The sequence below is a fragment of the Rissa tridactyla genome, chromosome 4 (genome assembly GCF_028500815.1).
Source record: "Rissa tridactyla isolate bRisTri1 chromosome 4, bRisTri1.patW.cur.20221130, whole genome shotgun sequence".
Taxonomy (NCBI): Eukaryota; Metazoa; Chordata; class Aves; order Charadriiformes; family Laridae; genus Rissa; species Rissa tridactyla.
In genome coordinates, this window is record NC_071469.1 from 2,078,246 (window position 1) to 2,208,063 (window position 129,818).

Sequence of the window (129,818 nt, forward strand, 5' to 3'; positions counted from 1 at the left end):
ATGACACAGTTTGGGGGGGGTGGCTGACACCCCAGAAGGCCGTGCCGCCATCCAGAGAGACCTGGACAGGCTGGAGATCTGGGCAGAGAGAAACCTTATGAAATTCAACCAGGGCAAATGCAGGGTGCTGCACCTGGGGAGGAATAACCCCCCGCACCAGGACAGGTTGGGGGTGACCTGCTGGAGAGTAGCTCGGTGGGAAGAGACCTGGGAGTCCTGGGGGACAATGGGATGCCCATGAGCCAGCAATGGGCCCTTGTGGCCAAGAAGGCCGATGGCATCCTGGGGGGCATCAAGAAGAGTGTGGCCAGCAGGTGGAGGGAGGTCATCCTCCCCCTCTGCTCTGCCCTGGGGAGGGCACAGCTGGAGCGCTGTGTCCAGTTCTGGGCTCCCCGGGTCAAGAGGGACAGGGAACTGCTGGAGAGGGGACAGCAAAGGGCTACCGAGATGCTGAGGGGACTGGAACATCTCTCTGATGAAGAAAGGCTGAGGGATTTGGGTCTCTTCAGTCTGGAAAAAAGACGGCTGAGGGGGGACCTTATCAAGGCTTGTAAATACTGAAAGGGGGGTGTCAGGAGGATGGGGCCAGGCTCTTCTCAGTGGTGCCCAGGGACAGGACAAGGGGGAACGGGCACAAACTTGACCATAGGAAGTTCCATCTGGACACGAGGAGGAACTTCTTTGCTGTGAGGGTGGCAGAGCCCTGGCACAGGCTGCCCAGAGAGGTGGGGGAGTCTCCGTCTCTGGAGACATTCAAACCCGCCTGGACGCGTTCCTGTGCCACCTGCTCTGGGTGACCCTGCTCTGGCAGGGGGCTGGAGGGGATGATCTCCAGAGGGCCCTTCCGACCCCCACCAGTCTGGGATTCTGTGTGATTCTGTGACCCTGAAATCACCAAGACGCCTTTATAGAGAGCCACCACGCCTTGGGCATCAGGGTCCCCACTGTGCCCAGGGACGGGCTGTCTCTTTGCACTGGTGTGGGTGGCATGGCACGGCACGGCACGGCACGGGCAAGCCTCACGTCTGCAGCTTGTAGCCCGCAAAGGGCTGGAGCCACGCGATGAGCCAGGCAGAGCAAACAGGCAGGCTGTGCCCACGGCAAACAGCGCCGGCCACCGCCGAAAGCTCCCTCCGAGCCCTGAGTGAACGCGGCGCCAAGCAGCTGTGCCGCGGGAGCGGCTCATGATGGATGCTCTCTCCCTAATTAAAATACACGCCAGGGCGTTTAGTGGCCACCGGGCCAATTAATCACACGCCAGCCTCCCAGCCAGAAGCACGGCTTGTCACCGAGGGGGAGAGTGGCCCTGGCGTGCGTCACCCGAAGCAAAGGCTGTGGTGGTCTCAGCTCTTCGCCAGCCCCCGTGGGGGGGTTTCCAGCTGAGCTGCCTTCCCCGGGCAGCCACGGGCCCCCCCTCCACCTTTCGGGCGCTTTGCTCATCCACGGGCTTGTCAACCAGCATCATTTCCACGCCGGAATAACTCATCCAAGGGCTGAGCATCCTCCCGGAGCAAATCTCTGCCGCTCGCTCGCCTCCCCGTGCACCCACAGCCCCGGGCCCACGGCGCTCTCCCGGCACCCGCGACGGTAGCCACTCCCACCAGCTTGGTAGCCACCGATCCCGCTCAGCCGCCCGACCTGTTCCTCCTGGCGTTGTGTTTGCACAGAAAGGCAAACACGGCACGGCGTCGACGGGCTCCGCTTCCACCCCGGCCGCGGGACCAGGACCGGCAGAGAAGGAAGGAGAGATGGGAGAGCCCCATCGGTCGTCGCTGCTGACGGTTCATTAACATTTTTATTAGCCGTAACAACAAGTGCCGGGTCACAGCCTGCTCTTGTTAAAGTTGCGAAATAGTTTGCTTTCTAACCCCCTGTAATTACTCCCGTTAGGCTCGGAAAATTTCATCGTTTCAGATGAAATTTCCCCGGGCCTGGCCTCGGCCCAGAGATTAATTTGTATAAAAGGCTGGAGCAAGGTGGGGGAAAAAAAAGAAGGAAAAAAAAAAAAAAGAAAAAAAAAAAAGAAAAGGTTCTCCCCGTTCGGTGGGAAGGGAGAATAAGAAATATCCATTTTCTCCCCATCAACAAAAGAGAAGGAGAGAAGAAAAGGAGCATAATGACTCTTTTCTGAACAGTGTGAAAGCCAAAGCGGCTGGGAACTGAAAACTGCAATTTGGCAGAGGAACCCGCCTTTGCCGGGGAGCCCGGTGCCGGCGCCGCCCGGAGAAATTGGGGTTGAATTGGTGGAACTCTGGCCATGAGGAGCTCCCCGTGCCGGTGTCCTGGCTAGCAGGGACTTGGGTTACCCAGGGGTTGGGGGTACCAAGGGCTTTGGGATGGCAAGGGTCCGGTTGCCCAAGGATTTAGGGTACCCAAGGGTTTGGAGATGGCAGGGGTCTGGTTGCCATGGGATTTGGAGTACCGAAGGGCTTGGGTTGCCCAGAGGTTTGGAGAACCCAAGGGTTTGGGATGGCAGGGGTCTGGCTGCCCAAGGATTTGGGGTACCAAAGGGTTTGGGGACAACAGGGGGCCAGTTGCCCAGGGGTCTGGGGTAGCAGGGGCTCAGGTTGCCCAGGGCTTTGGGATCCCCAGGGCTTTAGGATGGCAGGGGCTTTGCTTGCCCAGGGGCTTGGGGTAGCAGGGGTTTGGCTTGCCCAGGGGTTTGGGATCGCCAGGGCTTTGGGATGGCAGGGGCTCAGGTTGCCCAGGGATTTGGGGTACCCAGGGGTTTTGGATGGTGGGAGTCCGGTTGCCCGGGGATTTTGGGTAGCAGGGGCTTGGGTTGCCAGGGATTTGGGGCATGGGATGGCAGGAATCCAGTTGCCCAAGGATTTGGAGTACCCAGGGCTTTGGGATGGCAGGGGGCCGGTTTCCCAGGGATTTGGGGTAGGCAGGGGTTTGGGATGGCAGGGGGCTGGTTTCCCAGGGATTTGGGGTACCCAGGGGTTTGGGATGGCAGGGGTCTGGTTTCCCAGGGATTTAGGGTACCTGGGGGTTTGGAATGGCAGGGGCTCAGGTTGCCCAGGGGTTTGGGTTGCCCAGGGTTTTGGGTTGCCCAGGGTTTTGGGGCAGCGGGGTTTTGGGATGGCAGGGTTTCGCAGGACCATGCAGGGTGGTCCGCTGGGAGACCGTGATGGAGAGGAGGGGGCTGGGGGCAACCTGTATCCCCACCGTGGCAGGGAGCAAAGGGGGTGACCGCGGGGCAAGTGTGAATTGGGGTCCAACTCCCTGCAAAAACCACCTCCCCGACCTTGGGTGAGCTGTGGTTTTGGGCCAACTTTCTCCCTCCAGGGTGGCCTGACGGGCAGGGAAAAGCACCCCCGGGTGCCGGCCCCACAGCAGGAGCCCGGCCGGCAGCAGGGGCCCGTGCGTGGCACCCATCGAGGCGCCGGGCCGGGCTCGGCCGTGAGTCAGCAGCGTTTTACACCCACTTGGCCCTCGGTGGAAGTGACGGCGGGCGGCAGCGGAGCGCGGCTGTGTGGGTGCGGGAGGTTACGGTGCTGCCGGGATGTCTGTGCGTGCGGGGACGGGGATTTTAGAGCTGAAGAGTGTGTGGGAAGCGAGCGGAGAAAAGCAGAGTGAAAGCAAGGGTTTGTGCCAAGGGTTTAATGAGAAGGTTCCCACAAAAAGGTGTGTGTGGTGGGGGGGGGGGGGGAGATCAAAATAAAGCTACACATCCCCATGAGGAGGCTCTGCCAGCCCCCCGAGCACAGGGGGGCAGAGGGCTGGTCCCTCCGGCAGCGGGTTGGCACCCGTCCCCCTCGCTGGAAGAGCTTCTCCTGGGTGTATGAGCAGAAGTTTGCCTGGCGGGCGGCTCCCCGGCGAGCCCCACCAGCCACTCTGGCTTTCCTGGCACCGGCCCCAAGACGGGCCGTCGCTGGCCCAGCTCCGAGGGGCTGGGAGAAGCTCCCCCCGCCTCCGCCCCAGGCCCCCAAGCGAGCGCCGCAGCAGGCAGCATGCCAGGATGGGCTACGAGGAGCCCGCGGCGTGAGTCAGGCGCACGAGACCGGGTCCCTTGTCGCCCACACAGCCTTGCCGGAACAGGCAGCACCCAGTGCTGGCACCCCACCGCTGGGGAAGCCCCCAGCACCCGGGTCGCGCTTGCCCCCGGCTCAGCCCCATCCCCAAATCCAGTCCCTGCCAGTTCAGGGTTTTCTCCACAGGCTTTTCTGCGTTAAATATTCTTATGAAGTGATATTTCCTGCTTCTTTCCCTGCTCGAAACCCAGTCTGGGGGCAAGGAAAGCTCCAGGTTTAGCGCCGAGAGCTTCCGAACGATGGCGGCGCTGGTTTTCTGGCTCTTCCCAGCCCAGTACGACTCCAGAGAGCTCCCATCAGACCCCCCTCCATCCCACAGGGTCAGGGTGGGCTCTGCCCCTCCGGGTCCCCACCAGCCCCAGAGCATCCAGGCGAGTCTTCCAGCCCCATGGCCCCCTGCCGGGGGGGGAGAGAGTGTGTGGGGTGTGTCTGTGACTCCCTCACCCCAGCAGAAGGGGGAAGCGGGCACTGCCCCCAGTCCTGGGAGCAAAGTCCCCAGCATCATCATCCTCCCCTGCCCCATTGCACGGGCATCTGGTGGGAGGCATGTGGGGGCATCTCCTGCACCAGGTGGCGGGGGCTCCTCCTCGGCCACGCTCCCTCCCACCCCGGGGACCCCCAGGCCAGCACCTTGGGGACACGGCGGGAGGTGGGGGGTGCCCGGCAGGCCCCGCTGTTTGCGCACCCCTGAGCACCTCTCCCCTTTGTTTGCTTTTCGCCTGCATTTCCGTAGCAAATCGCTAAAGAGGCAATAAACGCCGGGGCACAAATTGCTTTTGCCTGCTGGGGACGGGGGGACTGGGGGGGGGGGACTGGGAAGGGCGGGGAGAGCTAACGGGAGCGAGCGAACGGCTCGACCCCGCTCCAGTGCTCCGCGCCGGGTTTTCCGCCGCCCTCCGCGGCCGCCGTGCCCGCAGTACCCCGGCAGCGCCCGCCGCGCCCCGGCACCGGGAAAACCCGGCCTGGATTCCAGCGGAGCGGGGCAAGCGGGAACCTGCGGGGAGGGACGGGGACAGCGCGGGGTGTGGGTGGCGGGTGTGTGTGACTCCCCCCAGCCCCGCCGCGTGTGTGCGCGGTGCCTGGGCTGTGCTCGGGCTTCCGAGGGAATGGGAAACGGCCGAGGGAACGCCAGCGTGCGGGACACGCATGTGCCACCCGTGTGCGTGTGCGAGCCGCCCGGTGTCCCCGCGGCTGCGCGCACGGTGTCCCCGCGGCTGCTGCCACGCGTGTGCGCGGCGTCCCGTGTCCCCCTCCCGCCCCCAGTGTGCGAGTGGGTGCGTGGATGCGGTGCGTGGGTGCGGTGAGTGAATGCGCCCCCCCCACACACACACCCCGGCGTGTGCGGACCCCCGTCTGTATCAGCGGCTGCGGGGGTCCCCTTCCGTGGCGTGGCCCTGCGTGTCCCCGCGTGGGTGCGCATCCCCCCCCCGCCCTTCATCCCTCCCTCCCTCCATCCCTCCCTCCATCCATCCATCCCCGGCGGCTGCAGTTTCCTCTCCCGCCAGCAGCGAGCAGCAAGTGGATGCGCGATCGGGGCGCGCACACACACACACACACACACCCGCACACACACACACACACACACACACACCCGCACACACCCCGCAGGCAGGCAGGCAGCGGGCGGGCAGCACGGGCTCCGGTGGGGCTGCCGCCCCCCCCCCGCCGCCGCATGCGGGCCCCCCCCCGCCCCGCTGCCGCCGCCGCCGCCGCCGCCGCCCCCGGCCCCCGCCGCCGCCCGCCGCCGCCGTCTGATGAGCCGCGGCCCCGCCGAACCGGGCAGCCGCCGCCCCGCCGCCCCCGCCGCTCCCCGCCGCCCGCCACCGCCATGTACCTGCACCCGGAGGCTGCCAGCGCAGGTGAGCCCGCCCTGCGCAGCGCCGAGCACCGGGGGATACACACCGGGGTCCGTCGTCGTTCCCCCCCCACCCCTTTCCCCCCCACCCCTCCATCGGCCCTCGCTGCTCGGTTCCCCCCCACCCCCAACCTCGCTTCCCCGGTTGCGGCTCCGCCGGAGCGGCCGGTCGGGAGTTACCGGTAGTTTCGGGGAGAAAGTCACCGCCGCCGCTTTCAAATGAGTCACCGCCCTGCAGAGCGGCTGGAGCCCCGGTCGTGTGTCCCCCTCCCCGCCACCCCCGGGGACACCCCCCGCCTGGGGACACCCCACCCGCCGGGCCAGCACCCGGGCAAGCCCTAGCCCCCCCAACCCCCCCCCACCCCCCCCGGCGGCGAACCCCCAGCCCTTCGGGTTGAGCCCCCAGCCCCGCTGGGTGCCGGCACCCAGACCAGCACCCAGCGGGCAGCACGTCGCCCGCCCCTCCTCATCGCTCCCCCTCCATCCTCCTGGGGTCCCCCAGCCCTGGTCCCCCCAGCACCATCCCACTGCACCGACCCCCCACCCCCCCCTCCCGGGGTGGGCGACTGGGGAAGGGGCTTCCACCGGTGCGGTTTTGCTGAGCTCATGCTCCGAAGGCATCGGTCGGCCCCGTACCGAAGAATCTGGGACGCTACCGGGGAGGTTTTTGGGGGTGCAGCCGCCCGGTGAGGGCTGTCGGCAGCCGGTGCGGAGGGGATGGGATGCTGCCGGTGCGACGCATCTCACCGGGGCCTGGCAGCCCTCACCGGCGGGGTCCCGAGGCCCTGGGAGCGGGCAGAAGGACGGCGTGTCCTGCGGTGGCGTGGGGACGTGCCAGCGGGGACGCGGGGGAGCACCGAGGCGGGGAGAGCGGGCGCTGCTGGGTGTCGCTGGGGTGAGCTGCAGGCAGAGCCAGGCCTGCGGGAGCCGGCAGGTTGGGGTAGCACTGGGGACGGCCACACGCTGTCACCCGTGGCAGGTGACAGCGTCGGTGCCACCCAGGAGTTGGCAGCTCCGGACAAGCTGCCCTCGAGGGGAAGTTTCCTCCTGCCCGGAGGCTGAGCGTTCCCTCCCGCTGCAGTCCGGCGGCAGCTCCGTCCTGTGCCACCGCGTCCCCGGGACCCCACGGGGGTGCCCTGCGGGCAGGGGGAGCGCGGCACGGCGCTGACAACTGCTTGGCCCAAGGTCACCCGGCGGGTTGGTGGCACAGCGGGGACACCAGCCTGTTCCCGCCGGCAGCAGTGCGGCCCTTCCCGAGGTCCGCACCCCAGTTATTTCCCTTCCAAACTTCACATCTGTCCCCGGTTTGCCCCCTTGCCCCCACCGGCCATCCCCCGTTGACACTCGGTGGGCCACCGACGGCTGCTGGTGACACTCGGCAGGTGGCAAGGTTAAAAGGCAGAGCCTGAGCTGCTGGGGTTTGGGGTTGGGGGGGCGCAGACCCCCTCTCCCCCATCCCCGCGGTGCCCGGCTGCTGGGTGTCCCATCACGTGGGAGTTTTCCCACGTCACCGGTGCCGTGGTGGGGCCGGGGCGGGGGGGGGGGCAGTGCGTGCACCCCTGCCAGCACCTCTCGGCTGGTGCCGGGACACCGCCTGCTTAATTCCCTGTTTCCCCCTGCCCCTGCTTTTCTTCCCGGCGGTGCCATGCGGGTGCCAGGTCTGTCCCCTGCCGATGGAGACCGGGAAGGGTGCTGGTGGCTCACACCCCCGCTGGGTTTGGCAAAAGCTCGGTGTTTGCCGCCCCACGTCCCTGGGGAAGAAATGCCCGTTCCCCTGCGAACCCCCGCCTGGCTCCTTCAGCATCGGCCTCATCCCCTGCTCCCCGTCACCGGGCAGGGGACAGTGGCTGCCGCCCCCCAGCACCGGCTGCGTTTCGTGGGGGGAGAAGACGCCGTATGGGGAAATCGGGGAAACTTTGCCACCATTTGCGCCGGGCCTTGCAGGGCAAGGGAGCTTGGGGGGGGGCAAGGTGGAGCTGGGAGGCGATGCTGGGGGTGGAAGGTCTGGTTCTGGGGTGGGAGACGCCGGAGGGAGCCCGGCCTCGGCTGGGAAAAGGTGTTTGAAATTGAGAGTGAGCCGAGGAGCATCCCAAAACGGCTCCCTCCAGCTGGGCAGCTTTGCTGGGGGGGCTGCGGGGGTGTGTGTGTGTGTGTGGGGGGGGTCGTGCTGCCAGTGGGGCCGTCGCCTGCGCTACCCGTGTTGTGTCGGGAGAGCTGTGACCGAGTGCGGTGCCGAGATTGGGTTTGAAGACAAAGGTGCCCTCTGTGCCACAGGGATGGATGTGTGTCCCCCCCCACGCCACCCACGCTGGCTCCGGGGGGAGCACCGTCCAGCTCCCTTCTCCCCGCTGCCATGTGAGACCCCCCCCCCACTTCCATCCCCATCCCCGCTGCCGGCGCAGGTGGTTGCACCCCAAAGGGTGCATCAAGCAGGTGTGTGTGTGGGGGGGGGTGGTCCCTGGCCCCCCCCTGCCCCACATCCCCCTCCTCCCAGGCTCCGTTCCTGCCCGTTCGTGTCGAGCGAAGCGGCGGCGCGGTGGCCCCCATGGAGGTGGTGAATCAATAACCAGGCAGCTGCCTGTTTTCCCCCAGCGCTGTCTCGGGGCCAGCGATGGAGAGGGCTGCGGGCCAGCGTGGCTAGTGGCAGCAGGTTCCCCCGGGGCTGGGACAAAAGGCGAGAGCCGGGTTCCAAAAGGACTGAAAAAAAAACCCTGGAGGAGGGAGGCGGGGGGTCGGGGCGTGCGGCTGGGGGGGGGGTGTGTGTGTGGGGGGTGTGTGGGGGGGACACGGCGGCGGAGCTGGGCGTTGGGGGGGGACGCGTGACAGGCGGGGAAGGCAGACAAAGAGCCGAGGGCTGGCAGGCGGCTGGCAGCGTGCGGGCTGGCCGGCCTCGCCGGGAGCCAGGCACCTGCTGCAGCCACGCGTCCCGCACGACGCCGGCGGCTCCAGCGCACCCCCCCCCGGCACCCCCACCCTGCCGGAGGTTGGGGTTCACACACACACACACACACACACACACACACACACACACACACACACACAACCCCCCCACCACCACCACCACCAGCAGCCCCTCTGCTGCGCCGGGAGAGGCATCAAGCCCCGGGGATGCTCCTGCCAAGCGCCTCGCAGCATCCCCCGCGTCCTCACCCTGTCCCTTCGCCCCCCAGCGCTCACGTCCCCCACCATGGCAGCACCCCCCCCCCGTGGCAGTGGGGTGTCCATACAGGTGCTGAGCCCCCCCCCCCTCCCCCCTCCAGGGTCCTGCTTTTGCTCTCTCCCCACCACCTCCGAGCCGTTCAGCCCCGGGGAGGGGGGGGGGGGGACCCACGCTTCAGACGCGTGACACGCGTGTCCCAGGGCCCCGGGGACAGCAAGGACAAGGGCCGGGGGCCGCAGCCAGGCAGGGGGTCTGCCTGATATCCCCCTCCCCCCCCCCCCCCACCACCACGACACACACCGAGGAGCTGGAGGCGGCTTTTCCACCGCCTGATCTCGCGGCTTTTCAGCCTGCCGGAGAAGGGCGGGGGAACGGGGAATGAAGACAGATGCAGATAATATCGCTGCCACCCCCCCCTCCCCTCACACACACACACCCCCCCCGGCCCCTGGGGGCTCAGCTACAATATCTATTATGGATGGATTCAGCAGGGGAAGGGCTTTCGAAGAGCCGCCGGCGGGGCCGGCGCGCAGGGACCGTGCGCGGGGACCGAGCGACAGCCCCGAGCGGGGACCGAGCGGGGGACGGGGCTGCCGCTGGGGGGGTCCGGGGTGGGTTTAGGGGGCGGTGGGTCGGGTTGTGCCAAACGGGCAGGTCCCGCATCCCCCTGGGTGCCAGCCCCGTCGGGGTACGGGGGAGGCTCCGCGCCCGGCCGTGAGGTCGGGGTGCCCTGCCAGCACCCCGTCCCCCTCCTGGCGTCCCCGGGGCGGCTCCGCTGGCAGCCCTGCTGCAGGAGGGAGAGGGTCACCTTGGGGGGAGTTAATGAGGTTTGAAAGGGAAGCGGCCGATGGCGCTGACGGAGACGGAGCCGGGGCGGCGGCGGAGGGACAGCACAGCGCAGCGGCCCTTGTCCCTGCCCTCCCACGTCGGGGGCATTGTGGGGACGGCCCTCAGGCTGCCATCTGGGGGGCTCCAGGCACCCATGAAACGAGGTCCGTGCGGCCTGTCCCCTCTGTACGGGGTCTGTGGGACGCTGGTGGGAGTTGGGGGGCAATAGGTGACCGTCCCCGCTCCCCCATGGGTGACTGTCCCCACTCCCCCGGGGTCTCAGCCTGTCTCACTGGCGGAACCGGGCTCTGCAGGAGGGTTTCCACCAGCCCCACGTTCCCCAGGCACCTGCCCGCAACTCTGTGTCCCCAATCCTCTGTCTGGGGCCTTCCTCGGCCCTTTATTCCCCTCCTCTGCCTCCCCTCTCCTCCTCTCCCGGATGCATTTCTCCATCTCTCCCTGTGCTCCCCACCAGCCCTCCTCTTCCTCCCCCAGCACCGCCAGCCCCCTGCTTTGGGGGCTGTGGCCGATGCTCAGCACCCCCCCAGCACTGAGCTCTCTGCGGGGCTCCTGTCCCCGTGGTGGCCCTCCTGGCCACAAAGCTCAGTGTCAGCGTGGGTCTGGAGTGGCCGTGGCTTGGGGGACACTGCCCTGGGGGGGGGGGGGTGTGTGTGTCAGGGAGGTGGGGAAGCAACGGGGGGCTCACAGGGCTGGGTATGGTACAGGGAGCCTGCTCGCTCCTGTCCCCCGGGAGCTCCTGGCTTTCTGCTTCCCTCTCTGCCGCTGTCACCCGAAGTGGCCGGGAATGATGGAGGGCCCTGAGGCGAGAGGCTAAGTGGCGGTGGCGGCGGCGGCGGTGGCAGTGCCGCTCGGCAGGAGAGCCCAGCCTGCTCCTCCGTGCCCGCCGCCGCCGCCGGGAGAGGTTTCTGCACCCGGGTGAGGTGCCACCGGGGTGGGGGGGCGATGCCCGGGGGGCTGCGGGGGACAGGCACAGCCAGGACCGCAGCGCTCTCATGACCTGAAGAAGGGGCTGAGCAGAAGCCAGCCCCACCGAGGGGACAAGGGACATTGCGAGGCCATCGGGAGCAGGGTTTGAAAGGGGGAGGGCGATGGATGGACACCCCGTGGGATGCAGGTGTGGGAAGAGAAAGTCCTTGGGGGTTCGGGGGGGGCGGGGGTCCGGGTGCTCCTGGGGAGGAGGGACATGATGGGGACCACTAGGCAGCGAAACCACGCGCCTCTCCGGAAATCCTCCGCCAAAAATAACCCAGCACCGGGGGAAGAAGCGCCTTCGCTTGCCAAATTCTCCCTCCACCGCGAGTTCCTGCCTGCGGCCGCCCAAGAGGAGGGGGGTCCGGGTGGCAGCCCCAGCCTGGTGCTGGCGCCGGAGGGCGGGGGGGGGAGGTCTGTGGCAGCTGCGTGCGTGTGTCACCCGGGGCCTTGCGGCGTCGCTGAGCGGCACGTGAACGTGTCATGCATGCAGGCTGCGCGCCGGCCGCGTACCGGAGCCGGGCAGAGGCAGGGCTGCGGCCGACGGCGTGCTGCGGGGGGATGCCGGTGGGCAGCGCTGCCTGGCTGGGGGCTTGGCAAGGCGCCGGGTGCCCTGAGCATCCTCTCCGTGGGACCGGGCTGAATCGGGAGCTCTGGGTCACCTCTCTGTGGGGAATCGTGTGCTGAGCCCATGCCAGGTGGCTACTGCCATCGCTGCTGCGGTGCTCACCGTCTCTGGTGCCATAGCCAAGCTGGGAGCGGGAGTGGGGGGGGGGGGCCTTGCTCTGTGAAGGCGGCGTGAAATGAAACCCGGGCGCACGAGGGACCTGGCAAATTAAACAGCGAAACACCCGTCCCGTCCTCCGTCACGCAGGTTTTCTCCCTCTGCCCCTCACCGTGACGCTGGGGGACGCGTCCGTGTGTCCCGGTTTGAGGTCCAAGGTTGGGACAGGGGATGTCCGGCTGCCCCCGGGCACCGGGAAGGAACTGTGGGGTGTTTTGGGAGGGGGTCCTGTTCCCCCAGAGCCGGTGTGGTGGGGACGGTGCCCGCGGGCGCTGCCGTCCCCGGCGCGGGGCTTTCAGCGGGTGTCCTGGCACGGCAGCAGCCCCGGCCACAGGGGGGCTGGGGGAGAGGTGCCCTCACGGGGTGCGGCTCACTGGGGTCCCCGGCAGCCGAGGCAGCCCCACGGCGGTCAGGGTTGGGGCCGGGGGGGGGAGGTCTGTGATAGTCCGGAGGCAAAAGCCTGTGGGGCAAGCAGCTCCGTGTGGGGGAAGCAGCAAGGGCCAGATTGACAGCTCCGGGGGATGGACAGATGGCTGGATGGAGAAGCAGATGTGTACGAGGGCTGGCTGGCTGGCTGGATGGAGAGATTGATGGATGTGTTGGAGAGGAGGACGCCCGGATAGACAGACAGATGCACAGATGGAGAACAGACGCCCGTTCCCTTTTCCCCCTCGCCCCAGGCACGCTCTTGGTGCTGAGCTGCGGCGCTGCGCCCGTCCTCTCCTCCGAGGCTCATCCGACGGGGGGACGGTGGCCTGGACCCTGCTGGGCCAGCAGGATGGCCGGGGGCGGCAGGGGCTCCTGATGTCCCCCTGCCCAGCAGCTTGTGCAATGGACGGGTGGCATCAGCGGACCCGGCTATCCGGCTCGCCACCTCTGTGGCCACCCGGCTCTGCCCCGCGGCACGCCAAACCTGGCCCGGAGCAGCCCCAAAACACCCGGCGGGTTGTTTCCAGGCATGGCGGCCGGGCCTTGTCTTCCCCCGACCCCTCTCGGAGCTTTTACGCCCTGGCAGCGCTCTCCCGCCCCGTAGCCGGCTCCTCTCCCTCGTCCTGCGCTGGGGGCATGGGTTTCGCCTGCCCGCCGCGGTCCTGCCGTGGCATTGCGCCCCGGGATCCTGCACAGGAGCGAAAGCTGCAAATTCACAGCTTTTCAGCTGCAACCTAAAAATAAGAGGTTTGGGAAATATCTAGCAAATGAGTGGGAGGATGAGAAGAGGAGGAATTAACGGCCTGGCGCCAGGCAAACAGCATCTGGGAAGCCCCGGCGTGACAACGCGCGGCCGCCTCGGCCCTTCGCCACGGCATGGTCCTCCCGCTGTGCCAGGGGATGCTCCGATGCCACACGGGGGCAGGATCAGGTCCCCTCCTGTCCCCGGGCCGTGGCGACGTTGTCCCCATCCCCTCCCCAGCACCGTCATCCCCGCTCGGGCTCCGTCCCACCTTGTCTCCACGGCTGGCGGCGACGGCAAAAAAAAGGTGGTGGTGGGGGACGCGCCGCCGCTGCGCTTGGCACCTTCTCCCGCTTTTTTCCACCACCACCACCCCCCCCCCCCGCCCCATCGCTGCCACCACCATCACCACCATCCCCGGGTGCGAACGCGTTTCCGCTGCCGGTTTGGCACCGCCGGGCACCCGCTCGGTGGTGGCAGCGGCGGTGGCAGCGGCAGGCGGCTTGGCACGGGGAGATGTTTCTCTGCGTGGAGCCGTGGCGTGCCGGCTTTGATCGCCGCTCGCAGAGAGCGCAGCGGGCGGCTGGCGCTGGGGGCGGGGGGGGCCGCTCCATGCAGCTTTGATTTCCCCCCTCCGGGGTACTTTGTAGCGTTGGGTCTCGCCGCTGGGATGGGGTGGGTCGGAAGATGCTCAGGGAGATGGGGATGGAGTACCAAGCAGCTGCGGGGGAAGCATCATGCCCACCCCTCTCTTCTTGGCCCCAGGTTGGGCATTTTGGGGCTCTGCACCCAAAAATACCACCCTGAGAGCCCAGACAGGGACGTCCTCGCTGGGACACCTGCGGAAAGGTCAGTCCCAACCCTGGTGCTGGCAGATGCTGGCAGCTTGCACCCACTGCTGGTGCAAAGCCCTTGGCTACTGGCCACTGGCCACTCCACGGAAGAGATTTCCAGCCTTGGGTGCCCCTCGTGGGGGCTCTGCCCTCCCCGCGCTGCCACGTGCTGGGGCAGGAGGTGCTGCTCCAGGGCCGTGGGTTTCAGTGCTGGTCCATGGTGGGGACCTGGGGGTGGTGGGGGAGCCGTTGGTTGGTTCCGAGTGCTGGGATGGGCACAGGGAGACAGGGGGTCCCTGCTGGGGGAAGGCCATCGGGGGGCAAAGGGGTGTAGCTGCCCTTGAGGGCAAGGGTCTCGCTGGGCCGGACTTAGGGGACGTCTGTCCTGGAGAGCTGAGGGTGCACAGGGCCACCCAGATGCACAAAACCACCGAGATGTGCAAAGCCACCAAGATGTGCGGGGCCACCAAGGTGCATGGAGCCACAAAGATGCCCAAAGCCACCAAGATCTGCAAAGCCACCGATGTGCACAAAGCCACCAAGATGCCCAAAGCCATCAAGATGCACAAAGACACCAGGATGTGCAAAAAGCCACTATGATGTGCAAAGCCACCATGGTGCACGAAGCCACCAAGATGTGCAGAGCCACTGAGGTGCATGAAGCCACCAAGGTGCACAAAGCCACCAAGGTGTGCAGGGCCACTGAGGTGTACAAAGCCACCAAGATGCCCAAAGCCACCAAGGTGTGCAGGGCCACTGAGGTGCTTGAAGCCACCAAGATGTGCAAAGCCACCAAGATGTGCAAAGCCACCGAGGTGTGCAAAGCCACTGGGATGCCCAAAGCCACCAAGATGCCCAAAGCCACCAAGATGTGCAGGGACACTGAGGTACATGAAGCCACCAAGATGCTCGGAGCCACCAAGGTGCACAGAGCCACCAAGATATGCAGGGCCACCAAGGTGCACAAAGCCACCAGGATGTGCAAAGCTGCCAAGGTGCGCAAAGCCACCAAGATGTGCAAAGCCACTGGGATGCCCAAAGCCACCAAGATGTGCAGGGCCACTGAGGTGCATGAAGCCACCAAGATGTGCAAAGCCACCAAGATGTGCAAAGCCACTGAGATGCCCAAAGCCACCAAGACGCCCAAAGCCACCAACATGTGCAGAGCCGTCAAGGTGCAGAAAGCCACTAAGATGCCCAAAGCCACCAAGATGTGCGAAGCCATTGGAACGCCCAAAGCCACCAAGATACGCAAAGCCACCAGGATGCACAGGGCCACTGAAGCGCCCGTAGCCAAGGCCCAAACCCAGGCGGGAGCAGGGAGCAGGCTGGGAGAGCGCGGGGTGTCCCCAGGCTGGGCTGTGCAGGGCCACCCGGCTCCGCTGGCACCCGTGGCCACCCCGGCGTGGGGCTGCCTCCCGGCGCTGAGCCATGCGTTGAATCCCTCGGCACGGGCAGCTCTCGCCGCGAGCGCCTCGCCGCCCGTCGGGGAGGATCTCCAGCTTACACCCCGCTTAGAGGAGAGTAATCCCTCCCGGAATCCCGCGCCTCTCGCTCCTGCCAGCGTCGGGGTTCGAAGTGTTTTCTCCACAGGCACAAAAGCCGGAGCTCGTTCGGAAGCAGCTAATCCCGCGCCGGCAGGAGCGGAGGCTTAGGGGACGCGGGCACGCGGTGGCACGCCGCCGTCACCGCCGCCGGCCACCGCTGCCAGGCAGGTGGGGGGCTCCGAATGGTGCGGGGTGCCAAGCGCAGGGGTCTTCTGCGCCAAGGAGCGCGCTCGCAGGAGGGTGTCTGGCATGGGGACCCTCTTCCTGCGTGCAGGGACCCTCTCCCCTGGCACAGGGACCCTCTCCCTGCATGCAGGGACCCTCTCCCCTGGCACAGGGACCCTCTCCCCTTGCACAGGGACCCTCTCCCCTGGCACAGGGACCCTCTCCCTGCATGCAGGGACCCTCTCCCCTGGCAAAAGGACCATCTCCCTGCATGCAGGGACCCTCTCCCCATGGCACAGGGACCCTCTCCCCGGTACAGGGACCCTCTCCCCCTGCACAGGGACCCTCTGCCTATATGTAGGGACCCACTTCCCCTGTCACAGGGACCCTCTGCCTGGTACAGGGACCCTCTCCCTGCACGCGGGGACCCTCTCCCCCCAGCCTGGGCACCCTCTCCCTGGCATGGGGACCATCTCCCTGCATGCAGGACCTTCTCCCCCAGCACAAGGACCCTCTCTCTGGCACAGGGACCCTCTCCCCCTGCACAGGCACCCTCTTCCTGCGTGCAGGGACCCTCTCCCCCCAGCATGGGGACCCTCTCCTTGCATGCAGGGACCCTCTCCCCTGGCAAAAGGACCATCTCCCTGCATGCAGGGACCCTCTCCCCTGGCACAGGGACCCTCTGCCTGTGTGCAGGGACCCTCTCCCCAGCACAGGGACCCTCTCCCTGCATGCGGGGACCCTCTCCCCATGGCACAGGGACCCTCTCCCTGGTACAGGAACCCTCTCCCTGCCTGCAGGGCCCTCTCCCCCGGCACAAGGACCCTCTCCCCAGCCTGGGGACCCTCTCCCTGCATGCAGGGTCCTTCTCCCCCCTGGCACAGGGACCCTCTCCCTGCACGCGGGGACCCTCTCCCCCCAGCATGGGGACCCTCTCCCTGGCATGGGGACCATCTCCCTGCATGCAGGACCTTTTCCCCCAGCACAAGGACCCTCTCCCCAGCCTGGGGACCCTCTCCCCTGTACGCGGGGTCCCTCTCCCCCCCAGCACGGGGACCCTCTCCCCCAGCACAGCCGGCTGCTGCTCGCACAGCGCTCCACGAATCCCCCGCCGAAGCGCCGGGGCGCTAACGAGGCAGGTAATCCCCTCATCAATAACCGGCTGTAAAAGTGGAATTATATCCCATCGAGCGGCATTGAATACTGATGAAGGAGCCGCAGGGCCGCGCCGCCCCCGTCCCCAGCCTCCGCCGCCATCCCGGGGGGTGCGAGGGGTGGGGACAACCCCAGCCCTGGTGTCCCCAAGCCCTTGATGTCCTCCAAGGGTGGACGCGGGGTCTCCAGCTCTCACGGAGCAGCCCCTTGGCGTGAAGCAGGACCGGCGAAGGGCAGGTGTGATTTTGCCGGGGGGGGGAAAAGACACAGGTGGCTGTGGGGACCCCAGGGCAGGGGTGTGGACACCCCCCCCCCGGCCCCGATGCATGGGGCTGACGTGCCAGCGCTGCCGTCTCTCACGCTCCCGGCTTGTATCCGCACCGGCAGAGCCAAGAGATTTATGGCGAGTGGCGGGGAAGGAGCGGGGCAGAGGCGGCAGTAAACAAGCGCCACGTTTGTCACCCGCTCTCGGGGCTGTGTCCCCCCGCATGCCGCCCAGCTCCCCGTATCCCCCCCAGCCCTTCGGTGCCCCCGTGCCACCCGCCCCATGGCGTCCCCATGCCCGGCATCCCAAGCAGGGAGGTGATGCTGCGCCCCGGGGCAGGGACCCAGGGCTGGGGACAAGCCAGGAGCTCCCTTCCGCTCAGCTTCTCTAATTAACCAGCGCTAATTGCCCAGAAAACGAGTCATTTACATCGCTGCTGAGGGCAGCGGCAGCCTGGGGGCCAGCATTTTTTCCCCCAGCCCTGGGGACACGGCCCGCACGGGCTGAGGGACATGTGTCCCCATTGGGGAGGGCTGGCACCCGTCTGGTGGTCACTGGGGGCTAAGAGACATGCTTGTCACCAAGCCCCCAGCGTGGTGGGGTGGAACCCCCCCCCCACCTCTCCGGGCAGGCACGTCCCCACCGGTGTGACCATCAGGCTCCCCGGGTGATGCCAGCCTGGGGGCTGGGGTGGCATCTTGGCACAGGGACATTTGGCCAGGTGCCGCCGCGCGCCAAGGTCCTTCTCCAAGCCCTTGGGTGACAGCGTCCGGACGCCGCGCTGGTTTTTTCCTTCCTAAGCAGGATAATCCCTCGTTTGTGCCGCGCCAGCACCTCGGCGGGCAGCACGTGTCCCTGCCCCTCGCCCGCTCCCCTTTGATTGCCCCCCGCGCCACATGACGTTGGGGATGAACTTGACCCCGCGAGGACCGAAGCATCTCTCGAAGCTCCGGGCTAAGGCGGGAGGGGTGGTTTTTTTACAGCGGGGGGTCACTCCGGCCGCAGCCATTAGCATGCAGCCAGGCAGGGCACCCCGCTTTCGGCACATCACGGTGTCCCCAAGCAGGCATCAGGGCTGCGGGGAGCACCGGGGTGGTGGTGGGGTGAGATGGCATTTTGGGGGCGGGGGGGGGGGGGGGGCTCACCCTGTTTTCTAGCCACGCCAGCCTGCCCGGTTAGCCCATGTGCTGAACTTGAACTGGTCGGGGTCTTGCACCGCCGAGAGCTGGGCATCCCAAAGGGGGGGCTGCATTACATCGCCCCCCCACCCCCAGCAGCTTATCTAGCCGGGGTTTATAAATGTTTGAAATTAAGGGCTGGTCCCAAATTCCCTCCTAGGCAACAGTTGCTAAGCGAGTTTTATACACAGGCTCCTCGTGACCGAGGAGGGATGGAGGGGCCCCCCTCGCTGCCTTTGGATGGAGGGAACACGTGTGCCGGCCGGCTGTGCCGCTGCCCTGGCCCCGGAGCCGGGACCCGACCCCCCAGCCCTGTCCCCCGAAACCCCCTGGGACCACCCTCCTGCCCCCTCCATCCCGTCCTGGCGGTGCTGGCCGTGCGGCTGCTCAGGGGGGCTTCTGTAAAACTCCCCCTTTATGGCCACCGTCCCCTTTGCTTCGCTGTTTTATTCCGCCGGAGGCCACGGGGCTGCGGGTGCTTGTGGCCACTTTGTCACGCCGGGGGTGGGAGCGGGGCATCGGTGGCACCGGGGTGTCCACTGTGTGTCGGGGGGCGGGGGGACGGACGGATGCCCGAGCCCCCCATCTGGCCACCCAGGCCACTCTGACTCAGCCCAGCCTCTGAGCCGCTGGCAAATTTCATTACAATAACAAGGTCTGCAGGCGAATTAATTATTAACGATCATTGTTTAATATTTATACTGCAGTACAGCTACAGGCGGGCGGCTCCGGCCGCGCCGCTCCCCGCCGCTGGCGGTGGCACGAGCCATGTCCTGTCCCGGTGCCGGGGTGCGGAGCGGCGGGGTCCCCACTGGGATGCCGCGGTGAGGGGTCCTGCCAGGGGCCGGGGCTGAGCTGGGTTGGGGACCCCACTGGACCCCGCCCCCCCCAAAAGCCACCTTGGGTCCATATGAATCCTCCCACGGTGCCAGGGGCATCGCGCTCGCTGGCAGCGTGGCCGTGAGCTCGGTGGCTGTGACGGGGGTGGGGAGTGGGGACACCCTGTGCCATGGGGCAGGTCCCTCGGGGGGGTGGCGAGGGGTTCTCCTGCCCCCCCGGGGTTGCTGTTTGGGGTGAATTCGTGTGGGTTTGGCTGACCCAAAGAGGGAACCCCTGTGGTGGGGTGGTGGCAGGGCATCGATGGAAAGGGCACGGATACAGCAAGGAAACAGGGAATGGCTTGTCCGGAGGGGATGGGAAAGAGGAAGGGATGGGGAAAGGGAAGGGGTGGACATTAGGAAGGCAAAGGGGAAGGAAAGAGGAAAGGGGAAGAGGATGGGATGGGGAAGGGGAAGAGGAAGAGGAAGAGGAAGAGGTGGGGAAGGGGAAAGAAAAAGGGAAGAGGATGGAGAAGGTGAAATGATGGGGAAGGGATGAGTATTAGGAAGGCAAAGGGGAAGGAAAGAGGAAAGGGGATGGGTGGGATGGGGAAGGGGAAGAGGAAGAGGTGGGGAAGGGGAAGGAAAAGGGGAAGAGGATGGAAAAGGGGAAGGGGTGGGCATTAGGAAGGCAAAGGGGAAGGAAAGAGGAAAGGGGAAGAGGATGGGATGGGGAAGAGGAAGAGAAGGGGAAGGGGAAGAGGAAGAGCTGAGGAAGGGGAAGGAAAAAGGGAAGAGGATGGAGAAGGTGAAATGATGGAGAAGGGATGAGTATTAGGAAGGCAAAGGGGAAGGAAAGAGGAAAGGGGATGGGTGGGATGGGGAAGGGAATGGGAAAGGGGAAGAGGAAGAGGTGGGGAAGAAGAAGGCAGAGGGGAAGAAGATGGAGAAGCTGAAAGGATGGGGAAGGGATGGGCATTAGGGAAGGAAAGAGGAAAGGAAAAGGGGACAAGATGGGGAAGGGAAAGGGAAAGAGGAAGAGGTGGGGAAGAGGAATGAAAAGGGGAGGAGGATGCAGAAAGTGAAGGGATGGGGAAGGGGAAGGGATGGGCATTAAGGAGGCAAAGGGGAAGGGAAAGAGGAAAGGGGAAGGGATGGACAAGGGGAAGGGACAGCGATTAGGAAGGAGAAGGGGAAGGGGAAGGGGAAGGATCCCAAAACAGCCGCTGTGCCGAGATGGCGTGGTGGGAGCCGCAGGAGGCACCCGGTGATGCTGCAACCTTTGCCGGACATGCCGGCGCTGCCGGGGTGCCGGCAGAGATTAAAGCCCTCCCTTTGCTCCGACCTGAGCCCCCGGGGAGCGCTGGGGGCCGGGGCATCCCGCCAGGAGCCAGCAGAAGGGGCCGGCAGGGGGTGACACCCCCCCACCCCCGCCTCGCTGAGCCGTGGCTCTGCTCTGCTCCCCCCCCAGGGGCTCCCTCCCGCGATGTCCTCCTCGTCTCAGCCATCATCACCGTCAGCCTTAGCGTCACCATCGTCCTCTGCGGGATCTGCCAGTGGTGCCAGCGCAAAATGGTAAGCGTCCCCCGCGCCGGCCGGGTGCACGGGGTGGGGAGCGGGCGCGGGGTCCCGGGCTGAGCTGGGACGGGGGTCCCGGCCACCCTCCGGCCCTGGGTGATGGCTGGGGTGGGGGGTCCCGGGGCAGAGAGGCTGCTGGCAGGTTTGCGGCAGGTGCCGGCCGCGGCTTTTATTTTGCTCTTTAGGAGATGCGATAATTAAATGTTTGGGGCGAAACTGTTTGTGCGGCATAAAGGGAAGTTTCCAAATACAGATATAGATATAGATATAGGTATATAATTGCGATGAGCAGTAGCAACCTGGCCCCTGTCCTGCTGGGGATGCTCCTGCCTGGAAGAGCCCCATGGGAAGGTGGCCAGCCCATCCCCGGTGGCACCGGGTGCCATGAGGCCACTATCCCCCCCACCCCCCGAGGCTTCCCTCCCCGACCCCCACTGCAGTGGGGGGGTCCTTTAGCTTGGGACCGCTCTCCCTCCTGCCCTGCGTCCTTCCTCCTCCTCCTCTTGCTCTGGCCCCAGGATCCGGCACATTCTCGGCTGCGTTTCCTTCGCCGTCAGGTTCGAAATCTGGGTCGAGTGCCGCCGTGGTGGCGGCTCTTCCCAGGTGGGAGATGCCCACCCTGGGCATGCTGGTGGCTCCCCCCGCGCCGTGGGAAGGCAGCGCTCCCCCGGGAAGGGGAGAGATGGGTCCAGCAGGGACGAGGCAGCCTTGGGGCAGTGGCCATGGCATGCGGGGAGAGGAGGTGGGTGGAAAGGGGCCACCAGGCCCAGCCGGTGCCACCAAGGGAAGGGCAAGGTGGCGGAGGGTTAAGCACCGGGGGGGAGATGGGCCGTTTGCGCTGAAGGACGAAGCTGGCAGAGGAACAAAGAAGTATAAATTGGCCGGGAAAGCGTTCAGGCTGGGAATGGAAAGGCACATCCCAGCCGGCCCTCGACAGTGCCCGGAGCTGGAACGGCTGCATGGGAACCACGGCCAAACACGCTGAGCGCCTGCGGGGCTGGCCCCGGGATGGCTAGTGCCGGGGGAGCATGGGCCAGCAGCCGCTGCTGCCACCGTGTCCCCACGAGCCCTGTGCTGTGGTCAGCTGGGGACAACGCTGAGCACAGGGCTCAGGGCTGACTCCCTCCAGGATGGTCCATGGGTATCCAAGGAGATCCAGCATCCCTGCAGCTCCCAGCAGGATGAACCCCTGGGCATCGAAGGAGGTTGGGCATCCCTGCAGATCCCAGCAGGATTAGCCCGTGGGCATCCCAGGAGGTTGGGCATCCCTCTGCCTCCTGGCAGGATTAGCTCATGGGCATCCAAGGAGATCCATCATCCCTGTAGTTCCTATCAGGATTAGCCCATGGGCATCCAAGGAGATCCATCATCCCTGTAGTTCCCATCAGGATTAGCCCATGGGCATCCAAGGAGGTCAGGCGTCCTTGCGCTACCAGCGGGATGAGCCCCGGCTGTCCAAGGACACCCGCGCTGGGGGTGCAGGGAGTCCTTTTGCCACAGCACTGCCAAGGAGGCGGCTCCGTGCAGAGGTGACGAGGCCGGGGAGAAGGAGACAGGAGGAATACTCCCCGTTCCAGGAGCAGGCTGCGTGCAGGGCTGGCTCCTGCAGGAGGGATGCTCACAGGTCCCGCCATGGTCCACAACCCCAGCCTGCTCCGGCAGCTGCTCCCGTCCCACCTCAGCCTCCCCGCACCTGCGCAGAGCAGGCTCCCCTCCTAATTGTTCGCTAATTGGCATTAATTGCGCTCTTGTCCGCCCTGGATCGGAGCAGCTCGCTGAACCTGCTGTCGGAAATCACAGTGAAGTGCCCTGATTACAAGCCCCAGTTAGGAGCGAGCGCCTGCTTCATTATCATATGGCAGCTCTTCCCTTTCGGTGGGGAAGGTGAACTCAATTAATTCAGGTTCAATTAATCCTAAAATTACCCGCTCCTCCCCCGGTGAGGCTGTGGAAGGCTACGCAGGCGACGGCTGCTGTTCTGTCCTTGGGGTGACGCAGGCCATGAGCCCCCTCCAGCCCCCTAGGGACGGTGCCCGAGAGCCAGGGTGGCCAGACCAGTGTCTTCCCAGTGCCTTTGCTGGCTCGTAAGGGCCGAGGGATGAAGCTGGTGGGAGTTTTACCGCCCGGCTCGGTGGGATGGAGCCCGGCGACTGGGAGGCTGTAAGGGAAAAGGGCAAAATCCAGGTCAACCTCTCCAGCTGGTGGAGGTGCAACCCGGGATCTCCCATCCCCACGCCCTGCGGTGCTATGGGGGTCTCCCTGACCTCCCCCCCTCTCCTCTTCCTCTCCGCAGGGTAAGCGTTACAAGACTTCCCTGGAGACTGTGGGAACCCCGGACTCCAGCCGAGGCCGCAGTGAAAAGAAAACCATCAAGTAGGTGCCAGGGTCAGGGGGGCTGGGGGCAGGGGGGGGGACAGGGGCAGGGGGCTGCGGTGCCGGGAGCCTCAACGCCCACGGGTCCGGCACGGCCGCAACCCGCGCAGCGCCCTGCTCTCTGCCACACGCCGGGCCCCCCCCGACCCCGTCATGGGTGCCCTGCTCACATGGGGACACGTGGCGGATCAGTGCCATCCCCCCCCCGCCACCCCAGCAGCGGGGAGGTCCCTCCTTGGGGACGGAGGTGGCCGTCCCTCGGCTGCCAGCGAGGACGGGTCCATGTCCAGCCCTGGCAGAGCGAGTTTGGCAGCGGCTCCGGTTCCATCCCGGGGGCATGCGAGGGCTGCGGGGGAGACCGACCCCACCGTCGTGCCAACGTGCGACGGGGTGGTGCCCCCAAGTCGCCGCGGAGGTGTCCCCCAGCCCCAGCGGGAGACTGGGAGGGCTGGTGGGTCTCTGCAGCCCCCTGGGCCGCCCCTCCTGGCTCACCCGCTGAGCTGTGGCAATGAGCGGATGGCGCCATGGGGACCCCGGCGTGGTGTTCCCGGGGATGCCCCCCAGGTCTGGGCGTGTGGAGCCCCGAGCCCTGCCCCGCTGCTGGAGACCCCCCCGCCCCTGGCCCCCCGGCTCCGCAGCCCACGGACAGCGGGGATGCGGAGGGGAAAGGAGAGCGGAGCTGGGGCATCTCACGGTGCCGGGCAGGGAGTAGAGGTGGGCGTTTGGCAGCCGGGGAGGGGGCTCTCCTGGGCACCCCAGCTCCAGCTCTGCCCCCCCAGCACCCCACAAGGCTCCTGGGAGGGGCCAGGGCTTGGCCACCAGGGGGGAAATAGCCCCTGCCTGGAGTAAGGCTATTGCAAACCTCCTCCCTTGGCCTCCTGCCGGGGGGGGGATTATTGGGGTGCGGGAGTCTGGGGCTACCTCGGGCACCCCTCCAGCTCGGCCAGCTGCTCCCGGCCACACCGGGGCTGGGACCAGAGGGGAGGCACATTCCCACCCTGATGGCATGGCACAGGCGGCTCTCCCTCCCCGGCTCCGTGCAGCCGGGCTCAACCCGGAGCCGCCGGTGGGCATCGAGGAGGGGTGTGAGGGATGGGCACCGGTGGCTTTTCACATCCCCCAGTGCCGGCGGGGGGCCTGCTCGGCTCCACAGCCCCCCGGCACGCAGCTGTGAGCGGGCAACGGGGTGCTACGGGCGGCTTGCCGCAGCCGGGAGGTTCGGGCTCGGTGCTGGCAGCGGGCTGGTTCGGCCGGAGGGGACCTGGAGGGGTGTCCCAACACGCGGCGGCGGCACGGTTAACCAAGCAGCCTGCGCTTCCAGGACCCGGCTGCTGAGGAGGCGAGGACGTACGGACACGCCAGGACGTATAGACATATAAGGACGCACGGACACGCGTGCCGAGGACGCACAGACACGCGTGCCGGGGACGTCGCCCCGGCACTGTGCTCGCCGGCACCTCTCTAACCCCGCTCCATCCTTCTCTTCCTCCCCAGCCGGCGGAGCCCCCCGCCTTGCTCCTGTCTCTCCGCAGCTCTGCCCTGCTCCGTCCACCCGTCCGTCTGTCCCTGTGTGTTTGTGCGTGCGTGCGCGCGCGTGTGTGGTGTGTGTCGGTGTCCCAGGGGTGGGCGGCCGGGCGCCCCGTCTCTCTCTCCGCAGGATGCCGGCGCTCCGGGGGCGGAGGGCGGCTTTTCTTCCCTTCTCGCAGGAATTCAGCTTCTCTCTCTTGTATTTCCCTTTTTCTTTCTCCCCTGGTCTCCGGCCGCTGTAGCGATCTAGACAGAGACTTTTGGAATAACAATGACAACACAGTGCAGCAGAAATGGAGCTCCTACCCTCCCAAGGAGTTTATACTAAACATTTCACCTTACGCCCCGTACGGTGATCCGCGGCTTTCCCTCAAGTGAGTCTCTCCTTACCGGGTTTGCTCCGTGTAGTGAGTATATGGGCAGCACCCACTCGCCTTCCTCCTCCTCCTCCTCCTCCTCCTCCTCCTCCTCCTCCTCCTCCCGGGCTCCCCGCAAGCCACCCCATGGGCAGCCCCATGGAGACGAGCAACCCCTCCTTTCCGCTTCCCCCCGGCCCCCGGGGGAAGGGGGGCAGCCGGGGCCACGACGGGACACCCCCCCCCCCCCCGCCCCCCAACAACAACAACAACCCTGGCGGCGGCGCAGGACGGGGTTGCGCGTTGGGGGCACCCCCTCGGCGCGGGGGACGGGTCCCCCCCCGGGGCTGGGCTGCCGGCGAGCGGGACCCCCCCCCCCCTACTCCCCCTACCTTGCCCCCCCCAACCTTCGTCCTCCCCACTTTATTTTTGGATGGTTTTGCCGAGGCCCCCGCGCACCCGCCCCCGGCCAGGACCCCTTTTTCTTTTGCAGTGCTGATGTCTCTCTTTCTCTCTCTGTCTGTCTGTCCGTCTCTTGTCCGTCTGCCCGGCTCTCTCCTCTTCCCCTTGTACCCCCCACCCCCCCCGCCATCAAACGGCTCCCCCCACCACCACCATGTCCGTCTGTCCGTCCGGCTGCCTTGGTGTCTGTCTTGGGGGGGGTCCGGCCGTCGGCCCGGCCCAGTGGCTCTCTGTTATCAGGGGCCAAGCTGACGGCGTCGGCCGCCGCCGGGTTGGCGGGGGACCGCGACGGCCGCCCCGGGGAGAAGCAGCGGCTCGGCGAGGACGGCATGAGGAGCAGCGTCTCTGCCCACAGCGAGCCCGGCGCGGGGAAAGCGGCGCGTGGCCGCTGGCACACGGTGCAGAGCCACTTGGCCGCAGGGAAGCTCAGCCTGTCCAAGTGAGTGAGCACGCACGGTCCGGGCACGGCAACCCCCCACCCGCCCCGGCACGGACAACTCCCCCCCCAACTTGGCCACCGACAGCGTGCCCGCTCCCCGCTGTGGGCTGCGCTTGGATGGGGGACACCAAGAGACCCCCTCCGTGGTCCACGGCGCCAAGGGAGGCAAGGAGCTGGCTCCCAGCGGCGTTTCGGCACGGGGCAGGGAGAAGAGGAGGGGGTTGCCAGGCAGGAGGAGCACTTTGGGTGCCGTCGCCGGCATGTTTCCAGCCCCGAGGGTGGTGATGCCGGCGGGCATCGTCTTGGGGATGGTCCCAAAGGCAGGAGCTGCTGCCCCCGTGTCCCCATCCCGGGGATGCGGCCATCACGGTCCGTGGCTCCCCTGAGCACGAGACCCGGCGCCTCGCTTGCGGCTCCACCACCCCATCCCCAGCATGGGGGAAAAATCAGCGGTTTTAGCAGATTTAGGGAAAAACCAGAGCTTTGGCACGCTCTGCGGGGCTCGTGGCCCAGGCAGGTTGGGTGGGGGGGTCTCGGCGAGACCCTCCGCTGCCGGTAGCGACCGTAGCTCTGCCGGGGGAGACGGTGATTTATCTGCGGGCTCCGTCTTGTGTTTCTGTTCGCTCCGGTTCCCTGTGCTGGGGGTGCAGCAGCCTCCCGGCAGCCGGCGGGTCCCGGCATCGACCCCGGCACCCTCGGAGAAGGTGACGGCAAAGGCGCTTCCCAGGGCTGGCGTATCTCATCCCCGCTGCTTCTTCCAGCCTTTTTGGCGGGGAGAAATCCTTTCCAAAAGAGAAAAATCCAGTCTTGCCACCTTGGATGAATCCCAAATGCCTCTGGGAGCGCCAAAGATTGGTGTCCCCTCCCCGGTTCGGAGCCGCGGCCGCCCGTTTGGCGTTGATGCTGGTGTTGCTGGGAGGCGAGAGGGAGAGGCGAGGAAGAGGGGGAGCTGCGCAGCCTTCAGCCCTCCCCGGTCCCGGTGGCCAAGTGGAACCCGTTGGGAGCCCCTCCGGCGAAGGAGCCGGCTGAGGGAAGGCATCGCTGCCGTACCGCTCGGCACCTCCGCTGCCACCAACTCCGGCGGCCGTGGGGACAGGCCGCCCGGAGGGGCTGGGAGCCGGACAGACGGACGGCTGGACGTCCGCCGGGCTGGCCAGGGCAGGGTTAAGGGGATGAAGAAGCCACCGGGCGGCGAAGCATCCCGCCTTCCAGCATCTCTTCCGCGTGGAGCCTTCGGGTTTGGGGGCGGTTCGTAGGGGGTTCCGGCTGGTGTACCCCCTCCCCGGTGGCGGGGGCAGCGGGGCGGGCACGGGCAGGGTGTGCTGCCGCCTGGCACGGCGCTGGCAGGAGCTCGCGCCTCCAGCTGGCGCCCGGCCGAGAGGAGCCAGATTTAGTTTCCTGTGACTGAGAGGTTGTAAATTGAACTAATTTAGGATTCGATAGGGAAGCGAAAGGAGGTCGGCAGCAGGCGATGTTGGGGGGGGGGGGTGGTTGGGGGCCTGGGGGCGGCGGGGGGGGGAGCGGCGCAGCGCCCGGGCAGTGCCCTGCGTGCCTTCGGCCGCGGGATCGGATCCGTCCCAGCTCTCCGCTCCTCTCAACTTCCCTCCCTCCTCTTTCTCTTCTTCTCACCTTTCTCTCTTTCTATACCTCTTCTTTTTTTTTGTTGTTTTAATCATTATTAAGCTATTTATCCTTCCCCCCCACCTCCCCCCGCCCCGTCCCCCGCTGCTGGCGATGCACGATGGCACAGCTTCGCCACGCGGTTTCAGCCGGGGTAAGGTCGGCGGCTGCTGAAGGCGACTCCCCGGTGGTCCCGGGGGCGGGGAGCCGGAGGGGGGGGATCCCTGTGCCTTGAGGACCCCCCTGGTATGGCGGCCACCACCGGCTTTGCAGGTTGCCGCGGGCATCCGCGCGGCGCCGGCAGGCTCCTGCCCAGCTGCATGGGCCGTGCTGCGCATGAGCTGCATGGCCAGCCGTGGGCGCCGCCGCTTGTCCCGCCGCCCTCTCGCCTGCTCTTCCCTCTCCGCCGCCCAGACGAAGCCCGTCCGCCTGGGGAGACCGAGCTTCTCCGCGCTCCGCATCCCGCCGGGGCCACGTCCCCGTCACCTCCCATCCCGCCATTCAGGGGCGGGCGGCGTGAACCCGGTGGCGTCCCCTTTCCCCGCTGGCAGCCTGGCTTGGCCTTGGGGACGCCCAGCTTGGCGGCACGCCGCGACCGTGGGGGGCTTGCCACCCTCCTCGTTGCCATGGGACAACCCCCCCCAGCTGGCACGACGACCAGGGGGCTGCTGAGACCCGGCGGCGCGGGTGCTGGGCCGGGAGGGACGCGGGGACGGGGCGGGCTGGCTGGCAGCACGTCAGCGGGCGCCGGGGGATTCGCCTTCACGCAGCAGCCTAATTAGCTGGCAGACGAGGTCGGCCGGCGTGCTGGGAAGGCTCCGGCAGCCGCGGGAACGGGAGGGCACCCAACCGGCCGGGTGCCACCGTGCCGCAGCCGAGCTCCCCGGCAGCCGACGGCGGGGGGGAAGACGGCGGCCGGGCGAGATGGCGGCGGAGCCCCGTGCCGCCGGCGAGGCCGAAGCGGGGCCGAGAGGCAGAGGAACCGGTCGCTGCATCCGCTGGCCCCTGCCGGAGCGTTCCCTGCGCTGGGGCATCTTCTCTCTAACTCTCTTCTTTTCCTTCCTCCAATTTTGCCCCTTCACCTTCTTCTCCTTTCTCTCCTCTCCTCTGCCCTTCCTCTCCCTAAGTTTCGAGGACTCCACCTTGTCCACAGCCACTACCCTTGAGTATATCCCCACCTCAGCAGGCGACCCCAAATGCCAGAGGCCCCGCACGCTCATGCGCCAGCAAAGTCTGCAGCAGCCCCTCAGCCAGCACCAACGCGCCAACCACAGCCAGCCCACCACCAGCCAGAGCCTGGGCCACCTCCAGGCCCACAGCGGCTCCTCCGCCGGCGCCGGCAACCCCCGGGGCTCCCGCGGCGGCCAGGCGCGCCAGGGCATCGCTGCCGGCTCCAAGCATCGGACGGCTGGCGGCCGGAGCCGCTCCAATCCCGGCAGCTGGGACCACGTGGTGGGGCAAATCCGCAACCGCGGCTTGGACATGAAGTCCTTCCTGTAAGTGTGCGCTTCTCCTTGCGCTCTCCATCGCTGCCTCCATTGCTCCCTCCACCGCTCTCTCCTTGCGCTCTCCATTGCTCTCTTCTTGCTCTCTCGATTGCTCCCTCCATCGCTCTCTCCTTGCTCTCCCTATTGCATGCTCCCCATTCTCTTTGCTCTCTCCTTGTGCTCTCCATCGCTCACTCCTTGCTCTCCCCGTTGCGTGCTCCCCATTGCTCTTTGCTCTCTTCTTGCTCCCTCCGTCGCTCACGCTCTCCTTGCACTCCCTTCTTGCTCCCTCCATTGCTCTCTTCTTGCTCTCTCTGTTGCTCTCCTCGCCCTCCCTATTGCGTGCTCTCCATCGCTCTCTCCTTGCTCTCTCCTTGCTCTCCCCATTGCGTGCTCCTCATTGCTCTTTGCTCTCCCCATCGCGCTCTCCTTGCTCTCTCCTTGCTCTCCCCATTGCTCTTTGCTCTCTTCTTGCTCTTTCCATCGTGCTCTCCTTCCTCTCTCCTTGCTCTCCCCCTTGCACTCTCCCCGTCGCTCTCCCCGTCGCTCTCTCCTCTGCCCTCTCCATCGCTCTCTCCTCTGCCCTCTCCACTGCTTACCGTGGCGCGGCTGCTCAGCGGGCACCACCTCGGGAAAACGCTGCCAGCGGGGAGAGCCGGGTCCCCTCCAGCCCCATCATGGGGGACAGAGGTGGCTCCCCCAGCCTGGGGAAGGGTCTCGCGCGCCCCCAAAACTCGCTTTGTTGATGGGCTTTGCTGCCCATCAACCCCCTGCCTTGCCGGCCAGCGCGAGTGCTCAGGTCCCCAAGGGATGCTCCAGTCCATGGGACGGCCACCGGCGTTGTCCCCAGGGAGTGACATTGCCCCAGGGAGGAGAGGGGGGGTGGCAGCCGTGCCGGCGGTGACCCCCGCAGAGGGGTGACTGTGTGTTTGGCCCCGCTATCGCTGCCTGCCAGGCTGCCTTCCGCCGGGGCTGGGAGCTGCCGGAGCCGTGTGATCCTTAATCTGGCTTAACCCTATCTCCCGTATCGGCGCTGGCTGCCAAACCTCAAAACGCCGAGGGCTGATCTGAGCCACGCGCTGCCACCGTATCTCGGCACATGACATTGTCGCTCCTCCCCCAGAGACAGTCGTCCCCCCCCCGCCACCTCTGTCCTCCCCGGGGTCCACCAGCTCCCCCCTGGCCTCCATTTGCCCCCCGCTGGGTACCCCCGGGAGAGGGGATGCTCAAATCCTGGCAGCGCTTCCCACAGGCTGGTATTGCCCGGGGTTGGGCTGGGGGGGGGGACAGGCCTGATCCTGCCCTCGCATGAGAGCGCAGAACCTTCTCCGTCAGGTGGAAAAGGCCCCGAGGGAAGTGAATTTGGCTGCCCCCCCCCCGCTCCTGCCTGCGCAGGCAGCCCTGGAGAGAGGGTTGAGCCTTCCTCCCGGCGCTGGCACCCCTCCTCACCGCCAGCCGGTGGCTGCCCCTCTCGGCTCTGCCCTCTCCCACCTAAGAGGTTCCTCGCCGGCTCCATTTGCCGGCTTCCCGATGTCGAGATGCGGCTCATTAGCCATCCCGAGGGTCACGTTCCTCCCTGTTTACCCAGCATCGATGCTGGTTCCAGCCTTAATTGGCCGGGGCCGGGGCCAGGGGGTGGGGGGGGAAGCAGCCGCAGAGCCGGGACGTGCTGAGCCAGCCCGCCGTTTCCCCGCGGAGGAGCCGCTGCCATTTACCACCGCCGCTTTCCCAAGCCATTAACTTTGCTTTTGCTCTTTATTCTGTTTACCCTCCCGCCTGCCTCCCCGGCGCCGCGGCGTAAATGCGGTTGCGGGCCCCGGGGAGGCTGCGCCGGCGGCGCCGGAGGTGAGGGGCAAAGAGCCTCGGCCATGGCACCGCCATCTCCAACTCCGTGGAAGGATGCTGGGACCTCGCTCCCTTCGCTCTGTCCCTTGTCCCCAGCCCCTCTGGGCACCTTTTCCCCCCCTGAGCAGGACTTTAGCATCCTCCCTGCCCGGACCGGTGGAGGAGAGGGGTGGCGGTGGTATCCACGTGTCACCAAAACCGGCACCTTTTGTCCCCACAGCCCTCTGCGCCCGTCCCGGACATCGTCACCTGCGCAGGGGCCGGCGGGTAGAGCCGGGGTCCCCTCGCCCCTCGGGGGTGACCTGCGGGGTAGCACCGCTCCTGCCGGTTCCCTGCCTGATGCTGTGTTCTCCTTTCTCTCTTTCTTTCTCTCCCGCCGCCTGCGGGGCCGCCTGGGCAGGGAAGGCCGGATGGTGGTGTTATCCCTGGTTTTGGGACTCTCAGAGCAAGATGACTTTGCCAATATCCCCGACCTGCAACCCGCTGGGACGCAGCCGAACCAGCCGAACGCTCAGGGGGACAAGAGGTATGAGCGAGGACGAGGGCAGTCCCGCAGGAGGAGGAGACGAGGGCTTCACCCAGGGTGGAGGAGGAGGAGGAGGATGAGGAGGCTGGCCTCGTGGAGCGCGAAGGTTGGAGCGGCACAGGGTGGCCCAGCGGGCAGCGGGCACGGTGACGTCTGCAGCTCTTCCTCCCCCCCCACCCCGCCAACACCGGCACCCGCGGTTCTGCACCGGAGAGGAACACAACCCCCACCCTACCCCCCCGCCCCTGCCCCGCCATCCCCTTCCTCCTCCCTCCCTGCCATCCACCCCCGGCCGCCGGCCCCCCCCCCGGCCCTGGCTGCATGCTGGGGGGGCACACGCTGGGGAGCGGGGCGCAGGGCAGGCTGCCGGGAGGAGAATTGGGGGGTGCAAAGTGTGTGTGTGGCGGGGGCAGGTTCATTGGCGACCCCCCCCCCCCCACCTCAAGCCCGCCGACGATGCCGCAGCGGCAGCTGGACCGCATCCCGCAGCGCATGTCTCCTGCGCCCTCCAACCCGGCGGGGCCGTTTGCAGCCCGGCCTGGGCTCCGCAGCTCCCTTGGGGACACGGGGACACGTGTCTTGGTGACCCCAAGGCTGGGGGGGCGGGGGCATTATCCCCCTTTTTCTGCCTGCAAGCCTTCCGGCTGCTCCCTGCCTTCCCGCGATGCCGAAGGCTCAGCGTCGCATCCAACCCCGGCGCCGGAGCCTAACCGCGGCCACTGGCGAGGGCTGGCGGGAGCAGAGGGGCCCTTCGCCACCGGGGGCGGGTGTTGATCCCCTCCGGAGCGGGGCGGAGGTGTGAAGCGCGACGGGCGCTGCCTCCCCGTGCGCTCGGCGTGTTAATGAACTGGCACCGTTCTCGCCCACCGGCTATTTTTACCCTGCTCGGCTTGGTTTCGCTCCATCTTTTTAGCACTTCCCTCCCCGGCGTCGCGCTGAGCAGCCGGTCCCCTGCCGGGAGCACCGGCCGCCGTGCCATACCGTGCCGGCTGCGCCCCCCGTGCCGAGCGAGGGGACGTGGGAGTGGTGGTGGGGGGGGGGGGGGGACGCTGGGTGCCGGCCACAGGGCGGGTGGGTGGCTGTGCCGCAGCAAGACCCTGCTCCCCGCTTCCCCCCAGCTCGCTGCTCCGAAAGACCCATCCCGGCGCACGCATGGCCTCCCCGCCTCCATCCCCCCCCCCCTCCCCACCCTGCTCCCCGTCCCCCCACCTTGGACCCCTGCGGGATGTTGCGGGGGGGGGTTCGGCCGGCGCAGGGGACGTGCTCCGGCACCCTCCGCTCTCGCCAGCCCACCCGGCGCTGCCGGCCGCCCGCTCTTCTGCCTCGAAACGTCTCCTCCGTCCCCCGTTTCTCAGCTTCTTCCTTCCAGCCCGTCCCCGGCAGCTCCAGCCCGGCGCCTCGGCGTGTCTCCTGTCCTGGCAACTTAACCGCTCTCCGTCCATCCGTCCGTCTGTCCATCCGCCGCCCCGCTCCTCTCTCCCCCTTCCCTCCCGGCAGGCCGGCAGTGGACGACGCTTTTCCTCCTTTTTCTTGCTCTTTCCCGCTCTCTCTCTCTCTCTCTCTTTCTTTCTCGCTGTCCGTGACCTCCGCCAGCCCCGGCACCCACGGCTCCACCGGCACCTCCTCGCCCAGCGCGGCCCCGCCGCCGGCTCCTCCGCCTTCATTTTTCGCTCTGTTTTTAACCTGGTTTTGCCTCCCCAGCTGCCTTGGGCTCTCCGGTCCTCCCTGGCTGACGTCCTGCCAGCCCTGGCTGCGGGTGTGGGTGTGCGAGAGGGTGGCCGCCCCGTGCCACCGCGTGTGCCACCGTCCCCATCACCCCCTGCCAGGTCTTCCCCCCACCCCTGTCCTCCGCCCGGCCGTCCATCAGCGTGTGTCCGCGTGTGCTTGGCGTGCGGGTGGGTGTCTCGTGGCATGCGTTTGTGGCTTCGCCCGCTCTGAGCCCGCCGCGGCGCTGGGGACCGTTGTGTGTGTGTGTGTGTGTGTGTCCCCTGTCGGTCCCTCTGTGGGTTTGTCACCGTGTCCAGGTTCGGGCAGGAGCGTGGGGTGCTTTGTCTGTGTGCGCATCCCCTTGGATCTCTCTGCACCGCCGGAGCCGCCCAGGGCTGCCCCGTCCCTGCCGCCGTGTGCCTGTTGTCCCCTCGTGTCCCTGTGCGCCTCGTGGCAGCGTGGCCCCCGGTGTGTGCCCGCCCGCCCGCCTCCATCACTGCTGTGTCCCTGTGTCCGCCGCACCTCCTGGTAGCCCACCCTCCCTGGCACCATGCCCACCGGCCCGCAGCCAGCCGGGAGCCCGTCCCGAGACCCGGCTGCCACAACCGGGGTGTGCGGGGACAGCCAGGATGGGGGTCCCGGCTGCGGGACACCGTGGGGGGCTCGGTGGCAGAAGGAAAGGGGGACGGCTAACAGCCAGCACCGCAGCGCGAAGCAACCGCGGGGTGGCTCGGCACCTAGCCCCCTCTGAAGGGGCCATGCGTGGGTGAGGTGCAGCCAGAACCGTGGGTGCTGGTGGGGACACGGTAGCCGCGGGCATCCCTGGCATCGCCGTGGCCTCTGGGGATGCCAGGATTGGGATGTCACCGGGTGGACCTGCTGCTGTGCTCCAGGGCGGCATGCCGCGTGTCCCAGGGCTCCGGCTGGCACCCGACCCTGCCTGGTGGCATCGCGGGCAGAACCAGCCGGCCAGGACCCCTCTGTGCGGGGACACTGGTGGGCTGCAGAGGGTGGGCGCAGCCCCGGGCATCCCTGCAGCCCGGCTCTGCCCGCATCCCGGCCGGCAGCCTCCCTCGGGAGCTGGCACAGCAGCATCCGCCGGGAGAGGGTGCCCGGGGAGCCCCTCGCCGTCTCGCCCTCGGCTCTCGGCCCCTCTCCTCTAAGGCGCTGCCTCTCTTTCCCCAGGTTGCCGGCCGGTGGCAAGGCGGTGAACACGGCGCCGGTGCCTGGGCAGCCACCGCAGGATGAGTCCGACCGCAAGACGGAGCCGCACTCCTCCGTCTCCGACCTGGTCAACTCCCTGACCAGTGAGATGCTCATGGTGGGTGGATGGGATGCGCTGGGGACGGGCTCCCTAGGGATGGCATCCCGCCCTCGGGCATCCCCTTGGACACCCGGCTCTTCCCCGTGCCCGCCCTGTGCCACAAGCGCTCCGGCACGTCCCAGCCCGCTCTTGCCAAGTCCCCGTCACAGCCGGGCGCTGCGGAGGGCGCAGCGGGGGCTCAGCCGAGGTGACGCAGCCGTTTCCACCCCCCGCCCCGCCATCCCCGGGGCCGGCACGAGAGAGCGGTGCTGGAGACTGGAGACGGGCTGTCAGGAGGAATTTGGCCAATTGATGCTCCCTGTCCCCGGGCCGCGTGGCGCCGAGCCAGGAGTCATCTGAGGCGACGGCGGTGACTGGGAGACGGGGAGAGGTTGATGCCCTCCAGCAGCTCGAGGGGCTGGGGGGTCGGGTGAGGGTGTGAACCGAGTTCGGGTGCCCAAATCGGGGGAGACAGGGGTGTGCAGACCCCCCGGGTGGTCCCTCAATGCTGCCCTCACCGCCCTTCTCCCCCCCCCCGCCGTAGCTCTCCCCAGGCTCCGAGGATGACGAGGGACACGAAGGCGTCAGCCGGGAGAACCTGGGCCGCATCCAGTTCAGCGTCGGCTACAACTTCCAGGAGTCCACCCTGACTGTCAAGATCATGAAGGCGCAGGAGCTGCCGGCCAAGGACTTCAGCGGCACCAGCGACCCCTTTGTCAAGATCTACCTGCTCCCCGACAAGAAGCACAAGCTGGAGACCAAGGTGAAGCGGAAGAACCTCAACCCGCACTGGAACGAGACCTTCCTCTTTGAAGGTAGGGGCTGGCATGGACTGGAGTGGACATTGGGTGGCAGCGGAGTGGTTGTGGGACCTTCTGTCCTCCCTCCTGGGCTGGATCAGCTCAGCTCGAGCTGCCAACGTGGTGGCCATCGGGGATGAGATGGGTTGGCCAAGCCGTCAAAGCCAGGTTGGAGGTGTTTGCTCTTTGTCCCATGAAGGGGACGTGGAAGGAGGCTCACAGGGGAATTCATCTGCTACCAGCCACTGTGGTGGCCCAAAGCCATGAGAAGTGCCCCGTGCTGTCATCTGCTCCCCATCCGCTGCCTGGTGCCACCATCTCCCCATCACCGCGGGCAAGGCAGGGTGGCACCAGCACTGGGTGCTGCTTGGCGTGGCCGCGACGGCTCCTCATCCCCTCCGTCTCTGGCACAGGGTTCCCCTACGAGAAGGTGGTGCAGCGGGTGCTGTACCTCCAGGTCCTGGACTACGACCGCTTCAGCCGCAACGACCCCATCGGGGAGGTGTCCATCCCCCTCAACAAGGTGGACCTCACCCAGATGCAGACCTTCTGGAAGGACCTGAAGCCGTGCAGCGATGGCAGCGTAAGGCCCTGGTCCCCCTCCCGCCCCCTGGGGACAGTCCTTGAGGGGAGGCCAGCCCCTGTCCCTGTGCTGTCCCAAGGGGACGGCCACCCCCTTGCTACCCCAACAGGGACGTTTTCCGCTTTGCGAGAAGGTTCGACGTCCGATGGGGAGGTTCCTCTTCCCATATCTTTATCTATAAATTAAGGCACTAAGTAGCCCAAAGCGAGCGTCTTCATTTTGGGTCAAAAAGAGCTGTTTCAGGCAGATCTAAAATGAAGGTTTGCTTTATTCTCCTGCCTCCAGCAAGACCAGAAAGCGTCCCACTGGGGGCGGCCCCGTTTCCTCCTGCCCTGATTTTCCATGCGGCCCCAAAGTCCACCCTTGGGACAGCTCTGGGGGGGTCCCAGCCCCACACCCCGCTCTTGCGGTGGGACACGGGGGCTTTGGGTGCCCCATCGGGGGTGGGTGTTTTGGGGGCACCCACCTAATGGCCGCCGGGGGTCCCGCAGGGAAGCCGCGGGGAGCTGCTGCTGTCGCTCTGCTACAACCCCTCTGCCAACTCCATCGTGGTGAACATCATCAAAGCGCGTAACCTCAAAGCCATGGACATCGGGGGCACGTCAGGTACGAGCTCCGGCTCCTGCCATGCCGGGACTCGCTGCCCGATGCCCAGCTGGGGCTGAGACCAGCTCCTGTCGTCCCCCCCCCAGACCCCTACGTGAAGGTGTGGCTGATGTACAAGGACAAGCGGGTGGAGAAGAAGAAGACAGTGGTCATGAAGCGGTGCCTGAACCCCGTCTTCAATGAGTCCTTCGCCTTCGACATCCCCACGGAGCGGCTGCGCGAGACGACCATCGTCATCACCGTCATGGACAAGGACAGGCTGAGCCGCAACGATGTCATCGGCAAGGTGGGTCCCGTGGTGGTGGAGGGACCCCGGCAACGTGCCCCCACCGAGGGATGGCACCCGGGGGGACAGCCGCGTCCCTGGCTGATGGCGACCGGTGCCATCTCAGGCTGGAGAGGAAGGTGGAGCATGGTGGGGCTCCTCGTGCTGGCTTTCCCTGGCCATCTCGGGTCCTGGCTGGCAAGGACTCGCCCGGGATGAGTCGGGGGGGACGATGTGGTGGCCCCCATCCATGTGGCAATGCCCCGCGCCTCTCGCCGTGCCGTGCTGCGGCACAGCCCGCGCCAGGGTGAGCGTCGACCTGCCAAAAGTCTATTTATAGCCAGGCAAAAAATCGAAGTCCCCGATGGCTCCTCTGTGTCACGGTGCCCCGCGGTGGCACCGTCCCCGGCTGCGGGAGAGCAGGGGCGGGACACGGGGCTCGGACGGGGGGTCCCCGGGGGTCTGCATCCCCCACCAGACAGCCCCCATCCCCATGCTGGGATTTACCCGACCCGGAGGCGAGGAACGGAGGAATTCATCCCCCCTCGCTTTGATTTACCGTTAAATCCATCCCAGCTCTCCGCTCGTTAGGGTAACGATGACAAACGAGCGCGGCAATCGCCGTTATGATCCCCGAACGCAGGGCTGTAATTAAGCAAACGCCTAGATTGGGATAAACCCGGGAGGGGGGCAACGGCTCGGCACCGGAGAGGGGACAGAGGTGCCGGCGTCGCCAGCGGCATTGGCGCAACCCGGAGGGGACATCGCCGGTGACACGGGATGGGGAGGGAGGGTCCGGGATGGGGATGGAGGGTCCGGTAGCGGTGCCATGGCGGTGGGGGGGTCCAAGGGCTGTTTGTCCCCGTAGATCTACCTGTCCTGGAAGAGCGGCCCCGGGGAGGTGAAGCACTGGAAGGACATGATCGCCCGTCCCCGGCAGGCGGTGGCACAGTGGCACCAGCTGAAGGCCTGAGCGCCCCAGGACTGCGGGGCCGGGGGGGTGTCCCCGCCTTTCCCAGCCCCCCCCCGCCCCCTCTTCACCCCTTCACCCCTCTGCGAGGAGCCGAGGGACCGGCGGGACGGCAGAGCCCCGGCTGGCGGGGACCCTGCGGTAGGAGGGGGGACGGAATCCTCCCCCTGGGCCCCCCCTTTTGCCTCTCCCCGGTGCTGGGATGTGGGGGGCACGGGACCCCCCCAGCCGAGAAGGGGTGCCAGAAGCAACGACCGCCCCCCTGTCCCCATCCCCGTCCCTCGTCCCCGCCACCGGGCAGGACTTCTGCGAGTGCTTCCAGCCCCAGCCCCTGGGAGCCCCTCTGCCCCTCCGCGGCCTCACCCCCCCCCCCATTTCAAGGGGGTCAGGCTGTGGGTCTGAGAGGGCCCCCCCCCGTCCCCTCCCCTTTCAGCTCAATAAAACCTCTCCGAGCCATCAGCGTCGCCCAAGTGGGGCCACGGAGCGCCCCCCCCCCCCAATGCCCTGCCTTGGCCCCACCGCCCTCCCCTGAGCGCCCCCGCCCCCCCCCCCGGCCACGCTGGGCTGGTATGGGGTGGGGGGCACCCAGGGAGGAAGCGGGGGGCTCCTGGGATCGGAAGCCATGACGCAGTTCGTTAGCCAAAGCGGGCTCGTTTGTGCACTGCCTTCAGCCGGGTTCGATGCTTTACCTCCGTCTTGGGGCTGGGTGGGAGCGGGAGCTCCATAACCCCCATCCTGGGGGTCACCCCCCCTATGCGGGGACCCACACCCCCCCCCCCAGTCCTGCCCCCACCCCAGCTTTTCCCCCCCAGTTACCCCAACCCTGGGCACGTTCCCCTCAGGCTGGGCAGGGGACTGTCCCCAAGCCAGGCGCTGGCAGCTCCGGGGGGATGCTGGGCCCCATAGCGTGCCCCCCCGCTCCAGGACCCCCATGAGCCCCCCCCGTGCCCAGTGCTGGGGTCCCTGGGGGACAAGGGATGGAGCCAGCGCCATTGTCCCCATCCTGGGCAGGTGGCATCCCCTGGCAGGAGCGGTGCCAGCATCGGGATGGGACGCGCCGGACCCCTGCCCTCTCCCTGGGGGGACGGGGGCTCCCCAAAATGGGGACAGACCCACCCGGGAGCCCCTGGGGAGGGGGGGTGAGGGATGGCAAACCCCTCCCGGAGGAGGAGGAGAGGTGGGTGCTGCCACCTCCGCAGCCGTCCCAGGTAGGGCACAGCCACCCGTGGGTGCGGGGACACCTGGAGTGAGCCCAAAGGGAGGGGGGTGCCCACCGGCACGGAGCCACCCCACCTGGCCGGGGGAGGAGGGGGGGGGTGTCCCCCCCATCCTCAGTCTTCCTGCTCCCCACCGTGGCACCCACCACCCTTCTTCGCCCCTCCGGCACCCATGGGGAGGACACCGACACCCCGCTGCAGGGTGCCACCAAGCTGCAGCCCCCGGGTGCCACCGAGGCCCTTTTTTGGGGGGGTGGGGAGCTGTGTACAGCCGGGAGCCTGGTTTTAGTGGGAGTATTTCACCGTGTCACCCCGTTGTCCCCGTGCCACAGCGTGTCCCGGCGCACCCCACGGCAGGGACGTCTCCGCCAGCATTAATGCCACCCCACCTGGCTGCATGGTGGGGTGCATGTGGGGGGGGGACTGTGTGTGTATGTGGGGACACACACACACACCCCGCCATGTGAGCCCCCAAGGTGCTCCATGGGGTTTCTCCACTGCACGGGGCGGGGGATCCTCCCCCCCACCCCTCCCACCCCCCCCCACCCCCCCCCCCCCCAGCCCCCCACCGCCGCCAACCCCCCCCCCCCACCCCCCCCCCCCCCCGACCCCCCCCCCCCCGCCCACCCCCACCCCCCCCCCCCCCCCCCCCCCCCCCCGCCCGGCCCCGCCGGGACGGGCTTCCCGGCAGCCCCCCCCACCCCCCCCCCCCCCCCACCCTGAGTCCCTCTTTAGACAATTTTGGACAATCTGGAGAGAAGTCATACTACTGCTACTACAGTAATAATAATGCTTTTAGGGACATTTGTATTTTTATCATATTCTCTCTCTCTCTCTTTTTTTTTTTTTTTTTTTTTTTTTTAAACATAAAAGAAGAGATTTACACGCCTGGGGAAGGGGGCCGCAGCCGAGGAGGGGTGGCAGGGGTCAGGGCACCCCCCCCCTCGCCCCCCCAAGGCTGGGCACCCTGGGTAGGGGGGGGGTCGGGGGCTGTGCCAAGCTGGGGTGCCCACCCATCGCCCTTCGGGCACCCCGGCTCCTCCGGGATGGCTTTCGTGTCTCTTAACGGTCGGCTTCCCACCCCCCCCTAACCCCGGGCGGGGGTGTGTGGGGGGGGGGCTTGTGTGTTCATTTTTAACTCTAGAGCTCTTAGCCGTTATCTTGTTCAGGTATCTCTCTTCTTCACGTGACGGTAACATCCAACTGGTGTGTAAAATACGGGAGAAAAAAAAAAACCAACAACAAAAAAAAAAAAAACCCACAACGACAACAAAAAGACACACACACACACATAAAAAAAAAAAAAAAAAAAGAAAAGAAAAGAAAAAAAAATTTTAAAAAGGCAAAAAAATGAAAAAATAAAGACAAACGCACGCCCAGACCGGCTGACAAAGCGGCTGGAGCGAGGGGATGCCCGGCTGGCGATGCCACCCCGCTGCCGGTGGCTTTGCTGCAGAGGTGCGGGGGGGGTGGGTGGCTGCCCCCCTTTTCTAAGGGCAGCAGAGGCTGGGGACACCGCGGGGGGGGGACGCCGGGGGCGGGTGGGGGGGGCGGGTGGGGGGGTGGGGGGGGCGAGGGTCAGGGCGCCTTCTTTGCAGAATCCTATTTTTGGGGAGCGGGGGCCCCTCGTTTTCTGGAGGCAGCCCCTGTTCTCAGTAATAAAGGACAGTCAGTAACTGCCAGTGTGCCTCGTCTCTGGGCTCGGGGGGGGGGGGGGGGGGCGTGGGGGGGACAGGTCTGGTGGTCTCCCCAGCGGCTGTGCCCGCAGGGAAGCGCTGGTTGGAGCGGGGACGGGGGCCGGAGTGTCACCTGCACCTGGCTGAGCATCGCCCCCCCCCCCGGCACTGTGCACCCCCCCCCAATATAGAGCATCCCTTCCCTGCGCTGAGCATCCCCCCAGCATCAAGCACCCCCCGCCCCCGGCCACTGAGCATACCCCAGTGTAGAGCATCCCTCCAGTATAGATCATCCCCCCCAGCACAGAGCATCCCCCCCACTATAGTTTCTCCCCCAGCATCGAGCACCCCCCCCAGCACTGAGCATTGCCCCCAGCGCTGAGCATCCCCTTCCCAGCATCAAGCATCCCCCCCCCCCAGCATCAATCACCCCTCCCTCCCTGCACTGAGCATCCTCCCAGCACCGAGCATACCCCCCCAGCACCGAGACCCCCACAGCACCAAGCATCCCCCCCAGTATAGAGCATCCCCCCCCCCAGCACTGACCATTGCCCCCAGCACTGAGCATCCCCTTCCCAGCATCCCCCCCGCCACCAGCATCAAGCACGCCTCCCTCCCTGCACTGAGCATCCCCCCAGCACCGAGAACCCCCCCAGCACTCAGCATTCCCCCCCAGCGCAGAGCATCCCCCCAGCACCGAGCATCCCCCCCAGTATAGAGCATCCCCCCGCCCAGCATCAAGCACCCCTCCCTGCACTGAGCATCCCCCCAAGCACCAGGAACCCCCCCAGCGTCGAGCACCCCCCCCCCCCCCAGCACTGAGCATTGCCCCCAGCACTGAGCATCCCCTCCCCAGCATCAAGCGTGCCCCCCCTGCCAGTATCAAGCACCCCTCCCTCCCTGCACTGAGCATCCCCCCAGCACCGAGCATACCCCCCCCAGCACTGAGACCCCCCCGCAGCACCGAGCATCCCCCCCAGTATAGAGCATCCCCCCCTCCAGCATCAAGCACCCCTCCCTGCACTGAGCATCCCCCCCGCAAGCACCAGGAACCCCCCCCCAGCACTGAGTATCCCCTCCCCAGCACCAAGCATCGCCCCCCCGCCAGCATCAAGCACCCCTCCCTCCCAGCTTCGAGCATCCCCCCAAGCACAGGGAACCCCCCCAGCATTGAACATCCCCCCAGCATAGAACATCCCCCACTATAGACCGTGTCCCCCCCGCCCAGCATAGAGCATCCCCCCAGCATCAAACATCCCTTCCTGCGCCGAGCATCCCCCCAGCACCGAACATCCCCCCCCAGTATGGAGCATCCCTCCCCCGCATGGAGCATCCCCCCCCCCCGCCCCGGCCAGCACCAAGCACCCCTCCTTGCACTGAGCATCCCCCCCAGTATCGAGCATCCCCCCAGTATCGAGCATCCCCCCCAGCACCGAGCATCACCCCCAGCATCAAGCACCCCCCCCACCCAGCACCGATCACCCCCCCGCCGCACGCACAAGGAAGGGGGAGGAGGGGACAGGCCATGCTCGAGGACCCCCTGGTGAAGGGGACACATGGAGTTGGGGGGCGGGGGGGCGGGACGGACACTCTGAAGGGTCCCTGCAAAGGGAGGGGACAAGGAGAGCCGCCTGGCCAGCCTGCAAGGGTGCAGGGTTGGGCCTGCTAATGAGGGCAGTTAACGAGGGCAATTAATGAGGGTTCATTAAGAGCAGCCCTAGCAGGAATCTCCTTCTCTAGGGGAGGTGGCTCCGAGCGGTGGTTGCGCTGGGAGGTGGCTGCCAGGAGCGATGCAGGAGCCTGGCGGGGGGTCCCCATGGGGGCTTTGGTGTCCCCCAGCCCCGGGGTGGGTGGGTGGGTGTCGGGGGGGGGACACGATGCTGCCAGCCCCAACCTGCACAGAGCCGGGTGACACGGCCAGTGCGTCCCCGCTCCGGGAGGGTGAGTGCCCGTCCGTGCCGGGCAGGGATTTGGGATGGGTCCCTGGGGGGGGGGCCGGGGGGGGGTGACGTGCTGAGTAGGGACCAGAATATGGCTCTGGGGTGGGGGGGGTGGTGTCAAAGGCGGGGGACCACGTCCTGGGCAGGAGAAGCGGGGGACACGTGGCTGCTGGCTGGCACGGCGAAGGCCGGAGCGGCCGCGTTAAATAATTCACTCAACGCCGGTCTTAAATAAATAAAAGAAACTCCAAACGCGGGGACGGCTGGAGAACCGTGTCCCCTGCCCCCAGGACAGCATCCCTCCGCATCCGCCTTTCGGGGGGGGGGGGGGGGGCTGGGACAGTGTCGGACGTGGCCGTGGAGAAGAGAAAGGGACAATGGTGTCCCCTGGCCGGCTCCTGCATCGCGCTGGAGGTCAGGTTGCTGCTGCTTGCACCCGCTCGGGCTCTGGTTTATGTCCAGTTGAGCCAAAATTGGAGATTTTTGTCACCAACAAGCCGCCGACGCCATCGGTGCCACCCAGCCTGGCTGCCGCCTGGGCTGTGTTACACCAGAGCCAGTTTTTTGGGGTTTTGTTTGTCTTCGTTTTTTTTTTTTTTTTTTATCCTGCTACATCTTTGAACGCGGCAAAAAGCAAATAACGCCTGGCTCCGGGGCGGCGATCCCGATGCTCCTGTTGCCCGGAGCCGGTGGGAGCCGCAACGATTCCCCGAGCCCTTTTCCCTTTGTGTTGGCAGCCAGCGGGAGCAGATGGAAATAGCAGCGTGATCCCAGCTGCGGCGAGGCCACAAACGGTTGTACGCGGAGCCGGGAGAGGAGGCAGGGAGATATATATATATATAGAGGGAGAGACAGACGTATGGATGATGCACTGCCGCGCACGCCTCGCCGGGTGACGAGGCTGGATGGTGCCAGCATCCCCAAAATACTTGCGCTGAGCGGCAACGTGTGAGGTTTTCCGCTGACTGCGGCAGCTCCTGGCTCTCGTGTCACCGTGGCCGTTGCCGCAGGTGCCGTGCCAACGCCTGGACCCCCACCCAGCTCCTTCCCCGTGAAATCCAGGGCTGTGAAAGGCTGGGGCGGTGGGGAAAAGGCTGGAGGGAGGCAGGGACCCCCGCCCCGGCCTTTTCCCAGGTGTCAGGGCTTCTGGGTCCGGCCCCTGCTGCGGGGACAGGCTGGTGGCACCCAAGGCCACCTTGCACCCCTCGCCCCGTCGGGTGCAGACGGGCTGGCAGGGGTCTGCACGGAGCCGGTGGCAGCAGACGGGTTGTGCCAGGCAGAAATCAACATCTCTTAGAGCCGGGCTTCCGATTCCTGCAGGTCCAGCGCCCCGCGGGGGCGATGGTTAATTACCTGCTAATTAGCCCCAGCACCTCCCCAGACGGACGGCATGACCCCTGTGGGGCAGGGAGCCACCCGCTGCCATACTCGGCACCCCGGGGTGCCCCGTGCTAGGATGCTACAAGCCACGACGGCGAAAGCTGCCCAGGTGGCCGGAGGGACCGACAACCTGTCCCTGTCCCCCCCCACCCCAGACCCCAACCCGAGGGGAAAGAGCGAGCCGAGCCCCAAATTCGCCATCTGCAAGCGGGAATGGAAATGGGGCCTCGTTAGAGCAGGAAAGGTGGGGGCTTCGTCAGCTTCCGCTGCCGGAGAGGCTGGCACCGACAGCCCCCCGCGCATCCCGCAGCTGAGGATGCTCCGCCGGGTCTAAAATAGCCGCGGTTCCCGCTGGGGAGCGGGGAGAGGTGGGGGGAGAAAAGAGGCAGCATCCTCGCCGTGAGCGTGGGAGAGGATGTGGCAGGAGGGCTGGCTGCCTGCCTCCCCGCCACCAAACCCCAACCCCTCGCGATTAAAAGCGGATGCGCGGTCTGAAACCTCTGGCAAGTCCCAGCCCTCGGAGGGGAGCATTCCGTGCCGCACCGGGATGGCTCGGCGGAAAGCAGGAGCACGGCTTGGGGACGGGCGGAGGAAAACGGGACTCCCTCCAACCTCAAAAATAAAAGGAGCTGGTGGTCCTGCACCAGGATGTGTTTCAAAGGGCTCCCAAATGGGCTCTTCCCTGCCGCAGCCCCCCAGAAAACAGAGCCCATCACCTTTTTCTCACACCGGTTTGTGCTTTTTACTGCTTGAATTTTGGTAGAAAGAGCACTCGGGGAGAGGAAGAGGAGGGACAAGGTGGCTGTCCGGGCTTTGGTGCCCGTTTTTGGGGCAGACAGAGCCGGAGCTGGGGCTCCTCTTCCCATACAGAGGCAAACCCCTTTCCAGGCCAGAGGGAAGCAGCGCTTGTGCCCAGGTGGGGTTTCCATCGGCTCCTTCCCAAACCTGACGGCTGGGAGAAGTCCGGCAGGAGACTTCTCTCTCCCCCCATCCCAATTCCAGCGGCAGGACAGGGGTCTCGGGGGCGAGAAGGGGTCTGTGCGTTTGCTCTCAAACCTTGCTGCTCTTCAGGCTGATGAGGATGCAAACGGCGTTGCTTTTTCCTGTCCTGCCCCCCGGAGCCAGGAGCAAAGGACATCTGTGGAGGTCATGGTAGGAAGGTCCCTGTGCTCATGGGCGGGCATGGTGGGGACATCTGGCTCTCAGCAGCACTGTGCTGCCTGCCAGGGCCTGTCCAGCAGGCAAGTGGGGTCTGTGGGGCCATTTTCCCCCCATCCAAGGCACCCTGTGGTTACGTGGGAGGCTCTAAGGTGGGCTTGTAGATCATGACGGTGACCGACGAGCCCTGTGGATCCAGGCAGCAGCTCTTTGCTCTACTGCCTGGGAGATGCTGGTCCTCGGACTGTTTTCTTTGCTTGGGGGCTTCCTTCTTCCCCAGCCCTACCTGGGAGACGGTGGTCCTTGGGAGCCCGGTGGAGGCTCCCCATCCCCGCGCGCCGCATCCCTGTGGGTGTCTGGCAGCAGCGTGGCGGCTCATGTTTCCCCTGGGGAGCCCGGCAGGGCTGCCAAGCTGTCTTCCCCATCCTCCAGCAGCCGGGAACCGTCCCCAGGGGCTGCCAGTGGGGCCTCGGTGCCTTCCTCCTCTTCCTCCTCCTCTTGCTGCTGCTGCTGGAGGCTCTGCAGGCGTTCCTGCCGCGCCTCCATGAACTCCTGCGCCCCATCGCCCACCAGCCGGACGGCGTCCCCGACGCGGGGCGGCTGCCGGACGGGGTTGTGGTCGTAGGAGAGGAGGCGCAGGGCGGCCAGGCAGGCCAGGTCGGGGAAGCGGGCGATGCGGTTGCGGTCCAGGTCGAGGACGCGGAGGTGGGCCATGTGCAGCAGGACGGGGGGAAACTCCTCGAAGCGGTTGCCGTAGAGCCAAAGCCCCCGCAGGCCGGCCATGCGGGGCAGCCCGGCGGGCAGGCGGGCCAGGCGGTTGTCGCCCAGCTGGAGGCTGCGGAGGTCGGGCAGGCCCAGGAGGGCGCGGGGGAAGCGGGCGAGGAAGTTGCCCTCCAGCCACAGGCAGCGCAGGCTCTGCAGGCGGGCGAAGGCGGGCGGCAGGGCCTGCAGCCCGTTGCGGCCCAGGTAGAGGTAGGCCAGGCGGGGCAGGCGGCACAAGGCCTCGGGCACCTCCATCAGCTCGTTGCCGTCCAGGGCCAAAGTGCGGAGGTGCCGCAAGGCCCCCAGCTCGGCCGGCACCTCCCGCAGCCCCGCGCCGCTCAGGTAGAGTTTCCTCAGCCCCCGCTGAGCCCACAGGGCCGCCGGGACCCGCCCGCCCCGCACCTCCAGCCGCTGCTCGACTCCCCCCGGGCCCTCGGCCGTCGCCAAGCGCGGCCCGGTCGAGCCGCCGCTCCCCATCCCCGCCGCCCGCCCGGGGCGGGGAGGGGGGGACGGGGACGGACGCGGACGCCACGCCGTCGCCACGGCAACCGGCCGCAGCCAATGGGAGCGCGGGGGCGTGGCCTGGCGCCGGGGACGCGCCCCCTCCCCTCCCCGGCGGAGCACCCGGGCGGGAGGGGACACGCCCACCTAGGGACACGCCCACCCGGGACACGCCCCCTCTGGCCACGCCCTCCCCTGTGCCACGCCCCGCCTGTGTCCTACCTGTCCCCACCCCGCCCCTGCCTGTCCTCCACCCTGTGCCACCGTTGTCCCACCCTGCCCCACCATTGCCCCACCCTCCCTGTCCCTACCCTGTCCCCTGCCCGTGCCCCACCTGTCCCCTCCCTGCCACCATTGTCCCACCCTGTCCCCCTGCCTGTGCCCCGCCCTGCCCGACCTGTCCCCTGCCTGTCCCCTCCCTGTGCCCCATCCTGCCCCGCCTGTCCCACCATTGCCCTAACCTGCCCCGCCTGTCCCCTGCCTGCGCCCCACCACTGTCCCATTGTCCCACCCTCCCTGTCCCCTCCCCGTGCCCCACCCTGTCCCCTGCCTGTGCCCCACCGTTGTCCCACCCTACCTGCCCCCTCCCTGTTCCACCGTTGTCCCGCCTTGCCATGCCTGTCCCCTGCCTGTGCCCCACCACTGTCCCATTGTCCCGCCCTCCCTGTCCCCTGCCTGTGCCCCACCACTGTCCCATTGTCCCGCCTTCCCTGTCCCCTCCCCATGCCCCACCCTGGCCCCACCTCACCCTACCTGTCCCCTGCCTGTGTCCCACCATTGTCCCATCCTCCCTGTCCTGCCTGTCCCCCGCCCTGTCGTGCCTCTGTCCTGATCCCCCCACACACACTTTGCCACCCCCGTGCCCTGCCCTTACCCTTTTCTCGCCCTGTCCCCCCCCCGGGCAGCGCCCCCCCCCCCCCCTCCCATCTCCTTGCCCTCAGGGCGCTGGGATGGGGAGGGGGGGTCCCTCTGTGACCACCCACGTCCCCTGGGACACCCCGGGAGCTGCTGCAGGGCGCCCCCCCCCCGGGCACATCCCCCTCCCCCCCACCACTCCCCGGTGCTTTTTCACCCCCCCTCCACGAAGCCCGGTTGCACACCCCACGGCCGGGGAGGGCTTGGATGGGGACCCCCATGCCATGGCTGCCCACCCGGCTGGGTCCTGCCGGCCAGGCTGGGGCTCTCCTTCCTCCTCCTCCTCCTCTTCCCCCCCCCCGCCCCCGTAACGGTGTCCCCCCCCCGTCCCCAGCCAGCCCTGCCCGCTTTTTCCCTGCCGCAAATCAGCTGTGTCATCCCAAAGCCAGCGCAGAAAGCCGGGCTCGTACAGCCCCCCAGCGGCTGCCGGCCAGGCGACAACCCCCCCCCCCCCCACCTCACCTCCCCACAACCCCCCCAAATTCTCCTGCCAGCCCTCGGGGTGCGGGCACCCCCCAAAACGAGAGCTGGGGGCAGCCACAGCCCCTCCAAGGGGGCTCGGGGTGGGGGGGCAGAGGTGACAATGACAGCGTGCCCAGTAAGACCTGATTTCAGGCTTTATTTTTTCCGTGTGCTCCCAGGGATTGGGGGGGGGGGGGTCCCCAAAGAACTGGGGGCTACCGGCAAGGGGGGGTGGCCGACTATGTCCCCCAGCCCGGTGGGGTGGTTGTTGGTGCTGAAGCCGCTGGGGCGCTGGGGCTGGATGCCCCCCATGGGTCTCGCCGTCCAGGTTGGACCCCCCCAGCACTGGGCTGGAAAAGCCAGGAGAGAGGGGGGCGGTGAGGCTGGACCCCCCCCGGGACAATGACATCCTCCCGTGCCCCGCTCCCTCGGGGTCACCCCAAACTCACCTGGCGCCGTGGGGGACACGGGTGGGACGTACTGGTTGTGGTTAGTGGTGAACCCCGACGGCTCCTGGGGGATGGAGGCGGGTTGGGTGCGTGGTCCGACGGGTGGCGGGGACAGGGATATGGGGACAGGGACAAAGCCATGGAGGCACCCACCATCCTGCCGACAACCTGCTGTCCCAGCGGGCTGGCCTGTGTCACTCGGGGTGCCCTCAGCCCTCGGGAGATGAGCGGGAGGGGGTGGCCCACGGCGGGCAAGCCCTGCGTGGGGACAGCGGGTGAGGAGGGGGGACACATGGGGACAAGCAGCGGGACGGGGGTCCTGCTCACCGCCGTCGCCAGGCAGCTCGGCACCTCCCGGCTGAATCCGCTGCCTCGCTCGGAGCCCGTCGGCAGCGCCGGCAGCGTCTCAACGCCCTGCGGGAGGATGGAGATGAGGTGACAGGGACGCGATGTCCCCTGCCTCACGCCACAGCTCAGCCCGCTGGGGGTCCTGCCTCGCCATCCCGTCCCCTCGCCCCGCTTACGTGGCTGTGCACAGAGGGCAGGTAATCGGTCGCGGTGACGCTAACGGCCAGCTGCGGGAGAGGAAAAAAGTGTCCCTTGGGGTGCAGAGGGGATGGGGGGCCGGCAGGGGACAGGGGACACGGTGGGGTAGGGGCTCACGGGCTGGCCCGGCAGGACGCTGTCACTCCTTGGGGTGGCCCTGGTGAAGCCCGACTGCTCCTTGGTGCCGACGGTTGTCTTCTGCAGGACATCTGGGGGGGGCAGATGGGGCAGGGAGGGAGCCCCCCTGTCCCCAGCCCTGTCCCCAGCCCTGCCTGCACACAGCCCCACAGGCAGCCATGGCGTTACCTGGTGTCACGGTGCTGGGTACAGCCTGGGGGCCCGGCCTGTACCCTGCATTTGGGGGTGGGCAGCGATGGGTGACGCGGGGCAGGGGACCTCTGACACCCCCAAACCATCCTGGGAATGGAGCTGGCCCCGGGACAACTGACACCCCCAAAACGCTCCTGGGAATGGAGCTGGCCCCGGGACCACCAACACCCCCAAACCCTCCTGGGGATGGAGCTGGCCCCAGGATCACCGACACCCCCAAACCCTCCTGGGGATGGAGCTGGCCCCGGGATCACCGACACCCCCAAACCCTCCTGGGGATGGAGCTGGCCCCGGGATCACCGACACCCCCAAACCCGTACCTGGCTGGGCAGGGCCGGCGCGGCGGCCCCCTGTGCCGTGCTCCCTGTGTGCGTTGGGGGGGCCCTGGAGGAGCGGCAGGTGCTGGGGACTCGCCGTCCGGGTACGGAGGCAGGAAAGGGAGGACGCCTGGAGGTATCCGCTCCCTGGCTGGTGGACATGCCGGGGCAGGAGGCTCCGGCCGTCGGGGAGCATGAGAGGCTGGAAGTGCTCGGCGGTGGTAGACCTGGCGGCGTCCTGGCAGTGGCTGCGGTGGGAGGCCAGCGTGGTTGTGATGGACTGGCCCCAAAACTTGCCCCTAATCCCCCCCGCCCCCAGCAGGGGTACCCACCCCTCTGCTGCACGGAGCAGGCAGGACATGTCCCAGCGGTTGTTGGACACGTAGCCGGTGACAGTGTGGCGGCCGAGGCAGGGACGGAAACGCGACTGGCCTGGGTGACAGGGGGGAGAGGTGGCTCAGCCCTGTGAATGAGCCCCCCCCGGCTGTAGGGGAGGCCTTCGGGACCCCCTACCATAGGCCACCGCGTAGCTCGTGGCGTAGAAGTTCATGAGGTCGGCGCTTCCCCTGGCGTGTGCCTTCGCCGAGGGGGTGACGGTGGCCAGCCCCGCGGCGGGCGAGCCCCGTGGCAGGGACCGCAGCTTGGCACGGGGACAGACGAATGGAGGGGCAGACGCCATGGCGGGGCTGGCCCCAGAGCAGCTCCCCGCCTGGGAGGCAGGGGTGGCTGTGGAACGTCCCCCGCGGACGTTGGGATGGTGACACCATGGTAACCAGCGCGGCGACACATGGGGATCTCGGCCACAGAGGGAACTGTCACTGCTGCTTGGGGACGGCTGGGACACCCCACAGAGGGCATCAGGGGAGTGGGATGCCCCACTTCAACCTCCTGCGGAGCGGGCCACAGCCCTCCGCGTGTGGGGCCGCGTCCCCTGGGTCCCCAGAAAAAGGGTTTCGAAGGGAGAGCTGGGAGACGGTGACAGCGGGGAGCTGGCACGTGCCAGAGCGAGCCCGGAGTGTCGCTGCCTCCCCTGAGCACCCGCTCCCGGCGACGCCGAAGGGCAGAGCCCCGGCACCCACAAGGCAGCAGGAGCGGCAGGGCTAGCAGCCATGGCTTTATTCATCCTGCCCTGAAAGTCCGAGGGAGCCGCTGCCGGAGGAAGAGGAGGAGAAGAGCCACAGGGAGGGCGGCAGCGGCGTTTCCACAGGGCCCCGTGCCCCTGCTCCGCTCCAGGGGATGGTGAGGGAGAAGGTGGCTCCCCCCCGTCAGCAGGATGGCTCAAAGAGGTACTCCAGGTCTGGCTGCCGCAGCCTCTGCTCCCTCTTCTTGTTCTTGGCAAATTCCCTCAGCATGGCCATCACGTCGTTCTCAAACTCGGCCGGCGTGGGCTTCGCTTCTGCAGGAAAAACAGAAAGGGGCAGCAAGAGAACGGCTCCGTCCTGTCCCGAAGCACCCGGTGCCACGGTCATCCCACCAAGCCCAGTTCCCGCGGCCCGGAGCGGCGCCGGTGCCCTGGCATCAGAGCGGGCAGGGTGACAGGGAGCTGCCACCGTACCTGTGGCCCAGTAGTAAATGTCCCAGTCGTTGCTGGGCTCGTTGATGAGCCGGTCGTAGAGGTTCAGCTGCTGCTCGCTCATGCGGTTCAGGTTCTCCTTCGCAAAGAGGCTGGGGAGAGGATGGAGGAGGATGAGTGTGGGTGACCGGAGGAAGAGCCAAGCTGGCACGCCGCTCCCGACCACGGCTGGTGCCCCGCTCTCTACACGATGCCAGAAGACACGGAGCAGCTGGGTCCAAAGTGACCTGCCTCCTGCCTGCTCTCTCCGTTAACCACTACTTCAATCCTGAAACCCGACCGGCCCCACCTTGTTCATTCATCCCAGGAATTACATACGTCCTTCCCAAAGGATTTCATCTCAGCCATCAGGCTGGAACTTTCCAGAGCTCTCCTGTGCCTCTGGCTCTGCCCTTTTTCTGCCCAGCAGCAGCACTGATCGTTGCATCCCGGATTCAAAGCTCCTGTGGTGACTTATCCAACAGCTCACCCTTCTCTGCCTTCCGTCCTCTGAACACCACCACATCTCCTTAGGTTTTTGGAATATGGCTGTGCGCTGCCCCACCAAACTCCCTCCCAAAACGCTCGGGGCTTTTCCCTGTTCATTAAAAACCTGTGCCATCTTTAAGGAGCTGAACTACGCAGCAGCTATGCTCACCTCGACTGGCCTTTCTCCCTTCGCTCTCCGGGGCTGATGTTATCTCTCCTACGAAGCACACACGCCACCCCTGCCCGCCCCTGGCTGCAGGGGACAAATTGTCAGGGCACCGCGGGGAAGGCGGACAAGCAGCGGAGGGTGGCTGAGAAGCCGGGAGGGAGGTCGGGCACCCCGCACCTCCTCACCTGAGCAGGATGCAGTTCTCCAGCATCCCCCTTTTCCGGCTCTCGTACAGCAGCCGGGCTCTCTTGGTCTCCAGTGGCTCATTGGGACGTTCCTGCCAGGGGGGCAAGGGGATCTCCAGCACGTCCTTCCCGGTGTCCTTTGGGGAGTCCCCACGGTAGCCACGCTGCAGGCACACTGGCCCCAAAACGCGCCGGCACAGAGCCCGGCCGGGCAGGGAGCAGAGCTGTGAAAGGGACAGGGACAGTGCAGGGGACGTCAGGCCTGGCTGTCCCAGCACAGGGGGGAACGGGACCCCCCCCAGGCCCTGCTGGCCATGAATCCCCCTTCCCACCCCCCCCAGACCCTAATGCCCCTACTCCTCCCCATAATCCCTCCAGGCCTTGCTGTCCTCAGTCCTATATCCAGGCCCTACTGCCGCCAATTCCCCCATCCCACACCCACCCCAGACCCTGCTGCCCCCCATCCCACACCCCTCCAGACCCTCCTGCCCCCAAACCCCCATCACACAACCCGCCCAGACCCTGCTGCCCCTGATCCCCACATCACACACCCCCCCAGACGCTGCTGCCCCTAACTCCCCTTATAGTCCACCTTCAAGACTCTGCTGCCCCCAATCCCCCCATCCCACGCTCCCCCAGACCCTGCTGCCCCCATCCCACACCCCCCAGACCCTCCTGCCCCTAATCCCCACATCACACACACCCCCCAGACCCTGCTGCCCCACATCCCACACCCCCCAGACCATCCTACCCCTGATCCCCACATCACACACACCCCCCAGACCCTGCTGCCCCACATCCCACACACCCCCAGACCCTCCTGCCCCTGATCCCCACATCACACACACCCCCCAGACACTACTGCCCCTAACTCCCCTCGTAGTCCACCTTCAAGACCCTGCTGCCCCCAATCTCTCCATTCCACACACCCCCAGACCCTGCTGTCCCCGATCCCCCCATCCCACACCTCCCCCAGACCCTGCTGCCCCTACCCCCCACCATAATCCCCCCAAAAGCTGCGGTCCCTGATCCCACGACCTTCCCCAGACGCTGCTGCCCGCAATCCCCTGCTGCCTCTGAACCCCACATAATCCATCCCAGATCCCCTGCTGCCCCCGATACCATAAGCCCCCCTGGGCCCTGTTACCCCCAATCCCCCATCTATAGACCCCCCCGGGCCCTGCTGCACCCAATCCCCCATCTATAACCACCCTCCCCAGGGCCTCCCTCTGTCCCCCGCCTCTCCCAGACCCCTGTCAGCTCCCCACCTCCGCCAGTAACACCCATACACCCCCGGTAAACTCCCCTCCTTCCTCACCCAGGCCGCCGCCATGGCTCCCAGCGGCCGCTCTAGCCTCCGTCAGGGGCGCTCTGTGACGCGGGGGAGGCCCGACTCTATGGTGCGGCGGGCGGTAGAGGAGAGGGCAGGGGGGAACAGGAAGGGGGCGTGACGCGAACCGGAAGGGGCGGGACGTGGCGCGGCGGCGCTGGCGGTGGCGGTGAGCGCGGTTGGCGCGCGCGCTCGGGGCCTGCTGGCGGTAACGGGCGGGGCCGGGCCGGGGGCTGGGGACCGGGGACGGGGCGGGTCGCGACCCGCCGCTCCCTCCCCTCCACACTCCGCCTCCCCCTCAGGCCCGGGCCGATATGGCGGTCTGGCCCCTGGTGGTGGTGGCGGCGGCGGCGCGGGGGGAGTGTCTGGGCCGGGGGGCGGCGGCGGGCCCAGCTCGGGCGGGCGGGGTTGGGTCCCCCCCGGGGATCTCGTTGCTGAGGAGAGGGTGCCCGGGGTAGGGCGGGTGTTCGCCGGGGAAGGGTCGGTGCGCTCTGGTTCGGGTTAGGGGGGGTCGGGGGGGTTTGCGGGGCCCGGGGTGGGGTTGCCCCCTGAGGGGGTTTGTTGCCCTCTAAGGGGGGTTTGATGCCCCCAGAGATGGGTCAAGCTGGGTTTGGGTTAGGGGGGGGCGTGGGGGCTGTGGGCCCCTAAGTGGTGTTGCCCCCGGGGCAGGGTTGTAGCCCCCAGAGATGGGTCGGATCGAGTTTGGGTTAGGGGAGGTCGGGGGGGGCTGTGGGCCCCGGGGTGAGGTCGCCCCCTAAGGGGGTTTGTTGCCCCCAGAGATGGGTCGGATCGAGTTTGGGTTAGGGGAGGTCGGGGGGACTGTGGGCCCCGGGGTGAGGTCACCGCCTAAGGGGGTTTCTTACCCCCAGAGATGGATCAGGCTGAGTTTGGGTTAGGGGGGAGCAGGGGGGCTGTGGGCCCCGGGGTGGGGTTGCCCCCTAAGGGGGTTTGTTGCCCCCAGAGATGGGTCAGGCCAGCTTTGGGTTAGGGGTGGTCGTGGGGGCTGTGGGTCCCAGGATGGGGTTGCCCCCTAAGGGGGGTTTGGTACCCCCAGAGATGGGTCAGGCCTGAGGGGAAATGGGGCCACGTTGCACCCGGGGGCGGGGTGTCGGGGTGGAATTGCCCCCTGGGAGGGGGTCCCAGCCAGAGGGCGAGGGGTGCTGTGGCCCCTGGGTGGGGCTGGGCTGGGGCTGTGGGGCCCTCTTGGGGGGGGTGGCTGCGGCGAAAGGGGGGGGGGGGCCCTCAGTCCTCTAGAGAGAGCTGGGGGGGGGGCAGAGGGGACTGGGGGGAACAGATTGGGTCCCTGGTGCCTTGCTGATCCCCTTTTTCCGCCCCTCCTTGTCCCGCTGCAGTGCACCTTCCGTCTTCCTGCTTCGCCCCGGTCCCAGCCCGGGCTGCTGCTCCTGTCTCTGGAAATATGTCCGAGGGAGTGGATCTGATTGATATTTACGCTGACGAGGAATTCAACCAGGTGAGCGGCACCTCTGGGTGAGCAGATCCCCCTCTCTTGGGGGAGAACACCATTACCGGCATCGGCACGCTCATTAGCGAGGTGCTGGAGCCGTTAACGTGGATGTAGCCACCGGCTGGCGCGTACACAGGGAGCGGAGGCAGAGGGTGCGACCGGTGCGCCCAGGAAAGGGTGGTGCAGCGCTGGAGAGTCCCTGCGGGGAACCGAGAGCTGGGACCCTTCCTAAATCCTGGTGGCTGTGGGGAATAAAGGGTTTTTCTGTGCGTTTCACCAGAGATTCAACACGTGGATGGTCATAAAATGTTTGGGAGGAGGAGGCGGGGTTTGGACCAGAATGTTTGCCAGGGCAGCGATGAGCGGGGATCGAAGCGGGGATAGCTGGTTGGCGCCTGGTTGGAGAAATGAGAAATCCAAACTGGAAGAGGCACCGCCAGGGAACTGCACGGTGAGGGGACCCAGAGCACCGAACCTGCGGGCACGCCGAGACTGGGAAGCTGTGATGGGGACTCGCTGCAGTCGGAGAGATGCCCGTGTGCCGCTTCTTCCACCCCAGGGCTGTCTGGGACTCACAGGAAGAAGTGACAGAGAGGGGGAGGTGTGCAGCTGTTAGAGCAGCACATTTTAGAGAGTTTGGGCATCCGGGAGAGCAAGTGTGAACACAGATGTTTGAAGATTAAAAACTGCCGGGGAAAACCCATGGAGAAAAGTGGCGAGCGAGCCGCGTGAACTGGAAGCAAAACAGGCGGAGGAAGGAATCACCGTGAGCTCCCAGAGGGCTGGAGAGGAGCTGAGGGCGATAAAGCCTTTGTTCTGAGAAGACGGGAGGTTATCAGGTGAGAAAACGCCGTGGGTGAGACCTTCAGGGAAAAGTGAAACGGCGGAAACAGTATTAACTGCCCCGGAGCCAAGGGGACTGCGAGGTGCTTTCCAGGAGCAGGAGTTCTCCGCTGAGAGCAGTTGCCTTGGAGAAGGGGAGGCTCTAAAATTGCCAAAATAACGGGAACCTCACTGGAAAGGTGAGTTGCAAAACAAATTGTGCTGCCTGTAGCAGCCACGCAGCCCTGCCCGGACACTCTCCTGCTCTGAAATACCGCTTCCTGCATCCTTCCTGAAAAAATCCTGGAATAAACCCGATTCCTTGTATATTAAATGATAGTACTGTGCTGGACCGAACGGAACTGCTCTGGCTTAGGAATAGCCTCAATGGACATGTTTTCGTGCAATTTGCCTTTAAAAGAATTGGGGAAGTAGGTATAGCTGGATTTGGGAGTGGAAGGGAGAGCTGGATTGATGCGGGAATACGGGTGGAAGGTGCGGATTAAGAAAACGCGTGGAGGTCGCTGGGCTGGGGTTTAGAAATGGGCAGAATAACCAGGAAACTTCATTTATGGCAATTAACGCTGAATGCTGAAGGGAAGCAGGGAAAGCGGACGTGGTATCCAGCGTCGGGAGAAGGAGAGCTGGGACGTTGGCGGGCACGAGTTGGAAAGTCTGAAATGTCTCAGGGGACAACGGATCAACAACGGACGAGTGGGAGGATTTAACGGGAGAACTCTGCTGCTGCTTGACGGGTGCTCTGCAGGGACGGGCCAGCGCTGCCTGTGCCCGCAGGTAGGCTTTACCGCCAAGGCTCAGCCCCCAGGTGGCCTGGAGCTGGAAAAGTGACAAAAACAGTGGCTTGAGTTGACTGGAAATGTCACCTGGGGAGTTGAGAGTGTCTCGGATGGGTCTGGTCTCCTCTCGGTGGAGTTTTGAGGATCTTCGGGTGTAAAGAAGTTAAGCAGCGTTGAGAGGAGGACGGAGCAAGCCTGGCTGCACGGCATGGAACGATTTAACTGCAGGCTTTTGGGGACAGGACACAAAAGATCTTTGACGCAGGCAAGTAGATGGAGGCTTCTTAAAGCTGGAAGTGATTATCAAAGCTGTCAACTCCAGCATCTCGCTCGCCTCAGGCTGCGCGGCGGCTGGAAGAAACCCAGAGTTAATCCGTGCACGATGTCGCGCGTGGGATCAAAGCAGGGTGGGAAGGTGCCCTGGATGCCCTGTGGTCGCTGTGGCACACCAGGGACGCCAGCGTGGTTCCCAATCCCCCAGCGCATGTGGTAATTAGCGGTGATGGTGCCCGGCTTCGTCCCCGTGCACCTCGCAAGGCGTCGCGGGTGGGTTCAGGGTGCGTTTGCTGCGTCAAGGTTTGAATAGCGGTGAAGGTGTTCGCTGACGGGGTGGTGGGGGATGCAAGAAGCCTCTCGCTACCGTGCGTTTCGAGCGATGGTCTGCAAATTCAGTGCGATGGCAAGGGCAGAGACCGGCAGGGCGGAGTGTAAGCATTTGGACTGTGAGTATTTCTACACCATTTTCCCATCCGGCCGTTAGTTTTTAAAGGAGAGCATTTTTTTTTTTAGCCATCCCAGAGGATCTCTAAAAATTCTTAAGCTGAAGTATCCTCTAAGTAGCATAACTGAGGGCTTCTGAGCAATTTCTCCTCTACTCCCCCCCCTGTTTTTGTTCTCGGCTTTCTGAAACTTTCAGGCAGAAATCTTCCAGCTTTGGGCCGTGTCCAGAGGCGCTTGGTGGGGGTAGGAGTGTGGGAGGCGGATTAAACAAACAGTTGAGCTGTTTTGAGAATGAGTACAAAAATACTGCTCCCTGTTGAAATTCTTGTAACCTTTATATCAGCTCTGCAGCTGAAATTGCCGGATGCAAAAGTTACAAGTTGCCTTAGAAATGGATATTGCTGTCAAGAAGAGTGTTTTGGGGGGAAATGGTTTGATTTTTTTGTATTTCCGTGACACTTTGAAAGCTGTGTGCTGAGCGCTTTTCCCTGTCTCTCCCCTGAGCTCGCAAAGGGCCGTGATGTATGTGTGCGGTTCCCTGACCCTCACAGCGTAGGGGATTTAACCACCTCGCGCTGTCTCCAGCAGATGTTGTCCAAACTGCCTCTGAAGTCCCAGAATTTAAAATCGGGGAGCAGAGCCTCCGTTTTTTTGAGCGGCATGCAGGACCTGTGCGTTCCTCCCGCGGGCCAGATACTAACGTAGTAATTTGTAGCGTGAAATGATGCTCGGCGCGCGCGCGCTGAATCCGGGTGAGCAATTAGTCTGAAGATCCGTAGTAAACACAGCACTTGCTGCACACTCCAAATTAAATATAGCCGGGAACAGAGTGGGAATTGGAAGGCAGATCTAGGACACTTGAGTTTCGCAGCTCAGAAGCTTCCTCGGCGGCTGGTTCGTGCCGTGAAAGGCTGCGTTGCCGAGGGGAGCGGAGACGGCGTGCGTGCGTCTGTGTGTGCAGACGGCGTGTGGAGCTCCTACCCTGAAGAGGGCTCTGCTGGCCCAAAACCGGGCGAGCTTGGGGTGGCCAGCAGGGTTTGAAGGTGGGTGCGCAACCCCCAGGCTGGATTTGCGAAGGTTGTGGCCTCCAAGGAGCGAGAGGCTCGTCCATTTGAGGGCGTTTGGTTTTCCACCACTGAACTCTTGCCCTTTGCACGCTGACAAAAAGGGGAGCTGCTTCCTGGTGGCCTCCCAGAGCAGCAAGTTGGGTCTTGCCCCGTTGTTCGGGAGAGCTGACATCCCAGTGAGCCAGTCCTCCGCTCCTGTGGGGCGTGTGCTGGAGCTCAGCGGAGGAGCAGGCAGAAAAGCTTTTAATTGGAAGTTGGGGGGTGGAAAAATCAAGACAGCATCAATCCCCAGTGGGGTAAAGTCTCGTGGCTCTGCTTCTTGGAGTTTTCCTCCCTCCTCCACCTCCTTACGGGTAAAAAATGCTCCAGGGTTGTGTCAAGCATCGTGAAGCAGAGCCCATCGCCCTGTCTTCGGGGCACCGTTAATCCTCATTATTGGGGAAAGGAGATGCTGATCCCATTGCGGTGGGGCTTGGGTTAATGCCTGGCCAGTCGGAGAGCTGGGCAGCTGGACTGGAGATGTACCAGAGGGAATTCCACCACGCGCAGGAGGAAGAGCAGACTGGAGGAATCGTGGTGGATTCCACGAGTGAGGGGTGGTCGTAAGCCTGGGGCAGGCTGTAGTTTTTTGCAAGGCAGTGGAGAAGAGCTGCGCGGTGCCAAGAGGGGTCTGTGGGTACAAGGGGGAAGTGCGAGGAGTTGTCATTGCAAAAAAAAAATGAAGTGCCAAACGAGGGACACGCCGTCAGAGACATCAGCGTGCCACTGAGGGGAGGGGACAGGGCTCCGAGCCAGAGGAGCTGGCTCCTGAGAGATAACAGGCACCGGATCTGTTTGCTGTGGCTTCATTCGTGGCGGTGATTCGCCACCTTCTAACTGTGAACAGACCCGAGACAAGTGCTTTGGGTGCTAAACCTTTGGACTCGGGGCTTTGTGCTTCCTCGAAAGAGCTCGTGCATGCAGTGAACTGGGACGACTGGTTTGTAAACGGTGAGCGAAGGAGGCTTCCTAACCTCCAGCATCGCCCCTCCAGGCACGGCGGGGCACCTGCGGCAGAGCGAGATAGTTTTTAAGCATCTCCTGTGGGGGTCGGTGGTTGGCTTCTGCTGGATGGTCGGTGTTGGAGGACTCCAGCGGAACGGGACAGTCCTCCAGAGCCCACCATTTAGGCTCTTACCAGCCCACGGGCCCCCTTCTGGGCTGCGGTTTCACCCCGGGGGTCTCCCCTCTGCGGAAGCGCTCACGGTCTCTCCCCTCGCAGGACTCTGAATTCAGTAATGCTGATCAGATGGATCTGTACGACGACGTGTTAGCAGCCAGCTCGCAACCCGCCGAAAGCCGCACCAGCACCTCGGAGCCACCCCCGGAGATCCGTCAGGAGCCGTCCCCCAAGCCCAACAGCAAATCTCCCGCCATCCTCTACACATACAGCGGGCTGCGCAACAAGAGAGCCGCCGTCTACGTGGGCAGCTTCTCCTGGGTGAGTGGGATCGCTGCCTGGCCGCGCTCGTCTGCCGAGGGGGTCTCCAGATCGCCTGTGTGGGCATTGCGGGGTCTCCTGTGGTGCATACGCAGATGGGGGTCCTCCAGAGAAACCCCTGAGGGGCTGCTGGGCTCTTTGGGGGTGCTGTTCCTCTTCAGTCCACGCTGACCCAGTGTCCCAGGCTGGGTCATGAGCTCTGATCCTCAGGGAAAAGGGATTCATAGCCTTGAGTGGCTTCAGATCCAGTCTGGGGCGAGTGACCGGTGGCCACAGTGCCTCCCTCGCACTGGTCGCTGCCCCCACCTGGTTCTACCTTCCTGGGGGGCTGCGCGGGGAAATCTTCTGTTGATGGGTACAGGGAGAATCCTGGGAAGGCTTTGTCTTGTCCAGAGAATAGAGACCTCTCGTAGCCATACCCAGAGCCTGTTTCAGACTTGAGGCTTGTTTTAAATGAGGGTCTCTAGGGGTGTCTGTACTCAAACGCGCTGCCCCAGCCCCCTGAGCGCTGAGCCTGGGTTAGCTGGGGAGGCAGCGGGACCCCGCAAAGGGCTGCGTGAGCTGACACCGGCCTCTCTCCTCTTCCTCTCAGTGGACAACTGACCAGCAGCTGATCCAGACCATCCGCTCCGTTGGTGTCTACGACGTAGTGGAGCTAAAATTCGCCGAGAACCGAGCCAATGGCCAGTCGAAAGGGTGAGAACTGAGGGGGAAGGGGGGAACTAGGCCTTCATAGCCACGTCCTCTGCGTTGCGGGGAGTGAGGGGACAGCCGATGTTTTTCCTGGCTGGCACTGGTGATGCGCAGCCTGCCTGGAGCTGGGATGGTAAAGCGGAGACTCCCAAACAGGATGGGAAAGAGAGGAGGGGGCACGTAACACCAGACTGGGCTCAGCTTGCCAGGGAAGGCGGCGGGAGGTGGTGGTGCTGGGTGGTCTCTGCCAGCGAGGACGGATGGAGCCCTGTGGGGTCTGGCAGGGGGTCCCTACCCCCTACCGGGGGGTGGAATCGCGTGGGGCTGGCTCTTGCCGGCTGACGGCCGGGTTTTCCCGCAGGTACGCAGAGGTGGTGGTGGCCTCCGAGAACTCGGTCCACAAACTCCTGGAGCTCCTGCCCGGCAAAATCCTCAACGGGGATAAGGTGGAGGTGAGGCTGGCAACCCGGCAGAACCTGTCACAGTTCGAGGCGCAGGCTCGCAAACGTGAGTTGAGGCGAAGGCACGCTGGCGGGTCTGGGGGGGGGGGGGCCTCCGTGCTGTGCAGCAGCTCCCGCGGGCCCCCGCAGATCCCCAGCAAAGCTGTCAGGCCGAACCCACCGAGACCTCGGGGTTGGGGGGGACGCCGCCAGGAGTCTCTGGGGGTTGTTTCCTGTTGCTGCTGAGTCTGATTAGATCCTGACCCGAGTCTTTATGATCCCCTTTTAGGTGCTCACACACTGCGAAGATCCCTCGTAGCCTCCTCCTCCTCCTCTCCAAACTGAATGGGCTTAAGCTCTTCAGCCTATCAACATAGCTAAGACCCTCCATATCTATTAGTAGCTCTTCTCTGGATCTCCTCCAGAATTTGTCCATCCCTGCGGAGGTAAGGTGCCCAACACTGGACGCAGTATTCCAGCTGGGGCCTGGCCGTGGGCTTTCTACAATGGCAATAGGTGGTCCTCGCCTCACTCCGCAGCGATGTGACGCCCCAGCCCTGTGCCGGGGGAGCTCCGCGGAGCCGCAGGGACTGTCCTGGCAGGAGCGTGTACGAGGAGGTCTTGGCCAGCTGTGGTCATTGTAGATCCCGTGGCTCATTTCACGCAAGGAAAAACCCTTCTTTCTAAGCGCCCTGGCCCAGTTGCAGTTGGGGTAGCCGTGACCTTCGCACCCTCCCTTCAGCTCCAGTGCCCGCGGTGATCCGCTGCTTGGCAGCACCGTGCGCTGTTAGATGGTGTCCCGACCTGCCCTCACGTTTCGGTGGAGCAGGGCGTGTTCCCTTCTCCCACCTCTCGCCTCGCCGGGCATGGGGAGGCTGAGTTTCGGCCTGTCCCGAGCTCACATGAACCCTTGCTCGGCAGCGCCGGTGCCCGAACGGGGCCCTGCTTGACGGCCGTCAGAGCGGCAAGGCCCGGTGGGGAGCCGTGGCTCCCCCGAGGGGCTTGGGCAGAGGCAGTGCCCTCCGTCGTACCTCTCCTGTTTCATCCTCGAAGCCTTTTTGGACACAGCAAGGGTTCCCTTCCTTCTCTTCAGGCCCTGAGTTTTCTTTTCTCCAGCAGCTCCGTTGCTGTCGGCACTTGGGTTCTGTCCCCTCGTGTTCCTCCGTGCTCAGGCCTTTCCGAACCCACAGGCTCTCTGGGTCATTTAATGTCTTTGGGGACTCAGGACCACCCAAAGCGACCTCTCTGCTGGGGATCTCTCGCCGTTTCCTGTGGCTTTTCGCTTCTGTCCCCGTAACCTGCTCCCGCTTGCTCGGCGGCTTCCGCAGAGCCCCGTTGGCTGAGAGCGAGCGTCCCTGGGGCACCGTGCGGGCAGCCGGGGTCTTGCTGGAGAGCTGGTACCCTCTTGGAGGCACGTGGAAGCGGAGGCTACGTTTGGCTGGCTGGATCTTTCTCTGGGCACCTTGAGCTCTCCCGAGGCCGGACCTCACTGGGGCTGCGGGAGAGGACAGTCCTTGCGCCGGTCGCCGTGGGTGGGGAGGAAGAGGAGGAGGAGGAGGAGGTTTCCGAGACCTGCAGGTCCTCTGGCTGCGACTCATGGCTCTTTTCCTGTGCTGCTTGCAGGTGTGCCGCCGAGGGCTCACTCCCGGGACTCCGTGGACTCAGTGGATGGCCGTGCCACGCCGACGGAGAATGCCTTGCCGCCTGCCCGCTTGGAGAAACCCCCCTCTGTCCTGCCTTTTTTCAACCGCCCCCCCGCCGCCCTGCCCCTCATGGGGCTGCCCCCGCCGCCGATGCCGCCCCCGCCACCCCTCTCCTCCGGCTTCGGCGTCCCCCCGCCTCCTCCCGGCATCCACTACCAGCATCTCATGCCCCCGCCGCCTCGACTGCCCCCCCACCTGGCTGTGCCACCCCCGGGGGCTGTCCCCCCTGCCCTACACCTCAACCCTGCCTTCTTCCCCCCACCCAACGCGGCACTGGGTCCTCCACCGGACACCTACGGCAAGGCCATGGCCCCCTACAACCACAGCAGGTGAGATGGGGCGGAGGAAGGGGGCGGGGGTACCGAACTGGGGGGGGGCTACGCTGACCCCCACGTGTGCCTCCTGCACAGCCGGGAGCTCGGCCCACCACCTCCCCCTGTGAGCGAAGTGGAGTTCGAGGAGATCATGAACAGGAACCGGGCGATCTCCAGCAGCGCCATTTCCAAGGCAGTGTCCGGCGCCAGCGCAGGTAACGGTGACCGTGTCCCCACACGCCCCGTTGTGTCCCGTCCCCCCCCCCCCACCCCATCCCACGGCAGGTCCGCATCCCTCAGCCCTGCTCTGCTCCCCCCAGGCGATTACAGCGACGCCATTGAGACCCTCCTCACGGCCATCGCCGTCATCAAGCAGTCCCGCGTCGCCAACGACGAGCGGTGCCGCGTCCTCCTCTCGTCCCTCAAAGACTGTCTGCACGGCATCGAAGCCAAGTCCTACAGCACGAGCGCCAGCAGCAGCTCCTCCAGGTACTGGTGGCTCTGGAGCCACGTGGGGGTGGCTTCGTTGCACCCCATCTTGATAATTAACTCGCTGTCTCTCTCCCCGCACCAGCGAGATCCTCCCTGGAGGTGACCGAAAGCCTTTTCTTCTTTTTTTTTTTTCCCCTAGGAAAAGACACCGATCTCGGGAGCGCTCTCCCAGCCGGTCCCGCGAAAGCAGCCGGCGACACCGGGACCTTCTCCACAGTGAGGATCGGCACGAAGACTATTTCCAGGAGCGGAACCGGGAGCACGAGCGACATCGGGACAGGGACAGAGAGAGGGACCGGCATCACTGAGACAGGTGAGCCGGTGACAGGGCGCTGCAGTGCCGTGGTGCGGGGTCTCGAGGGCCGAGGGGGTGGGAAGGGTGCTCAGTGCTGCTCTGACCGCTCCTCTCGTCTCTCCCCGCAGGAGTTTGGCAGTAAGTGGTTTTTAATGGACTCGTATCTCCTCACCTCGACCAGGACTACGTGACCGAGGCCGCTCCACCTCCCCCACCCCTTCCCCGCCACCCTCGACTCTCTCCGGGCACCCGAGGAAAGCCGTGCCGTGCCCCGGCGGGACTCCCACCGACACCTCGTGGCCTTTGGGGCCTGAGCCCTTGCCCGCACCCACCGCTACTGCTGCTTCCCGGGGAGAGGCGGGGAGCCGGGGAACGCCCGGACCGCCCTGCTCCGCTCTGTGGACATTTGGACCCAAAGAGAAATGGTGCTTTTTTTCCACGGAGGGAGGTTTGTGAGCCCTTTCCTCTCCGGGGGTGGCTGAAGGGGATGGATCCCGTGCCGTGGAGTGCGGGGGCTCGCAGGCGCACGGCTCCCAGCCCCGTGCCTGGGTTCGCTGGAAGCGGTATGGGGTCTTCTGCCACGTACCATCCTCTCGCCTCATCTGGGGACACTCCTGTCCCCATCACACCCTGGCGGTCCCAGCATGGGCCACCCTGTCCCGTCAGATGCTGCGCTGCGCTACGCCTCTGAGAGGGGAGCATGGGCTCTCTCTCCTCTCTGCCCTGGGGACTGGGGGGCTGGAGCTGGGCTGGGGGGTCGCCCCCTCCCTCTGCCACAACGTTCCGCGCCGGCTCGCCGCAGCGGCATCACCACCTCCGCTCTCATCTCCCAAAAAACCAGCTCCAAGCGCTGGTGGGGCCTTGCGCGGAGCCGGCCTCTCCCGCAGCACCTTCCTTGTTTTAGAGGAAGCAGAGGAGGCAGGGCAGGCTGTGACCGCCCCCCCACCCCATGTCCGGCTGCCCTCGGGGACCGCTTGTCCCCCGGGTGGTGCTGGGGGCTCTCCCTTCCCCAGCCCGGCTGCGCAGCCAGGCAGGAGCCCCCCGATCCCCACGCCTCTCCGGGCTGCAGGGACCTCACACGGGTCCCCCCAGCAGGAGAGGGGGAGCCCGAGGCGGGGTGGGGGGGGTCAGGGTGAGCTGAGAGTGGACACAGGGTGACTTCGAGAGCGGGTGCCAGCCCCCAGGGCTGCTGGCCGGGCGGCGTCACCCTCTGAACTGTTGCTGGACAGGAGAAACCCAGCTCTGGAGGTCTTTTAGGGTAAAATCCCGTGAAAAAAAATATTAAAAAAAAAAAACAAAACAACCCATCTTGTAAAGTATCACGAGGTGCCGGCGAAGCGGGTGAGTGCCGGGAGGAGGTGGGGGGAAGCGCTCGGTGGGAGAGTTCTGTTTTTTTACTTACCGACACAAATTTTTAGTTTCTTTCCAAATAGTGGGGGGAAAAGTGCAGAGCAAACCCCTATTAACCACCCAGCGAGGCGCTGCCCCTCCTGCTCGCAGTGACTAGATTTGTTTGTCTTTCTGATAGGTTGGAAATTGTGTAATAAACTTGATGACGTTGTCAATCTTTTATACGGCGCTGTCGGGTCCTTCTGTTGCCACCGTCTTTTTAGGTAATGAGTGGGGGTGAGGGTGTTTTAGGGCCACTGTGGGAGGGAAGAGCAGCGCTTGGGGACTATTAGTGGCCCTGTGGCTGCCGTCCCCGACCCTCACCATCCTCTGACACTTCTGAGGGGCTCCTGTGCCCCCCAAGCTGTCTCAGGGGGCAGCGGGGCAGTGCTGGAAGCTCCTCAAGCGCTTCACGCCCAGCCCGCTGCCCCCCGGGGGGAAGCCACGTGCCCAGGCAGCAGGTAAAAATAAATATTTATTGGAAAATAGTGAATTATTCTGAGAAGGCAGTAGAAAAAAAAAAAAAAAAATAATTCTCCGTACCTCGAACTGACCTGCGTGTCACAAGCCCTGGAGGCCGCGTCCCGGGTGGCCGCGGGTTGGGTGGAGATGTCCCCTGCCCGCGGGCACCGGCGTGGGTCTGGTTTGGGTGGCGGAGCCAGCAGCGGGGCTCCCCGCCACCTCGCGTACCTGTGCCGGGTCCTTTGGCGCGGCGCGGGGCCTCAGTACGAATCCACGCTGCCAAGAAGGAAAATTGGGGACATGTCAGCGCCAAACCGGGATGGCAGCTCACTGCGCTGGCACCCAGGCGTCACCCAGCTCCCTGCATGGCAGCGGTACCTGGAAAAGGAGACCAGCAGGAGGACGCCCAGCAGCAGCTCCATGGCATAGAAGAGGAGGAGGATGGCGCTGAGGATGGCTTCCAGACGCAGGGCATAGGTCTGCAGCAGCAGGTAATAGGTCGCCATCACGGCCGCCGGGACGGTCAGGGCCAGGCTGATGGAGAGCGGCACCTTCCGCTGGCACAGGTTGCCCTTGGACCCTGGGGGGCACACGGTTAGGGGGGGTGTCCCCCACAAGGCCTGTGGGCCCCTTAGGAGTGGGGGGACACGGTGAACAGCACCACCACAGTGCCAGGGGTTCCCTGGGGGCTCTGGAGCCCCGTGTCACCCTGGGAGACACCGCTGTCCCTGCACTGCTGCTTTCCCCAGGACTCAGAATGGTTAGAGTTGGAAGGGACCTTAAAGCCCACCCAGTGCCACCCCCTGCCCTGGGCAGGGACACCTCCCATTAGCCCAGGTTGCTCCAAGCCCCGTCCAACCTGGCCTTGAACCCCTCCAGGGATGGGGCAGCCACAGCTTCTCTGGGCAACCTGGGCCAGGGGCTCACCACCCTCACAGCCAAGAATTTCTTCCCAATATCTCATCCAAATCTCCCCTCTTGCAGTGGAAAACCCTTCCCCCTCGTCCCATGGCTCCCCTCCCTGATCCAGAGTCCCTCCCCAGCTTTCCTGGAGCCCCTGGAGGGACTGGAAGGGGCTGGAAGGTCTCCCCGGAGCCTTCTCTTCTCCAGGCTGAACCCCCCCAGCTCTCTCAGCCTGTCCTCTCAGCAGAGGGGCTCCAGCCCTCCCAGCATCTCCGGGGCCTCCTCTGGCCCCGCTCCGACACCTCCGTGTCCTTCTGCTGTTGGTGGCCCAGACTGGAGGCAGCACTGCAGGGGGGTCTCCCAGAGCGGAGCAGAGGGGCAGAATCCCCCCCCTCGCCCTGCTGCCCACGCTGCTGGGGATGCAGCCCAGGACATGGGGGGTTCTGGGCTGCCAGCACACATTGCCAGCTTGTGTTGAGCTTCTCATACACCAACACCCCCAAGTCCTTCTCCTCAGGGCTGCTCTCCAGCCATTCTCCACTCAGCCTGGATTTGTGCTTGGGGTTGCCCTGACCCAGCGTTTGGCCTGGTTGAACTCCATGAGGTTTGCATGGACCCACCTCTCCAGCCTGTCCGGATCCCTCTGGATGCCATAAAGTAGACGACTTACCGAAGAAGATGCGGGTGGCCTCAGTGCCGAGGTAGAGGAAGAGCAGCACCACGTCCAGCACCAGGTTGGTGAAGGGGTAGGGCAGCAGCAGCACTGCGGGCACAGCCATGGCCACCCTCAGGGCCTGCACCCACAGCCTGGCCTCAGGGCAGGGGGCTGCTCCCCTGGGGGTGCCCGGGAGGGGGCTGGGATGGGGGGCTCACCTTTGTACACGAAGACGAAGGCCTCCAGGAGGAAGTAGGTAGCGCTGTACCAGCCGTTGAGGAAAAGCAGGACCTGAAGCGGCGCCGAGGAGCGCTGGCGGCCTGCGGGGCCCAAGGCGGCCGTGGGCGGGGGCGGCCCGGCCCGGCTCCCCCCCACCTCCCGCCGAACCGCGGGCCCGCTCCAGGCTCCGCTGCGCCTTGGCCGGCTCCCGGTCCCACCCAACGCCCCGCTGTCCCCCCGCCCCACCGCGGCTCTTGGCCCCGCCGCCCACAGCGGCCCCGCACTCACTCCTGGGCGCCATCTTCCATCTCCATGGGAACCGCCGCCGCCGCCCTCGCTCCCGGCGGCGCTGGGCGGGAAAGCGGCCTCCGCCGCTCTCTCCGTCCCTCTCTATGGTTCAGGAGGACCGAGCCCCTGAATCGCCGGTTCGAGTCCCGCCGCCGGGCCAGAACCGGGGCTAAGAGATCGGGTGGGTGGGTAGCCCCGGTAGCCCTACGCGGGGCCGAGCGTCCCACGCGCTGCGAGGTGGGAATTCTGTGGCTGCAAGTGCAGCGAGGCGTGAGTAAAGCTGCCAGGACGGCAGGGAAGAGCCAGAGGGGGGAGCGCAGGGCACACAGACACCAGGCAGCTTCTGGAAAATTCAGCCAATTTATTTCTTTACCATTTACAAAAACACTCAAGTCCCAACGGGGGTTGTGACGCCAGGATGGACCTTCCTGACACACAGCTGGGATGCACTGCCGGCTTTCCACTGGCTCCCAGCATCCGCAGGAGCTGCACCGGTGCCAGGGATGGTCCCTGGGAGAAAGGTGGCTGAGCCGTCCCCAGCGGGGCCCGTGAGGAACAGAGAGACATCGGGGGCTTCTGGGGAGCCAAGGGGAAAGACGGTGGGTCCCCCAGAGCCCGAGGGGAGCCATCAGCCGCGGAAATGGGCAAACTCCTTGCGGAGCCAGAGCGAGTCCTGGTAGAAGAGGGGGTCCCCCAGGTGCACCGCCGTTCTCTTGTAGAAGTAGCAGTAGAGCACGGCCGCTGCGGGAGGGAGGGGGGGGTGAGGGTGGGCACCCACCTTTGCCCCCAAGGGCTCCCCGAAAGGGGCAGGACACCCCCCCCCAGGGATCCTGTGACGGTGAGCCCTTACCCAGCCGCTGGAAAACGAAAAGGGTCTGCAGGCCTTCGGTCCACACGAAGCGGCTGGAGTCCCTCCAGCGCAGGTTCTGAGATAGGACAGGAGCCGGGGATAAGACATCTGTGTGTTTAGGGGCTGTGCACGGGCCAGGGGAGACGCCGCCGGCTCGGGGAGCAGCCCCCCACCCCAAAGGTTAAGCAGCTCAGGGGATTTAGCCAGCGAGCCGGGACCTATTCTGGCTTCAGACTTCAGATCCTTGTAAATCCCCATCAATCCCCAGCCTGGATGGCGTGGGCAGCGCCGGCGCGGTGGCCTGCTCAGGCACCCTGGCACGGGATGGCCACTGGCCCAGCCTGAAGCATTTCCCCTGCACCAGGGCAGCAACGTGGGGATGGACCTTTACCCAGAGGCTGGAGGTTGCCCAGGGGCTGGGCAGGACACGGGGGCTGTTCCTTCGGGGCTGAGGCAGGGGACAGGAGGGAGTTTAGATGAGGGAGAGAAGGGGAAGACGCTGCCTGGACGGAGCCAGGATCCCCGACAGCCCTCGGTGCCAGCCAGGAGGGGGCCGCCCCCAAGCCCTGAGTGCTGGCGTTTGCTGGGGATTAATTCCAGGTAAACCAGGAGCTGCTGTCATGGCCTTCAGCGGGGATTACCCCAGCATGGGCTTCTGTGCCAGCACAGAGCTGGGCTTCCCCTGGGGATAGAGGATTTTCCAGCATGTCATGGCCCTTAGGGAAGGGGTCGGGATGGGCCAGCTCCCTTCCAGCCTGATGTCTACAGCGGGGTAATGCAGGGGGACACCAAACTGTCCCTGCGGTGGTAGATCGTGGCCTTCCTCTCATCAGGGAGGGACTGAAGGGAGCAGGGGATTGTGGTGAGCAAAGCAAGCGAACCGTTGCCCATGCTGCCTGTGCCACCTGCCCTCAGGAGTAGCCGACCGCCCCGAGCCCACCCCAACCTACCATCACCCAGACGTGGAAGGAGATGCTGAGCGCCAGGTAGGCCGCCGACAGCAGGATGGTCCCCTTGAATTTGTGGAAGAGAAGATTGACCAGCCCGGCCTGGAAGACGAAGGTGTTGAAGAACATGAGGAAGATGATGATGACGTTGAAGAGAATAGCGATGTCCTGGATGCTGCAGGAGGAGAGAGACGTGGTGAGACCCCAGCCCTCCTGCCTCACCACGCTACATGCTACGTCTGCCTGGTGCTCACATGAAGAGGACGAGCTGGACGGCGGGGGCCGTGCGGAGCAGCTCCGAGAAGGAGTTGACAAAGAGGTCGTAGAAAAGCAGGATGAACTGCAGGAACAGCACCAGGCTGTAGTTGCTGGTTTGGAGCATCTTCCTTCTCCGGGGATTGGAGCCCTCAGCCCCGGCATCCCCAGCGGCAGAGCCAGCTCATGGTCCGCAGCTGTGAGGGGCTCAGCGTCGCCTCTCCCTAAAGCCGGGACCTGGAGGGGGAGCGGAGGTTTTGTTTGGCAGGGTGGGACGCACCCCCCTGCACCTCGTGAACCCCCTCTGCCAGGAAACCCAAAGCAAAATCAAACCAACAGCAGATCTTGACAGTTTTTAGCATGCCGATGCAGAGCCATGCTCTGCCCCTGGTCTGTAGGCTGGGTTCTCACAAATAAGCTGTCTCCCCTCTCTTCTCACCACGCAGCACCCTCAGGTTCGGTCTCTCCCACCCGTCCTCCAGCCTCACAGCTGCCCTGATCTCAGGAGAAAGACGGGAAGAAACACAGGGACGAAGGAGACGTGCGAGTTCCAGGGAGCAGCGTCCAGGCAGGTTACTCACACCTCTGGCACTGGACAAACCCTAAACCTGCCGACGGCTCCATGGGCAGTGCTGAGCAGGCCACGCTACGGGGACAGGTTTGGGCACGCCGTGTCCCAACATCGCTCTCCTTCGCCCCACCCCAGGACCGTGCACCCTGCCTGGGGCAGCTGGTCAGAGAGAGGGGACAAGGACACGGCGAGGGAGCGGGGCTGGCTGGGGACAAGCGAGGAGGCACAGCCCCTCCGCCTGCTTCTCCCATTGCTGACAGCCAGCTGGGGATGCGCGCTGCCTGGGGACAGCGGCACGGCAGGGCGTGACACAGAGGGAGGTAAGGCGGTGGCATGGGGAGGGGGTGCCCAGGAAAATAGGGTATCCCCTGTGTCCCCTTGCGCTGAAGCCTTCCTTCTCTGAAAGGGAGCCACGGGGCTGGATGTGGGGTGGAAAGGGGGCAGCTCCCCGCACGCCCAGGTCCCGTGCCACCCCCGGGTCCCGTGCCACCTCCCTTCACACAGCCACCACGCAGAGGTCCTCACCCTGCGTGGCCCCCTGGTCCCCTCTTGCCTCCCCACGCAGCCCCCGGCCATCCCCTTCCCCTCCACCCCAGTCCCTGAGGAGGCCGCAGCGCCACCGGGGGTCCCCCAGGTCGTGTGTCCGTCCCCCCCCGGGTCCCCGTGTCCCCGTCCCACCCCACCGGCTCAATCCGGGCTGCCCGGGGCTGTAGGTGCCGGCAGTCCCCGCCGCCTCCCGCCCTCCACCTCCCGGCAGCAGCCCCAGCGCTGACCTGCGGCCGCCATCTTCCGTCTCCACGGCAACGGCGCGGCCACCGAGGCGGGGGCGGAAGTGGGCGGCTGGAGGAACCGCCGCTCTGGCCGCCGCTTCTCGTTGGCCGCCGGCCCGGGTGGTGTTGGGCGGGAGCCACCACCGAGGCGAGCGGCCAGAGCGGCGCCGGCCAACATGGAGGCGGCCGGCGAGGCCGAGGGGGCGGCGGGGCCCGGAGGGCGGCGGGCGGGCCTGAGGTACGGCCCCGGGACCAGGCCGGGCCCCGCGTCCCCGGGGCTGGGAGAGACGTGGGGCCGGCTCCCTGTTCCCGGGACCGGGAAGGAGCCGCGGCGCCCTGTGTTCCGGGTTCGGGGGAGCCTCGGAGCCAGGCCCCGTGTCCCCGGGCCCCATGTTCCCGGTGTGGTGGGAGCTGTGGTGCTAGGCCCTGTGTTACCAGGTGTGGGGGGACTGCGGTGGAGTTGTGGAGCTGGCCCCCATGTCTGTAGGCCGAGGGGAGCCGTGGGGCCAGGCCCCATGTCCGCGGGCCCAGGGGAGCTGTGGGGCCAGGCCTAGGGGAGCCCTTGGGGCCCGGGCTTTGTGGGAGCCATGGGGCCAGGCCCAGGGGAACCTTGATGCCCAGGCTTTGGGGGAGCCATAAGGCCAGGCCTCATGTCCCCAGGCCAGGGGAACCTTGAGGCCCAGGCTTTGAGGGACCCGTGGGGACAGGCCCAGGGGAGCAGTGGGGCCGCTCAGCGCCATGGCGAGCATTGCAAGGCCTCGGCGTGAGTGGGCGGCTGAGCTTGTGATCCCTACGCAGCGCCGGGGCCTTGTCCCACCCACCTCATCTCTCACGGTCCCGTGGGGCGGCCAATCTGGGGCAGACAGGGCCATCCCCCGCCCTGGGAGGGACATAAATATCTATTTCTGGAGGCAGATGCAAATCACCAGGCAAATGAGCGCAGCCAGGCTCCTGCCAGTCACCTGCTCGAGCCCCGTGGGCTGAGGGCAGTGCCGAGGGCAGGGCCGTGCTAGTCCCGCTCCCCAGCCCAGGCTGGATTGTGGGGCTGTTGCCCACGGGTCCCCCCAACCCTCCTGGAGCAGGTGGGGCGAGGGTTGGCCCAGAGTTGGGCAGGAGGGAGCCAGGGTGCTTGGGCTGCCAGGGTTCAGGTCAGGGGGGTACAAGAATGTCTCCTCGCACCCAGCTGCGGAGAGTTCTGTGCTGTGGGTGCAGCTGGAGGGGTACAAGGTGCTGAGGGGGGGTCGAGAGGTGTCAATGGGGAGACGGAAGGGGAGCTGGGGTGCAGGTTTGGGGGTGCTGGGGGGACGGAGAGAGGGTAAGTGTGTGTGAGAGGGAGGGGATCAGATCAGTGTGTTCTTGGGGACAACGTAGGGGGGCTGGGGGGGCTGTGGAAAGGTGTAAGGTTACAGGAGACACCTAGACCCCCTGTGAGGTCCTTGCTACTGTCCCCTGGGCACGGCCCCGGGGCGCAGCCTGCCAGGGCCGCACGGAGGGTTGCTGCCCAGGAATCTGGCTCTGAAGGAGCCGGTTTCACCCTGCGTGTCCCCAGCTGGCCCACTGCAGCCCTGGCATCCTTCCCAGGCCAGGGAGCAGCTGGGCCACGGCCACCCCTCCTCGGGGTGCCTCGTTCCCCTTTCAGTCTGGCTCCTCCCTGGGAGTGTCTGCACGCAGGCGAGAGCCGGTGGCAGCAGAAAACCCCGGTGGCGGCAGAAAACCCCGGCGGCGGCTGAGCGGACGCCTCGCTTTTCCCCAGGCATCGCCGTCCCGTCGCGGAGATGCTGGATCTGCCCTTCCTACCCTTCTGCGCCTTCCTGGGCGGCCTGGGCTTCGTCTGCGTGGCCTTCGTGAGCGCCTGGTGCCAGCATTGGCGCGGTGGCTTTGCCTGGGATGGCAGCGCCCAGATGTTTAACTGGCACCCGGTGCTGATGGTGACGGGCATGGTGGTGCTGTACGGCGCAGGTGAGCGGGGGCGTGCGGGGTGGTGCGGCGCGGCCCTGGCACGGCTCCTGCCTGACCCTCTCGCCCAACAGCGGCCCTGGTGTATCGCCTGCCCCCCGCCTGGAGAGGCCCCAAGTTCCCCTGGAAGGTGCTGCACGGCGCCCTGGCCCTGGCAGCCTTCGTCCTGGCCGTGCTGGGGCTGGTGGCCGTCTTTCGCTTCCACAACGACAACGGGACGCCCAACATGTATTCGCTGCACAGCTGGCTGGGGCTGGCCACCGTGCTGCTCTTCTCCTGCCAGGTGGGTGCTGCTCTAGCCCCCTATCCCTTCATGCCCGTCGCCCTCTCACCTTCCCTCACCCCATCCCCTCGTGCCCGTCGCCCTCTCACCTTCCCTCACCCCATCCCTTCATGCCCGTCGCCCTCTCACCTTCCCTCACCCTGTCCCTTCATGCCCGTCGCCCGCTCACCTTCCCTCACCCCGTCCCCTCGTGCCCGTCGCCCTCTCACCTTCCCTCACCCCGTCCCCTCGTGCCCGTCGCCCTCTCACCTTCCCTCCCTGCAGTGGGTGGCCGGCTTCAGCGCCTTCCTGCTGCCCTGGGCTCCTACCTGGCTCCGTGCCCTCTACAAGCCCATCCACGTCTTCTTCGGCTCCATCATCCTCCTGCTGTCCGTAGCTTCGTGCGTGTCAGGCATCAACGAGAAGCTCTTCTTCAGCCTGTGAGCATCATGGCGGGCGTGGGGAGAGCCTTTGCAGGGAGGGAGGCTTGGAGGGGGGAAATTGGGCTGTTCGTTGCCTCTCAGTGCCAGAAGTGGCATGGAGTGAAACCGAGCACTGGGTGGAGGAGGGAAGCGAGCGATTCCTCACTGAGGCGCGTGGTTAACCTGCACAGCTCCCTGCTGCAGGGGGGTATGGGGTTGTGTGGGCTCAGGGGAATGCTGGGCACATCCAGGAAAGCTCTTGGCCCTTCTTCTCCCAAGGAAGAATGGGACGACGGCGTACAAGCTCCTGCCTCCTGAGGCTGTTTTTGCCAACACTCTGGGTCTCCTCATCCTCCTCTTTGGGGTGCTGGTCCTGGGCGCCCTGTCCAGGCCGAGCTGGAAGCGCCCTGACGCCGACTCCCCGGACTCTTGCCAGGTACCAGCTCCGCTGTGGGGGGACGCAGGTCACGGGGTGGCTTTGGGGAGCCGAGCTGGGGGACCTGCCTCGCACCGCAGCCCTGGCTGGCCCGTCCCCGGGGTGGGGAGGGCCGGGGGGCGCAGGCACCGGGCTCACCCACGCTCTCCCCACAGCCCTTGCTCACCGCCGAGCGCTGACGCCTGTCGAGGCCTCTCCCTGCCCTCCCGGGACTGCCAGCCCCGAGCTCTTCATCCCCATCGCTCCCCTGCCTGCTCTGCCAGCCCTGCCTTTGGCCTGTCGCCTTGCCCTCACCGGGGACTCCATCTGCCTGTATCCGACGCGCATCTGCCTGCGGGAGGCACGGGCACAGCTTCCTTAACGGCAGAGACGTGCTGCGGCGAGGACATCTCTTTGCCTCTTTCGTGGCCTGGCGTTGGCTTCTTGCCTGCCACAGGATGAGGGCAGCCGCAGCGTGATGCTCCCGCCTGCGTCCTCGGGTCTCTGCTTGCCAGTTCCTGCCAGGTCCAGCTGGCCCCTTGCGCCTGGACCTCGCTCCGTGCCAAACTGGCTGCCCTCGAGCCCTCCCCGGACCATGCAGCGCCACCGCTCAATGCAGCGGCCGGAGCCGTCAGAGCCTCGTCGGACCAGAAGCCACCGGAGGAGCACCCCTGTGCCTGGCAGCGCTGCTACCCCCGGACTGTCTCCTGCGCGAGGGTGCCCAGCTCAGGGCAGTGGGGACAGAGGGGACCCTCACACCGTGCCTTGCCCTTCATCGGGCTGTTTGTGCCTCTCCCTTCGCCCCGCGGGTGCGGGGACCAGCTGAGCAGCCTCCCAGGGCTCTTGTGGACACGTAATAAACCGCTGGCTTCTGCAGCGCTCCTGCGCCCACATGCTTGGGGACAAGGGGGGTACCAGGGGCTGGGGCAGGAGAGGTGGGTGCCTGGGGAGCAGGTCTCGGTGCTGGCTGAGCCCAGCCATGCTCTCTGGGGGCTGTTTCCCCTCTGAAGACCTGGGTTGTCCTGGTAGCTTGAACCCCGCTTGGTAGCCTGGGCTCACGCTGGCCGGTTCCCCTGCTCACCCCAGGCCCTTGCTCCAGCTTGGGGCCACCCTGTGCTGGGGGGCAGGCTCTTCCCCGTCCCCCAGTTCTTCTTTGTCCCCTTCTCAGAGCCTCTTCCAGGCCCCGTGCCTGGGGCCATGTGAGCCCAGTGGTTTCCCCTCCCAGCACCCGGTGGGGAGGACTCGTGGCCAGCCCAGAAGCTTCCTTCCTCCCCAGCACAGTCACGCTCACACTGGAGCACAGGACCAGCTGGATAGGTTTCAAACTGCAAGAGGGGAGATTTGGATGAGATCTGAGGGAGAAATTCTTGGCTGTGAGGGTGGTGAGCCCCTGGCCCAGGTTGCCCAGAGAAGCTGTGGCTGCCCCATCCCTGGAGGGGTTCAAGGCCAGGTTGGACGGGGCTTGGAGCAACCTGGGCTGGTGGGAGGTGTCCCTGCCCAGGGCAGGGGGTGGCACTGGATGATCTTTAAGGTCCCTTCCAACCGGAACCATTCTATAAGCTCTGCTCCTGTCCCCCTTGGCGTGGGGACACGTCCTGGAGGAGCCGGCCACATCCCCACCAGCCCCAATCCCCGTCATCCCATTGCTCTCGTGGTGATGGATGCTCTGGACCAAGCTTAGGGGGACCACGAGGTTTTATTGGGTGTACGTGGGGCATGTGGCCGAGTCCCCTGTCACCCCTGGAACCCTCAGCTCCGCAGCCCCTCCAGCACGGCCTTCAGCACGGCCGCCGCCGCCACCGCCCCGGGGTCGGGCTGCAGGAGCTGGGCAGAGCTGATGTAGCTGGCTCTGCCCGCCCCGGCTTCCATGTGCCTGGTGGCCTCCGCCGCGGCCTCTGCGCTCTGCCGGGGAAAAACAGGGTCCGCTCAGGATGCGGCTGGGCCAGCTGGCATGTCACCGGGCCAGCCCAGCGTGGCGATTCCCACCCCGTCCCTTGCCAGTTACCTGCACGGCGGTGGCCAGCACCTGCAGCAGGTCGGCACCGGGGCTGCGCAGGGCGTGCAGAGCCTGCGCCGCAGCCCACAGCGAGTCCAACTGGGAGAGATGGGGAAAGGGGCTGAGAGCCAGTGCCGTGGCCAGGCTGCCAGCCCCCGTGGCTAGTGAGCTGGCTTTGCCCCACGTCCCCCAGGATGCCAGTACTCACCATCGTCCTGTCCCCCGGCACAGCTCCTCCGTACCTGCGTGGGGTGCAGGGGGTTGTCAGGGTCTTGCAGAGGGATTTGGGGGTCCCGGGAGGGGTCCCGCGGCACTCACCGCTGCATGGCTTCAATGCCGGCATCCATGGCATCAGCCCACGTTGGAAGGTCGTTGCGGTTGTGCAGGGGCCAGGCGGCCGCCGTCAGGAAGAGCCCATAGAGCTGTCGGGGACACCGTCCCCGTCACCGCCCGCGGTGGTGGCACAGCCAGGGTGTCCCCCCCACCCCATCCCTCCTCTCGCCCCGCACTCACCACGCCGGAGGAGCCCCCCATCTTCTCCAGCAGCAGGTCGGCCAGGGCGGAGAGGAGCTGGGCTGGGGCTGCCGGCGGGGGCCGGGCACGCACCCACTCCTGGATGGCTGCGGGGACGGGGGCGAGAATGGGCTGGGGGTGCTCCCCTCGGCCGACCCACAGAGCCCCAGGGACCCCCATCTCTCCTGGGGGCAGCCGTGGGCCCTTAAGCGCCCCAGGGGCACCCATCTGTCCCTTGGGGGACGCGCGCTGTGTCAAGAGCCGTAGGTGGGAGATGTCACCCCTGCCCATCCCTGGGGGAGACAGGGAAACTGAGGCACGGGGAGGTGACAGCTCCTGGGGGACTAGAGCCCCCTGGGGCTGCCCGTACCGTTGCTGATCTCTGTCCCCTGGGGACAAAGGGGGATTGTCCCCCACTCCGTGCCTTGGGGCAGCTGCCGCTGGACGCAGCGGCACTTCAGGGCTGTGACTCCCAGGGTGTGGGGACCTTGTCCCCTAGGAAGGGACAGCCGGGGGGCACCTTGTACCCCAGGGAGGGGCAGCATGGGGGCAGATCCTTCTCCCCAGCCGGAGAGAACAGCTCAGGGCTCCCTGAGAACGGACGTCCCAAGGAAGCCCCTGCTCCTGGGCAGTGATGGCTGGGGTACCCTCTCCCCACAAGTCCCCTGCCCATGGCCCCCCCACCCCCGGCACTCCCCAGGGTGCCAGCACCCACCTCGGGCAGCCCGGGCGTGCGTGTGGCCGCAGTCCCCGTCACCCGCCGCACGGTCCAGCTCATTGAGCTTGTCCTGCATGTCCAGCAGGGTGCTGCACACCCGCTCCAGGACCAGCTGCGCCCGCGCTGTGCCAGGACCTGCGGGGAGGAGACGTCACCCCTGCCCATCCCCGGGGGAGACAGGGAAACTGAGGCACGGGGAGGTGACAGCTCCCAGGGGGACTCGAGCCCCCCGGGGCTGCCCGTACCCTTGCTGATCTCGTGCTGCGCGGTCCCTGGTCCCTCATTCGGTGCTGGCAACTCCTGTCTCTGGCTCGTCGCAGGTGCCGCGGCCAGGTTGGGCCAAGCCATGGCCGTGGTGTCGGCATCTTGGAGTAGCAGGAGGTGAAAGGCGAGTCCCAGTTCAGCCGGATTCCGCTGGATCCTCACCCATCCTGTCACCCAGCACCCGGGGACCCCCCCGTCCCCGTCCCGTGCCACATCCCCGCCGGCGGGCACTCACCGATCAGCTTCACGAGCTCGTCATCCACCAGCATGAGGGTGAGGGAGACCCCGGCCATCTCCAGCGCTGTCATGAAGGAGCCCACCAAAGCCCGGGCGATGCGGATGCCTCGGCTCTCTGCAGGCACGGGGGGATGTGCGTGAGTAAGGGGGTGGCGGGGGGGGTGTTGCAGGAAGGGTCCCCAGGAGCAGAAGAGCCAGGGAATGGTGTCCCAAGGTCCCTCCTGCACTCACCCAGGCGGCGCACGGCCGCGCCGGCCACGATGCCCAGCTCCAGGCAGGACAGCCCGCCCAGGTTGTTCACCACCAGCACCACGGAGGCTCCTGCAGGGTAAGGGGCAGAATGAGACCCCCGCCCAGGGAGTCTGGGGTGGGGGGCACGGAGGGCTAGGGGGGCTCACCGGGGCTCAGGGGCAGGCGGGAGGCGTTGGAGGGGTCCGTCATGTGCGCCAGCATCGTCTCCACCGCCTCATCCGCCGGCAGCACCTGGGGGGCACAAGCGGGCCTGTGAGGGCAGAGCAGGGGGGAGACGAGGAGCAGAATTTGGCGGGGGGGGGGAACGGGACGGGCACGGAACACAGGACAGTGGGGCCCCGCTCACCTTCATCCTGCGCACTCCCGCCTCGCCGTGGATCCCTGCGGAGATGGGGCAGCATCACCCCATGCTGTGGGCACCTCCCGCACCGGGCGATGCCTGTCCCATGGGGGACAGGGGGCAGGCAGCCCCCTCCGGGGCAGGGAGTGGGGCGAGGGGGGGTGGTTGCTCACCCAGTCCCAGCTCCATCTCATCGTCAGCCAGCTGGAAGGTGGGCTTGGACCCCGGGACGCTGCAGGGGGACAGGCTGAGACCCAGAGTACCTGTGTGGGGAGGGAAGACGGGGTTAAACCTGGGGGATTTGGGGCTGATGGGGGCGGGCTCTGATTTGCCCCAGGGCTGTGAACTTCCAAGAGGGATGGGGGGGGGGGGGAGCTGGAGGACAAGGCACAGCACCCCCGGGGGTCCCCAAAGGGCAGCAAGGGGTCCTGTGTGTGTACCCATGGCTTTGGTGGCCGCCGACACCTTCTTGACGATCTCATCCAGGCTCGCCCCCGCCTCGGCCAGGGCCCCCGCCACCTGCGAAAGGCAGCGGTGGGTGGGGGACCGTGGGCCCCCCGCCCCCCCCGCCAGGGACACGGTGAGTCCCTGAGCACCAGCGTCACCCTACGGACCTTGTGTACGAGGACGGTGCCACACAGCCCGCGGCGCCCGGCTTTCTTGGGGGCGGCGAAGGCGCTGTCGTCCCCCACCACCACCATCCGCACGTCGGCCCCCTCCGCCCGCGCCCGCTCCAGCGCCAGCCCGAAGTTCAGCCGGTCCCCGGTGTAGTTCTTCACGATCAGGAGGGTCCCAGCTGCGGGGGCAAGGGGAGGACACGGAGAGGCGGGGAGTGAAGCCCCGGCGGGGGGGTGAAGCCCCAACCCGTGTCCCACCATGTCACCCTACCTGCGCCAGCCTGTGTCACCGCTCGGATGGCCGCCAGGATGCTGCCCACGGCCGGAGAGGTGAAGACGGCGCCGGCCACCACGCCGGTCAGCATGCCCTTACCGATGTACCCTGCGGAAAGGGACAAGCTGCTCGGGGCTGTGCCGGGGGCAAACAGCCCGCGGCGGCGGTGGGGGTCTCACCTGCATGGGCGGGCTCGTGGCCAGAGCCCCCCCCGGATAGCAGGGCCACCCGTCCCCGGATGGCCGCCAGGTCGGCGCGCAGGACCACCCGGTGTCCCTGCAGGAGCCGGAGCCCGGGGTTGCAGGCCACCAGCCCCGCCAGCGCGTCATCGGCGCAGCACGCCACCGAGTTGACCAGCTTCTTGGGGACCTGGTGACACACAGAGGCGGGGGGTGGCGGGGCACGGGGACGGCATCCCAACCCCAGGGGGGTCCCCGCCGTCCCGGGCTCACCTCCATGTGGGCGGTGGGATGTAGGATCCTCTGCAGCCTCTCAGCTCCGAGTCTGAACTCCGTGGGGAGGGCAAGGTCCGCTGCCGGTGGGGGCTGGCCCGCGTCCCCCCTGGGGATCCCGTGGGGACAGCCTGTCCTGGCACGTGGACAGCAGGAGGGGGACAGGGTGGGATGGCGGGGGGGGGGGGGTGACTGGTTAGAGGGGGGAGCTGAGTTCAGTGCTGTCCCCAAATAGGGGGGGGGACAACCTCCTAGGGTATGTTTAGGGTGGGCCAAGCCCCACGGCAGGGATAGGGTGAAGGACCAAGATGGGAGCACACACACCACACACACCCCCCGCCCGCCCCAAGCAGGGACCCCATCCTGGGGTGGGGGGGACCAGGGTGGGAGCACCCCCCCAGCGCTTATTCCTTGCAGGGCTGGGGGGGACCGTGGTGGGAGCATCCCCCCCAAAGCAGGGATCCCCTCCCGGGGCAAAAGGGAAGTGGGGGGCACCCACCCGTGTCCCCCTCTGCCCCAGGGACAGCGTCCCGTCCCGTCCCCCCCAGCACGGACCCCCTTTTTGGGGTGCGGGGGGACGAGGGGGTGCATCCCTCCGTGTCCTACGCTGAGGACCCCGATGGTGCAGCGCAACCCCTCCCCACCAGGGACACCTTCTGGGGGAGTGTGGGGTGACGAGGGGGTGGGCACCCCGAGAGGGACCCCCCCAAAACAGGGACCCGCCGGAGCATCCCCCCTTCCCCACCTTCCCTCTCGTCTGCTCCTGGGGGTCCTCCGGGCTGCCTAGAGCGGCCCCGCGCGGCCCCTTCCGCTGACGTCAGGGCGGCGGCGGGCGGAAGGGGCGGTGACGGCGGCGGAGAGGCCGCGCCAGGCCCCGTTCCCGCTGCGCGCCGCGTCCTGCCCCGGTCCCGCTCCGGCCTCCTGGTCCCTGGCCCCCGCCCGCCGCCGCCATGTCCTACAACTACGTTGTGACGGCGCAGAAGCCGACGGCCGTGAACGGCTGTGTCACCGGTACCGGCGGCGGCGGGGGGGCGGCGCCTGGACCCCTTGGCCTAACGGGGGCGGCGGGGCCTGTGGGGGTGATGGGGGTCTGCGGGACGCTGGGGGGACGCAGGGGTGCCTGGGGGATACCGTGGGGCTGGAGGGATGTTGAGGTTCCTGGGGGTCTGCGGGGCACCGGGGGGCTGGGGGGCACTGGGGCCCATGCGGGGGCTGAGGTCTCTGGGGGGGTTGTGGGGCACTGAGGGCGTGCTGAGGCCTTTGAGGGGGTTGTGGGGCACTGAGGGGGTGTGCTGAGGCCCTTGGGGAGCTTGTGGGGCACTGTGGGGGTGCTGAGGCGCCTAGAGGAGTTGTGGGGCGTTTGGGGGGGTGCTGAGGCCCCTGGGGGGGGTTGTGGGGCACTGGGGAGAAGCCAGTGGGTTCCCTGAGGTCTGGGGGGGGCCTGTGAGTGCACTGTGGTGCCTTGGGGTGTGCTGAGGTGTGGGGGGATCTGAGAGGGGCTGCGGGAGCACTGGGGGCCCTGGGGGCACCCTGATGTTCCTAGGCATGTTGTGTGGTACCAAAGGTAGCTGGGGGGCCTTAAAGGTTTGTTGGGGGTGCTGGGAGGTGTTGAGGGACCTGGGGGTGTCTTGAGTTTCTTAGGGGGGTGCTGTGGGGCAGTGTGGACGTGTTGAGGTTCATGGAGGTGCTGTGGGGCACTGGGGGTGCATTGAGGGTGCTGGGGGGGGAGCTGGGGGTGCAGTGAGGTTTCTCTGGGGGATCCGGGCCGGGCTTGAGTGTTTCTGAGAGCTCGGTGGGGTTTTGGCATGTGGGGGCGAAGTGGGGTTCCTGGGGGGGTTACAGAGCAGTAGAGGGTTGGGGTGCTGCAGGGAGGGGTGGTGGGGATCTCTGTCTCTGTGTTTTCCCTTATTGTGAGGTGTTTTGGGGTGTCGCAGTGTATTTCGGAGAGGGGGCGTAGGGGAAAGGGCCCTCAGGAATGGGATTTACTCTGGAAAGACAGGAGCTCAGAGCTGGGGGAAGGTGGTTGCTGAGGGGGCCGGGTGTTGCAGGAGGAAGGTGCTGGGGTTTTGGGGTGCCACAGGGAGGTGTGTGCTCGGGGTGAGGCTGTGGGGCTGCAGGCCAGACTCCCCAAAATCACCAGGCTCCTGCAGGTTGTTCAGTGAGAGCACCCCAGTGTGCCACCTCGTCGCTTCTTTGTGGCTCAACGGTGATTCCTTCTCCCCGTTTCCCAGGACACTTCACCTCGGCAGAGGATTTGAACCTGCTGATCGCCAAGAACACGCGACTGGAGATCTATGTGGTGACAGCGGAGGGGCTGCGGCCCGTCAAGGAGGTGGGGATGTACGGCAAGACCGCCGTCATGGAGCTCTTCCGCCCCAAGGTGGGTGCGCTGCGGGGAGGGGGCTGCTGGCCAGCTTGGCGGGGAGGACAGGCACGGGTACTCCGGGGCCGCTGGATGTGACACCCTCCTGAAGACACGCCGCTGCTCTGCTTTCGCAGGGGGAGAGCAAGGATTTGTTGTTCATCCTGACAGCCAAGTATAACGCCTGCATCCTGGAGTACAAGCAGAACGGGGACAGCATTGATATCATAACCCGTGCTCACGGCAACGTGCAGGTGAGTGAAGCTGCAGCACCTGGAAGGGGCGAATTCCCTTCCTTGGGGATGGTTTTACTGTGCCAGTGATGAGGGTGAGCCTGTGTGATGGTTTTCTGCTTTGTTATTTATGATTCTTTGTCTACCACTGGCTCTGATGTGGTTCATCTGCTGCTGCTGTTACTTTCAGAGGTTTTTGCCTGCAGGCTCAGACTCAAGAACTGAGGACACAGCTACAGCTGTCTCCCGACGGGGTAGTTTGCAGAATAATAAGGTTAATCTGTGATACTCCTGCAGTATCGAGAATTAGTGCTCAAAACTCAACGTAAAGTGGAATTTTCCTTGGGAAATGTATTTTGCGGCTGGTCTCTACTCGCTGCATACCAGAAGCATGACTGCTGAAGTTACTCTCACCATCGTGGCCATACAACATTGTTAGTAATCGTAGCTGTTCTCCATTGTTCTGTTTTATGTGGACTAAAATCACACCTTCTGAGCAGGTCAGAAATGCGCATCTCTCTTTGGCTTTATGTGAGTCGTTAGCCGAATGATTTCCGTCGCCTTGTCAAGCCAAAATATCTTCCATCTGTTTCCAGGCACTGAGCTTCTGCTGACGTGCTGTTGGTGGAGCCGAGCAGGGGTTACAGGCGGGAGATGTAGGTGGGCATGCCCTGGCAGTAACCTGTTAGTGTGTTGGGGTAAAAGTCCTTAATCTTCCCGTGCCACGGTTCTGCCTCGTGCCGTATGGAGATACTGATATCGCCTCGTGCCGAGTAACGCTGAGGGAGCTGTGGAGGCTGATAACGGGGTTGGATTTCTGTAGGGTGATTTTTGGTCATGGATATCAAAGCGTTTCACAGCAGCGGGGAGCAGCGCTCTCTGCCAGCAACAAAGCGGAGGCGTGGGACAGCGATGGGGCTTCTCCGAGGTCATTCAGTAGAGAGTTGGGATTAGAAAAATAGTTGCAGGATCTGATCCCAGAGCGCCTGGTTCCTGGGAGAGAGAAAGTGTGTGCTGTGGGAGCTCTGCCAGGTTCGCTGCTGGAAGGGGCCTGCTGCTTGAGGCAGGAGATGGCCAAGTCGCCTTTGGCTTGCCAGACAGTGTTTTAAAGCCTGTTGGGAGGTGCGCAGGGAGTTGTAGAAGTCGAACTCTTGTACCTACTATTCTCGAGTCCCACAAGGGGATCTTTTTCTGACGCTAATCGCCCTTTCTTTTTCCCTTCTCCGCGGATCTCTTGCTCAGGATCGCATCGGCCGTCCTTCAGAGACCGGCATCATTGGCATCATCGACCCAGAGTGCCGGATGATCGGCCTGCGGCTCTATGATGGCCTCTTCAAGGTCATTCCCCTGGACCGGGAGAACAAGGAGTTAAAGGCTTTTAACATCCGCCTGGAAGAGCTCCAAGTCATTGACGTGAAGTTTCTCTATGGCTGTCAGGCTCCCACCATCTGCTTCGTCTACCAGGTACCTTGTCGATTTGGTGACTCGGGTGGAGGGTGCTGGAGATTGCTGGCACACTAGCCAAGGTCTCTAAAGGTCTTCCAAAGGGCTTGGAGCAGCGTCAGTGTCCTGGAACCCACGGAAGGCGGTGCTTTGGGCAGAGCGAGGGACGGTTCTGGCTCCTGCAGGTCATTGTGTAGCCGAGGAAAGTCCATGTGCCTCTGTGCTGCTTTTTTTCCATTTCTGGGAGAGAGGAATCCACACTCTCTCACAGGAAAGCTGGGCAGCTGGTGCTTAGATGGGACTGGATCCATGTTTAAACACTCAGGAGGAGCTCGTGGGCCTTTCCAGCAAGTGCTGAACAGGTGGATTAGAGCCAGAGTCAGTTGTTTCCTGCGAGATTTGAGTCTTCCCCTTAAAAAAAAGGTGGTATGTCTTGTTTGGTATTTGTGAGGCCACTCCAGGAGTGTAAAGAGGGGCCATAACCTCTCCTATCACCTGGGTCCTCACAGAGGCAGGGTTTGTAGCCCTTCTCTAAATGCTGATTGTGAACCAAAGAGCCTTTGCTGTGTTGTCTGAGCGAGGGATTATCTTTGCTTTGTCAAAGTCGGGCCTGGCTAAAAGCTCCTGGGACGGCAGCACAGGATCTGGTGTGAATTTAGTTTAGCTTCAGCATGGCTCTTAGTGGCAAAGTTGTACTATGAGAGCTACTAATTATGTGGCAGCAGTGGCTTGATTATTCCCCACGTATTTTCAAAAGCCACTATTATTATTTTTAAGAGGGGTGGGTGCTGTTGAACCCCCCTGCCAGTTACTCGGTAGAGACGGGGCAGGGGGGGAAAATGACTTTGTCACCACGTAACTAGGGGTTGGGAGGGCAGCCCAGATCCCCCCGTGTCAGGAGGGTCCTATTCCCCTGCCCTGTGCGTAGCTGGTCCTCGCCTTTGTCACCTGAACAAATGTCAGCGTGCTCTCTTCAGCGTTGCTGTGTATTTCTGGGTTTGGTTTGCTGCCTGGGTGACTTCCCCAAAGCCAGGAAGCCTAGCAGTGAGGATAGGCCGCTCTGAAAAGCGCCGAGCGTACTCGTGGGTTCGATTAGTACCATTGCTGTTGCGTGCTGGGGAAACTGAGGCACGAAAGGATGGCGATTTGGACAAATTCTTAAATTCGGGGTCAGGGTCTGGACAGGAGCGCACCAGTTTCCACTCGGTGCTCGAGAGCATCCGTAAAGGAGGAGCCTTAAGGTCATCAAAGGAGCTTTTAAAGGTCATCCCATGTAGTCAGCGAATAAAAAAGGTGTTATCTGCAAATCTGACGTCTTTACAGATTAAATCAGAGCAAACCTGTTAATGGTTCGTTCGTTATAAACAGGTATTCTATGAATAAAGAGTAAATTAATAGCTTGCTCCACGTCTTAACACTCTTAATGCGATTTTTATCCTAGCAGCAGGAGCGAGATGCAAGTTCTCTCTGACTCATTGGGCCTTACATAAAACTCTGGCTTTGTTTCGGTCCCCTGGTGTCTGACTTGCGTGTGTGTGGAGAGGGGAACGTTCCCAAGCTGCTGCTTTTGATTCCTTCTCAATTTATTAATCATTATCACAGGATTTGGATGGAATAGAAGCGCCGTGTCTGAGCTAATTTTTTGCGTAGTTCTGAAACCGACGGAAGATACCACAAAAAGGGGAAGTTCGTAAAAAGAAAAAAAGCTCGAGAGCTGCTGCGGTGTGGGGTAAAAAGGTCTAGAAATGTCAGAAGGTTCATTAATGACTCCTCTGCCTCCATTTTAACAACCCCACTTCGACTTTCTCCTCCCCCCAGAGCTATTTCTCCTCCTGGCTTCCCCTTCTCTCGCAGCCGGTGCTGCTTTTTCCTTCTCTTGGTGCTGCACCCCTGGCTCTCGCCAGGACATCAGGCTCCGGAGCGCCGCCAGTGAGGATGTTTTCCGAGTGGCAGAGGCTGTCAGGGGTGAGCCAGGAGGTGCCCAGCTTTCCTGCCAGTGTTTGTTTACAGAGCTGATGGCTACAGGGAGGCAAAAAACGCTTGTGCTCAGATCTGGAAAGCGGCGAGGCATAATAAATAAAAAGATGAATGGTCCTTTTTAAGTAGTTCTATGAACAACGTGACTAAGGAAACCTGGTTCCCTGTGATTTAGAGCCTCGCCTTAGCTTTTGAGACATGAAATTGGTCGGAGGGTTACGTTCAAAGCCCTCTCTGTGCTTTGGGTGCTCGTACGTCTTTTCCCCGTGTGGGTTCCCAAGCGCTTCTTAGCGCAGACCCCCTTTCCCGTAGTGGGGAGCTGATTTTGGGGGCCTCTTCTCCACCCCCCGCGTATTTCGGTGAAGCCGTTGTGGATGCTCTGCCTCGGAGACCTCTGTGTGCGTCAGGCTTGGTTGAAATTGCCCACTGGGCTAGGAATTACTGGAACGGCCGAGCCGTCAGGGGATTATTTGACAAGCAGATTACGTTTCCTCAGGAAACCAGGCCGGAGGAACATGGAGATGGGAGCTCAGCTGCTCTGGCGCCTTCGCCGCTACAGCAGAGCTGAATTCCTGAACGCCTTGCTGGAACTGGAGGTGGTGGCGATATCGCGTCATGCCGCTCATGCCCAGATTTGTAGAGCTGTGCGTCAGAGGAATACGAGTCCCAGAAAATCCCTTGTATAAAAAATGCAAAAATAATTTCCAGTCTTTTGGGGTTTTTTTTTTTGCGCAGGGATTTATTCCAAGGTTGTTCTGCCTGTGGATAAAGTTAGGGAGAACGGTAGCGGGTGTCTGTTGAGACACACGTGTGGTTGGAGGGAGACCGAGGAGGAGGTGGGCAGGGTGGGAAGCCTCAGCAGCTCGCTGGTGATGGTGCTCTTGCAGGAGATGAGGTGGAGTCTCCTGGCTTCGCAGGTTGCTGTGCCTCCGGAGCCTCTTGCTGTGCAGGTGGGGCTGTCATCCACGCACGTCATCATTTGTGCCTTCTCTTTCAGGACCCTCAGGGTCGCCACGTCAAGACGTACGAGGTGTCCCTGCGCGAGAAGGAGTTTAACAAAGGCCCTTGGAAACAGGAGAACGTAGAGGCTGAAGCCTCCATGGTCATTGCAGGTTGGTCCTTCTTTCTACAAGATCTTCCCTCCCATTTCTTTCTCAATTGTGCTGCACGGGTTCTTTAACAAGACATTTCTCTTCTCCCCTGCACAGTGCCAGAACCTTTTGGAGGCGCGATCATCATTGGGCAGGAGTCTATCACCTACCACAATGGAGATAAATATCTAGCTATAGCTCCACCTATCATCAAGGTGAGTGACTAATGGGATCTAGAAATGCATCCCGTGTAATTCCTCCGATCCCAGGCGTCTCTCAGAGCGCACTGGTAGGGCATTGGGCTTCTTGTAGTCTAGAATTTAAACTGCTCTTGTCTCCAAGCGTAGCCTAATAGGGCCAGTTACTCCCAGAGGTTTGGTGAGTGTGGGTGTTTCACACGATGCCTGGTCTGGTTTTTGGGGGACTGAGGGATGTATGTGATCCTTGTACCAGTGGCAGCTCTGTGGAGCACTCGGAAATGGTGCAATAAAGCTGAAATCTTGTTTGGGCCCCGGAGAAAGGGATTAATTAGGAGGTAGTGCGTGGTTTGGGCATGGGTCCAGGTCGGAGCCTGCTTCAGTTCAGGCAGCAGAAGATATGAATGAGCCCCTTGGAGACTTGAGTCCACCAGTGTATGATTGGGGCACTTGTTCAAAGGAAAAAAGACTTAACAGAGTTTGTGACAGAAGTTGAGCTTGTGGTTTTTGTCGGAGGGACGGGCCAGTTCCCACATTTAAACGGTGCAGGAAGCACAAATGTCACGGCTGAGGTGCTGCTCGGGGCTGACAGAGGGCTTGAGCTATGATCAAAAGGTCCTTTTAAGCTGGAAATAATGACGGGCTAGAAAAGAGGGATAAATCTTGGGTAAAGAAATGCTAATATCGTTGCCTGAATGCCTACGGGCTCTCAGGCTGCTGACGGGGATCTGTTATATCGGAGCAGGCGGAGCGAGTCGCCTTTGCTCTGCTGAGATACAGATCTGGGCCTTGACCCGCAAGCGGAGCGCAGGCACATCTGTGCTCGAGGCCGGGGGGATGTTTGCATACAATAAAGATCTGCAAGATCAGGATTTTTAAACCAAAACCAACTATGTTGACAGGAGGCCAGGCAGCACCCCACCGCACAGAGCAAGAGGTCAGCAGAGCTTGGGTCCGGAGATGCCGGAGGCTTGGAGCCCTGCAGGTCCCAAATAGCATCTGTGGAAGGCCCAGTGTTAGGAAAACAGGCTTTTTGCTGGCATCTTTCCTGGGCTGTGAACAAGCTAGCGACAATTTTAATGTAGGAATGTGAGGAGATGGTTCCTGCTGACCAAAAGTTGAGACTGTTTGAGCACAGATTCAGGTTGTGTTCGCTGATGCGGTTTGTTGAAGGGCGAATCCGGCCCTGTACGCGGGAGAAGCAGGACTCTGCTGTGGTTACAGCCGGCAGCTGGTGCGCTGCAGATGTGGTTATTCCCTCGCTAGATGGCCATTTGGGGCTGTTTCTACGGGTTCCTAAAAATTCCCCCTTCTTTTGCCTGCAGCAAAGTACGATTGTGTGCCACAACCGTGTGGATCCCAATGGGTCCCGTTACCTGCTGGGAGACATGGAAGGACGCCTCTTCATGCTGCTTCTGGAGAAGGAGGAACAGATGGATGGCACTGTCACCTTGAAGGACCTGCGTGTGGAATTGCTCGGCGAGGTAGGACTCGGCCACATTTTGTCCCTGTTGCTTCTCACTGCGGGGCTGGGGGACTCCGCAGGCTGGAAATGCTCCGCTGAGAGCGGAGTGGCAGGAACGGTGTCTCTTTTGGAGCCTGGGATGGGGTGATATTTCACAGTTGTCACAGCTCTGAACTGTCAGATGCTGGGAAATTCCCTATTGAGGCACTTGAAAGTTGACACCATCTTCCCAGGTTTTTGCCTGGTGCTTGTGCGCTGTCCCTGGGAGAAGCTTGGATTCTCTGTGGCTTTTGTAAAGGGATTCAGTTCCCCTCCAGTGCCCAGGGTCTTCCTGTGGGGCTGCAGCTCAGGAGCGGTGCTTGCGGGGTATGGCAGGGCCGTTTTCGTGCTAACGGTGGTTCATCTTCTCAATTCCCAGACATCCATTGCGGAGTGCTTGACCTACCTGGACAATGGAGTTGTGTTTGTCGGCTCTCGGCTTGGGGATTCCCAGCTTGTGAAGGTACGTGGCAGCTGCCTTTTGGCTTAGTTGTGTGTTCAGACAGGATTTTGTACATATTTATTTTCATCACGGCCTCGAGAAGTGTATGTGGATCGATTTGCCATTTTTCTTGGCTGCCCTACACCCTTTCTTGGTCTTGCTTGTTGAAAGCCAATAATTGCGTTTATTCATAGCTCAACGTGGACAGCAACGAGCAGGGCTCCTACGTAGTGGCTATGGAGACCTTCACTAATCTCGGTCCCATCGTTGACATGTGCGTGGTGGACCTGGAAAGACAAGGCCAAGGGCAGGTAACATTGATTCTGCCTTTCTCCTCTCAGTGCTGGGGATGCCAGGTGTATGCGTGGGTTGTCTATGGAAGGAAAAGACTACAAACCATTTATTGGAGCATCTCAAAGTCTTATCCAGGTGCAGGGATGGGCTTGAGGTCTTACAATGAAGAGTGGAATGAGCGGGGTGGCTAATTCTTAGATACCCCTGTTCATAAGGAAGGGGTTGTTTTTGTGTGATGGGGAAGGATCAGCTGCCCAAAATTTTCCTCTGAGAAGTGGAGAAGATGGGTGTCCCATCTTTTGTGTCCAGTTCTGGGCTCCCCGGTTCAAGAGGGACAGGGAACTGCTGGAGAGGGGACAGCAAAGGGCTACCAAGATGCTGAGGGGACGGGAACATCTCTCTGATGAAGAAAGGCTGAGGGATTTGGGTCTCTTCAGTCTGGAAAAAAGACGACTGAGGGGGGACCTTATCAAGGCTTGTAAATACTGAAAGGGGGGGTGTCAGGAGGATGGGGCCAGGCTCTTCTCAGTGGTGCCCAGGGACAGGACAAGGGGGAACGGGCACAAACTTGACCATAGGAAGTTCCATCTGGACACGAGGAGGAACTTCTTTGCTGTGAGGGTGGCAGAGCCCTGGCACAGGCTGCCCAGAGAGGTGGGGGAGTCTCCGTCTCTGGAGACATTCAAACCCGCCCGGACGCGTTCCTGTGCCACCTGCTCTGGGTGACCCTGCTCTGGCAGGGGGTGGGACTGGGTGATCTCCAGAGGGCCCTTCCGACCCCTGCCAGTCTGGGATTCTGTGTGGTTCTGTGATCTTCCCCTGAACCCGTCACTGCAAGGAGGAATGGGGAAGCTTCCCAGCAACGGCTGGTAAAGATCTTCTGCTCTTCCTCCAGCTGGTCACGTGCTCGGGCGCATTTAAAGAGGGATCACTGCGCATTATCCGGAATGGCATTGGGATTCACGAGCACGCCAGCATTGACTTGCCGGGGATTAAAGGTGAGTGAGCTCTTCAGTGCTGCCAAATTCAACCTCCACAGCCTGTAAGGGCCCAGTGGGGACACATCGTGTGCACTGACGGAGGTTGGGGGGTGGGACAGGGGACTCGCCACCCACCAGCTCTGGGAATATTGGCTGTGAGCAAATGTGGCCTCTCTCTGTTGCAGGCCTGTGGCCCCTGAGGTCGGACTCTCATCGTGAAACCGACAATACGTTGGTGCTATCCTTTGTTGGCCAGACCAGGTAAGGTGGGGTTACGGCTGAGCCAGGCTCTCAGCCACGTGTTGGAGCGTGGCGTAACAGGAGCTCCCTTTCCCGTTCAGGGTCCTTATGTTAAATGGAGAGGAGGTAGAAGAGACAGAGCTCACAGGGTTTGTGGATGATCAGCAGACTTTCTTCTGCGGCAATGTGGCACATCAGCAACTGATCCAGGTAATGCCAGGTCTAGGCAAACGCAGGTATCTCTGTCCTTACTAACTGTGGGGCTAACAGATCTGTGCCGCTTGTCAGCGGCAGGGGCTGCAGTACTTCCCTGGGCCGATGTCAGAAGGGAGGTGTTGTTCTGGCTCTGAGCAGAGGTCTTCTCTTTCCCCAGATCACCTCTGCCTCTGTGAGACTGGTTAGTCAGGAGCCCAAAGCCCTGGTGAGCGAGTGGAAAGAGCCCAACGGAAAGAACATCAGCGTGGCTTCCTGTAACAGTAACCAGGTGGTGGTGGCTGTGGGACGAGCCCTGTACTACCTGGAGATCCGACCCCAGGAGCTCAGGCAGATCAGGTGGGTGCATGTTTCATCGTGGCCCGATGGCTCTCAGCCTCTTCTTGTTTTTGGGCTCAAGACTGACACCTCTGCTTCCTCCTTCCTGCCAGCTGCACGGAAATGGAGCATGAAGTTGCCTGCCTGGACATCACCCCTTTGGGGGACACTAACGGCATGTCCCCGCTGTGTGCAATCGGGCTCTGGACCGACATCTCTGCCCGCATCCTAAAGCTGCCTTCGTTTGAGCTGCTGCACAAAGAGATGCTGGGAGGAGGTAGGGCTCCCCCAGGGCTCCTGGGTGGTGGCAGCGCTCACCGACCTGCCTGAGTCGTGAGTGACATCAGCCTTCTCTTCTGCTCCCCACAGAAATTATCCCTCGCTCCATCCTGATGACGACCTTCGAGAGCAGCCATTACCTTCTGTGTGCCCTGGGGGACGGAGCTCTCTTCTACTTTGGGCTCAGCCTGGAGACAGGTGACTACAGGGGCTAGCACTGAGCAGGCTGCTGGAGAGGGCAGCTGGACTCGTGCCCTCTTACTTGCTTGACATGTTTTCACCCTTCTGGAGAGATCTCTCTTGCTTTCTCACTGTGGCAGGGTGTCACGTCCCACTCTCAGGAAAGAGGGGGGGTAAGTGACTCAGATTCATAAATCCCCAACGGTGCGGACTAAGGGGAGATAAATCTCAGGGTCCATATACAAACATTGATGAGTTTCCCAAAATGATTAGTACCGGTCTTAACAAGTCCCCCATAGTTGGTTAGGTATATGACAAATTTTATGGCGAGTGGTGAGGTACGCATTGTGTTACTTAACAACAGGTATAGGACAACTTACAGCAAGCGATACTTGAGGTCGTTACTTAACAACTCTAAGAGAAAAGAGAAACAGAGGGATAGAGAAAGAAGACAGAGAAAACGACAGAGATAAAGAGATCACCCGTCCTGGTTCCAGCCTCTTTTTCAGGGAATCTTCCCAGGCATAATCTTTCTTGGGAAAAATCTTTCCAGGCACAATCGTCTTCTTTTGTTTCTTCTTTATTCCCCCCTAGGGGCACTTATTTTCCCCTTTTATGTTTGCTGAGTTAGCACGGTCCGTCCCCCTTACCAAGGACAGCCTTCTCTTGGGTTTCTTCCTTCTCCCAGGTGACGTGTAGCATGATTTGGGTGGAGAGACGAGTGCCATAATCATAAATGTTTAGCGTGATCTCTATAATCTGCATTAGCATACGCAGGGGTGTGCGCTTGCATATGCATTTCGTGGGTAATGAAGCAAAAGTCACTTATCGGACACAATGGCCTCGACAACAGAGAACTAGCAAGCTCACCACACGAGTGGCAGAACTATCTTGTCTTCACAAGACAGTCCTCCCGCTGCTTTTCCAGGCCTGGGAGCCTTATCAGTTCGTTGAATGTCAGGCCTGCATTGTTCATTTCCTTGCGAGTGTTTGAGGCGTTCCGTTGAAGGCTTGGAGGGCCTTCAGCCCTTCGTCAGGGAATTTACAGTCTGTCTCTTACTCGGGGCCATGCTCAGGTGGGACTGTGGCACTGGGAGGTGGTGGATTTCTCCAGCGGACTCTGGAGAAAGGAGATTGATGCTGACAGCAGGACGCGTTCATCCACACTGATTTCTTCCCAAGACGTTGCGGTCGCGTTGTGCTCTGCTGTCCTGCTCTTGCGAGCTCCGTTGCGGCAGCTCCCAACGCCGGTGCTCCTTTCCTGCAGGCTTGCTGAGTGACCGAAAGAAGGTGACGCTTGGGACCCAGCCCACCGTCCTGAGGACTTTCCGCTCTCTCTCCACCACCAACGTGTTTGCCTGCTCTGACCGCCCCACCGTCATCTACAGCAGCAACCACAAGCTGGTCTTCTCCAACGTCAACCTGAAAGAGGTGAACTACATGTGCCCCCTCAACTCGGATGGCTATCCTGACAGGTGAGCCTGCACCTTGCCTGGTGTGACACGGGCTGGGGGAGGTTTGGACTCTGCAACGGGATCCTGGGATCAGCAAACGGGATCCTGGGATCAGCAGTTTTGAGGGACGTGGAGGAGAGGGACGTTCTTGTTGCACCCCCCAACTTATAAGTGTTATTGTTTGTGTGTTTGGGGCTTTTTTTCCCCACGCAGCTTGGCGTTGGCCAATAACAGCACCCTGACAATTGGCACCATCGACGAGATCCAGAAGCTGCACATCCGCACAGTTCCCCTCTATGAATCGCCCAGGTGAGCTGAGGAGGAGGAGGGAGCCTGGCTTTCGAGGGTCTGTGCTCTGCTGCGTGGGGTGAGGTTGCGGGGAGACAGCATTCTGAGCTGAGAGCAGTCTGGGCAAGTCTCTTGCTATCTCCAGAGCCTTTGTGCTCTCCTTGGAGTGGCCTCCTACCCACACAGCCTTGTTTTTCCCGCAGGAAGATCTGCTACCAAGAGGTATCGCAGTGTTTCGGCGTGCTCTCGAGTCGGATCGAGGTGCAGGATGCCAGTGGAGGCACCACTGCGCTCAGACCCAGCGCCAGCACCCAGGTGAGGGGTAGCTGCTGGATCGCCCCTGAGCTCTGGGCCATGGTTATGATAGTTCCTCAGGCCAAACCGTGATGCAGATCATCCTTGACAATCTTCTCTTCCAAAGCTCTGAGTGCAAGCTCTCCCTTTGGCAGCCTGGGAGGAGATGGGGTGGTAAGATCTCGCCGTGGTGGTGTGAAGGGCCCTCTGCGCTGCTCCCCGGCAGCCTTGGCATGCTCACTGTTCTGTCACATCACCTTTGGGTTTGGGTGCTGCTCCTTCAGTCTCCCGTACAGGCTTCTGTTCGGTCTCAAGTGGTTTTCTCCTCCTGGGGATGCCAACACAAGTCCCCTTGAGGCAGGAGTTCTGGTGGAAGCCACAACGCTGCATAAACTCTTCTATAAATGCTGTTCCTCAGGAGTGCTACCTCTGTCGTGTGTGTCACATCTCTCTGTTGGTGCAGGGTGTGTGTCCTTTTACTCAGGTCCAGGGAACTCCTTTCTTCACTTTCTCTCCCGTTCATTCTTCTGGTTGCCACCATCCCAGTGAGGATGTGCCAAGTAGCACAAGGATGTGACGGAGCTTACTGTGTCCTAGGCCTTGTCCAGCAGCGTGAGCACCAGCAAGCTGTTCTCCAGCAGCACGGCGCCGCATGAGACGTCCTTCGGAGAGGAGGTGGAGGTGCACAACCTGCTCATCATAGATCAGCACACCTTCGAAGGTACCACTCCCAAATGCTTGGCCATATCCTAGTCTGGTTTTCTTCTCCAGGACAAGCCTGGAGTGTGTGTCTGAGACTTGTGATCATCGCGGGCTTGTGAAGATCTCAGATCTTGCATGTTTCCTTCAGGCAAAGCATTTTTCCTGGAGGACTGTCAGCCATAGGCCATAAATTTGAGGCATAGTGGGTTTTTGATGGTGCAAGGTGGTGGTGGGGAAGAGGAGAAGGGATCTCTAGGCAGCCGTCTTGGACATGTCTTAAGTTTTCAGCTGCTCTCCCCACGCGTGGAGGTGCCACCTGTCAGGACCCGGAGGGACACAGTTGTTTCTGCCTTTCCCTCTTTGCACAGTGCTTCATGCCCACCAGTTCCTGCAAAACGAGTACGCCCTCAGCCTGGTCTCCTGCAAGCTTGGCAAGGATCCGAACACCTACTTCATCGTGGGCACTGCCATGGTCTATCCCGAGGAGGCAGAGCCCAAGCAGGGCCGCATTGTTGTCTTCCACTACTCTGACGGTAAGAGCATGGTCCGGCCGCTTGAGGGAGATGAGAGATGAGCTCCTCAGGCCCAAGAGAGCTCACATCCCAGTAGCAGGCAGAGAGTTTTTCCCTGAGGGGGCTGCTCTCGGCCACCCACGGACAGGATCTGCAGGTGCTGTTGCTCCCCTGCAGGTCATCGCAGCACATTCCCTTTCCCCCCAGTCTCCTAGAGAAGCCCAAGAATCCCTCACCAGAACTGGGTTTTGGGATCCGCTTTCTGTGTGTCTGCCCCTGCTGTCACGTCACTCCTGTCTCACTTGCCCACAGATCCTCTGGGAGAGTTTCTAGGGGGAGCAACGTTCAGAGCAGCTCGTCTGTATCCCCTTGCCTTGTCCCCTTGGGAGCGCAGGGCAAATAACTGAGTGGCGCGTGGGTTTATTCTAGGGAAGCTGCAGAGCCTGGCTGAGAAGGAGGTGAAGGGGGCCGTGTATTCCATGGTGGAATTCAATGGAAAGCTGTTAGCCAGCATCAACAGCACGGTAGGGCTCTCGCAAGACCCCACCTTGTTTTGGGAGCGTGTTTTAGAGCTGCTCTGGCTGTGCTGGATGTCAGCCAGGTCCCCCCCATCTCTGTTGGGGAGCGTGTCCTGGCTGGTGTGGGTGTCCCTGCTGGCTCAGAGCCGTGTCCCGTCCTTCAGGTGCGCCTGTATGAGTGGACAGCAGAGAAAGAGCTGCGCACGGAGTGCAACCATTACAACAACATCATGGCGCTCTACCTGAAGACCAAGGGAGACTTCATCCTTGTGGGAGACCTGATGCGGTCTGTCCTCCTCCTTGCCTACAAGCCCATGGAAGGAAACTTCGAGGAGGTATCAAGGTGTTGAATAGTCTTGGTCGAAGGGGTGCCGAGAGCTCGTGCTGCCTGTTCCAGTAGCTCTGGGCAGGGGGAAAAGTGTTTAAGGTGATACAAGAAGGAGCCTGGCTCACCCCACCTTGACCTTTGAAGACAAGGATGTAGGGCTGTGCACCAAGACCAATGTCACCTGGACATGCTTTTAGACAGATCCCTGTGGTTTCTGGAGGGGATGGAACCCCAGGCTTCCAGGAAACTGGGCAGTGAATCAGCAGCCTCGCTAAGAGCAGGCTTTGGGTGCGTGCTTGGCTCCTGCCAGGGTGGGGAGCTGCCATCTGGACTGCCTGTTGTACGCTTGGAATGGCTTTAGTGCCGCTGTAGCTGTGTCTCCGTCAGCAAATGCAGCGTCGCTGGGGGATGGACCAAGCACTGAGACAATCTGTGCGCTTAAATTGTTGGAGTGTTTCTGGAAACGGCTTTGGCACGGGCTGGTCTGCGTTTGCTCAGAGAGTGCCCTGGCATTGTCCGAGTGCCACTTGGGCCAGGACCATCTCCAGAAGGCACTTTGTGCCTTTTGCTCAGCTGCTTCATGGAGCAGAGAGGGACAGCCTGGATCCCACCTTGCTCCTGAACGTTGGTGTTGGGTGGAATGAAGACGCTGGCTCACAGGACAGGCCATCTGCTCACACCGCATCTCCTCTTGTCCCCTTCCAGATTGCCCGGGACTTCAATCCAAACTGGATGAGTGCCGTGGAGATCCTGGACGACGACAATTTCTTGGGAGCAGAGAACGCTTTCAATCTGTTCGTGTGCCAGAAGGACAGGTGAGCTGGCTGCGAGAGGGATGTGGCACTGCGTGACGGGAGGCAGGGGGGCGATGGGACCTTCTGGTCTCCACACGACAGCTACAGAAGCGTGTGTGTCGGGCAGGAAAGCTGGGAGGAGCGTGCCCAGCTCTGAGGAGCAGTGGGGGAAGCTTTCATGTGTGTCCCCCACCCCCAGCACAGACTGAGCAGGCTGCTTTGGATTTCAGTGCGGCCACGACCGATGAGGAGCGCCAGCACTTGCAGGAGGTGGGGCTGTCCCACCTGGGAGAGTTTGTCAACGTATTCTGTCATGGGTCTCTGGTCATGCAGAACCTGGGCGAGACGTCCACACCGACACAGGGCTCGGTTCTCTTCGGCACAGTCAACGGCATGATTGGTAAGGGTCGGGGTTCCCCAGGCTGAGCGGGAGGGGAACAGGTCCCCTTCCCTGCTGCCGAGCCCGGGCTGGGGTTTCCTCGTGTCTCCGTTCTTCTCTGTTCCCCAGTCGCGTGGCGCTCTGTGCCGTACTCCCCTCAGAAACCCGCTTTTCTCTCTGCTTTGCTTCCAGGAGAGGAAAATGCTCTGGCTCTCTTTGAAACTTTTCCTTGTCCCAGCCCTCCCAGACAACAGCTTCCAGCACAACTCCAGTCGCTTCCTGCTGGGAGCTGCCGGGACGTCCTGGGGCGAGCTCTGAACCTTCGCCTCCCTTTTGGCTTTTGCAGGACTGGTGACCTCGCTGTCGGAGAGCTGGTACAACCTCCTCCTGGACATGCAGAACAGGCTGAATAAAGTCATCAAGAGCGTGGGCAAGATCGAGCATTCCTTATATCCTTTTGTGGTTCCGTCAGGAGCTGGTGCCAGTCAAAGCTGGGGACTGGCTTGTGAATCTGGCCTGAGCCAGGCGTGGATTTAGCTCTTTTGGGATGCTCTGGTGGGAGCGTACATCAGCCGGAGAAGGGTGGTGGTGTGTTTTCCAGGTGCCCAGGGCTTCGTTCTCAAAGAGAAGGCGCCTGCGGTAGAGAGGGGTCCGTCTTGCAGGGTTTGAGGATGAATCTGGCATTGTGGTAGCCCTAAAAATGCGGCACAAATTCCGTGATCCTCCTGATGCCGCGTTTTCATGCCGTCTGGGACGGCTGCCGTGTGCGGCCGTAGTCAGGGGCTGGTGTTACTCCGTGTTGGATTCGGCTCCTTGACTGTGGCACCTGGAGATCGTTCCACACCGAACGCAAGACGGAACCGGCGACGGGATTCATTGACGGCGACCTGATTGAAAGCTTCCTGGACATCAGCAGGCCCAAGATGCAGGAGGTGGTGGCAAACTTGCAGGTGAGATGGGTGATGAAGGGCCTAAGCTGACAAAATTAGCAGCGGGGACCCGGCTCCGGCATCCTGAACGCACGCCTTCCTGCGAGGCGAAGGTCTGGGAATGTCCTTCAGCACTCGCCGATGTCTCCATGCTCCGATGCCTTTTTCTCTCCTTTTGCAGATCGATGACGGCAGCGGCATGAAGAGGGAGGCCACTGTAGACGACCTGATAAAGATCGTGGAGGAGCTGACCCGGATCCATTAGCGGGATTCGGAGTCGTTCCCTAGCACCTTCCTCCACGTTAAAGCAAGGGAATCTTGTCCCCACCGGCAGCTTGGGGACCCCTGGCCGGTTGTGCTGAACACCAGCGGTGGTGGCCCTTGCCCGAGGGGACGTGGGGGAAGGAGTCTCGGAAGGGGGAGCCGGCTTGCTAGGGATTTGGGGGGGGGATGTTGGTCAGGCACCACGTCATCGCCTGCTTGGATTCAAAATCCTGCGGACTGGGCTGCTGACCCCAAACTGGGCTTCACTGGTCGCTCTCCTCGGGTGACCGACCGATAGCGCTTGGCTGATGCGGTGCCCTTGCCTGGATTCACTCTTCACTTGTTGTCTTTAGTATCTTTGGTTTGGTTTGGGGTTTTTTTTTGTTTTGTTTTGTTTTTGTTTTTAATTTTATTTTCTTCGCTTTCGGTTTCGTTTTATTTGGATCCTTTTTCGATTCCTTGCGGGGTTTTTTTTGGAAGAGGAAGCAAAGCTGCCTCCGGGGGTGCGAGGGCGAGGGCTGGAGGAGTCGTCTGGGGCTGGTGGGATGTGCGGAGGAGGCGCCGGGGGGGATTTCTCCGCCTCTGGGTGAGGAAGCCGAGCGGGACAAGCCCGCTCCAATCTCTCTCTCTCTCCCCCTCTCCGTAGGATCCGTGGCTCGCTCAGGGAGGGAAATTCTGGGAAGCTCCATCAGTTGTTGGTTTCTGAGTTTTACCAAATAAAGTAGTCCAAGAGGGAAGGTCTGTCTCCTCATGGCGATGCCCGCTGCGCAGAGCCGTGTCCTCGGCCGGCCGGAGGGACCCCAGGGTGCATTTTGGAGACGTTCCCTACGTTGAAACCGTGCTCGGTGCCGGCGAGAGCCGCGTTGTGTGTGCGGGGTTGGGGGGGGCAGCGGATCGATCTGCAGGTGCTGGGGCGCGTGTCTGTTTTCCAGATGCATTTTTATGGCTTTTTTTTTTTTTTTTTTTTTTGACTTCCAGAAAGTTTTAGTTTCCCCTCCTGGTGGAAACGGGTCGTCGGCGGCGTTTTGTGTGTCCCCGGTAGGGAGAGGCAGATCTTCTGCCAAATTTTTTTCGGAGGTCTCGGCCTTGTTACGTCCTTTTGGAAGACGCACGTCTCTGCAGCCGTCCCTTCTCGGCGGCTCGTGGGCCCAGCTTGCGCGGCGGCGGTCGCGCAGAGGTGGGAGAGGAGATGTAGTGGTGACACAGTGGCACTTGCCACCCTCCTGGGGCTGTCCCCGTCAGCGGCCGGCGGTGGCGGGGAGCCGGAACCTTCTCCAGTAGCCTTTTCCTTGTGAGCCTCAGGTCCTTGTGGAGCTTGGGGTATCGGGGCTTGATATTTTTCAGCCTCTCGTTGCCGCGTGGTCCCGTTCCGGCCGCTCGTTCCCGGTGTTTTCGCTCCTTGTGACCACGCTGTTGGATGCTGGGTCCTCCTCAAGCATCAATTAGCGCTAACGATGCCGAATTCTCCTGATAACTCCCAACCCGAGGGCCTGGGCTGCTGCTTCTCCCTGCCCGGGGGTTGGAGGGGGGGCCTCACGCCAAGGCTACCTCTGCCATGCCACCCTCCAGCGTGGGTGCCGGTGGCGAGGGGCGGGGGGGAGGGTGTCGATTCCCTCCCGGCTGGGCAACAGCTCTCTGTGCGTCGAGTACAGGTTAATTATTACCCTCCCGCGCTCCGTTTGTCTATTTATGCTGTAAATTGTCCGAGCCGGGGCTTGCCCCTGCCTCGCCGCTGCTCTCGCCTATGGCTTGCTGCCAAAATGCCTGTGAAGGGGGGGGGCAGAGTCGTCCCCGGTTGCCCTCCTCTCCCTTCCCTTCCTCCTCTCCCTCGCAGCGCTCACGGCATTGGGGTTATCCTGGGCCTCTCCCGGGCCCCCTCTCCGCTCTGGATCAGGCTGGAGCTCCGTAACCCACCGTCTTAAGATCCCGTCGACCCCCTTCCCACTTGTTCCTGGGCAGGTTTTTCCCACCCCCCCCCAACCCCCCCAAATCCTTTGCTCCCTGCGGAGCGAGGATGGGCAGCGTCCCCCAAGCCGCGCTCGTGCCGAGAACATCCTCGGGCTGCCGCGAACGTCCCGTAACTGTTGGGCAAGCCCCCCGTTTCCCGGCGGAGGTCGCAGGGAGAAGGCTATATTTGGACATCTCTCTGCCCGGGGAGGCCGTTTCGGAGTGGGGGGAGCGGACTGTGCCCCTTCGGAACGAGCCTGGGCTCTGTCTTAACGCTGGCTACAAGCAGCCGGGGGCGACGGAGCCCCGGGGGGGGTGGCGGGGGGGAAGTTTATTAGCTTGGGTGTTTGAGCTCCGCGTTCCCCTGCTGGGAGGAGAGGGAGCTTCCTTGGCCTCTCATCAAAATTGGGGGGGGGGTGGGGGGGTCCTAGGGGAGGACGCCAACCTCCCCTACCCGCTGTCCTTCCCCAGCCCCACTGGGGATGCTGGTGCCCAGGCCACGCCGGCCCCCTCCCCCTTTATTTTTTGGGTGCAAACGGGTTGGAAACGCTGCTGGTCGCCTGTTTATCCCGGGAGCCGAGGGCGGGGGTAACATACCGGGATGGGGTGACATCCCTCCCCCCCCCAGGGCTGGGGGGGCTTCCTCGCCACCCCCCCAGCTGTGGCCGCCGGGGGTCTCGCACCCCTAAAGCCGGCGTGTGCCCCCCCACCCAGCATCCTGTAACTCAGTTCTACGGGTGCGGGGGGGGGCGATGCTGCAGGGGAAGGCTGGTCCCCGGGGCTGGGTGACCCCCAACCCTTGGGCGAGGGTGTAATTTGGGGGTAAATCCGCAGGTTTTGGGGGGGGGGGGGAGCTGGAGGTGGTGGTGGTGTGGGGAGGGGGGGGTCGGTCCCTCTGCAGCGGGGAGGCTGCAGCTATTGACCCCAGCCCTTCTGCTCCCGGGGGGCCCCCGGCGCCAGCCCTTTGCTCCCTGCTATAAATCATTTACCTGCCGGCGACCTTCGCTTCGGGAAGGCTTTGAGGGACCCCGAGGGGGGGAAGAGGGGGGGAAATTGGGTGCCGCTGCTGCGCGGGGTGCCCCCCAGCATCCCGTACCCCTCACCCCGACCCTCCCCGGCTCCACTTTGGCCCCTTTATCTGCTGCGTTGCTCCTCTTTGGTGGGTCCCCGTGCAGGGCTGGGAAGGCGGCCCAGTGCCGCCAGGAGGAGGAGGAGGAGGAGGAGGGGTGGGGAGAGGCCATGCCGGAGCTTTGCCAGATGTGGGAAAGGAGAGAAGAGAGGGGGGGGACGCGGAACACACTTTCGCCGCCGCTTCCCGCCGCCTTGGGGACCCCCCCCAGCTCCACGTCCCCTTCCCTCCAGCCGCCGACGCTGGTGGCCGGGATGGAGCCACCAAGCCAGCCGGCCAAACGGGGGGCGAGCATCCCCATGGCCGACGCGTGTTGGTTTTTTTTCCCCCCCCCTCTCCGCGACCCCGCAATGGCCGGGGGGTGGGTGGAGAGCTGGGTGCCGATGGTTTTCCCCCAGTTTTCGCCTCCCTCCACCCCCCGCATTGTTCCCGGCCCGGCGGGCGGGAGGAGGAGCAGGGCCAAGGGCCAACATGCGGTAGGCGCCCCGTGCCGCCGAGGCAGGCAGGAAGGCGAGGCAGGAAGGCAGGCGTTTTTTGGGAGCGTGCCGCCGGCTGGAGCCGCCTTGTCATGTTGGTCGAGCTGCTCTTCCAGGTTGCCTGTGTGTCCCTGTTCCTCCCGGGCGGCCAGGGCAGGGTGTATCCCGGGAGGAAGAAGCCGGCCAGCTTTGCCGTGGAGAGGTAGCCGGGTTTCCCCTCTCTCTTTTTTTTTCTTTTTTTTTTTTTTTTTTTTTTTTTCTTCTTTTTCCCCCCCTTCTCCCTCTCCCAGTTACACCTGGGGACGGTGGCGTGCGGTGCGGAGCTCCGGCCATCCCTCCCCTTGGCTGCCTTTGGGGCTCCGGTTGTGCCTTCCATCCCGGTCGGAGCGGCTGGCGCCCCCCTCGTCCCTCCCTCTGCCCCGGGGGGGCCGGAACCAGGGGAGCGTGACCCCCCGCATCCCTGTCCTGCTCCCTGCATCCATATCCTGCTCCCTGCATCCCTGTCCTGCTCCCCATGTCCCCTCCTGGGGACATTTCTCCAGTGCCACCATGTGTTGGGGCTGGCTGGGACACGGTCCTCTCCTTCTGTCCCACCTTGTTTTGGGGTCACACTGTCCCCCCCTTCACCCCACACCTGCCTCCCCATGGATCCGTGCTCTGCCACCGGGGATGGGGTGGCCGTGGGCACGTGGTGACCACTCCTGTGTGTCCCCCTGTCCTGGCCCCGGGGTGGCTCGGACCAGGGGAGCGTGACCCCCGCATCCCTTTCCTGCTCCCCGCATCCGTGCCCTGCTCCCTGCATCCCTGTCCCGCTCCCCATGTCCCTTCTTGGGGACATTTCTCCCCTGTCACTGTGTGCGGGGGCTGGCTGGGACATGGTCCTCTCTGTCCCATCTTTTGGGGTCATGCTGCACCCCGCTTTGCCCCACATCTGCCTCCCCCACATCCATGTTCTACCACCGGGGATGGGGTGGCCGTGGGCACGTCGTGACCGCTCCCGTGTGTCCCCTTGTCCTCGGCCTGGGGTGGCCGGGACCAGGGGCGCGTGACCCCCACATCCCTGTCCTGCTCCCCATGTCCCCTCCTGGGGGACATTTCTCCCCTGTCACCGTGTGCTGGGGTGTTGGGGCTGGCTGGGACACGGTTTTCTCCTTCTGTCCCATCTTGTTTTGGGGTCACACTGTCCCCCGCTTCACCCCACACCTGCCTCCCCCACATCCATGCTCTGCCACCAAGGATGGGGTGGCCGTGGGCACGTCGTGACCGCTCCTGTGTGTCCCCTTGTCCTCACCCTGGGGTGGCCGGGACCAGGGGAGCGTGACCCCTGCATCCCTGTCCTGCTCCCCGCATCTGTGCCCTGCTCCCTTGTCCCCTCCTGGGGGACATTTCTCCCCTGTCACCGTGTGCTGGGGTGTTGGGGCTGGCTGGGACACGGTCCTCTCCTTCTGTCCCTCCTTGTTTTGGGGTCACGCTGTCCCCCGCTTCACCCCACACCTGCCTCCCCCACATCCATGTTCTACCACCGGGGATGGGGTGGCCGTGGGCACGTGGTGACCACTCCTGTGTGTCCCCCTGCCCTGGCGTCCCCTGGGCAGGGGGTTCCCGGGGGACCTTTGCTCTCTGTCCCAGGGTTGGGGGGGGGTGGTTCGGGGCAGGGTGGCCTCCAGCTTCCCGTCGGTCCCGCAGGCGCCGCGTGGGGCCCCACGTCTGCTTCTCGGGCTTCGGCAGCGGATGTTGCCCCGGCTGGATGTTGTCCCCGGGCAGCGGGCAGTGCACCCTGCGTGAGTACAGGGCTCTGGGGGGGGGGGGGGGGGGGGGGGACAGGGGTGGGCCAAGCTGGGGGGGTGGGGGGTGTCCCTGCCCTCCTGACACCCCGTGCCCCCGGCTCCCGGCAGCGCTCTGCTCCTTTGGCTGCGGCAGCGGCTTCTGCATCGCCCCCAACCTCTGCTCCTGCCCGGATGGAGAGCAGGGCATCACCTGCCCAGGTAACCCCCCCCCCACCCCCCCTGGTTCCCGGTCATGCCAAACGCCGGCACCCCCTGGGGTCCCTCCTGGCGGGGGCACGTCGCTCCTTGTCACCTCTCCTTGCAGCGTCCCCCAGCGCGGTCCCCGTCCCCGGGGAGCAGGTGCCACAGCAGAGGCCTGGGGGGGGTGGGGGGCGGCGGGGTCGCCGGGGTGGCACGGGTGCCCCGTGGTGTCCCTTTGCCCGTCTTGCAGAGCCGCCGGGGACCTGCGGGGAGTACGGCTGCGACCTCTCCTGTAACCACGGCGGGTGCCAAGAGGTGGCCCGCGTCTGCCCCCTCGGCTTCGCCATGGTGGAGACGGCCAACGGCATCCGTTGCACGGGTGAGCCGGGACTGGGGGGCGGGGGGGACGAATCCCGGGCTGGGGCAGGGGGGATATGGCGGCGGCGGTGGTTGTCCCCCTCCCCTCCGCTCCCGGCCATCTCCGTCTCTTCCCCTCGCTCCCCCAGACATCGACGAGTGCCTGAGCGCTGCCTGCGAGGGTCTCTGCGTCAACACCGAGGGCGGCTTCGTCTGCGAGTGCGGCCCCGGCATGCAGCTCTCCGCCGATCGCCACAGCTGCCAGGGTGCGGGGCTAGCGGGGGGGCAAGTGGGGGCCAGCTTGGGCTACTGACCCTCAGCCTTCTCCCCCTGCTCTCCATCACCAGACACGGACGAGTGCCTGGCCACGCCGTGCCAGCATCGCTGCAAGAACAGCATCGGCAGCTACCGCTGCTCCTGCCGGCCCGGCTACCACCTCCACGGCAACCGGCACTCCTGCGTGGGTGAGCCCCACGGCCCCTCTGCCCTCCCCGTGCCACCGAGCCAAGGGGCCAGAGGTGGCCCGTTGAGCCCATCGCCACCGCGCTGTCACTGTGCCCGCGTCCTTGCCTTGGTGACGGTGGAGGGGATGGCACCTGAGCCGTATCCCGGCGTGCAGCGTCTCCTGCCCCGGGCAATGACGTGTCCCCCGTGTCCCCCCAGATGTCAACGAGTGCCGGCGGCCGGGCGAGCGCCGAGCTTGCCAGCACGCTTGCCACAACACGCCGGGCAGCTACCTCTGCTCCTGCCGCCCCGGCTACCGGCTCAGCGGCGACAGGGTCTCCTGCGAAGGTATCCGGCTCCTTCTCCGGGGCTGGGGAGCGGAGCGGGACACCCCCGGCTCCCCGCTTCCCCCCGGTGATGCCTGTTCCTTCCTTCCTTCCTAGGCTATCCCAAATCCATCCTGGCACCGTCGCCCATCCTGCAGTCCCTGCAGCATCCCCCCACCCTCGTCCTGCTCCCTCCCGGCTCCGGGGGGTCCCTCCTGCTCCCCAGGGGCTCCCCCTCATCCCATCTCCCCGCCGCAGCTCCCGGTACCCAACTCCCTTCCTCCTCCTCCTCTTCTCCTGCCTCCATGTCCCCGGCCACCGAGCCATCGCCGCCGCGGGCGGTGGGAGCCCCCGGCACCTCCGCCCCATCAACCCCCCACTGCTGGTACCGGGGGGCTCCCCGGGAGCCGGGCGCTCGCTGGATAGAGCCGGGATGCCGGAGTTGCACCTGCCAGGTAATTTCCCCCCCCCCCGCCGCTTCCCCGACCCCCCAATCCCACCCTCCCCGTCCCCCTGTCCCCACGGCGTGTGGCTTCGCAGGGGGGCCGCGTGCTGTGCGAGGCCGTGAGCTGCTCCGTGCCCTGCTCCCACCCGCTGCCCGCCCCGGCCGGGGGCTGCTGCCCCAGCTGCGCAGGTGAGCCCCGCTGTCCCCACCCTGTGTCCCCCATCCCGGTGTCCCCCTGACACCCCCCCACCCCCCACACCCCCCCCCCCCCGACCTCCCAGGCTGCCTGCACGAGGGGGTGGCCAGGGCCGAAGGCGACGTCTTCACCCCGTCCGCTGGGAACTGCACCGTCTGCCTCTGCCTGGTGAGCCCCCGCCGTCCCGCCATGGCAGCACCCCCGCCCCGGCGTGATGTCCCCCCCCCCACCACCATGTCACAGCTGCCCCGGTGACAGCCCCCACGTTCTCCTCCCCAGGCTGGGAACGTCTCCTGCATCTCCCCCGAGTGCCCCCCGGGCTCCTGCCCCGGCACGGCCCCGGCCGACTGCTGCTCCTGCCAGCCAGGTGGGTGCCCCCCGGACCCCCAGCCCCTGGGAGCGGGGGGGGGGCGGCTCTGCTGGGGGTGGGGGTTCGGCAGGGGGCCGTATTCTGCTCCCCGACCCCGACCCCAGCCCCGCTGCCCCCCCTCCCCCCCCCCTCCCCCAGCAAAATGCAGTTTTCGGGGCCGTACGTACGCGCACGGCGCCCGCTTCAGCCTGGACGGGGACGAATGCACCACCTGCGTCTGCCGGGTAGGTCCCGGGGGGCTGGGGGGGGGGGTCCTGGGTCCCGTCCCCCCACCCCCAGGGATGCTCCAGGGCTTCCCCGTACCATCCTGCTGGGGGGGATCCAGCCTTTGCTGGGGGCTGAGGCAGGATGGATGGAGACGGGGCTGGCTCCGGCTGGGGGGCCAGTGGGTGAGGCGTCCCCGCGTCCCCAGGGCGGCGAGGTGGAGTGCTCCTTCGCCCCCTGCCCCGCGCTGGACTGTCCGCAGCACCAGCGGCATCTGGGCCCCGGGCAGTGCTGCTTCACCTGCCGGGACCCCCCGGCCCCCGCCGGTGAGCCCGCGCCGGGGGGGGCACCTGGGGACGGGCAGGGCAGGATGGGGGGGACAGTGAGGACAAGATGGAGGGGACATTTGGGGATGGGCAGGGTGGGATGGGGGGGACATTAAGGACAAGATGGAGGGGACATCTGGCGATGGGCAGGGTGGGATGGGGGGGACATTAAGGACAAGATGGAGGGGACATCTGGCGATGGGCAGGGTAGGATGGGGGGGACAGTAAGGACAGGACAGGAGACATTTGGGGATGGACAGCGTGGGATGTGAGGGACACTTGGGGATGGGCAGGGTGGGATGGGTGGACAGTGAGGACAAGATGGAGGGGACATTTGGGGATGGGCAGGGTGGGATGGGGGGGACATTGAGGACAAGATGGAGGGGACATTTGGAGACGGGCAGGGTGGGATGCTGGGGACATCTGGGAACAGGATGGAGGAAGCATTTGGGGATGGGCAGGGCGGGATGTGAGGGACATTTGGGGATGGGCAGGGTGGGATGGGGGGACAGTGAGGACAGGATGGAGGGGACATCTGGGGATGGGCAGGGTGGGATGTGGGGGACATTTGGGGACGGGCAGGGTGGGATGGGGGGACAGTGAGGATGGGGTGAAGAGAGCATTTGGGGATGGGCAGGGTGGGATGTGGGGGACAGTGAGGACAAGATGGAGGGGACATTTGGGGATGGGCAGGGTGGGATGTGGGGGACAGTGAGGACAGGATGGAGGGGACATCTGGGGATGAGCAGGGTGGGATGGGGGGGACAGTAAGGACAGGACAGGAGACATTTGGGGATGGACAGTGTGGGATGTGAGGGACACTTGGGGGTGGGCAGGGTGCGAAGGGGGGGACAGTGAGGACATGATGGAGGGGACATTTGGGGATTGCAGTGTGGGATTTTGGGGACAATGAGGACGGGACGCAGGGGACATCTGGGGATGGGCAGGGTGGAATGGGGGGACAGTGAGGGCAAGATGCAGGGGACATTTGGGGACGGGCAGGGTGGGATGTGGGGGACAGTGAGGACGGGAGGCAGGGGACATCTGGGGATGAGCAGGGTGGGATTTTGGGGACAATGAGGACTGGACGCAGGGGACATCTGGGGCCGGGCAGGGTGGGATTTTGGGGACAATGAGGACTGGACGCAGGGGACGTCTGGGGACGGGCAGGGTGGGATGTGGGAATACCTGGGTAGAGGGAGGGTGGGATGCGTGGGACAGCGGGGGACAGGGAGGAGGGGATGCAGGGGACGCGTGGGGACAGGGAGGCCAGGGGAAAGTGGAGGACGTGGGGGTGCGCGGGGACTGGCGGGGCGTTGGGGGAGCAGGGGGGGGGCTGCGAGGTGAGGAGTGGGCACAGGACGGGTGACGGGGTGTCCACCCCCTGTCCGTCCCCCCGCCGCCAACCCCAGGTTGCTTCGTGGATGACAACGGGGTGGAGTTTCCCATCGGACAGATCTGGTCTCCGGGCGATCCCTGTGAGTTATGCATCTGCCAGGTGAATGAGAACCTGCTCTGCTTCACTCCTCCTACCCGGCCCCCCCGCCCCCCCCCCGCGCACGGCTCCTGTCCCCCCTCCCGTCCTCGGCATGCCCGGGCTGCTCGCGGCCGTGGGCCCCGGCGGCTCCCCGCTTCCGTGGGCTTGAAACCCTACGGTTTTGGGCAGCCCGAGGTCTCTGTCAAGTGTTTCTCCCCCGCAGGCAGACGGCTCGGTGAGCTGCAAGAGGACGGACTGCGTGGAGACCTGTCCCTACCCCATCCGCATCCCCGGGCAGTGCTGCCCCGACTGCTCGGCAGGTGATGGGTGCTGGTTCGTCTCCATCCCCTTCTCCGTCCCCCTTCTCCATGCCCTTTCTCCGTCCCCCTTCTCCATGCCCTTTCTCCGACCCCTTCTCCGACCTCCTTCTCCGTCCCCTTTGCATACTTTCTCCATTCTCCTCCTCCATCCCATTCTCCTCCTCCATCCCGTCCTCCATCCCGTCCTCCATCTTTCTTCTCCATTTCCCTTCTCCATCCCCTCTGCATTCTTTCTCCGTCCTCCTCCTCCATCCCCCTTCTCCGTCCTCCTCCTCCATCCCCCTTCTCCGTCCCCTCTGCATCCTTTCTCCATCCCCCTTTCTCCATCCCCCTTCTCCGTCCCCTCTGCATCCTTTCTCCATCCCCCTTTCTCCATCCCCCTTCTCCGTCCCCTCTGCATCCTTTCTCCATCCCCCTTCTTCGTCCCCTCTGCATCCTTTCTCCATCCCCCTTTCTCCATCCCCCTTCTCCGTCCCCTCTGCATCCTTTCTCCATCCCCCTTTCTCCATCCCCCTTTCTCCGACCTTTCTCCATCCCCTTCTCCATCCTCCTTCGCATCCTATCTCCATCCCCCATCCATCCCTCCTCCATCCCCCCGCCCGCAGCCCCGGGCAGGACCCGAGCCAGCAAGCCTGGCCTTAAGCGGAGGGGTCCCCAGGAGGTCCCCGAGCCATCGGGGTGGGGGGGACACACGACACGACCACAAATGCCCCCTCTCCTCCCCCCAGGCTGCACCTACATGGGAAGGATCTTCTACAACAACGAGACCTTCCCCTCCGTCCTGGACCCCTGCCTCAGCTGCATCTGCCTGGTGAGGGCTGCGCCGGGGGCAGTGAGATGTCGGGGGGGGGGGGGTTGGCTCCTGCCCCACGGGCTGAGCCCTGGTTTTTTCCTCCGTTGCAGGAAAAAGCTCCCCCCCCCCCCCCCCCAACCTTCCTCTTTTTCCCCGGTGGGGGCTAACGCCCGGGTCTTCCCACGTCTCTCGCAGCTGGGCTCGGTGGCCTGTTCGCCCGTGGACTGTGCCATCTTCTGCACCTACCCCTTCCACCCCGAGGGCGAGTGCTGCCCCGTCTGTAACGGTAGGAGCCGGGGCTGGGGAAGAGGAGGAGGTGGTGGTGGGGAGGGGGGGACACCCCATCACCTTGTCACCCCGTCATCTTGTCACCCCGTCCGGTGACACCCCCCGCTCCCTGCAGACTGCAACTACCAGGGCAGGAAGGTGGGCAACGGGCAGACCTTCACCCCCGAGGGACAGCCCTGCACCCGCTGTACCTGCCAGGTGAGCGGGGGGCACCCCTCCCCGGGGGGGATGGTTCACACAGCACCCCCCCCCCCCCCCCTCCAATACCCCCCCACCTTCCCCCGTTTTCACCCCTCGCCGCCAGCTGGGGGAGGTGAGCTGCGAGAAGAGGCTGTGCCCCCGCTCCTGCGCGGAGCCCCCCGCGCTGCCCGCCGCCTGCTGCCCGCCATGCCAAGGTAACGGGATGGGGGGGGGTGCCTGGGGTACCGGGGGATGGTTCGGGGACCCCCCCAACCCCCCGTGGCCTGCGGGATACGGCCGTGCTGCAGCACCCTGGGGTGGTTGGGTGCCCCCCGGAGGGTTTCCCGGCGTGGGGGGGGGGGGGGGGAAGGTGGGTGCTGACCGAAAGCATCTCTCCGTTAGTCGCAGACGCCCGGCTCCCGCTGCGGAGCAGCGACCTGTCCCCGTCCCCGTCCCACGAGGACTCACCCGCTGGCACCCCTCACCCCAGCCCCCCTGCATCCACCCGGCCCCCCCGGCACCGCCTGGCTCAGCTCCTGCTTCCCAACGCAGCCCCCCTCGGCCCTTCCGCGGGGAGCGGGGGGGACCGGGGAGCCCCCTCCGACCACGCTGAGCCCCCCCGGGCGCCCATCCACAGCCTCTCTGCCCCCCGACGCCCCCTCTGAGGCCGCAGCCCCCCCACATCCCACAGGCAGCCCCGGTTCGAGCCCCGAGGCTCAGGGACCCCACGGGGACACCGACCCCTCTTCTGTGCCACCGGCCAGCGGGGAGAGCCCTGGTGGGCACGCGGCTCCCTAGGGAGGGAGGGAGGGATGGATGGAGAGGAAGAGGAGGATGAAGAGGAGGATGAAGAGGAGGAGGGGGTCTTGCAGGACCAGCAGGCCTGGCCCACCAGGTCCCCGGGGGTGGGTGGGTGGGTTGGGGGGGTTGTGGGTGGCAAGCAGACAGGGTGGGCAACAGCATCCCTGCTCCCACGGGCCCACGGCCACTGCCCTCTCTCTCTCGAGGTCCCCACCTGCCCCGGGGGTCCCCCAGCCCCTCACCGCCCCCCCCCCCCCTTCCCCCCCAAGGCAGGACTGTGGGGCAGGACCAGTGGCCCCCCCCCCCCCACCCCCAGGCTCTCTGGGTACAAGATGTGGGGCTGGAAGATGCTCCTGGCCGGGCTGGGGTGCCCCGTGTCAGCCCCCCCGGCCGCGGCACGCGCGCCCCCAGGGTGGGTGCTGCCCCCCGCTCCTGGCGTGGGGAGGGGGCGAGCTGCCCACCCCCCCCCCCCCCCCGGCCACCAATAAAGTCACCCTGATATTTATACCCCGTCCCCCTGCTCCTGCTTGCACCCGCTGGCGTGCTGGAGCCAGCTATCCCTCGGGTGGGGGGGCTTTGGGCTGATTCCCCCCCGCTCCCCGGGATGAAGAGGGTGGTGCCGGAGGTTTTTGTCCCCCCACCACCACCCCCGAGCGGGGTTTGGGGACAGGAGGGACGTGTCCTGCCCCGGCGGCTGGGGACTTCATTGCGGAGTCTCTGCCGAGAGGAGCCGAGCAGGGGGAGAGGGGTTTCGCGGGGCTGGTTTTGGCTGTTTTTAGCTGGTTTGGGCTGATTTGGGCTGATTTTGTCTCCTCCTGGGCAAGACTTCCCGGAGGCTCGACCTGAGCAAAGGTCCCGGGAAGCGTTTGGAAGGCACCGAGGTCGGCGCTGCCCCTGCGAAGGGGCTCCCGGAGCACTGCCCTGCCCGGGGAGATGGTGGAAAGACGGGTCCGTGGCTCCCGGGAGCATCACGGGGGTTTATCCAGGTGGGATCCAGCAGGGAGATGGGGGGTGATTAGCGGCACGAAGCACCCCCAGCACCAGGATGGGACCCACCACCCTCCCCGAGCCCCAGACGTGGGCATGGGATGCTGATGATGCTGTGCCCTGTTGCCAGCATGGGGACGGAAAGCAGTGACACCTTTACGTGGGGGTGCGCGGAGGCATGTCCCGGCCCCGGTGAGGAGCACCAGCCGCCCTGATAAAGCCCCCCCCGGGTGCCCGGTTGGCAGCACGGCTCTGTCCCCGGCGGCCTGGGGCTCTTCCCGGCTGCGGGTGCCTCCAGCCCCACATCTCCACAGGCTCCAGGGGTGTTTGTGGGGCTGAGGGACACCACCAGGGGGTGGCTCTGCCCTTGGGATAAGGTGGCACACCATCTGCGCCCCCACCAGTGTCCATTTCCCATGCCCAGGGCCGCGGTGGCAGCGCCGGGGGTGGCCGTGCCAGCCCTTCCCGGAGGGACACAGCACAAGGGGGCTTCTCCACAGCTTTATTGGGCTTGGTGGCCGGAGGGGACAGGAGCGCTGGGCAAGGGCCAGCCCTGCCAGCCACCAGGCTGGGGACGCCAGGACTGCTGTCTGCCCCCGTCCCCAACGCCGAGGGGCGCTCAGGGCAGCCGGGACAGCCCCACCATGTTGGTGGCCCTGTTGAAGATGACGTAGTACTCGCGGATGAAGACGTCCCCAAGGATCCAGAGCTCGCCCGACTCGGTGGGGACGTCCATGCCTTGAAAGCCGAGGGTGCAGTACCCATTGCTCTGCGGCGGGGACATGGTGGTGGTTACCAGCTGCCCGGAACCACCCCCCCAGGCCCTCCCCGTTCCTCCCCGCGGTGGGATGCTCACCTCCAGCACGTAGGCCCTGGGCGGCACGGGGAAGGCTTTGCTGTTGATGTGGAAGACGATGCTGGGCAGTCTGCTGGCGGCGCTGCAGCTGATCTGGCCGGGGTCGGGGTGGGGGGGGACACACGCGGTGACAGGTGGAGGTCAGCGGCCACCCCAAGAGGGACCGTGGACCCCGGGGAGCGATGGAGCAACCCCGGGGTCTGGCTGGGCACCCCAAAGGTCCCCAAAGCCTTGCGCGGTCCCCTGGGGCCTCACCTCGCCGTTGGAGTTGGCACCAAGGATGCTCAGGATGGCGCCGAGGGCTCTGTCGGGCACGGCCAGCAGCGAGGTGCCCGTGTCCACGATGGCCTGGCAGCCGAAGGCGCAGGCGATGCCCTCGCCACCGATGGAGACGCTGGGGAGAGGGGTGCGGGGTGAGCCTCCCGGGCGCGGGACGAGGGGCCGCAGCCCCCCAAAACACCCGTTGGGGGGCAAAGGGGAGCCACCGAGGCCGGGGGCTGCGCCGGGACTAACCTGTCCATGCGGATCTGCCAGTAGGTTTCGGCAGAGAGGGGGATCCAGGTGATGCCGTTGGTGGTGTATAAGGGGTCGATGGCGCCGAAGAGGACAAAGCTGCCGCTCCGCTCGTCCCTGCAAGCGGGGAGCCGTCAGGAGGGGGTCCCACCCCGCCAGCCATCAACCGGGGAGGGGGGGGGGACTTTGCTGCCATCCTCCTCCACCAGTGCCGGCAGCGGTGAGCCACGTCCCCCAGGAGCCACGGGGCGTCAGGCCACCAGCGAACGGTGTCGGAGCCAGCCCCGCCGGGGGGGAAACGGGAGAAAATCCTCGGTAAGGGCTTGGGGGGGGGGTCCAGCCGGGGCTTACTTGCTCAGGTAGACGGAGAAGAGGTCCTTGGCCACGAGGTTTTGCATCATCATGTTATCGAAGACAGGGGTGGCCCCGGAAGAGGCAATGCTGGGGAAAGCCAGCCCCAGGATGCCATCGAAGGGGGTGTAGTAGAAGAAAGCGCCGGGCTCGGTCTCAGCCAGCCCGAACATCTGATTGAGGACCTCGATGTTCGCGACCTGGCCAGGGAGAGGGAGAGGGGGTGGGTTTGGGCGGACGATGCCCCCGCGTCCCCCCTCTCGGGTGGGGGGCCCTGGCTTACGGTGACGGTGTCGTAGCCCAGGACGCCGGACATGCTGCCGGTGCCGTAGGCGATGTAGAGGCTTTCGTTAGTGCTGATGAAGGTGGAGGATTCCGCGGGGTTGAAGCGGTTGTGGTTGCCTGAGGGTGCAGGAGGGAGACGGTCGCGGTCCGTCCTGTCCTCTGGACAAGGGACGACCCCCCCAGTGCCCGGAGGACATCCCTTAGGAGAGACAGGGCAGAGCCGGCCTCGGCTCCCAGCCCTCCCCGGGGGCTCCCAGAGCCAGGCAGGGCAAGGGGGGGTGGCCGCGGGGCTAGTGGACACCTACTGCAGGCGGGGCTGGAGCAGTACACCGAGGGCACCCACAGGTTGGAGGAGCCGGTGTCAAAGACGACGGTGAACTCCTGGGCTGGGGTCCCGATGGAGATGGTGCCGAAGTACTCGTTCTGGCAAAGCGGGATGGGTAAGGGGCTAGCGGGATGGATCACGGGCTAGTGGGATGGGTGAAGGGCTAGTGGATTCAGGTATGGAAGGGATTAGGGGGATGGCGAGGGTATAGGGGGTAGGGTAAGGGGCTAGTGGGTCAGGTAAGGGCTTAGGGGGATGGCTAAGGGGCTAGGAGAATGGGTAGTGGGCTAGTAAGTCACATAAGGGCATAGGGGTGAGGGGCTAGTGGGTCGGGTAAGGGGCTAGGAGGATGGGTATTGGACTAGTAGGTCAGGTAAGGGGGTAGGGGTAAGGGGCTAGTGGGTCAGGTAAGGGGCTAGGAGGATGGGTGAAGGGGTTAAGGGGATGGGTAAGGGGTTAGTAGGTCAGTTAAGGGGCTAGGAGGATGGGTAAGGGGCTAGTGGGTCAGGTAAGGGGGTAGGGGTAAATGTAAGCGGCTAGTGGGTCAGGTAATGGAGGATGGGTAAGGGGTTAAGAGGATGGGTAAGGGGCTAGTGAGTCAGATAAGGGGCAAGTTGGTCAAGTAAGGGGCTAGGAGGATGGGTATGGGACTAGTAGATCAGGTAAGGGGCTAGGAGGATGGGTAAGGGACTAGTAGATCAGGTAAGGGGATAGAAGTATGGGTAAGGGGCTAATGGGCCAGGTAAGGGGCTAGTTAGTCAAGTAAGGGGCTAGGAGGATGGGTAAGGGGCTAGTGGGTCAGGTAAGGCGGTAGAAGGATGGGTAAGGGGCTAGTGGGTCAGGTAAGGGGGTAGAAGGATGGGTAAGGGGCTAATGGGCCAGGTAAGGGGCTAGTTAGTCAAGTAAGGGGCTAGGAGGATGGGTAAGGGGCTAGTGGGTCAGGTGAGGGGGTAGGGATGAGGGTAAGGGAAAGGGTAAGGTACAAGCGGGTCAGATAAGGGGCTAGTGGGTCAAGTAAGGGGCTAGGAGGATGGGTAAGGGGGTCAGGTAAGGGGTTAAGGGGACGGGTAAGGGGCTAGGGGGTCGGGTAAGGTGGCAGCCGCCCCCGTGGGCTGCCCCGCCGGTGCCAGCCCGGCCGGTGCCAGCCCCTGTGCCCCGCCATGCTCACGTCCAGGTAGTTCTGCAGGGGCTCGGCGGCGATGCGGGAGTGGAAGTACTTGGCGGCCGGGTCGAAGGGGTGCTGCTTCAGGTATTTCTCCAGCAAGCCGTGCTCCCGCAGGGTCTGCCGCAGGGACTTGCCCTTCCTCAGAGGGACCCTGGGCGCAGGGGGGAACGCAGTCGGTCACCGGGAGGTGGGCGGCAGGGAAGCGCCCCGGTGGGGGCGGCGGGTAGCGCTCGCCCCGTGTCTTGTCCCGCAGCCCCTCGTGTGGGACCCCGGGGGCCACGGCGGTGGCTGGGTGGGGGGGGGTGGCGGGGGGGGGGCAGCAGGTTGTCCCCCCTACATCCCTGCTGGGAATGGTTTGGGTGGGAAGGGACCTTAAAGCCCACCCAGTGCCACCCCCTGCCCTGGGCAGGGACACCTCCCACCAGCCCAGGTTGCCCCGAGCCCCGTCCAACCTGGTCTTGCCTCCCTTAGCGTGGGTGCTGGGGGGGGGGGGGTATCCTGTGGGGGCCGTGTGGCACCCCCGCCCTCACCTGGAGACGAGGCCATGGCCCAGGGCCACCAAGCCAAGGAGCAGGAGCAGCTTCATGGTGCCTGCTAACAGCCAGCGCCTGAGGCGAAGGGACACAGGGAATGTGCCACCCGTCCCAGCCCGGCTCCTTATATCCCGTCCCAGCCCGGCTCCTTATATCCCAGCCAGGCTTGTTTGGCCACCATCCCTGATAAGAAAGGCAAACGGCTCCGGGGGCAGTTATCACAACGTCCTTAAGGGAAATGTTGTCGTGGGGCGGGGGGGAATGGCAAGCTGAGGGCTCTCCATCCACCCTGGGGTCAACCAGCGGGGCCGGGATGCGGGGATGCTTGTGCCAGGCTGGGGGAGAAGCACCCTCCGGTTTACTCCGCATCCCGAAGGGGGAGGCACTGGGCGAGGGTCAGGGCAGGGGGGGACACACCGGTGAGGGGGACACGGGGCTGGCTGTGGTCATTTCTGGGCATTTCCCTCTCCTTCTGAGCAGCCGGGGAATTACACAAGCCGGAAACACGGCTGTGGCCGAGGAACCGCAGCGTAAATCATGTGCCATTTAGATAAAAGCGTTTGGCTCCCAGTCGGCTTTAGCTGGCTGGGGCGGGGGGGGGGGGCAGGGGGTGACATTTTCCCCCAGCCCCCAGGGTAAATGTGGTACGAAGGCTCCTCGGGCTGCTTCAGACTGTCCTTGCCCTGCTGTCTGCGGAGTTTGTCGGGGTGGAGCCGGCATGGAGATGTGGGGCTGGCACGGGACCACTGGTCCTTTGGGGTCCCCTGGTGCCCCCCCAGCCCTTTGCTGGCAGGTTTGATGCTGGGGGTTGCAGGGGGTTGTCCCTTGGGGGAGCTGGGGACAGCTGGTGGCTACTGCCCTGAGCACCCTGGGGTGCCCACCCACGGGTGACAGCGAGCCACGGGTCCAACCTGGCCTTGAACCCCTCCAGGGATGGGGCAGCCACAGCTTCTCTGGGCAACCTGGGCCAGGGGCTCACCACCCTCACAGCCAAGAATTTCTTCCCAATATCTCATGCAAATCTCCCCTCTTTCAGTGGAAAACCGTTCCCCCTCGTCCCACGGCTCCCCTCCCTGCTCCAGAGTCCCTCCCCAGCTTTCCTGGAGCCCCTTGAGGGACTGGAAGGGGCTGGAAGGTCTCCCCGGAGCCTTCTCTTCTCCAGGCTGAACCCCCCCAGCTCTCTCAGCCTGTCCTCCCAGCAGAGGGGCTCCAGCCCTCCCAGCATCTCCGGGGCCTCCTCTGGCCCCGCTCCAACACCTCCGTGTCCTTCTGATATTGGGGCTTCATCCACCTTCCTCTGTCCCAGGGCCGCTTGCAGAAATGGGACCAGCTCGTGGGGGTCGGGGGGGTGAAACTGGGACCAGCTGGGGGAAAGACCAGCTCAGGACGTCGCCGGTTGAACGACGCCAAGGTCGCCCGTGTTGGGCTGCATCGGAGGCGCCCGGCGCTGGACCGGGCGTCACAGCCTTCGTCACAGCGCCACGTGTGTGAGATGTGGCTGCTGGCACGGTCACCTTGTCCCGCGCTCGGAGGAAAACAAAGCCAGATCCAGCGCCAAGGACCTGGGGACCAGCCTGCCCAGAGGCACCGCAGGGGCTGGAGCTGGTTTCCCTCCCTCCCTCCCAGTTTCACCCCAGCTCTGAATAATTAAAGAATTAAGGAGAGATGCTAAATTGCACTAGGGGAAATGTGATGAGTAAGAACCTGGGAGGATCTGATGGGTGATGTTGGGGTGGGGGGAAAAGGGACAAAACCCCTAATTCTTCCCGAGTGAAGAAGGAAGGTGCGATGTGTCCCGTTCTGGGGGGGCGGGTCTGGAAAGGAGACGGTCTTGGCTGACCCCCGGAATGGAAAGCCTGGACCCGGCGGGAGGCCGCGGCCTGAAAACCCCGCGGGGAACCTTGGCGTGGCGTTCCCCGCTGGCCTCGGGAGCCAGCCCCTGCCTGCAGGTCGCCGTAAACCGCAGAGAAAAGCGGCAAATTCGACAAGAGCTTCGCTCCCCCCCACCCCCCCCGGCCCCCTGCGAGGCAGCAGCGCCTTTTGAAGACGAGCTCCGAGAAGGAGCAGCCCCGGCAAAGGGGCTGCTCGGCCGCCAACGCGTCCGCGCTGCGTGGGGAACGTGGATTCGTAGAAGGTCATCGGAGGGGAAGCGCTCCAGGACGCGTCCCTCGGTGGGGCGGCTGCCCTGGGACAGCCCCCACGGGCTGCGGGGCCGCGTTTCTTCCCCCCTGTCTAGGTTTGAGCCACACGGGATTAATTGCTCGTCTAATGCTGGGGAAAACTGCACTTTTAGAAGACTCCGGTGTCTGAATTGGTGGCAATATTCGCTTTACAGCCAGCTCTGGTGTGGGGGATTCAAGGTCTCAGCGTTTTCGAGCTCCCCAGGTGCGGGGATGAGGAGGAGCAAGACCCGGGCGCTTGCCCCAAGCTGCCACATTTGATATAAATTAGAAAGTTTGCTGAATTTCTCTCTGTCTCCCCCGTGCTGGCTGCCATCCTGAGCACTCCTCGCCCCGGTGCCGGAGCCCTGAGCCCTTCCCTTCCTCCCGCAGCCGCAGCGCTCGCAGGGTCCCACATTGGCTGTCCCTGCGGGGATGCACGGCTTCCGCTGATGGAACGGGCTGAGTATAATCCTTGTGCATTTTATATCGGTATCGGGATCACTATTGCTTCTTTTGTATTACCAATGTTAATTATTTAGTCTCATTCTATTAAATCCTTTTACATTTCAACCCTGGGGTTTCCTTGTTTTTCCCCGATTCCCCTTCCCGGGTGGGGAGGGGTCATCGGGTGAGAGAATAATTGTTGGAGTGACAATAAATTGTGGCGGGTTTCTCAAACCATAACCCCCCCACACCCCCGCAGCGGGTGTCTGCACGCAGGGAAGAAGCTGTTCCTGCCAGGCAAAGCCTCCTCCTCCTCCACAGCACCCCCGGGGGGTTTCGCTGCCCCATGGGGATGCCTGGCAGGGCTGGGGGGGCTCAGGCCTTGGCTGCTGCAGAAATTGGGATCAGCTGCTGCAAATCCCATTTGTATATAAGGGAGATTCCAAACTGGAGCTTACTGGTTTGCTTGGCTATTGCTTGTCCTGTGCTGGGAGCCCTTTGTAAGCGTCTTTGCCGGTGGAAGGCAGACGTCGTACCCTTGCAGAGACTGGCCCGTCGATGGCCGTGCTCATGGCGGGGGGCGGTTTGGAGAGCTGTCAAAGCTCCCACCTTCCCACCCGTTCATCCTCCAAGGACTGGAGCTCAGGACTTTCTCCAGGGAGGCTCCTCAGGATCTACCGGGATTGGCACACATTCCGTGCTGGGGCAGATAACGCCGCAGGAGGTCCACAGGAGCCGGTGTGGGATGCAGGAGGTGGTGGCCACAGCTCCACAGAGCTGGTAGCCATGGGCACGTGTCGGTGTGGCTCCCACATGGAGAGGAAGGCTGTGCTGGAAGGCGGAATGGTCCTTGGTCCGGGAGGAGGTGACTGGTGGGTGTGGGGGAGCAGGGAGGTCAGTGTCCCCCTCCTCGGGCAGGGATGGAGGTCCGGGTGATGCCGAGGTGGAGTTTCTTTCCTCCGTTTGTGGGAAAGGCGTTAGCTGGGACGCTCCTTGAGCAGAACTCATCTGCTCCGGGTGGGGTGACGAAGGGCCGAGCTGCCTCCAAGGTGGCCTTCAGCACCGATGCTCACCCTGCATTGGCTTTGGTAACGAGCAGAAGACACCCGAGAAAGAGAAAGCTGAAGGGCAGCAACATTTCAGGTGCCAAACTCTGCCTTCGGAGCAAGTTAGCGAGTTGGGTTTTGGGGACCAAAGCCCGGACTCGCTGTCCCACCTCACTTCAACCTGGTCTCCCTTGCTTTTGGGGCCGCTAAGTTTTGGGGCTGCTAAGTTTTGGGTTTGGTTTTTTTTTTGGTTGTTTTTTTTTGTTTTTTTTTTTTTTTGCCAGAACATTAGAGGAAATGAAAACGAGGAGTTTCTCAACAGCTGCATACCAATTTAATTCTCTTTTTTTTTTTTTGGCAGTCAGCACATTCAGACACAACGCAAACCCTCGCAGGGACCAACCTGTGCTCTCACGGCAGCCCTCTCTCCGGGCAAAGAGGATTTTTGGGGCGAAGGCTCTCCTTGTATTTAAAAAAACAAACAAACAAACAAACAAACTGAAGAAACCTCATGCTCAGGACCAGTGTTTTAGGGGAATATAATTTGGTTTATTCTGTAGCTCGGTCGCCCTGGCAGCGCTGGGTTCGCCGGCAATTAAAGCTCCATTTTCCAGAGCAGCAAAGGAACGAGAGAAGCTGCAGCAGCGGAACGCCTGCTCCGTTTGGATAAAAAGGTACGTCCGGTATTTCTGGGCGGATACGCCAGCCTCTAGGTGAGCTGGCCTCTTCCAAACACCCAAACCCCATCCCAAATTCGGGAATTGTATTCATCTCATGAAGACTCAAAGCAATTTTTCAGTCTTTTACTGCAGACCCCTTACTGCGTGCAGTTATTGCCGAAACAGAGCCCCACGTGCAACGTTGCAATCACTGAGGGCCGGGATTTCATTTTATTTTTTTTCCAGTGGAAAGAAGTAATTTGTCAAACGATGGGAAGTTTTGGGGTGAGCACATTCTTCTCACAATAGATCCCACCGCTAGGAGCCAATGAAAAACCGTGTGTGTTCAGACAGGCATTGATTTTTGGGGATGCATCATTACCCACAGCATGAAGAAGCTGCGGAATTCAGCCCCCGAAAAATCTCAGAACTAATATTCAGCGCCATTAAAGTCAAGAACAAAAGAAAAGGGGGGAGGATGGGAAAAGACTCACTTTCGGGCTGCCAAATGATTTTTCCCGTCGGGCTGCGGAGACAATTCCTCAGAGGAAAAGCCCCAAAGCGCATCTGGTGACCCGAAGGGGAAGGTCTAAAGCAGGGCAGGCAGCCCCGGGCACCGCACAGCTCTCGTCACGCACTTGGCATCGCCGTTCCCTTCCGTCTTGATGGAAGTATGGAACCCAGGGGAAGGATTTTGCTGGAAAAACATATGGGCTTGGTCCTTCTCGGGCTGCAACTGGTGGTGGCTCATGCTGGTGGCTCCAGAGATAACGGTCCGCTCCCTCCGGGACCTGGAGGTCCACTGCAACGAGGTGGCTGAAGCCTTGGCCGGACAGACGGATTTCAGCCCTGTCCCGGTGACAGCGTGACCGTGACACCGTGGCTGCACCCTCTTTCCCAAGCCCTTTCCACCCTGGCACCCTTCAGTCTCCATTAATTCTGGTTTTCAGAGCCCTCGGGGGAATCTCAGCCCCTGGGAGTTTGGAGGCAGATGCGGTGTGATCCATCGTCCTGGTTTGAGCGACACAGGATTAATTTCTCCTTCAGTAATTTTAATTTGCAGTAATGTCTCTTCTAATGCTGGGGAAAACTCCACTTTTAGAAGACTCTGGTGTCTGAATTGGTGGAAATATTCACTTTACAGCCAGCTCTGCTGTGGGGGATTCAAGGTCTCAGCGTTTTCGAGCTCGCCAGGTGCGGGGATGAGGAGGAGCGAGACCCGGGCGCTTGTCCCAAGCTGCCAACAGGGTTATTTCAGACCAGGAATGTCACATTCGATATAAATTAGAAAGTTTTCTAAGGAGTTCTCTCTCTCTCTCTCTCTTTCTCTCTCTTTCTCCCTCTCCCCCGTGCTGGCTGCCATCCTGAGCACTCCTCGCCCCGGTGCCGGAGCCCTGAGCCCTTCCCTTCCTCCCGCAGCCGCAGCGCTCGCAGGGGCCCACATTGGCTGTCCCTGCGGGGATGCACGGCTTCCGCTGATGGAACGGGCTGAGTATAATCCTTGTGCATTTTATATTGGTATCGGGATCACTATTGCTTCTTTTGTATTACCAATGTTAATTATTTAGTCTCATTCTATTCAGTCTTTCTACATTTCAACCCTTGGGTTTCCTTGTTTTTCCCCGATTCCCCTTCTTGGGTGGGGAGGGGTCACTGGGTGAGAGAATAATCGTCTAAACGACAAAAAACTGCGAGTTCTTCAACCACAACACCCATCTATCACGTAACGCCCTTCCAGCCTCATGCCCCGGGACGGGAGGGGGAAATCAGCCGCACAAACAGCCCGGCGGGTTCATCGTGTTGTCAAAGATGGGGATGGCTCCGGAGGCAGCGATGCTGGGGACGGCCAGGCTCGGGGTGCCATCGAAGGGGGCGCAGCACAAAAAGGAGCCAGGCTCAGGCCACCGGGATGTTTCCAACCTTGGGAGAGAAACGGAAGGAACAAGACACGCTGGATTCTGGAAAAAATCTACCCTTTGGCCCCAAAGGGAGCAAGGAATCCTGAGGAAACTCCAAAACCAAGCTGCAAAGAGCTCCAAACACAACTCTGCTGCATCCCCAGCGCGGCTGAGGGGAGGGCAGGGGGCAGGCAGCGCACGGCGGGGCACTGGGTGCCCAGTTTGGGTGCCTGGGCTGGGTGGCAGAGGGTGGCCGCTCTGTCGTAGCTCAGCTTGGCGGCAGAGGGCACCAAACGATGCGGAGATCCCCGCTGTGTTCTCCAAAGGCAGCCGAAGGCCAGCTGGAGGGATGGATCCGGAGGCTTTCAGTTCTGGTTTGCCTGTTCCCCACGCAGCTGTGGCCGGGTTAGGATTCCTGTTCAATAAAATCCCCCAAGAATTACGCTTTTGTCCAGAAAAAATGTACGATTTTGATGGCTGAGTAAGGCTGGATTGGACTCCCTGCATGCAGAGGAGCTCACGAGGAACTTGGGCAATGCAGAAGCACTAAATCACTCATAAAAAGCGCTAAAAAAAAGTACCCGGTGGCCCCGGGTGGGTGAGGGTAGGCCAGCTGGTGGCCGGAGCGGTTGTGGTTGACTGCAAAGGCAGAAGAGTTGGGTGGTGACCATGACCCGCCCCCCCGCCCCCGCAGAGAAGGACGGCGGCGGCGCAGGACTGGTGACAGGAGTATTTTACGCTCCGCTGCTCCCAGTGATTGGCAGCAATTGGCACGCGAAGAGACAGTCCCTCCAAAGGTCACACGAGCGAGACGCGCTGGAGATAACTCACAGGGTTCCTCGCGCAATCTAGGTCACCAACGAGAGGAGACGGGCGCCTCCAAAAGCTGCCTTGGCTCCAAGACGGATCCCCGAGTGGCAAATTCCCATCAGGAACGCAACTGCCGCAAGGACCGTTGCGAATTATGCGATCAATCCCGATGGCCAGGTGCCTGAAAGTCTCCAGGGGAGCCGTCCAAGATTAGGCAACGCCACTTCTGTGGCTCACCCCAAATATGAATTTTCAGGCTTTCTGTACGGCAAAGGACTTTGCTGACTAAGCTCGGGGACGGCTTTATCCAACTTTACCCGTGCAGGCTTGAAAAGCTCAGCCCGAGAGGAAAAAAAAAAAAAAAATCACCTTATTGAGATATTCCTTATCTCGGTATGTGCAAATTAAGGAAGTAAACTTGTTTTCCAGTCCCTGTTCCTGGTTTTTCCTGTGCCTCCTGTAAAGGCGTTATCACACATCACATAATTGCTTTATCAGAACTGTCAGATGAAAGGCACAAAGGCAGGGAGGGCTGGTTCGAGGCTCCTGAGGTGTCAAACTCCTATGATTTATGGAAGAATATTTGATTAAGTTATCAAGGAAGCCCCCAGAGATGTAGGTTGGTCCTTGCCGAGCTGGTGGCAGGGGGGGACACACGACACTTTTGCTGGGGTAGGACCCGTGGGTGGCCAGGCCACCTCTCCGCCTGCTGTGGCGCATCGTGGATGGTGACGAACACCTTTGGTGACCTCGGTCTGTGGTTGCTAAATCAGTGAATGTTATTCTCTGACTGGGTGGCTTCGATAGCGGCCGGACCGCGTGGACCACAAAACTTCCTGGTTGTACAAGGGCAAACGCGGAAAGGGAACTGGTTTGATTACGGTTCGCTCGTGCGAGAGGCGGCGGACAGATGGCCTGACGGCTGGGCCGTGGTGCCGAGAGGAGCGGAGAGAAACGGCGCTTTCCACTAAAGTCCCGATTAAAAGACGGGGTGGGATTCTGAGAAAGGCTCTTCCGTGGTATGAATCCTCCCCTGTCGAGGAACACGGGTAACAACGCGTTGAAAACAAACAGCAGCACATTAAAAGAAGAAAGAACAGCACTATCGATTTTTTTTTTTTCCCCTTTATTGGGAAACGCTCCAAATTTCATTTGACTCCTGGGCTCAGAAGGAACACCCAACCAAAACCACAAATGAACTTGGCCAGATAATAAACAAAAGGCGAAATCCGACAAAGGATCGGGATCGCTGAGCTTTTTGTTTTGTTTTGTTTTGTTTTTTAACCTTTTGCTAATTGTGTGTTCATTTGCTCTCTAGCCTTACACCGCCACCCTCCACTTCGGAGCCCAAGGAGCTGCAATCAACATCAGCTGCACTAACGAGGTCCTGCATCGATAGCGGACTCTGGAAAGTTTCCATTTCACTCCCAAACACTTTCTAGATTACAGCTTCGCTTCCTCAAGCGAGCAAAGCGTCCAACTGACCTCAGCTGCTCCAGAAGCACGCGCCGTAGCTGAACGCTCCTTACCGAAAACGTTTTACTCCTTTCTGCCAGCTTTGTCCCGGGCCACGAGCGCTCTGTTGATGCAGAAACAGCTCGAAATTTGGTACGCTGTGTAATTTAAACGCTTACCCATTTTCAGTTATTTTGACTCGCGGTGGGTATTGGCTATCGGCCTTTGTGCCTTTGAGTCTTTCAGCTGATAAAGGAACTGTGTGAAGTATCATAATGGCCAGCTGAAACCACCTCTTATACAAATTAAGTAAGCAGATAATGGGCACATCATTCAGAACTGACCAAAACCCACCCATTTAATCACATTTTTGATTGCCGGGCAACACTTTATCATTCAACGGGATAATTTTCCCTTTCTTCCTTCATTGCAAAGAACAAATCTGAACACAACTTAGTTTACCCACTACTCAGTCTTACATCTTAACAGAAATTAATACAAATTTAACGATTACAAGGGCTCCAGCCCTTCCACATCCGTGGAGACTGCTTCTCAAACAAGCCGTGAAAATATCGATCTCCCTTTGGAAAGTCAAGTTCCCTTCCTCGCAATAACATTGGGGTTTGACCCGGTTATCAGCCACGCCACGAACAAATGGTCCCTGATTAAACCATACGGGGACTTATTAGGATTCATGTGACTCGTATTTATTATACAACAGCCAACAGGCCTCACGTGGTGCGTGTCTCTGGCAGGGACGAGGTGCCTTTCCCGACATACGCGCCGGGATCGCAGCACTTCTCTAACAGCTGTGTGACCTTGTCCAGCCTCCCGCCGTCTCCTTCACCTTCCTCTCCCCTCAGCACCTCGAGCCCGTCTCATCCGGCAACGCGGAGCTTTCCCCCATCCTCACACAATCCTTAGCACCGCTCGCGTCTGGCGGGGATGTGGAAGTACGGGTGGAAAAGCGGAGGCTGGCTTCGCGTAGAGGGTGATGGCGTCAGAGCTTCCTCTCTCCTGCTGCTCAGGAACTTTCCCGTTTCACGTGAAGAAAACCTAACGTGGGTATTCAGCGGGGATTTGCTTTTATCTCTTGGTTCCAGCTACGCCACCTGAAAAAAAAAGCCGTAACATGAATTTTTGGCACGTTGCTGAGGTCTGTATGTACAGCTTTGACCTACAACTAAGTGCTCCATATCCATTATCTCACCGTCCCTGCTTCTCCGTCCCCTCTTCTCTTGCACTTCCATCAACCCTTATCCCCCACCTCCACCTCTGCCACCCCTTTACTGCCATGTACCTCACCATGCTCGCTTCCCCTCCATCCCTTTCCCCATCACAGAAGTTTTAATTTCGTTTTCATTTCTCACAGGGCTGGATTTAGCCGGATGACGGCCAAGAGAATACCGAGTCACCCGAAAACAACAGACATTTGAGTGCCTGTAGCAGCCAGCCAGCCTGCGGAGAACAACGTGGCTTTTGCAGCGGCTCTTCTTGCTCTTAGACCTCTGCAAAACAAGAACAGCGGGAGGAAACTCCCTGCGTGGGAAGGGCCCAGCCACGAGGCATCGGCGAGGTCCTGACGAGGCAAAAGCTGCTTCAAATCTCACCGCGAATCCAACCCGAACCCGCTACGCCTGAATTTCAACCAGCTGCCTGCCTGTAAGCGGCAATAAGCTTTGTTGTAATGCCTTCCTTTTTAACTCTTGTCATAATGATTAATCTCGCCTGATCTTTCTCTGCGGCTCTATGGCTTTCCGCTTTTCGGAACCAGCCGGCGAAGACAAAAGCGTCCACGCAGCAGCTGCTGCTCAGGGCTCACGCAGAGACTTTTGAATCGATGTATAGGAGATCAGCGGAGCTGCCCTCGCCGCTCCAAACCTCGATGGCCCTGAGGGCAAGGTGGGTGACTGGGGGAACCCCATGCTCACCGGCGGCAGCAGCTCCTGCTTTACCGTCCCTGGGCCGACCAGAGAGGCTGTTAAATCTATTACTTGCAGTGCTCAAGCTCAGGCCCTACTCAGGTATTTGCTAAGAAGAGTCAGGACGCTTCAGTAACACCAATTCTTCCAAGAAAACATAGAAGAAAAACTCAATTAGAGTCAACTATAAAGCAGGCAGCAGGGGGAAGGTACCAGAGCATCGGGGATGGTACCAAAGCATCAGGGCAGGCCCTGCGTGACACAAACAGGTAAGATATAAAGGCTTAATGAGACCATGGCTGGAGGAGAGCCACACCGTCAGGCAAAGCCGAAGTATTTATTACTGAAAGGCACAATATTTATAAAATACAGCCGATCCCCACGGGCACGGCAACCCTGAGGCCTAGGCCCCAGCGCCCGCTTCACCGCGACAAGATGGCGGCGGCGGCGGGATGTACCACCCGCCTCCTCCCCCCGCCTCGCCGGGGAGGGAAGACGCTTCCCCCCCACACCCCGCCCCGGCATCGCGGTGGTATCGCCCACTTCCGCTGCCGCGCCGGAAGCCGGAAGTGCGCGGCTGAGGGAGGGCCTCGGTGGCGCGGCGGTGAGTCCCGGGCGGGAGCGGCGGAGACGATAACGGGGCCGCTCCCGGTGTTTCGCAAAGGGGAGGTGGGTCCGGCTCGGCCTGCCGCTTCCCCCGGCGTTCCCGGCCCCTCCGGTGGGCGATTGCAGCCGTTACCCGCCGGGACCTCAGGGGGGAAGGGTGGGGGGGGTTCGGCCGGGCCTTGTACCGGGAGCCGCCGCCGCCGCGGGAGAAGCCCCGTCCCGCCCACTCCCTCCCGGTTGTCGTTCCCTCCCACCTCCCAGGACAGGCCCGGTGTTGGCGGAGCAGCCTCCGCCGTGTCCCGGTGGGAGAGCGGCCCCGGGCGGGCCTCCCTCTCCGCTCCCCCGGGGCTGCGGAACGCGGAGGCCTTGGGCGGGCACCCCCGGGGCTGCGGAGGCGTTTCCCTAATCGGGGACCGAGCACCGAGGCGGTGACCCGGGTACGGCAGTCCTGCGGGCAGCCCCTCGCCGGTGTCCCCAGCCTTTCCGAGCCGCGGGGACCCACGCGTTGTCCCTCAGAGAGGCAAAGTGTCACCTCGCTCGCTGCTTCTTACCGGAAAGCTGCTAAAAACCGGTGAGATCTGTGAGACGAGAGGCCCAGCCCCATGCTGGTACCCAGCTGGACCCAGGGAAATGCCCAGCTCTTTGTGTCCCATCTCCTGTGGGCCATTCGGCTGCTTCCCACAGACCATCCCTGACCTCCGTGCTCGGAGATTGAGCTCCCCGTTTGCCACTCTCCCTGCTTTTCCCCTCTTAAACTCTCTGAGCCTCGTTAATAACAAAAAAAACCCAACCCACCCATAAGTTTATTTCTGTTCTCAGAGTGATCGAGTTCCGTACGCGTATATGTAGCAAAGGAGCTAATCTCCCAGCTTTTTTAGGTGGTTGTTACTGGGACGGGTTTGGCTGGATGCTGGGTGAAGAGATTTGGTAACGCTGAGCTTTACCGTGTCGTTACGTGCAGAGGCTGATGCAACGTTCCCAGAGCGATAGCGTTGGGATGCCTCACCCGGGTGAAAGGTAGAAGAGCCACGAGCAATTAGGACGCCGCTGAAATCCCCATCGGCTCTTTGGTATGGTGCTTTCCCTCTTGGCGTTTCTCCCACGTTTCTCCCCTGTTTTTTAACGTGTTCCCGCATTATTGCATCCCACATCTTAGAACCTGTGTCACGAGCGGCTCATATTCGCTAAATATTATCAAACAGCCCAGATTATTTGGAGTAAGTCATGGACTTACTTTCACTTTCCTCCTTAGTGCAGGAAATCCATTAATTCCCTGATTTTAATAATATTTCACCAATTTTTAAAATCGCGAGTTCACCACGTGTGAATGATGCCATCACTTCGTGTTTTCTAAGGGAAAACGCAGTGAGGGAAGCGACGGCAGCACGTAGCTTGTAAGGAAAACGCTTAGTAAAACTCATCAAATGAGACAGGAGCCGAGGAACCGGAGAGATGGGGAGGTATGGGAGGGCACGGGTGGCGACGGTGGCCCCACCAGTGACCGTGGGCACGGTCGGATGCGAGCAGATCCAGGAGGTTTGTTCGGGAGAGCAGGAATCTGGAATGGGACGGTGCAGTGAGAGCCAGCTGGAGTTTGAGAGCCAGGGTGACATCGCCCTGCTAGCGAGTGGCTGTGAGTAGGTGTTTCCCTGACAAAACCGTCTGGCGCGCACAAGTAATTCCTTCCGAATATGCTGTGAGAAGGGGAAAAAAAGTCGGTTGCCAAAGCAGGAAGGAGTAGAAATGTTCTGTTTTCCTTCTCACTCTGCCCTCGGTCTCGCTGATTCTTTATAGCACAGGGGAACCTCTCTGCTGGAGCTGTTTCAAGCAGTTTAGCAAAGCTGGTTTTAAATCCCTAATAGGATTAGGACCTATTTGCAGTTGGCTTTAGAAAAACCTCATTGTTATTTGCCTTCCTTTTCCCCGTCTTAGGAGTCTGCAGCTCCTCTGGGAGGATGGACACCCTGAGGAACCGGACGGTGGAGGAGCTTCGGGAGCTGCAGGATAATGCAGAGGAGATCGAGCGCCTGGCTCTGGAGTCGCAGGAGGTAACGTGGGGCCGGTGTGGTGCAGGCTGGGCTTCGTTAGTCTAACGAGGAGCGGCTGAGGGAGCTGGGGGTGTTCAGCCTGGAGAAGAGGAGGCCGAGGGGAGACCTTCTCGCTCTCTACAACTCCCTGAAAGGAGGGTGTAGCCAGGGGGGGTCGGTCTCTTCTCCCAATAACAGGCAACAGGACAAGAGGAAACGGTCTCAAGTTGTGCCAGGGGAGGCTTAGGGTGGATATTAGGAAAAATTTCTTCACGGAAAGGGTTGTCAAGCCTTGGAACAGGCTGCCCAGGGAAGTGGTGGAGTCACCATCCCTGGAAGGATTTAAAAGCCAGGCAGACGTGGTCCTGAGGGACGTGGGTTAGTGGTGGGTTTGTCAGTATTATGTTGATGGTTGGACTCCATGATGTGAAAGAGCCCTTCCAACCTCGAGAATTCCCTAATTCTGTGACTGTCGCGTCTCTTTCCGCAGGTTCAGGAGCTGCAGCTGGAGCGGGAGATGGCCCTGGCCGCCAACCGGAGCTTGGCCGAGCAGAACCTGAAGTTCCAGGCGCCGCTGGAGACGGGGCGCACCGACCTCTCGAACAAATACGAAGAGCTGCAGAAGCTGGCTGAGCGGTGTAAAGAGCAAAAGGCAAAGCTGGGTGAGCGTTTGCAAACCTTGCACCCTTTCCGATGGAGTCACGTGGGCTGTAGTTAGCGCAACATCCTTCCCTTTTGCTTCTGCCTGCCTTGGCCATAGCGAGCAGAGAAACTCTCCAGAGCGGTGGCAGAAAGGACTCTGCTGCGTATAAAGTCTATATTTTCTTGGTCAAACTTAGCTGGGCAGATCAAGGATGCTATCCTAGCAAAAAAAAAAACACCTTTCCTCTTCACATTTTCTCTTTGCATCAGGAGTTTCCAAGGCAGGACGGCTGTTTGCTGATGGTTTTTGTCCCTTTTTGCATTTAACGTTTTGCTCTGCTGCTCTCTCTTGTTTCCCCAGAGAAATTTTCGGCGGCGATGCATCCTCAGACTTTGCTGGATCTCCTGCAGGTGGAAAGCCAGAAAATCGAAGAGGAGTCTGAGGTGAGCTTAAAGTTTAAATCCATTAGCAATTCGAGTGGTTAGTCCTCCAAGACTTGAAGTTACGCTCCCAAGACTAATCCCTAAAATCAAGGATTATCTCTCTGTAGTTCGGCGTTGTTGCTCCAAAAATTTGGATTGCCCTTTGTTTGCTTGTGTGTGGTGCGATGCTTCCCTCTGTGTCTCTGAGAGGTGTAAATCCTAAGAAGAGGAGAAGAGTAGAGGGACGCGGTGCTGATGTCTCTCTCCTCTTCCAGAAAATGGCCGAGAAGTTCCTGGAAGGCGAAGTGCCCCTGGAGACGTTTCTCGAGCAGTTTTCCGGCATGAGGAAATTGTCCCACTTGCGCCGGGTGAGAGTTGAAAAGCTGCAGGAGATCCTGAGGAAGTTGGAAGCGTCGCAGGAATCCGGCAGGGACTCTCAGCCGCAGCTGCCTCCTCACGTACCTGGGCCCGTGGAACCCCCAAAGCCTTCGGGGGCTCCTTCCTTCCCGTTGCCCTACAGCCCAGCCCCGAGCGTGCCGGTGGGCCCCACGGCCCACGGAGCTCTGCCTCCCGCTCCTTTCTCTGGCTCCCCGGTCACCGTGGGACACGTTGCATCCTCTCAGCCCAGCACCCAGCCCACGTATCCGTGTCCGTATCCTCCAGGTCCCGGACACCCGCCGGCTCAGGCTGCCGATTCCGCAGCGGGGTATCCCAAACCCACCTCGGGAGTCTCGGCTCCAGGCTATTCCTGGTCTCCATCCAGGGCTCCGCCTCAGCCCCCACCGTTTGCCGGCTCTCGCCCTTCTCCTCCGCCCCCCAGACCCGGGTACCCTCCTTACTTCCCCCCCGCGACAGGGAGACCGCAGTGCCCCTACCCGACCCAACCCCCTCTCCCGAATTTCCCGATCCCCCCGCAGCCTCCCTATCCTCCTGGACACCCCCCGCCCTTTGGATACCCCCCGCCACCGAACCCTCAGCGCCCCGCTTGGCCTGGCTACTAAATCGGGACTCCTGGGGGAGCGTCTCCTGATGCTCCCACCTCTTTTTTTTGTGAACTGAGGAAGGAGAGCGACTCGAGAGAATTGCTCTTCGCCCCATCGGTGCGAAAGCATTACGCGGGAGAAGGGACAGTAGCGGCTCCGGGGACTTGGGGGGGGGGGGGCGGCTTCGGGCAGGCTGACGCTGCCCCCGCGAGCTGCTACTCGGTGACGATGGCTGGTGGGCTGAATTGTTGGCTTCCAAATCGGCTCGTCCGGGCTCCGGGGTGAAAGCCAAGTCCTCTAGGTACCGAGGAACGCTGCGCACTGACTGCAGCCCCCCCCCCACGCCCCGAGACACTCCCCCCAGCCCCCCGCCATTGTCTGCGTGTGGGTGAGCGGGAGAGACCGCGCCGCGTGTGCCTCTCGTTTGCTGGGCGCGTAACGGGTATGTCGTCTCCTCATTCTAAGCCTTTGCACAGGTCTTCCAAAAGACGCGCTGGGAATCCCTGACGGTATTTCTGACGCAAAAATACTCCTTTGCT

The 129,818-nt window shown here is 63.6% G+C and overlaps 13 protein-coding genes across 28 annotated transcripts in view; 6 read left to right on the top strand and 7 right to left on the bottom strand.

Moving 5' to 3' along the window:
* The first annotated feature begins 14,254 nt into the window (after positions 1-14,254).
* SYT7 (synaptotagmin 7) lies at positions 14,255-37,236 on the top strand. The gene is made up of 14 exons (XM_054197727.1): positions 14,255-14,947; positions 16,419-16,509; positions 20,258-20,361; positions 22,658-22,737; positions 24,507-24,638; positions 25,306-25,521; positions 28,269-28,637; positions 30,874-30,999; positions 33,892-34,027; positions 34,554-34,824; positions 35,223-35,392; positions 35,884-35,998; positions 36,085-36,284; positions 37,132-37,236. The coding sequence occupies exons 1-14, from the start codon at positions 14,255-14,257 to the stop codon at positions 37,234-37,236; spliced, it is 2,808 nt and encodes a 935-aa protein (XP_054053702.1).
* A 7,059-nt stretch (positions 37,237-44,295) lies between these two features.
* On the bottom strand, positions 44,296-45,843 carry LRRC10B (leucine rich repeat containing 10B). Its single transcript, XM_054201579.1, has one exon. It carries the CDS (start codon positions 45,841-45,843, stop codon positions 44,980-44,982), a length of 864 nt encoding a protein of 287 aa, XP_054057554.1. The 3' UTR covers positions 44,296-44,979.
* A 1,557-nt stretch (positions 45,844-47,400) lies between these two features.
* Positions 47,401-49,862, bottom strand: PPP1R32 (protein phosphatase 1 regulatory subunit 32). Its single transcript, XM_054197728.1, has 10 exons — positions 49,400-49,862; positions 49,219-49,318; positions 48,778-49,134; positions 48,653-48,656; positions 48,357-48,545; positions 48,218-48,268; positions 48,021-48,107; positions 47,847-47,951; positions 47,694-47,757; positions 47,401-47,594 (listed from the first exon to the last, which is right to left on the bottom strand). The coding sequence occupies exons 1-10, from the start codon at positions 49,563-49,565 to the stop codon at positions 47,401-47,403; spliced, it is 1,317 nt and encodes a 438-aa protein (XP_054053703.1). The 5' UTR covers positions 49,566-49,862.
* A 125-nt stretch (positions 49,863-49,987) lies between these two features.
* SDHAF2 (succinate dehydrogenase complex assembly factor 2) lies at positions 49,988-52,728 on the bottom strand. Of its 2 annotated transcripts, XM_054201583.1 has the most exons (5): positions 52,600-52,728; positions 51,282-51,505; positions 51,097-51,180; positions 50,442-50,551; positions 49,988-50,282 (listed from the first exon to the last, which is right to left on the bottom strand). In XM_054201583.1, the coding sequence occupies exons 1-5, from the start codon at positions 52,612-52,614 to the stop codon at positions 50,152-50,154; spliced, it is 564 nt and encodes a 187-aa protein (XP_054057558.1). In that variant the 5' UTR covers positions 52,615-52,728; the 3' UTR covers positions 49,988-50,151. The 2 variants fall into 2 exon arrangements, with proteins under 2 accessions (XP_054057558.1, XP_054057559.1); XM_054201584.1 differs by lacking the exon at positions 51,097-51,180.
* An 8-nt stretch (positions 52,729-52,736) lies between these two features.
* On the top strand, positions 52,737-64,471 carry CPSF7 (cleavage and polyadenylation specific factor 7). Of its 2 annotated transcripts, none has more exons than XM_054201554.1 (10): positions 52,737-52,780; positions 53,964-54,082; positions 58,744-58,962; positions 59,555-59,658; positions 60,017-60,162; positions 61,719-62,127; positions 62,209-62,327; positions 62,433-62,601; positions 62,744-62,917; positions 63,028-64,471. In XM_054201554.1, exons 2-9 carry the CDS (start codon positions 54,029-54,031, stop codon positions 62,910-62,912), a joined length of 1,389 nt encoding a protein of 462 aa, XP_054057529.1. In that variant the 5' UTR covers positions 52,737-52,780; positions 53,964-54,028; the 3' UTR covers positions 62,913-62,917; positions 63,028-64,471. The 2 variants fall into 2 exon arrangements, with proteins under 2 accessions (XP_054057529.1, XP_054057530.1); XM_054201555.1 differs by having other exon boundaries at positions 52,752-52,819.
* Positions 64,472-64,829: 358 nt separating this feature from the next.
* TMEM216 (transmembrane protein 216) lies at positions 64,830-66,883 on the bottom strand. Its single transcript, XM_054201589.1, has 5 exons — positions 66,816-66,883; positions 66,527-66,628; positions 66,324-66,416; positions 65,129-65,330; positions 64,830-65,026 (listed from the first exon to the last, which is right to left on the bottom strand). Exons 1-5 carry the CDS (start codon positions 66,826-66,828, stop codon positions 65,011-65,013), a joined length of 426 nt encoding a protein of 141 aa, XP_054057564.1. The 5' UTR covers positions 66,829-66,883; the 3' UTR covers positions 64,830-65,010.
* Positions 66,884-67,156: 273 nt separating this feature from the next.
* Positions 67,157-70,339, bottom strand: TMEM138 (transmembrane protein 138). 2 transcript variants are annotated; one of them, XM_054201587.1, is made up of 5 exons: positions 70,212-70,339; positions 68,867-69,104; positions 68,616-68,787; positions 67,666-67,741; positions 67,157-67,556 (listed from the first exon to the last, which is right to left on the bottom strand). In XM_054201587.1, the coding sequence occupies exons 2-5, from the start codon at positions 68,992-68,994 to the stop codon at positions 67,444-67,446; spliced, it is 489 nt and encodes a 162-aa protein (XP_054057562.1). In that variant the 5' UTR covers positions 68,995-69,104; positions 70,212-70,339; the 3' UTR covers positions 67,157-67,443. The 2 variants fall into 2 exon arrangements, with proteins under 2 accessions (XP_054057562.1, XP_054057563.1); XM_054201588.1 differs by lacking the exon at positions 68,867-69,104 and having other exon boundaries at positions 70,212-70,291.
* A 3-nt stretch (positions 70,340-70,342) lies between these two features.
* Positions 70,343-74,139, top strand: LOC128909630 (lysosomal membrane ascorbate-dependent ferrireductase CYB561A3). 3 transcript variants are annotated; one of them, XM_054201571.1, is made up of 6 exons: positions 70,343-70,446; positions 71,962-72,167; positions 72,239-72,447; positions 72,712-72,866; positions 73,132-73,284; positions 73,440-74,139. In XM_054201571.1, exons 1-6 carry the CDS (start codon positions 70,385-70,387, stop codon positions 73,723-73,725), a joined length of 1,071 nt encoding a protein of 356 aa, XP_054057546.1. In that variant the 5' UTR covers positions 70,343-70,384; the 3' UTR covers positions 73,726-74,139. The 3 variants fall into 3 exon arrangements, with proteins under 3 accessions (XP_054057546.1, XP_054057548.1, XP_054057547.1); XM_054201573.1 differs by having other exon boundaries at positions 73,128-73,284; positions 73,440-73,609; XM_054201572.1 differs by lacking the exon at positions 70,343-70,446 and adding an exon at positions 70,663-71,290.
* Positions 74,140-74,940: 801 nt separating this feature from the next.
* TKFC (triokinase and FMN cyclase) lies at positions 74,941-79,787 on the bottom strand. 2 transcript variants are annotated; one of them, XM_054201552.1, is made up of 18 exons: positions 79,672-79,787; positions 78,927-79,057; positions 78,654-78,843; positions 78,472-78,582; positions 78,198-78,379; positions 78,024-78,102; positions 77,757-77,846; positions 77,590-77,624; positions 77,390-77,474; positions 77,223-77,312; positions 76,990-77,106; positions 76,736-76,855; positions 76,488-76,625; positions 75,773-75,879; positions 75,578-75,681; positions 75,468-75,501; positions 75,269-75,358; positions 74,941-75,165 (listed from the first exon to the last, which is right to left on the bottom strand). In XM_054201552.1, the coding sequence occupies exons 2-18, from the start codon at positions 78,930-78,932 to the stop codon at positions 75,013-75,015; spliced, it is 1,731 nt and encodes a 576-aa protein (XP_054057527.1). In that variant the 5' UTR covers positions 78,933-79,057; positions 79,672-79,787; the 3' UTR covers positions 74,941-75,012. The 2 variants fall into 2 exon arrangements, with proteins under 2 accessions (XP_054057527.1, XP_054057525.1); XM_054201550.1 differs by having other exon boundaries at positions 78,927-79,062; positions 79,672-79,767.
* DDB1 (damage specific DNA binding protein 1) lies at positions 79,760-97,878 on the top strand. The gene is made up of 27 exons (XM_054201518.1): positions 79,760-79,937; positions 81,158-81,306; positions 81,426-81,542; positions 82,764-82,985; positions 85,939-86,053; positions 86,150-86,247; positions 87,555-87,713; positions 88,113-88,196; positions 88,370-88,486; positions 89,365-89,467; positions 89,635-89,710; positions 89,791-89,899; positions 90,063-90,241; positions 90,334-90,497; positions 90,590-90,697; positions 91,947-92,154; positions 92,347-92,442; positions 92,625-92,736; positions 93,313-93,436; positions 93,786-93,950; positions 94,359-94,453; positions 94,612-94,782; positions 95,481-95,590; positions 95,800-95,969; positions 96,295-96,397; positions 96,775-96,898; positions 97,059-97,878. The coding sequence occupies exons 1-27, from the start codon at positions 79,877-79,879 to the stop codon at positions 97,140-97,142; spliced, it is 3,423 nt and encodes a 1,140-aa protein (XP_054057493.1). The 5' UTR covers positions 79,760-79,876; the 3' UTR covers positions 97,143-97,878.
* Positions 97,879-100,117: 2,239 nt separating this feature from the next.
* Positions 100,118-109,141, top strand: VWCE (von Willebrand factor C and EGF domains). 4 transcript variants are annotated; one of them, XM_054201544.1, is made up of 20 exons: positions 100,118-100,895; positions 102,380-102,474; positions 102,589-102,678; positions 102,911-103,039; positions 103,167-103,283; positions 103,365-103,481; positions 103,681-103,809; positions 103,905-104,242; positions 104,328-104,421; positions 104,514-104,596; positions 104,708-104,795; positions 104,937-105,022; positions 105,211-105,328; positions 106,741-106,826; positions 107,029-107,125; positions 107,854-107,936; positions 108,114-108,204; positions 108,322-108,404; positions 108,511-108,601; positions 108,789-109,141. In XM_054201544.1, the coding sequence occupies exons 1-20, from the start codon at positions 100,786-100,788 to the stop codon at positions 109,049-109,051; spliced, it is 2,388 nt and encodes a 795-aa protein (XP_054057519.1). In that variant the 5' UTR covers positions 100,118-100,785; the 3' UTR covers positions 109,052-109,141. The 4 variants fall into 4 exon arrangements, 2 of the variants coding, with proteins under 2 accessions (XP_054057519.1, XP_054057520.1); XR_008466432.1 differs by lacking the exon at positions 108,322-108,404 and having other exon boundaries at positions 106,741-106,806; positions 109,078-109,121; XR_008466431.1 differs by lacking the exon at positions 108,789-109,141 and having other exon boundaries at positions 106,741-106,806; positions 108,511-108,557.
* A 1,652-nt stretch (positions 109,142-110,793) lies between these two features.
* Positions 110,794-114,255, bottom strand: PGA5 (pepsinogen A5). The gene is made up of 9 exons (XM_054201574.1): positions 114,200-114,255; positions 113,673-113,820; positions 112,485-112,602; positions 112,178-112,296; positions 111,895-112,094; positions 111,544-111,660; positions 111,286-111,424; positions 111,031-111,123; positions 110,794-110,943 (listed from the first exon to the last, which is right to left on the bottom strand). The coding sequence occupies exons 1-9, from the start codon at positions 114,253-114,255 to the stop codon at positions 110,794-110,796; spliced, it is 1,140 nt and encodes a 379-aa protein (XP_054057549.1).
* A 10,882-nt stretch (positions 114,256-125,137) lies between these two features.
* Positions 125,138-129,818, top strand: part of VPS37C (VPS37C subunit of ESCRT-I) — a 5,510-nt gene continuing 829 nt past the window's right edge. Inside the window, exons 1-6 of one of the 7 annotated variants that reach the window (XM_054201564.1) lie at positions 125,138-125,202; positions 126,083-126,274; positions 127,137-127,252; positions 127,722-127,893; positions 128,235-128,317; positions 128,572-129,818. The exon at positions 128,572-129,818 is cut by the window's right edge and continues 829 nt beyond it. In XM_054201564.1, coding sequence (XP_054057539.1) covers positions 127,160-127,252; positions 127,722-127,893; positions 128,235-128,317; positions 128,572-129,297 — 1,074 coding nt within the window. In that variant the 5' untranslated portion in view covers positions 125,138-125,202; positions 126,083-126,274; positions 127,137-127,159 and the 3' untranslated portion in view covers positions 129,298-129,818. The other 6 variants (XM_054201563.1, XM_054201566.1, XM_054201565.1 and 3 more) reach the window with 6 other exon arrangements.

Coding starts and splice junctions, on each gene's coding strand:
- SYT7 (XM_054197727.1), top strand. CDS start 14,255: ATGATGTGCAAAGCCACCATGGTGCACGAAGCCACCAAGATGTGCAGA. Junction 31,000..33,891: donor AACGCTCAGGGGGACAAGAG/GTATGAGCGAGG, acceptor CTCTTTCCCCAG/GTTGCCGGCCGGTGGCAAGG. Junction 35,393..35,883: donor AGCCGTGCAGCGATGGCAGC/GTAAGGCCCTGG, acceptor GGGGTCCCGCAG/GGAAGCCGCGGGGAGCTGCT.
- LRRC10B (XM_054201579.1), bottom strand. CDS start 45,843: ATGGGGAGCGGCGGCTCGACCGGGCCGCGCTTGGCGACGGCCGAGGGC.
- PPP1R32 (XM_054197728.1), bottom strand. CDS start 49,565: ATGGCGTCTGCCCCTCCATTCGTCTGTCCCCGTGCCAAGCTGCGGTCC. Junction 49,319..49,399: donor GAGCTACGCGGTGGCCTATG/GTAGGGGGTCCC, acceptor CCTGTCACCCAG/GCCAGTCGCGTTTCCGTCCC. Junction 48,108..48,217: donor TGCCCTCTGTGCACAGCCAC/GTAAGCGGGGCG, acceptor ATCCTCCCGCAG/GGCGTTGAGACGCTGCCGGC.
- SDHAF2 (XM_054201583.1), bottom strand. Junction 51,181..51,281: donor GAGAACTGCATCCTGCTCAG/GTGAGGAGGTGC, acceptor TGTCCCCTGCAG/CCAGGGGCGGGCAGGGGTGG. Junction 50,283..50,441: donor CATTTACTACTGGGCCACAG/GTACGGTGGCAG, acceptor TTTTTCCTGCAG/AAGCGAAGCCCACGCCGGCC.
- CPSF7 (XM_054201554.1), top strand. CDS start 54,029: ATGTCCGAGGGAGTGGATCTGATTGATATTTACGCTGACGAGGAATTC. Junction 62,328..62,432: donor AGTGTCCGGCGCCAGCGCAG/GTAACGGTGACC, acceptor TGCTCCCCCCAG/GCGATTACAGCGACGCCATT. Junction 62,602..62,743: donor GCCAGCAGCAGCTCCTCCAG/GTACTGGTGGCT, acceptor TTTTTCCCCTAG/GAAAAGACACCGATCTCGGG.
- TMEM216 (XM_054201589.1), bottom strand. Junction 66,417..66,526: donor CTTCGTCTTCGTGTACAAAG/GTGAGCCCCCCA, acceptor CTGTGCCCGCAG/TGCTGCTGCTGCCCTACCCC. Junction 65,331..66,323: donor GGCCACCCGCATCTTCTTCG/GTAAGTCGTCTA, acceptor TGTGCCCCCCAG/GGTCCAAGGGCAACCTGTGC.
- TMEM138 (XM_054201587.1), bottom strand. CDS start 68,994: ATGCTCCAAACCAGCAACTACAGCCTGGTGCTGTTCCTGCAGTTCATC. Junction 68,788..68,866: donor GTCCAGCTCGTCCTCTTCAT/GTGAGCACCAGG, acceptor CTCCTCCTGCAG/CATCCAGGACATCGCTATTC. Junction 67,742..68,615: donor CCTTCCACGTCTGGGTGATG/GTAGGTTGGGGT, acceptor GTCCTATCTCAG/AACCTGCGCTGGAGGGACTC.
- LOC128909630 (XM_054201571.1), top strand. CDS start 70,385: ATGGAGGCGGCCGGCGAGGCCGAGGGGGCGGCGGGGCCCGGAGGGCGG. Junction 70,447..71,961: donor GGGCGGCGGGCGGGCCTGAG/GTACGGCCCCGG, acceptor GCTTTTCCCCAG/GCATCGCCGTCCCGTCGCGG. Junction 72,168..72,238: donor GGTGGTGCTGTACGGCGCAG/GTGAGCGGGGGC, acceptor CTCGCCCAACAG/CGGCCCTGGTGTATCGCCTG.
- TKFC (XM_054201552.1), bottom strand. Junction 78,380..78,471: donor GGTGACACAGGCTGGCGCAG/GTAGGGTGACAT, acceptor TTGCCCCCGCAG/CTGGGACCCTCCTGATCGTG. Junction 77,847..78,023: donor GGCGGCCACCAAAGCCATGG/GTACACACACAG, acceptor CTCCCCACACAG/GTACTCTGGGTCTCAGCCTG.
- DDB1 (XM_054201518.1), top strand. CDS start 79,877: ATGTCCTACAACTACGTTGTGACGGCGCAGAAGCCGACGGCCGTGAAC. Junction 94,454..94,611: donor TAGCCAGCATCAACAGCACG/GTAGGGCTCTCG, acceptor CCCGTCCTTCAG/GTGCGCCTGTATGAGTGGAC. Junction 95,970..96,294: donor CACAGTCAACGGCATGATTG/GTAAGGGTCGGG, acceptor TGGCTTTTGCAG/GACTGGTGACCTCGCTGTCG.
- VWCE (XM_054201544.1), top strand. CDS start 100,786: ATGTTGGTCGAGCTGCTCTTCCAGGTTGCCTGTGTGTCCCTGTTCCTC. Junction 102,475..102,588: donor CAGCGGGCAGTGCACCCTGC/GTGAGTACAGGG, acceptor GGCTCCCGGCAG/CGCTCTGCTCCTTTGGCTGC. Junction 107,126..107,853: donor CTGCCCCGACTGCTCGGCAG/GTGATGGGTGCT, acceptor TCCTCCCCCCAG/GCTGCACCTACATGGGAAGG.
- PGA5 (XM_054201574.1), bottom strand. CDS start 114,255: ATGAAGCTGCTCCTGCTCCTTGGCTTGGTGGCCCTGGGCCATGGCCTC. Junction 112,603..113,672: donor CCCTGCAGAACTACCTGGAC/GTGAGCATGGCG, acceptor CCGCTTTGCCAG/AACGAGTACTTCGGCACCAT. Junction 111,425..111,543: donor TGGCAGATCCGCATGGACAG/GTTAGTCCCGGC, acceptor CCCTCTCCCCAG/CGTCTCCATCGGTGGCGAGG.